This window comes from Rhinolophus ferrumequinum, chromosome X, assembly GCF_004115265.2.
Source record: "Rhinolophus ferrumequinum isolate MPI-CBG mRhiFer1 chromosome X, mRhiFer1_v1.p, whole genome shotgun sequence".
NCBI classification, from domain to species: domain Eukaryota; kingdom Metazoa; phylum Chordata; class Mammalia; order Chiroptera; family Rhinolophidae; genus Rhinolophus; species Rhinolophus ferrumequinum.
The window spans coordinates 72,119,686-72,263,864 of NC_046284.1; positions in this window are offsets into that span (position 1 = coordinate 72,119,686).

A 144,179-nucleotide genomic window follows, 5' to 3' on the forward strand; every position below is an offset into this window, starting at 1 on the left:
AACTACCGCAGCTGCAGGAGAGGGAAGAACTCCGACTGCTAGAGTTCCGTTTATGGCGCACAGGGCTGAGGGGACAGCATATAACACGGCTGAACCCAACGCTCATGGCAAAGACCACGGAGCAAGGACTGAGGGAAGAAGGTTGAAAACAGTGGTATAAGCTCTTACTGCCACAGACAGCGGAAGCCTTAGGCACTGAGACTAGCCGCCCCCTCCCTAGCCTCCCAGAGTTCACCCCGCCTCCACCTGCCCAGTGCTAGAAGTGGAACACTAGCAATGTCAGATCAAAAGAACAGAATATTTGCAGTTCTGAGAACTGTGGTCTGCAGACACAGATTCGCAGCCCAACTATTTCCGGCAAAGGGGAGGGAGCTGTGGAAGCAGGACCGTATGTGGTGGTGGTTGCCACAATTGTTCTGGGCCAATTCTCACAAATCACACAGCCCCTGTCCACAACTATCTGGGTGGATCCCTGCAGGAGTAATAGAACTGTTGAAACACACAGGCTCTGAATCTGGTGCAGGAAGAGCTTTGGACCTTCAAAGTGCCCTATGACCCAGGCAAACTGCTAACAGAGGAGAAGCCCACCTTCCAGGGAATCCCCCCATTGTGTGAGAAGCTGGAATAGTTCAGAGAAAACATAACATTACAGTGTGAGAGAGAAAAAAAGACTGCAGTTGGAGAGAAAATAAAACATTCTACCAACACGTACTGGAAAACAAAAGAAAGACCTCTTCCTATCAACCTGTTGCAGAACTCATGCCTGTAGATGTTTAGGAAGAGAAATAATAAGTCATTAATTGCCATGAATAACCAAGACAACAACGTAGCTCAGAAAGAAAGTGAAAAGTATACAGAAAATGAACTTAAACATATGGAAATATGTGACTTAAATGACAGAGAATTCAAGATTGCAGTTCTAAAAAACTCAACGAGATGTAAGAAAACACAGAAAGGCAGTTTAATGAACTCAGAAACAAACAAGTAACAACATGATCATTTTACGAAAGAGATTGAAATTTAAAAAAAACAACCAAATAGAATTTCTGGATATTAAGAACTCAATAGAAGAAATTAAGAATGAAATAGCCAGCTTATGTAGTACAGTTGAGCCTATGGAGGAAAGAATCAGTGACATCGAAGACAGAAACCTGGAAATGACATGGATGGAAGAAGAAGTCTCTTTCTTCTTCCATCCGTGTCATTTCCAGCTTTCTATCTTAAAAGAAATGGTTTCTAAACATTTCCAGGTTTCTATCTTAAAAGAAAAAGACTTAAAAGAAATGAAAGAACTCTACAAGAACTTTCTGACTCCATCAGAAAGAGCAATATAAGAATAATGGGCATTCCAGAAGGAGAAGAAAGAAAGAAGGGAACAGAGAGTATATTCAAACAAATAGTCGATGAGAAATTCCCAAACTTCTGGAAAGAAATGGATCCTAGAATCGAAGAAGCAAATGGAACACCTAATTACTTCAACCCCAACAGGCCTTCTCCAAGGCACGTTTAATTGAAGCTGTCAAAAACCAACAACAAAGAAAGAAGCCTGAAGGCAGCCAGGGAAAAGAAGACGGTAACCTACAAAGGAAAGCCCATTAGATTATCATCAGATTTCTCAGCAGAAACTCTACAATCCAGGAGAGAGTGGAACCAAATATTCAAACTACTGAAAGACAGAAATTATGAGCCAAGATTAATATACCCAGCAGGATATCCTTTAGATATGAAAGAGGAATAAAGACCTTTCCAGACATACAGAAGCTGAGGAAATTTTCTAATACACAACCTACACTACAAGAAATACTAAAGGAAGCTACTTGAACCCCATCAACAGGGACAATTTGTGGCACCCAAAACATAAAAAAGGGGGGGGAGTAAGGCCTGAATCGGAAAATGGGAATGGAGAAAGTAGGCATCCTGAAAAAAAGGAATATTCTAAATATCAAACTTTCTTTTACATAAATTTAAGGGTAACCACTCAAAAAAAAATCCAGAACTAATATATACTGTAATAAAAGAAGAAACAAAGGGAAACATCATAGAATACCACCACACAGAAATAATAGATAACAACAAAAAGGCAAAGAAACAATGGAGACACGGCCTTACCAGAAAACTAAAGATAGAATGACAGGAAACCTTCACATATCAATAATCACCCTAAATGTAAATGGACTGAACTCACCAATAAAAAGCCACAGAGTAGCAGATTGGATCAAAAAACTAAACCAAACCATATGCTGTCACCAAGAGACACATCTCAGCTACAAGGACAAGCAAAGACTCAAAGTGAAAGGGTGGAAATTGACACTCCAAGCAAATGGTATCCAGAGAAAGTCAGGTGTAGCTATACTGATATCCAATGAAACAGACTTCAGGGTGAAAAAGGTAATAAGAGACAAAGATGGACATTTCATAATGGTAAAGGGGACTATAGAACAAGAAGACATAACAGTCATCAATATTTATGCTCCCAATCAGAGAGCACCAAAATATACCAAGCAACTACTAACAGAACTAAAGGGAGAAATTGACCAAAACACAATTATACTAGGGGAACTAAATACATTATTGGCAGCTATGGATAGATCATCCAAATAGAAAATAAATAATGAAATAGCAGTTCTGAATGACACATTAGATGAAATGGACATAACTGACATTTATAGAGCACTTCATCCTAAAACATCAGACATTTTGTTTCTAGTGTACATGGAACATGCTCAAGAATAGACCATATATTAGGACCTAAAATCAGCCTCAGCAAATTTAAGAAGACTGAAATCACACCAAGCATGTTCTCTGATCACAAGGCTTTGAAATTGGATAGCAACTGCAAAAACAAAGCAGTAAAAACGACAAATACCTGGACATTAAACAACATACTTTTAAAGAACGACCGGGTCAAAGAAGAAATTAGAGGAGAGATCAAAATATACATAGAAGCAAATGACAGTGAAAATACATCCTACCAAAATTTTTGGGATACAGCGAAAGTAGTTTTAAGAGGGAAATTTATATCATCACAGACCTATCTCAAGAAACAAGAAAAATTCCAAATAAATAACCTCATATTACACCTTAAAGAACTAGAAAAAGAAGAACAAATGAAACCGAAGGTCAGCAGAAGAAAAGAAATACTAAAAATCAGAGCAGAACTAAATGAAATAGAGAACAAAAAGACAATAGAAAAAATTAATGTGAAAAGAGCTGGTTCTTTGAGAAGATTTACAAAATTGACAAACCCTTGGCTAGGCTCACTAAGATAAAAAGAGAGAAGACACTAGTAAACAAAATCAGAAATGAAAGAGGGGAAGTTATTACTGATGCCACAGAAATACAAAGGATCATCCAAGAATACTTTGAAGTACTATATGCCACCAAATTCAATAACCTAGAAGAAATGGACAAGTTCTTAGAAACATATAGCCTTCCTAGGCTGAACCATGAAGAACTGGAAAATCTAAACAGACTGATCACCAGTAACAAAATTGAATCAGTCATCCAAAACCTTCCCAAAAGCAAAAGTCCTGGACCAGATGGCTTCTCTAGTGAATTCTACCAAACCTTCAAAGAGGATCTAATACCAATCCTGCTCAAACTCTTCCAAAAAATTGAAGAGGCAGTACTCCCTAACTCATTTTATGAGGCCAATATTACTCTGATACCAAAACCTGGTAAGGACAACACAAAAAAAAGAAAACTACAGACCAATATCTCTGATGAATACAGATGCAAAAATCCTAAACAAAATTCTAGCAAATTGAATGCAACAATGCATCCAAAAGATTATTCATCATGACCAAGTGTGGTTCATCCCAGGGGCACAAGGATCGTTCAACATATGCAAATCCATCAATGTGATACATCATATAAACAAAATAAAGGACAAAAATAATATCATTATATCAATTGATGCAGAAAAAGCATTTGACAAGATACTACATCCATTTATGATTAAAACACTTAATAAAATAGGTATAGAAGGAAAATACCTTAACATAATAAACACCATATATGACAAACCCTCAGCTATTCTCATAATTAACGGGGAACAACTGAAGCCCTATGCTCTACGTTCAAGAACATGATAGAGCTGTCCCTTACCACCTCTGCTTTTCAACATAGTGTTGGAAGTTCTTGCCAGAGCAATAAAGCAAGACAAAGAAATAAAAGTCATCCAAATTGGCAATGAAAAGTTAAATTGGCACTGTTTTCAGATGACATGATGCTATATGTAGAAAACCCTAAACATTCCTCCAAAAAGCTATTAGAAACAATCGACGAATACAGTAAAGTTGTCGGCTGCAAAATCAACGTACAAAAGTCCATTGCATTCATATATACTAACAATGAAATCTCAGAAAAAGAAATTAAAAAAAAAAGAATTCCTTTTGCAATTGCAGCAAAAGGAATACAATAATTAGGAGTAAACTTAACCAAGGATATGAAAGACCTATATGCTGAAAACTACACGTCATTTTTAAAAGAAATTGAAGAAGTCACAAAGAAATGGAAAGACATTCCGTGCTCATGGATTGGAAGAATCAACATAGTTAAAATGGCCATATTACCCAAAGCAATATACAGATTTAATGCAATCACCATCAAAATCCCAAAGGCATTTTTTAAAGAAATAGAACAAAAGATCATCAGATTTGTTTGGAACCACAAAAGACCCCGAATAGCCAAAGCAGTCTTAAGAAAAAAGAACAGTGCTGGAGGTATCACACTCCCTGACTTTAGCTGTACTACAGGGCAACAATCATCAAAACAGCATGGTATTACCACCAACAGTGTATGAGGGTTCCATTTTCTCCACAGCCTCTCCAACACTTATTATTTGCCGTGCAGGTATCTGTATGATACCTGTTTGTTGTAATATCTTGTTTTGCCAGTTTGCCCATGAAAACATTTGGGCTTACAAGCATTCCTGGAGGTTATCTTACTGGAACTCCCATTTTCTTAAAACTGTCTGGATCTAGTAGGTGCCTATACTGCCTCATATAGCTATCAGTAGTTTGTTTGTTTGTTTGTTTGTTCCTGTTTTTTTAATTATTAGTTTCAGGTGTACAAAACAACATAAAGATTAGACATTTACACACCGCACAAAGGGATAAGCCCAAGTCTGCTTCCCATCTGACTTCATAGCTATCACAATACCATTGACTATATTCCCTATGCGGTACTTTACATCCTGTGACTATTTATGTATCCTAATTATAGTTGACATTCCATATTATATTTTGCTTTAGGTGTACAGCACAGTATTTTTATTGTGGTTAAAATGACTTCAATTTTATCATTTTAATCATTTAAAGTGTACAATTCAGCTTGTTTGTCTAGGAAAGTCTTCTGTCATCCATTTCTGAAGGACAGCTTTGTTGGGCGAAGTATTCATGTTTGAAAGGTATTTTTTTTTTCTTTAGTACTTCAAATATATTATCCCACTATCTGCTAGCCTATAAGATTTCTGATAAGAAATCTGCTGATAGTCACAGAAGGGTTCCTTTGTATGTGAGGAGGTTTTTGTTTTGTTTTGTTTTCTTGTTGCTTTTAAAACTTTTTTTTTAAATCTCTGATTTTAGATAGATGTATTATAATGTGTCTTGAAGAAAATATTTTTTTAGTTGAGTGTTTTCAGGGATCCATGTCCTTCAAAAACATGGATGTTCAAATCTGCAGATTTTGGAAGATCTCAGATATTATTTCTTTAAATATGCCTTCTATCATTTTTTCTCTCCTTTTGAAACTCCAATTATGCATAAATTATTTTGCTTTCTATCATTTTGTGTCTGAATCCTTTCACTTAGCATAATGTTTTTAGGGCTAACTTATATTGTAGCATATATCAGTATTTCTGCCTTATTATGGCTGAATAATATCCCATTGTATGGATATACCACATTTGTTTATCCATTTATTAGTTGAGGGGCATTTGTGTTGTTTCCACTTTTGGGTTATTGTAATTAGAGTTGCTATGAGCATTCACGTACATGTTTTCATTTGATGACTTCTTTTCAATTCTTTTGGGTATATACTTAAGAGTGGAATCTCTGGGTCATATGGAGGTTTTAGGTTTAACTTCTTCAGGGAATGCTAAACTGTTTCACAACAGCTGTCTCATTTTACATTCCCACAAGTGATGTATAAGGTATGAGCACATATTGAGCAACAAATATAATTAACACTTCTGTGCAAAATATAAGCATGATCAGTGTCTTCAAATAACTTATATATTACTTTGATGACTAATTAATTTATGAAAAATATGAAGTTAAGGAATCAAAGAAAATAATGTACATAGCCTTTAATTTTTTTCCAGTGCCTAGAAAAGGTCTTTCATACAGAAATTTCTTGATACCTATCTAGTAAATGAATGGCATGATATGACAGATTAAAAAGTAAATTATTGGATCAAAGATAACTTCGAAGTTTAGGGCCTTGATGACTGCTACAGAGTCCAAAGTATGAATGAGAAAAGAACATAATTAAAATTGAAATTTTATTATGAATTGTAAAAATCTCATGATTAGAATACATTTCAGAAATCATCATATCAAGCACAGCTGTCTTTTGACTTTTCCCTATAGACTTTGGGTATATAATATCTTTGACTAAAATAAAACAAAACTGTAAGGATCAATTAACAATAATCAAACTAAACAAGGGAATGACAAGTTGAAGAAATCAGTGTTTTAGGAAATTAAATAACAAGTGTGGAATGATACACAAGAGACATATACTTTTGAGCATTGACTTTGTGTACCATCAGTTGCAACTTACAGTAACATGGGATAATTTACATGTCCCAAGAGTTAAATTAACATTTGTAAAACTGATATGTGAATACTTCATTATGGTACTGTTAGATTGAGAAAATTGTATGGTAAGTGATATTTAAAAAATTAGCAAAGTTTATTAAATAAAGAGGCTAATTTCAGCTGAGAAAAAATTACTACATTTGCTATTGACAAAGTACTTTCAGATGAATTAGCTCATTAGCTGTAGTATGGTACTTAAATGCTAACTGAAAATATATATAATTATATGCTGACTCACCAGGATGACCATATTATCCCTTGTAACACTACTGACAAAAATTCCATACTGATTACAATTTCATATTTTATATATAAATTACATTTTTTGAATACATTATTTTAACTTCTGTTATGCCAGGCAGTACAGAAAAAAAAAAGGAATTTATTCCTTATTTGAGCAGTAAAGGATGGAGTTTGTAAAGGGCAAAGGCCACTCACACGGAATTTGTAAAGGTTATTCAGAAGCTTAGCTGATTAACCCAAATAGTACACAGCTTTTTTGACTATTTTTTTTATCTCTGAAACAACTTCATTTTAAAGATTATATATATATATATATATATATATATATATATATATATATACATATATGTGTGTGTATATATATATATATATACACATACACACACACACACACACACACACACACACACATATATATATCAAATTACACTTTGTTAAAATTATGTTGGAGAATGAGTCTGAAGATTTTAGCATTGTTTTATTTTGACATTTGAATGAAAAAAAACTCCCAAACGTATTTTTAATCATAGAATCAAAGAAAGAAATATTTCTTTTAAATCATCTAGCCTAAGAGACTCAAAAGTCAGTAGAGCACAGTGGTTAATGGTGTAATGGTTAAAAATGATTATGGAGCCTAATTGCCTGGTTTTAAATCTTCACTCTTCTACATACTAGCTGTGTAAACTTAGGTAAGTTACTTAATTTCTCTGTGACTTGATTATGTTACCTATAAAGTAGAGCTATTATAATAATAGCTGTCTCATGGGATTATTTTGTGGATTAAATGAGGCTTAGAATAGGGAGTTGTATAAGTGCTATAATTATTATATTGAATGCTCAGATTTTACAGAACTTATCATCCATATTCTTAAACAGTTGAACTCTTTGATCTATTAGCTAAAGTGAATAATGCAGAATCTTGTTTTTCTTTCTTCAAGGACATTCAAAGTATAAAAGTCCCTCCTCTTTTAAGACCTCAGAAGGGGTATGCTTGTACCCTATTGTCTCAGATGAAGAGAAATCTGTGGAATTTAGATATTTTGTAAAAAAGTAATTGATTCACTGAGTTTCTTTGTGAGAGAACAAATGTCATTCCCCATTTTCTAGCAAGTAAAGTGAGAAAAAGAAAAACAGTGAGACTCCTTTATAATAATTCTGGTGCTGGGACAAAAAGACCACCCACCTTACAAACTCACTCAAGCCTCTCAGGCTTTGACTGCTAAGAGTTGTTAGATTTAGGGATTGAGATCTGACTCACAGTATGTCTAAATTTCTAAAAACAACAACAACAACAAAAAAAACGTTGGGTTAAAACAGGGCTCTACTGTACTTCTGAATTTAAGGAAACATGAACACTACATAAACACTAACATTTTTCAAGGGTTATCATACCTTTTTTAAATTTCCCAAGCTTAATTCTTTCATTTCACAAAAATCACGTATTGAGCCAAGTTATTGGGCTTTTGGCTAAGAGCAGTCAAAAACTTTTCTGTCAAGCCAATATTAAACCAGGTATTGGGAGATAATCTAAGGAAAAAAAAAAAAAGGAAATCCTAACTGGAAATTTAAACCTCCGAAGAGAACACACGATTTTCCTCCTGAATGATTCAGATTATTTGTTGGGATGTTATAAATTTCACCACAAAATGATAAACAACATTCTGCTCTCTCCTAGATGAAGAGAAACAGCTGAAATATTGTTCTTTCCTTAATTCTTCTGGGATATATCTGACACAAGCAATACCATATATGTTCCTTTGCTTCTCTTATATCACTACCTGTTTCACCCTTAACATAGCATGAACGGTTATTTCATTACATTTGGGAGAATTATCTTATTGTTTAGTTTCCTCTGCATAGCAACTAATATTGAGAGTTTAATTTAAACATTAAATAAAACATAAAACTTATTTTGAGGGAAAAAGATGGATATGGGGAGAACGGTGTTCTGGAGCCTTTTGGGGGGAGGGGGAGATTAAAGGAACCAGTATTGCAAAGGAGTTTAAGTTAGTGAATACTTTATGATGTTTGGGAGGAATATGGCAGACCATGACCCCATCAATGTCCATTTTTAAATGATTATTTCATTTTACTAACTCAATTTAAAATGTGACCTGGATTTGCTTATGAGGCTAAACAAAAGGCAAAGATTTACCGTGCTCTACTTCAACTGCCAAGTGAAGCAAGACTGTGGCCCTCCAATGGAGACTGCTCAGTAAAAGAGAACTTAAGTCTGCTTTATTCTGAATTACACAGGAAAGTGTAGGTGGTGTTTTTTGTTATATTTTCTTGAGTAATCCTTATATTCAAACACTCCACTTTAGGGAGCTATTTGTTTTATTTGTTTAATTTTTTAAAGATATAGTAAACCAATCTTACAAGGTTTTAGAAGTTTCATTGAATTTAGAAAGTTTATTTTCCAGTACAAAAGATGAAAACTTTTAAAGTTCTATAATAGATTCAAAATGTTCCTATACATAATTAGAAAAAAAAAGTTTTATACTATAAATTCAGGTTCTAACTATAAACTCAGCCACATATAGTGATCAAAATATTAAAAAAACGAGAAACATTGTATTTCTTTTCACATATATTTAAGTGACATTATCTAAAATATGACAATTATTTGAAAATAATTTGGCAAGAGAGCTAGCTCCTTTTAGGAACAGGCTGGAAAGTAAAATAAATTGGGAAAAAAAACTGCTAAGTAGGGCAGTTAGCCCACCCTATCACAAAATTCAGTGAAAGACAGAACAATCAAAAAGTTAAAACTGGAAATTAGATGCAACCTGCAAAAAACATTAGGGGAAGTGCATCCCAGAATTTATTAAGACTAAGAAAAATATCGGGAAAGTTTGCTCATTAAGTGATAAGTGCAAGCTTATTTTTGATTCCCAAAAGTAAATGGTTTTTAATGCTTATTTTATAAATCTTTGTCTTTACTCAGAAGAAAGGAAAAGAAAAACAATGAATCATAAAAAGCAACTTAAAGTACAGGAAGAATGCAAGATATAGAATGGGAAGACATGGGACACAATTACTTTAGTAATATGAATATGAGGATATATAGCACATATTTATTTTTTTGGAAATAAAAATCAAGTATCTGTAGGCTTAATTTGCACATCTTGAAATATTAGGAAAGAAATCCACTAAATTAGTAGGCAAAAACCTAGAAAAAAATAGGAATATTATTTGTCAAGTAGGCAAAACTCAATTAAATCAAATTCATTAGGGACAAAGGCAAGGGGGTTATATTTAAGAATAAAAAATTCACTATTAATTTAAATTTTGGAATAAGAATGTCACATACTTTTTCAGACAGGAAAAATTATTAGGCCTTCTCTTCTACCTCTTCTTGCATCATTAATTTTGTAGACATTTGCAGTTTATCTATTTTTGGATTGCGTATCTCAGCAATGTAATTACAACCTACTGTATTTTGCCATGTATAATGCACACACATGTTTTGGGCCCAAACTTTCAGGGAAAAAAATCTTTTGTTTTAATTCAAAATTTTATTTGTTTACATTTAAGTACTTGTTTTTAATATTATAAAGGAATTTTAGGATTTATTTTTTAACATACTTTAGTACAAGAAATTTTATGTATAAAGTGCACATTATACATGGCAAAATGCAGTAAGTAAATCCTTTGATTATTATTAGTAGCTGCTGAACCAATGTTTTCACATGTGTTTTCTATATTCATTCATTCATTGAAAGCTTTTGGCTTCCTTATTATGTACAAGCTAACATGCTAGACCTGGGGTTGGGAAGGAAGCATCACAAACATTCTTGCCTTCAAATTTCTTAGAATATAGTTAATAAAAGAACATGTGGACAATCAAATAGAAATACCTAAATTAAAAAAGAATAAAATAAAACAAAGTGAAGACATAGAACACCATCTCTAAAACAATTTAGGATAATAACATCCTAAAATGTTTATATTTCATGGTGTTGTTCCACGAATGATTCATACTATTTAGTTTAAATATTCTATCTTTGGTTCCAGAATTTCCACATTCTGTCTGTGTGTGTATTTTATGTGTACTTATTAAGATTAGCTACTTATAAAATCTATCAGTTTTCCTAATATTTTATTGAGGCTTTTCATATAGAATTATTCCTGATAGACAATACTGTTGAGTTCCAAGTTGTGAATGGGATGCAGCTACTTAGATACAGATTTTAGAAAATGATATGAAATAAAATATTTGTGAATTTCTCTTTCTAATGATATTGAATTACAGCTTTTGAGTCAAATGAGAAAATAATCTAAAACTGTAACAACTGTGGAAAACAACACATCACATCATAAATATCCAAATGTCATTGTCTTTATAGGTCACAAGGGAGGAGGCTCCATGTGGACAGCAATAATGTAACCATTGTAACCATTGGGGGTTGTTGTCAGACTTTGTAGAACATTCTGAATAGGGAGGAGTTTTGGAAGACATTTTGGAAACAGACCAAATTCACTTTGAAACAAATTGGGTAATCAAATAAAGTAACACCATTTTCAAAAACAAAAGACCAAAAATTGTGAACATAATGCCATTTGTCTCATTTTCTAATGTGCCACATAAACTGGCTCTAAGGGAAAGTTTACAGAATCTCCCTTCAAAAAGGATTATATATATGACCAAGTGAGTGTCCTCCCAAAGCTTCTGTTCTGAAGGTGTCAATGGTCATTTGCATGTCAGAAGTCAGACATATCTCTTTATTGTCACATCTTTTATATGTGCCATTTACACACACATACCCATAAATACACACAGTCATGAACATTCATTTACATATTTAAGGCTAGTGTTATGGATTTGAATGTGCTCAGAAATATCCTGTCTTTTAGCTGTATTAAGCTTAGGCCTGTATATGAAGACACCACCATCCCAGTGCTGTGCTGTTGCATAAATATACTCTCTTACTTCTGAAATTTTCCTATTCTACAGGAGCAGTGCTAGGGGTCAAACTCACAAAGGTGCTGTTCCCCAATTGCAGCAAACACTGCCATGTGTTGTATGTTTGATGAATTAAAAGGATGCTGCCAACTTAATTACACTGTAACCCTTCAATAAAGGAAGGGCAGAGCTGATTAACTAGTGAATAATTGGAGGCTGATTGATGGCTCTCTCCCTTACTGCTGAAGGCTGTATATATAATTATTTTGCCTTTGGGCCTAATTTTGCCACTGTTAGATTCTACTTTTGTCATCAGTTGTAATTTATAGATGGAGCTTGAAGCCTTAAAAAGGAGGGATAGAAAATGGAATATCTTTGAATCCCTAGATATGTCACCTGCAAAAGACCAGCAGGCAGCCTTGAACATCAACATTTGGAGTCATTTAACAGCATTAACACTTCATGCTTTGCAATATAATAATATTATAATTTTGCAATTATCGTAATATCAGCTTTTATGAGCTTAAAATCATACTGCATCACCTAGTGGTTTTAAATTTATTTTTAGTACAAGATCGATTTGTTATAAATCAATATAATTTTCATGCACTCTTTCCCCAGCCAAAACATCCTCTTTTTTATATACTAACAAAGCTGTGAATATCTTATTTTCAAAGGAAGCAGGTTATAACTTCTTCAAAGGAAAAAGAAAAGACATCTTCAACCATCTTGAATATTAATGTAAAATCACCACCACCACTAAAAATCAAACCAGTATGATAGATATTTTAGCTTCTGAAATATACAACATTTATTATTTGCCATGTACAAGGTACCATGCACAATTTGAAAAATATAAGAGTATATAAGATATTAACAGTCACGTGCTAAAACCTCAGCATTTCAAACCCTAGACTTCAAATATATTCTACAAAACACTACACTCATAATGCTGTTATAAAATATGCCAATTCAAGGAAAATAAATCAATCATAACAGAGGGTCTGTTTTTGGATAATTCTTCAAGTTTTTGGATAATTCTTCAAGAAACTAGCTCTTTACAATAAAGGGGCGAGGGAAGACTAAAGAAACATTTTAAAAATTGTGGCTCTCCTAGCCACGCTAAAAGAATGCAGATGGCTTTATATTCCAGGCTTTTTTCCATCATGAAAATAACGTCCTAGAGATGTATTTTAGGTAACTCGTCCTTTAAAACACTGCAATCACAAAGCTTCTAATTTATAAGCCAAGAAAAACAAATTATCTCTCTCAGATTTCCTTTGTTGTTTTGTCCTCACTGAGAACTCCCTGGCCTATGAATCACAGGACAATTTGAAAAAACTTTCAGTCAAAGCTTAGTAGTGCACCAGTGGGCATGGGCCAGGAGAAAAAAAAAAAAAAAGATTGATATTTGCCCTCTCTTCTTATCTGCACTTGATTTATAAGTCAGTGTGAGCTAGCAAGAGAAATAAAGGCAAAGACCTTGATGCCTCCCTGTGGAGAATATGCACCATTTGGATTGAAGGCTTGAAAGAGTGGAAATTAATGGTAAGCTGTTCATCTGTCACTACTGCCAGCCTGATGGTTTTGCAGAGAAGGCGAGGACTATATGACATGCCCTCCAGTGAAGGGCAAGTCTCTCCGCTGTTTTCCTATTATAAACACAGTGCTCTGGGTTTCTGAGGGATTTAAATTTAAAATAAAACCGTATTATGGATAGATGAATATTTACACTAGTTAGTTTTATTCCTTTAAATTATTAACTTGTAGAATTCTGCTTGTTGTAGAAAGAAGGAATATTTTTATTTCCCTTTCTCTCTTTTTCTTTCTTCTTCCTTTCATTTTTTTTTTATTTTAATTTAGGCCAAACCTTCTGCTTGACAATGTGGCTTAGCCCTTTTACATCTGGCTGCATTTTTCCTGCTGTCACATTGCAATGAAATGTAAACAGGCCCTGAAAGTTAGGCACATGTAAAGAGGGAAGAATTAGTTGCATTTCACTGTTCAAAATGCAGAATGTGATTGCAAAGTTCAAACTATAAGGTGAGATGTTTCCACTTCCACTGAAATATAAGAATGATTATGAAAATATTATGAAGTACACACTCAACAGGGAAAAGCATCATAAATAAATGTTTTATCTTGTGCGGAAGATCAAGTGAGCCCCATTTCTTTATTACTGAAATGATTTATGATGGTAAAGACTTGATATATTAACATGACACTTGATACTATGAGTGAGAAAAGGAGTACTACATAAACTGATAGCTGAAATTAAAGTCTTATATTCTTCACTCACTTTCCTATGTAAGAAAAAAGCTCTATATTATTTTTCTAAGAAAAGGGAAAATTTGTATCTGGTATCATTTTTTTCTATTGAAATTATCTTCACTGTTGGACAAATGTTTCAGGGCAAATCAACCAAAAAACAGAAAACAAGAAAATATTGGCATTGCTTCATAGTAGGAGGAAAGCAAAATAAGAGACAGAGTAAGCAAGCATAATAATTTGGTGAGTGTCTGATCATCATCATGTTTCAATCAAAAAAATTATTTTTCAATAGACATCAATTAAATCTCAACACAGAAAGGCAGAAATATTTCAAATGCATTATAAATGCATTAAATAACATCAGTAATAGAAACCATTCAATAATTTCTTATTTCCTAGAAATTAAATATTATTTTATTAAATATAAAAAATTACTTAAGTTTCTGCTGTGAAACATACCCATAAATGTAAATTTAATGTTTCCTTCAAGTAGACTGCATTCTAATAGCAGCATAAAATAATTAAAGAAATAACTAACACAATGAAAAAAGTAATATATTCCACAAGACAGGTAAAAGGAAAAATACAAAAATATTCAGGGAATTCAGTGGCAAGATAAGTTACTCCAGGATATAAAAGAATAGCATGAAGAAAGTGGCATTTGATCTGAACTTTAAATAGTTGAGAGGATTTAGACAAAGGCAATGGGAAAGAGGGTGTTCAATTGGAAGAAGATAATACTGTCATGGAGGATGTTCAGAAAATAGCAAATAGTCCAATTTAGCTTGAGTAGAGGAAACCTGAAAAAGAATAGTGGAAGATGAAACTGGAAAAGCAGCATTGATTTATATTATACAGAGTTTTGAATGCTGTGGTAAGAATTAAGGTCCTTATTTGAAAATTCACAGAACAATTTTAGTTAAAAAGAGAGTAAACATGATTAAGGCAATTATTTAGTAGAATTGATATGGTAGCAGATTATAGCAGAGTTTGACGGATAAGAGCCTTGAGGCCAGAAGACCACTGAGAAAACAATTGTAATTATGCGTATGAAAGTTAGTAAGAGTCTGGATAAGGGGAGAAGCAGTGGGAATGGAAAGGAGGGGATGGATTTTAGCACTCATGTAGTGATGGAACCCATAATGTTTTTATAGCTGAGTAGTGGCTGATATTGTGCTTGTATGAAAGAAAAATGATAATGATCACAAAAAAAGAAGGAAAAATGAAGAAGGTGGAAATACCTTAGAAGTGAATTTAAAAAGCAGACTGGAACTCATAGGCGAATCAAGATTGGAGTTTGAGTTTTGTAAGGCATCAGCACCAAACCAAAGAAATAAAATAACTGCATCAAAGTGCATTTCAACAATGTCCCTTTTGATTTTTTAAATTAAACACCAGAAACATTAAATCACAAAGTACCCTGTGTTTAGAGACAACTGTGGCAATCAACTATATTGGAACCCTCTTTGGTCATCTCCTGTGTGGTGGATTTCAGTTTAGAAGAATCTATGCATTGTAGATTTATCCTAATTATCTGCTTGGGGTGAAACATATTCTTCTGGGGAAAAAATATTCCTCAAGGTAGAAAATCAGTTACTTGTTTGGTATTATTTATATTTTAAAAATCTTATCAGCATATGATGCTGTGTGTGTGTGTGTGTGTGTGTGTGTGTGTGTGTGTGTGTGTGTGATGGGGGAGACAGAGAGAAATATGCAGTAGCATGAAGGCAAAATATCTCTATTTGTCTATGCAAGATGAGAGGCAAATCTTTTTTATTTGAAGATCTATATCTTTCAACTACTGCTCTCTTCAGGTAGTTTTTCTTACGTATTTGAGGGGAAAGGTGTTTGTAAATATCACAAATAAACTGAAATTCCACAATTCCACAATTCTTCCTTTTGTAAAATCCGCAATACCTCATTTAGTATTATCTTGGAATAACTAGATAACTCACAATTCATCTTTTTACAAAACCCTGGAGTAAGGGATGTCAGTGACAAGAATGGTTGGTAGTTCTAGTACTAACAGTTCCTAAACTTTCAATAGCTACATCTGGACCTGAGTTGTTACAATGGGAAAAGACAAGGATTACTTTCACAAAGAGTATTATAACGCTTAGGGCTGCTAAATAATATGATTCTCCTTTTGGAATTACCCTTGAGATACAGAAAGATACCTAGTTCCTTTCAAATTAAGTAACATAGTCATTTGTCTGGGCCAATTATCTCAGTTTGTTATAGTGCTAATGAGGCCCAAGTCAAAAGTTTGAACCCAGATGCATTAATTAGCATCAAAGTCTTAAATTCTATTAATCACTACCTAATTCCAGATCTCAGCCACAATGAAAAAACAGCCATCACAGTTGCCACAAAAGAGGTGAGGTAGGTCAGAGAATATGACAGACAAAAAAGATCAATGTACAGGGTTGATTGTAAGTATGTTTCTTTTACATAAGGATGGATACACATGTGTTTCTTGGGAAGGAAAATACTTCAGGCTATTTATAAACAATAATTTAATGATTATGAATATTCAAGAAGTTCATAATATGGTATCTGTTCATGAAGGGTATTGGTGGTTAGCATCCAAAATACAAGCCATCTTGCAATTTCTCATTACATGTCATTTCCACATGTTTAAAAATTTGAGACATTTCAATCAATCATTTTGAAAACAATGCACTTGAGTAAAGGGCTAGTAGTATCATGTGTGCTCCTGAAAGACAAGGGCTACATTTTCTATATTATAAATCTTTATATTCTTATAAGCATAGTAAATTGTTAACTAATTGATTCTGTTCTAGTTTAAAAATATGGATGGGACAACCTGAAAATCATGGAGTCATTTGTAGTTAGTCACTCGGACTAACATTTTCACAAGATAGGATTTAGGTTGTTATCTATTTTGGACGCTTCAGAGTGGCAAGAATAGAATAAAATAAAGAGTGGATGGATGGATGGATAGAAAATGAAGCTTCTATTAGGAATTGGACTCTGGTTTTCTCTGCTTTATTAATGTTTTATTTATTTGTATTTTATTTTTATTTAAATATAGTTGGTATACAGTATTATATTTGTTTCAGGTGTACAATTACAATAGATTGAGTTGATGTATATACTTTACAATGGGATCACCTCACTTAGTCTAGATATCAACTGACACCACACAAAATTATCACAATATTATTGAGTATATTCACTTTCATGTTTTTGCCCATCTACCTCATCTTCCCACTAGCAACCATCAGCTTGATCTCTGCTTCTGAGTCTGTTTTTGTTTTGTTTTGTTTGTTGACTTTGTCTTGTTTTTTAGATTATACATACAAGTGTAACCATATGGTATTGGTCTTTCTCTGTCTGACTTATTTCACTTGGAATAATACTCTCCTGGTCATGTTGGCAATTTGGATGTAGATAACTCAATTTTAGAAAGCCCCTTAGAATCTGATCAAGATGGTGGAGTAGGTAAACAGTGTGCTTACTTCCTCTCATGACCATACCAAGATTACAACTAAACTACAGAACATGGATCATTCAGAATCACCCAAAATCTAGCTGAACTGAAGCCTTGCAACTAAGAACATACAGAAGGAGCCACCTCAAGACTGGAATGAGGGGTGGAGACGTGGAATGGGCTGGACTCACACCCACATATGACCATTAAATATTGGGAGAGATATCTTGGATGTAGAGGTCCCTGTTGGAGAAATGAGGTGTTCCACCACCACAACAGGCTCCCCAACCCAGGATTTCAATGCCAGAGTGAGAAGTCCCCACAACTTCTGGCTGTGAAAACCAGCAGAGATTGTGGCTGAGTGAGACAAAGTGAGTCCCAGGTACTCCTCGTAAAGGGCTTGTGCACAGACTTGCTTGTTGACGGACTCACTTGCTCTGAGCTCCAGCACTAAGGCATCAGCTCAAAAGGTACTAGGGACATACAGGGAGGAACTGAATTTTCTGGCCACAGAGCAAGGGCTGGAAGAGCAGCTTTCTCCCAGATGGAGGAGCTGGTGGAAGCCATTGTTTGTTTGTTGAGCTCTCCTCCCTCCTGATGTGCAGATGCAGGTGACTGCCACATCTGAGTCTCCATCAACTCATTTATTTGCCCTGATGTCCTGATATCCCCTCCACCCACCTTTGGGGTCCACCAAATCTGCTTCCAGTGGCTATTCTTTATAAACGGCTTGTCTTGGCTCATGCTATAGACTTTCTTACACTCTCTCAAGGTTCACAAAAATCAAACAAGCAGCATCTGGCTTTGGTGTGTCCCATACCTGTGGCTAAACAGCTCTAATCCTGTCACAAGTGACTGCCGGCCTTGGTTCTTGGCTTGGACTCTCAGGGCATCTGCAAGCCCAGTACAAGTGGTAGCCATCTGCAGATTGCTTTGTGGCTTATGCTAGGTAGCCCCAGACATGGCACAGGCTGTGGCTGAACTTGGCATGTTGTGGGGCCTTTCCCAGGAGGCCCCAGGGCTGGCTTCCCTGGTGGACCACTTTGGACTCAGCTGGAGCATCACCCAGTCATCTCCGTGGATGACACACCCAAAGGGCAGACTGGAGGCACCACAGCCCTGCTAAAATGAATCTTGTTCTGTAGGGTCAGCCTTTGCACAACACACCTCCACAATGGTCATGGCCAGTTCTCATAACTAATCAGCTTGAGAGTCATTTCCTCCCACTGACATGCAAAGAGCAACCAAGGCTCAACTACAACATAAGGGCATGCACAACCCACACAAAAGATACACCTGGAGTACCCAGCTCAGGTGACCAGTAAGGCAGTGCCACCAAGCCTCACAGCACACCTACTATATAAGGCCAATACACTACAACTGGAAGATATAGAAACCATGTTGAATACATAGTAACAAACACAGGGATGGAGGCAAAATGGGGAGACAAAGAAACATGCCCTCAAAAAAGAACAAAAGAATTATCCAGAAAAAGAATTAAACAAAATAGAGACAAGAAATCTACCAGAGAAATAACTCAAAAACTGGCTATAAGGATTTTCAATGATCTCAGAGAGAACTTTAAAGAAGAGATAGGAAATATAAAAATAGAGATAGAAAGCATAAAAAAGAATCAGTCGTAAGTAAAACATACAATAACTGAAATAAAGAATACATTAGTTGAATTCAACAGTATATTATATAAAGCACAGGATTGAATCAACAATTTAGAAGATAAATTAGTAGAAAACACCTAAACAGAAGAGCAAAAAGAAAAAAAAAGAATACCCTCCAAAATTGAGGATAGTTTAAGGGACCTCTGAGACAACATCAAATGTACCAACATTTGCATCATAGGAGTACCAGAAGGAGAAGAGAGAGAGCAAGGAATTGAAAACTTATTTAAAGAACTAATGACTGAAAAATTCCCTACCCTGACAAAGGAAATAGACATGGAAGCCCAGGAAGCATAGAGAGTCCCAAACAAGATGAACCCAAAGGGGCCGACACCAAGACAAGTCATAATTTAAATGCTAAAGGTTAAGGACAAAGAAAGAACCTTAAAATCAGTAAGAGAAATTTAGTTAGTTACATACAAAAGAGTACCCATAAGACCATAAGCTGATTTCTCAACAGAAATGTTGCAGGCCAGAAGGGACTGTCATGAAAAATTTGAAGTGATGATAATCAAAGACCTACAACCAAGATTTTTCTACCAAGCAAAGCTAGCATTTAGAATCAAAGGAACTATAAATACTTTCCCAGACAGGAAAAAGCTAAAGGAGTTCATCACCACCAACCAGGATTACAAGGAATCTTAGAGGGACTTCTTTAAGATGGAAAAAATATATATATATGAATAATAAAATGTCAATAACTACATATTTATCAACAATTACTTTCAGGCGTCATAGAAATGGTGGCATGAGTGAGCTTCTTGAAACCTCCACTGGAATTTACAACAAATTGAACAATTATAATTCCACAAAGGACTCCCTGTGCAGCAGACAGGCAAGACTAAGAGATTCACAATTGAAATCATCTAAAAGTGGGAAAATCAGGCGAACAGGGGAGGAGGGAAGGGGAAGTGCAAAGATGAGGGCAGTGTTGGCAAAGGACACAGACTAGAGCTAGGAGCTCCAAGTTCTCTGCATCCTAGATCTTCCACAGTCACAGGACAGGGAAGAATTCAGACTGCTAACACTCCCATTGTGGCCCACAGCCCCGCTTCAGGGATCAGCACATAACACGGCTGAACCCCACACTCACAGCAGAGACCATGGAGAAAAGACTGAGGGGAGAAGGGTGAAAACAGTGGTTTACATGCTCACTGTGAAGCAGAGGATGGAAGGCATAGGCATAGAGCCTAGCTGATGTATCCCCACCCTCCCTGAGCTAGCCCCACCACAACTTACCCAGTGCTAGAAGCATAACGGCAGCAGTGCCAGATCAAAAGAGCAGAATATTTGCAGCTCCAAGAACTGCAGCCCTCAGCTATAGACTCACAGCCCAACTAGTTCCAGTGAAGGGGATGGAGTCTTGGGTGCTGGACTGGTTGGGCTCGTGGTCATCGCCATTGTTTTGAGCCACCTCCCACTACTCACCCTGTTTCTGCCCACACCTACCTAGGGGATCTCTGCAGGGGTAAACAGCGCCACTGAAACACACAGGCCCTGAAACTGGTGAAGGAAGGGTTTTGGAACTACAGAAGCTCTCCAAATCCCCACACAGAAGTGGTGCATGAAACCAGAGGACCTGCTCACAGAGGAGAAACCCACCTTCCAGGTAACACCCCCACCCCATTGTGTGAGAATGTGGAACAGTGCAGAAAAAATATAACACTACAGCATGAGAGAAAATAAAAGGCTACAGTTGGAGAGAAAATAAAATATTCCACCAAAACCTACTGGAAAGCAAAAGAAAGACGTCTTTCTATCAGTTTGTTGCAGAACCAACTCCTGTAGATTCATAGGGACAAAAATAATAATTCATTAATTGACAGAGATAACCAAAGAAACAAGGCAGATAATAAAGAAAATGAAAAGACTGCAGAAAATAAACCTAAAGACGAAGAAATCTGTAATTTAAATGACGGAGAATTCAAAATTGCAGTACTGAAAAACCTCAACAAAATGCAAGAAAACACAGACAGGAGGTTTAAGAACTCAGAAACACAATCAGAGACAAAAATAAACATTTTACCAAAGAGATTGAAATTTTAAAAAAAGAATCAAATAGAATTTCCTGAGATAAAGAACTCAATAGAAGAAATCAAGAATATAAAAGCCAGTTTAGGTAGCAGAGTTGACCAGATGGAAGAAAGAATCAGTGACATTGAAGATAGAAACCTGGAAATGGCATGGATGAAAGAAGAAAGAGACATGAGACTTAAAAGAAATGAAAGAACAGTACAATAACTTTCTGACTCCAGCAGAAAGAGCAATATAAGAATAATGGGCATACCAGAAGAAGAAGAGAGAGAGAAGGGAACAGAGAGTATATTGAAACAAATAATTGATGAGAACTTCCCAAATTTGTGGAAAGAACTGGATCCTCAAATCCTAGAAGCAAAAAGAACACCTAATTACGTCAACCCCAAAAGGACTTCTCCAAGGCACGTTGTATTGAAGCTGTCAAAAATCAACCGCAAAGAAAGAATCCTCAAGGCGGCCAGGGAAAAGAAGACAGTAACCTACAAAGGAAAGCCAATTAGATTATCACCAGGTTTCTCAGTAGAAACTCTACAAGCCAGGAGAGAGTGGAAAAAAATATTCAAGCTATTGAAAGAGAGAAATTATGAGCCAAGAATAATATACACAGAAAGGTATCCTTTAGATATGAAGGAGGAATAAAGACCTTTCCAGACATACAGAAGCTGAGGGAATTTTGTGACACACAACCACCACTATAAAAAATACTAAAGGAGTCTATTCGACCACCATCAACAGAGACAATTTGTGGCAACCAAAACATAAAAAGGGGGAGAGTAAGGCCTGAAACGGAACATGGGAATGGAGAAAGTAGGCATGCAAAAAAAAAGAGAAATACTGTAAATATCAAACTTTCTTTTACATAAACTTTAGGGTAACCACTCAAAAAAAAAATCCAGAACTGAAATATATACTGTAATAAAAGAACAAACAGAGGGAAACATCATAGAATACCACCAAACAGAAATAATAGACAACAACAAAAAGGCAAAGAAACGATGGAGACACAGCCTTACCAGAAAACTAAAGATTGAATGATAGGAAATCCACACATATCAATAATCACCTAAATGTAAATGCACTGAACTCAGCAATAAAAAGGCACAGAGTAGCAGATTGGATCAAAAAACTAAACCAAACCATATGCTGTCACCAAGAGATGCATCTCAGCTACAAGGACAAGCATATATTCAAAGAGAAAGGGAAGAAATTGACACTCCAAGCAAATGTTATCCAGAGAAAGTCAGGTGTAGCCATATTCATATCAGATGAAACAGACTTCAGGGTGAAAAAGGTAAGAAGAGGCAAAGATGGACATTTCATAATGGTAAAGGGGGCTATATATACAACAAGAAGACATAACAGTCATCAATATTTATGCCCCCAATCAAGGAGCACCAAAATAAACCAAGCAACTACTAACAGAACTAAAGGGAGAAATTGACCAAAACACAATTATACTAGGGGACTTAAACACATCACTGACAGCTATGGATATATCATCCAAACAGAAAATAAATAATGAAATAGAAGCCCTAAAAGACACATTGGATGAAATGGACATAATTAATATATAAGGAGAACTTCACCCTAAAACATCAGACTATACATTTTTTCTAGTGTACATGGAACATTCTCAAAGATAGACCATATATTGGGACATAAAATCAGCCTCAGCAAATTAAAGAAGACTGAAAGCATACCACGTATATTCTCTGATCACAAAGCTTTGAAATTGGATATCAACTGCAAAAAGAAAGCAGGAAAAAACACAAATAAATGGAGATTAAACAACATACTTTTAAAGAACGACTGGGTCAAAGAAAAAATTAGAGGAGAGATCAAAAGATACATAGAAACAAATGAAAGTGAAAATACATCCTACCAAAATTTTGGGGATGCAGTGAAAGCAGTTTTAAGAGGGAAATTTATATCATTAGAAGACTATCTCAAGAAGTAAGAAAAATCCCATATAAATAACCTCACATTACAACTTAAAGAACTAGGAAAAGGAGAACAAATGAAACCCAAGGTCAAAAGAAGAAAGGAAATAATAAAAATCAGAGCAGAACTAAATGAAATAGAGAACAAAAAGGAAATAAAAAAAATTAATGTGACAAAGAGATTAACAAAATTGAAAAACCCTTGGCTGGGTTCACTAAGATAAAAAGAGAGAAGACACTAATAAACAAAATCAGAAATGAAAGAGGGGAAGCTATCACGGATGCCACAAAAATACAAAGGATCATCCAAGAATATTAGGACGGACTATGTGTCACTGAATTCAATAACCTGGAAGAAACAGACAAATTCTTAGAAACATATAGCCTTTCAAGGCTGAACCAAGAAGAACTGCAAAACCTAAACAGACCGATCACCAGTAACAAAATTGAATCAGTCATCCAAACCTTCCCAAAAGCAAAATTCTGGGACCAGATGGCTTCACTAGTGAATTCTACTAAACCTTCAAAGAGGATCTCATGTCAATCCTGCTGCAACTCTTCCAAAAAAATTGAAGAAGAGACAGTATTGCCTAACTCACTTTATGAGGCCAACATTACCCTGATGTGAAAACCTGGTAAGGACAACACAAAATAAGAGAACTACAGACCAATATCTCTGATGAATACCGATGCAAAAATCCAAAACAAAATTCTAGCAAATCGAATGCAACAATGCATCAGAAAGATTATTCATCACGACCAAGTGGGGTTCCTCCCAGAGGCACAAGGATGGTTCAACATTCACAAATCCATCAGTGTGATACATCACATAAACAAAATAAAGGACAAAAATCATATGATTATATCAATTGACACAGAAAAAGCATTTGACAAGATACTACATCCATTTATGATTAAAACACTTAATAAAATAGGTATAGAAGGAAAATACCTTTACATAATAAAGGCCATATAAGACAAACCCTCAGCTAATCTCATAATTAATGGTGAAAAACTGAAGCCCTTTGCTCTACGTTCAGAAACACGACAGGGCTGTCGCCTATCACCTCTGCTTTTCAATATAGTGTTGGAAGTCCTCGCCAGAGCAATCAAGCAAGACAAAGAAATAAAAGTCATCCAAATTGGCAACGAACAAGTTAAACTGTCACTATTTTTCAGATGATGTGATGCTATATGTAGAAAAACCTAAAGACTCCTCTGAAAAGCTGTTAGAAACAATCAACGAATACAGAGAGCTTCCGGCTATAAAATCAATGTACAAATGTGCATTGAATTCCTGTATACTAACAATGAAATCTCAGAAAAAGAAAAAAAATCCGTTTGCAATTTCAACAAAAAGAATAAAATACCTAGGAATAAACTTAACCAAGGATGTGAAAGACCTATTTGCTGAAAACTACAAGATATTTTTAAAAGAAATTGAAGAAGACACGTAGAAATGGAAAGACATTCTGTGCTCATGGATTGGAAAAATCAACATAGTTAAAATGGCTATATTACCCAAAGTAATACATAGATTTAATGCAATCACAATCAAAATCCCAATGGCATTTTTAAAAGAAATAGAACAAAAAATCATCAGATTTGTTTGGAAAAACAAACGGCCCCGAATAGCCAAACCAATCTTAAGGAAAAAGAATAATGCTGGAGGTATCACACTCCATGTTTTTACCTTATACTACAGGGCAACAATAATCAAAACAGCTTGGTATTGGCAGAAAAACAGACATGTAGGCCAATGGAATAGAACTGAGAACTCAGAAATAAAATCACATATATATATGGACAGATAATTTTTGACAAAGAAGCCAAAAACATACAATGGGGAAAAACAGCTTCTTCAATAAATGGTGCTGGCAGAATTGGATAGCCACGTGCAAAAGAATGAAATTGGACTGCTATCTGTCACCATGTACCAAAATTAATTCACAATGGATCAAAGACTTAAGCATAAGACCTGAGACAGTAAACTGCATAGAAGTAAACATAGGTACTAAACTTATGGACCTTGGGTTCAAAGAGCATTTTATGAATTTGACTCCAAAGGCAAGGGAAGCTATAGCTAAAAGAAATGAATGGGACTATATCAAACTTAAAATCTTCTGCACAGCAAAAGAAAACATTGACAAAATAAAGAGGCAAACAACTGAATGGGAGAAGTTTTTTGCAAATAGTGCTTCAGATAAAGGGCTAATATTCAAAATATACAAGGAACTCATGCAACTCAACTCCAAAAATCAAACAACCCAGTTGAAATATGGGGAGAGGACCTGAAGAGATATTTCTCAAAAGAGGACATACAAATGGCAAGTAGACATATGAAAAAAATGCTCAAAATCACTCATCATCAGAGAAATGCAAATAAAAACCACAATGAGATATCACCTCACCCCAGTTAGAATGGCTATCATCAACAAGACAAATACTAACAAGTGTTGGGGAGGCCGTGGAGAAAAAGGAACCCTCATACACTGTTGGTAAAAATGCAGTTTGGTGGAGCCACTATGGAAGGCAGTGTGAAGGTTCCTCAAAAAATTATGAATAGAATTACTGTATGACCCAGAAATCCCTCTCCTGCATATCTACCAAAAAAATCTGAAAACATTTATCCATAAAGAGACGTGTGCTCCAATGTTCATTTTAGCTTTATTTATGGTTGCCAAGACATGGATACAACAAAAATGTCCTTCGATAGATGAATGTATAAAGAAGTTGTGGTATATATACAAAAAGGAATACTATGCGGCAGTAAGAAAAGATGAAATAGGACCATTTGTGACATCATGGATGGATCTTGAGATTACAATGCTAAGCAAAATATGTCAGACAGAAAAAGCAGAGGACCATATGATTTCACTGATATGTGGTATATGGACCAAAAACAACAAAAGAACCAGAGAAGCAAATGAGAAACAAAAACTCATAGAGACAGACAATTGTTCAGTGGTTACCAGAGGGTAATGGGGGAGCGGCGGTAGATGAGGGTAAGGGGGATCAAATATATGGTGATGGAAGGAGAACTGACTCTGGGTGGTGAACACAGAATCGGATTTATAGATGATGTAATACAGAATTTTCTACCTGAAATCTATGTAACTTTACTAATAATTGTCACCCCAATAAACTTTAATTTAAAATTAATTAATTAACTGATTAATTAATTAATATATAAATCCAAAAGAATTTCTGGATATTAAGAACTCAAATAAAGAAATGAAGAATGACATAGCCAGCTTAGGTAGTAGAGTTGACCAGATGTAGGTAAGAATCAGTGAAATCAAAGATAGAAATCAGGAAAAGACACAGATGGAAGGAGAGAGAGACTGAAGACTTAAAAGAAACGAAAGAACTCTACAAGAACTTGCTGAATCCATCAGAAAGAGCAAAGTAAGAATAAATGTCATAGCAGAAAGAGAAGAAAGTGAGAAGGGAACAGAGAGCGTATTCAAACAACTACTAGATGAGAACTTCCCAAACTTGTGGAAAGAACTGGATCCTGGAATCCAAGAAGCAAATAGAACACCTAATTACCTCAATCCCAACAGGCCTTCTCCAAGGCACATTTTATTGAAGCTGTCAAAAATCAACGACAAACAAAGAATCTCCAAGGCAGCTAGGGAAAAGAAAATGGTAACCTATAAAAGAAAGCCCATTCAATTGTCATCGATTTTTCAGCAGAAATTCTACATGCCATGAGGGAATGGAATCAAACATTCAAACTATTGAAAGAGAGAAATTATGAGCCAAGAATAATGTATCTAGCAAAGATATGCTTTAAAAATGAAGGAGGAATATAGAACTTTCGAGATATACAGAAGGTGAGGGAATTCTCTAACACGCAACCTGCACTTCAAGAAATGCTGAAGGATGATATTTGACCTGAAACCAAAAAGCAAAGGAATACGAAACCACAAATAGTATTACAAACAGACAGACAGAAGCAGGAAATGGCAACTACTACACCAAATAAGACATTATACACTTAAACATAACACACAGGATAAAGAAGAAAAAAAGAAAAAACTTAAAAACAAAAGAGAGGATAAAGACATCTTGCCACAGCAGTACAGAAATGAACTCACAGCATAAATAGGGATAATTTGTGATAACATAAACATAAAAGGGGAGAGATAGTGAAGGTCTGAACCAGCACAAGGGAATGGAGAAAGGAAGCATGTTAAAGGGTATGGAATACTTTAAATATGAAACTTTCTTTTATATAAAGTTAATGGTAACCAAAAATCAAAACAAAACAAAAACAGAGCTGAAATATATAACACATAAAAGCAGAACCAGAGGGAAAAATCATGCAATACAACCACATTGAAATAAAAGACAGCATCAAAAAGGCAAAGAAACAATGGAGACACCGTCCTAACCGAAAACCAGAGATACAGTGATAGTAAATCCTCATATATTAATAATCTCCCTAAATGTAAATGGATTGAACTCACCAATAAACAGGCACAGAGTAGCAGATAGAATTTAAAAAGTAAAGCCAAACATATCCTGCTGCAAAGAGACACATCTCAGCTACAAGGACAAATATGGACTCAAAGTGAAAGGGTGGAAATGGACAGTGCAAGAAAATGGTATTCAGAAAAAGGTAGGTATAGCCATACAGAACCCAGATGAAACAGACTTCAGTATAAAAAAGACACAAAAGACAAAGATTGAAATTTCATAATGATAAAGGGGGCTATATATACATCAAGAAGACATAACATTCATCAATATTTATGCCCCCAATCAGGGAGCACCAAAATATACAAGCAACTACTAACAAAACTAAAGGGAGAAATTGACCAAAACACAATTATAATAGGAGGCCTAAACACATCATCGACAGCTATGAACCAAAGAAAAAATAAATAAAAATCAGCCCTGGAAGAATCAACATAGCTAAAATGGCCATATTACACAAATAAATATATAGATTTAATGGAATCGCCATCAAAATCCCAATGACACTTTTAAAGAAATAGAAAAAAAATAATCAGATTTGTATGGAACGACAAAAGACCCAGAAGAGCCAAACCAATCTTAACAAAAAAGAAGAATACTGGAGGTATCATACTCCCTGACTTTAGCTTGTACTACAGGGCTACAATAATCAAAACAGCATGGTATTGGCAGAAAAACAGATACATAGACCAATGCAATAGAATTGAGAACCCAGAAATAAAACCACATAAATATGTACAGATAATTTTTGACAAAAGCAAATAATATACAATGAAGAAAAGACAGCCTCTTCAGTAAATGATGCTGGCAGAATTGGATAGCCATGTGGAAAAGAATGAAACTGGACTGCTATCTGTCACCATGTACCAAAATTAATTCAAAATGGATCAAAGACTTAAGCATAAGACCAGAAACAATAAACTGCATAGAAGAAAACATAGGTACTAAACTTATGGACCTTGGGTTCAAAGAGCATTTTATGAATTTGACTCCAAAGCCAAGGGAAGTAAAAGCTGAAATAAATGAATGGGACTATATGAAACTTGAAAGCTTCTGCACAGTAAAAGAAACCATCGACAAAATAAAGAGGCAACCAACTGAATGGGAGAAGATTTTTGCAAACAGTGCCTCCGATAAAGGGCTGATATTCAAAGTATACAAGGAACACATGCAATTCAACAACGAATAAACAAACAACCCAAATGAAAAATGGGCACATGACCCGAAGAGACATTTCTCCAAAGAGGACATAGAAATGGCAAATAGACATATGAAAAAATGCTCAATATCACTAATCATGAGAGAAATGCAAATAAAAACCACAATGAGATATCACCTCACCACAGTCAGAATGGCTACCATCAACAAGTCAAATAGTAACAAGTGTTGGAGAGGCTGTGGAGATAAAGGAACCCTCATACACTGTTGGTGGGAATGCAGACTGGTGCAGCTGCTGTGGAAGGCAGTGTGGAGTTTCCTTAATTATGAATAGAATTACCATATGACCCAGCAATCCCTCTCCTGGGTATCTACCCAAATAATCTGAAAACACTTATACGTAAAGACACGTGTGCTCCAATGTTCATTTCAGCTTTATTTACAGTGGCCAAGACATGGAAACAACCAAAATGTCCTTCGATAGATGAATGGATAAAGAAGTTGTGGTATATATACACAATGGAATAGTATTCGGTGGTAAGAAATGATTAAATAGGACCATTTGTGACAACATGGATGGATCTTGAGAGTGTAATGCTAAGTGAAATAAGTCGGACAGAAAAAGCAGAGAACCGTATGATGTCACTGATATGTGGTATATAAACCAAAAACAACAAAAGAAGAAGACAAACAAATGAGAAACAAAAACTCATAGACACAGACAATAGTTTAGTGGTTACCAGAGGGTAAGTGGGGAGGTGGGTGGGAGATGAAGGTAAGGGGGACCAAATATATGGTGATGGAAGGAGAACTGACTCTGGGTGGTGAACACACAATGGGATTTATAGATGATGTAATACAGAATTGTACACCTGATATCTATGTAATTTTACTAACAATTGTCACTCCAATAAACTTTTAAAAAATTGGTATAGATAGAAAATACCTTAACATAATACAGGCCATATATGAAAAACCCACAGCTAATATCATAATTAACGGTGAAAAACTGAGGGTCTTTGCTCTATGTTCAGGAAAACTACAAGACTGTCCCCTATCATCTCTGCTTTTCAACATAGTATTGGAAGTTCTAACCAAATCAATCAGGCAGGAGAAAGAAATAAAAGGTATCCAGATTGGGAATGAAGAATTTAAATTGTCACTTTTTCACAGACGACATGATGCTATTCATAGAAAACCCTAAAGACTTCACCAAAAAGTTATTAGAAACAATAAACGAATACAGTAGGTTTGCCAGCTACAAAATCAATGTACAATATTCCACTACATTCCTGTATACTTACAATGAAATCTCAGAAAAAGAAGTTAAAATAATTCCTTTTGCAACTGCAACAAAAATAATAAAATATCTAGGAATAAACTTAACCAAATAAACTAGATGTGAATGACTTGTATACTGAAAAATATAAGACATTTTAAAAATAAATTGAAGAGGACACAAAGAAATGGAAAGACATTCCGTGTTCCCGGGTTGGACCAATAAACATGTTTAAAATGGCCATATTACCCAAAGCATTATAGAGATTTAATGCAAATCCCATGAAAATCTCAATGGCATTTCTTAAAGAAATAGAACAAAAAAATCATCTGACTTGTATGGAACCACAAAAGACTCCGAGTAGGCAAAGCAATCCTAAGAAAAAAGAACAATTCTGGAGGTATCACACTCCCTTATTTCAGCTTGTACTACAGGGCAACAATAATCAAAACAATATGATATTATGAGAAAAGAGACACACAGACCAATGTAATAGAACTGAGAACCCAGCAATAAACCTACATAAATATGGACAGATAATTTTGGACAAGAAAGCCAAAAAGATACAATGGAGAAAAGACAGCCTTTTCAATAAATGGTGCTAGGAGAATTGGAAAGCCATGTGCAAAAAAAATGAAACTATATTGCTATCTGTCACCATGTACCAAAATTCACTCAAAATGGATCAAAAACCTAAACATAACACCTGAATCAATAAACTCCATAGAAGAAAACATAGGTACTAAATTTATGGACCTTGGGTTCAAAGAGCATTTTATGAGTTTGACTTCAAAGGCAAGGGAAGTAAGAGTTAAAAAATGAATGGGACTATATCAAATTAAAATGCTTCTGCACAGAAAAATAAACCATCAAGAAAATAAAGAAGCAACCAACTGAATTGGAGAAGATTTTTCCAAAAATGCCTCCTATAAGGGGCTAATATCCAAAATATATAAGGAACGCATACAACTCAACAACAACAAAAAAACAACAACAAACAATTCAATTAAAAAAAGGGCAGAGGACCTGAATAGATATTTCTCTAAAGAGGACATACAAATGGCCAATAGATATATGAAAAGATGTTCAACATCACCAATCATCAGAGAAATGCAAGTAAAAACTGTAATGAGATATCTCCTCACAATAGTTAGACTGGCTATCATCAACAAGACAAATAATAGCAAGTGTTGGAGATGCTGTGGAGAAGAAGGAACCCTCATACACTGTTGTTGGAAATGCAAATTGGAGCAGCCACTGTGGCAGGAAGTGTGGAGGTTTTTCAAAAAATTAAGAACTGACTCTGGATGGTGAACACATAATGTAATTTATAGATGATGTGATACAGAATTGCACACCTGAAATCTATGTAATTTTACTAACAATTGTCACCCCAATAAATTTAATAAAATAAAAAAAATAAAATAAATAAATTAAGAATAAAATTACCATATGATCCAGCAATCCCTCTCTTGGGTATCGACCCAAAAAATCTGAAAATATTTATACATAAAGACACGTGTGCTCCAATGTTCATTGCAGCTTTATTTACAGTGGCCAAGACATGGAAACAACAGTGTCCGTCAGTGGGTGATTGGATAAAGAAGACGTGGAATATATACACAATGAACTACTGTTCTGCCACAAGAAAAGATGAAATAGTACCATTTGTGACAACATGGATGGATCTTGAGATTATTATGCTAAGCGAAATAAGTCAAACAGAAAAAGTTAAGAACCATGTAATTTCCCTGATGAGTGGTATATAAAACTGAATACAACAAAAGAACAAGACAAACAAATGAAGAAACAAAAACTCATAGACATAAACAATAATTTAGCGGTTACCAGGGGATAAAGGTGGAGAGGGGTGGTGGATGAGGATAAAGGGGATCCAATATGTGGCGAAAGAAAGAGAACTGACTCTGGATGGTGAACACACAATGTGATATATAGATGATGTATTACAGAATTGTACACCTGAAATCTGTGTAACTTTACTAACATTTGTCACCCAAATTAAAAAACAACAACAACAATTAATTTCAATGTACATTCATTAAATGTTCCAATCAAAAATGTATAAGAATGCAAGACAGTTACATATACTGCCTACAAGAGACTCACTTCAGGTCAAAAGACACATAGAGACTGAAAGCAAAAGGTCTGAAAATGATATTTCATGAAAATGGAGCAAACAAACAGAAAAGCTTGGTTATCAATAATTATACCCCACTAAATAGATTTTAAAACAGTGGCCATAACAAGATACACAGAAGGAAGCAGTAATCCCACTTCTGGGTATTTATCCATAGAAACCCAAAACATTACTTTGAGGGGATGTGTGCATCCATATGTTCATTGCAGTATTCTTTACAATGGTGAAGATGTGGAGGCAGTCTGCATGTCCGTGAATGGATGATTGGATAAAGATTAAGTGATACATACATACAATGAAATATATCTGGGCCAGTGGAAGGAGTGGGTACTTGGTGTTTATTGTGCTGAGTGAAGTATGTCAGGCAGAAAAAGACAGATGCAATATGATTTCACAAAACAACCAAACAAGGAAACAAACTCATAGATACAGAGAACATTTTGATGTTTGCCAAATAGGAGGGTGGTTGAGGAGTTTGGTTAAAAAGGGGAAGGGATTGAGAAGTACAAATTGGTTGTTACAAAGTAGCATGGAGATGTGTGGTTTAGCATATGGAATATAGCCAATAAAATGTGATAACAATGTATGGTGTCTGATGGGTACTAGATTTGTTTTTTGATAGATGGGAGGGAGTTGGGGGTAGGGTGGAAAATGTGAAGAGATTAAGAAATACAAATTGGTAGTTACAAAATAGTCACGGGGATGTAAATTAAAACAGGGAATATAGTCAATAACATGGTAACCACTAAAGTGTCGTCTGCTTTTTTGTGTTTTTGATTGTTTGTTTCCCTTGTTTGTTGCTTTTACTTTTATATCCCTCATATTAGTGAAATCATATGGTTCTCGACTTTTTATATTAGACTTATTTCAATGAGCATGATAATCTCAAGATCCACCCATGTTGTTGCAAATGGCTGTGTCTCATCTTTTCTTATGGTTGAGTAATATTCCATTGTATATATGTACCATATTTTCTTTATCCAATTGTCATTTGAAGGACACTTCAGTTGCTTTTGTGGCTTATTTCATTTAATAATATAGTTTCAAGATTAATCCTTGTTGCAACATGTAAAAGAACTTGATTCCTTTTTTTATGGCTGAATAATACTCCATGGCATGCATATACCACATTTTGTGTATCCATTTTTCTCTTGATGGACACTTGGGTGGTTTACACAATTTGGCTATTGTGAATAATGCTGCAATGAGCATTGGTACACAGGTATCTGTGTCAGTCACTCTTCAATATTTTTGTATATATAGCCAGGAGTTGAAGTGCTGAGTCACATGGTAATTTTATGTTTAATATTTTGAGGACCCATCAAACTATTTTCTACAGTGGCCATACCATTTTATATTTGCAAAAGCAATGTATGAAGTTCTCAATTTCTCTACACTCTACAATCAATACCTGTCTTTTTTTTTGAATTACTGCTTTCTGCTTTTTTATTAAATTTATTGTGTTGACAATGGTTAGTAAAATTATGTAGGTTTCAAGTGTACATTTCTATAGTACATCTGAAGACACTTATCTGTAAAGATTTATGTACCCTGATATTCACTTCAGCCTAATTTATGGTGGCCCAGACATTGAAACAACCAAAGATGATTGGATAAAGAAGATTGGTACATATACACAATGGAATACTATTCAGCCATAAGAAAAGATGAAATACTGTCATTTGTGACAACATGGATGGATCTTGAGATTATCATGCTAAGCAAAGTAAGTCAGACAGAAAAAGGCAAGAACCATATGACTTCACTCATATGTGGCTATGAAGTTGTATCTCATTGTGATTTTCATTTTTCTAATAATAAGTAATGTTCAGTATCTTCTCAAGTATGTACTGGTAATTTGTATATCTTTTTTATAGAAATATTTATTAAAGCAATTTTCCCATAATTTAAATGGGTTGTTTTTCATTTTAGTTCAGTTGTGTGAGTTCTTTATATATTCTGGATATTAAGCCATTATCAGGTATACAATGCAGAAATATTTGGACCCATTCTCTAAGTTGTCTTTTCATTTTCTTAGTAATGTCTTTGTATGCATATGAAGTTTTAGCTTTGATGAAGTCCAGTGTATTTATTTTATTTTTTGTTGCTTATGCTTTAAGACCATACATTAGAATCTATTTCTAATGCAAGATCATGAAGATTTATCTCTATATTTACTTCTAATAGTTTTATGGCTTAGTCTTTTAAATTTAGATCATTAATAAATCTTGAGTTAATTTTTGTATATAGTGCGAGGTAGATGTCCAATTTTATTCTTTTGCATGTTTATAACCAGTTGTTCTGTCACCAATTGTTGAAGGGGCTGTTCTTTCCCTTGTTGATTGGTCTTAGCATACTTGTGAAAAGTCAATTGGCCAAACAGTGAGGTCACAAAAACATCAGTCTAGGAATTTCTGAGCACTTGCTCACCCATGGGGGGGAAAAAGCAAAAAAAGAAAGAATATTTTAAAAATAACAACAATAATATGTGAATAAAATGAAAATATTAACAATGTTAAAAATTATTTAAAAATACAAATTTTGGAGCTGAAAAATACAAGTGAATTTAAAAATTGACTAGAGAGGTGAAACAATGTATTTGAGTGGACAAAAGAATCAGCAGATTTGAAGATAGATCAAATGAAATTGTCCAGTCTGAGAAGAAAGAAAGAAAGAAAGAAAGAAAGAAAGAAAGAAAGAAAGAAAGAAAGAAAGAAAGAAAGAAAGAAAGAAAGAAAGAAAGAAAGAATAAAAAGTCTGAAAAAAAAGTGATGAGATCCTAAGAGAATTCTGTGATACCATCAAATGAACCAATGTATCATGACAGTCACAGAAAGTGGAGAGAGAGAGAAAGGAGCAGAAAAATTATTTGAGGAAATAATAGCTAGAAGTTCCCAAACTTGATGAAACATATGAATCTACAAATTAAGAAGCTCAACAAACACCGAGCAAAATAAATCAAAAGAGACCCATGCCAAGATACATTATAATCAAACTATCAAAACCCAAAAGCAAGAGAATTTTCAAAGCAGTGAGAGAGAAACAATTCCTCACATACAATGGATCTCAATTAAGATTATCAACTCGTTTCCCAGCAGAAACCATGGAGGCAGAAGATTGTAGTATAATACATTTAAAGAGGTGAAAAAAGAAAACAAACTTTCAACTGAGAAATATGTATGACAATAATGCTGGGCAAAAATGAGGGATAAAACAAAATTCCCATTTAAAATAAATCTGAGGGTGTTCATTACCACTAGATCTTCCCTACGAGAAATGCCACTGGGATTCCAACAAGCTAAAATGCAAAAATAAATAAATAACTCAAAGCCATATGAAGATATAAGCCAGTATTATTGTAATTTTGATTAGCAAATCCTCTTTAAATTTTCTACAATATTTAAGTGGCAAACGAATACAATATAAATCTTTGTTATTATGTACATAATCTATAAAGATGCAATTTATGACAAATAACATAAAGCAGAGAAGAACAGCTGTATAGAAATAGAATTTTTGTACATGATTGAAGATAAGTTGGTATTGATTCAAGTTAGATCACTAAAATTTTAGGATGTTGCATGTAATCCTGTTGTAATCTCAAAAATATTTTTAGAATACACAGAAAAGAAAAACAAAACAAGAAATAAAAATGTGTCATTACAAAATTCATGTAAACACAAAAAGAAGTAATGGAGGAAAACAGGGACAAAAATCAGTAAGACAAATAGAAAAATAATAACAAAATGTCCAGTGTATTTCCTTAGTTTTCAGTAACTACTCTAAATATTAATAAACGAAGCTCTCAAATCAAATAGCATGAAATGGCTGAATAGAGAAAAACAAATGATCAAAATATGCGTAATCTACAAAAGTATAAGATTACTTCTAAGGACACAAATCAAAAGTGAAAACATGGAAAAGGTAATCCATGAAAAAAACTAATCCAAAGAGAGCTGGGGTGATTATGTTAATAGTAGACAAATTAAACTTTATGTAAAAAAGTAATACAAGAGACAAAAAGTACATTATACCTTGATAAAACACTAATTCATCCAAAATTGTAACAATTAGAAACTTACATTTAGCAACATCAGAGCTCCAAAATATAGGAAGCTAATATTGACAGTTTTGAAGGGAGAAATAGATCTACAATAGAGACTTTAATACCCCATTCTGAGTGATGAATAGAACAACCAGAGATAAGAGAGTGACATCAGAATCATGTCAGCATAAGAGGTTCCCCTTTTTGTTTCCCTTAAAAAAAACTAATTAGCTGCCAATAGACAAATAAACATGCCTATGTGGGGTGGAGCAGATATGCCAAAAAACTCAGGAAGAGTCTTGCCCATGTGTGCATTTGCTAATAGCAGACAGACTTCTGTATGGACTACAAAACAAGCAAGAGCTCACATAGCTGCTCTGAATTTTCTCAACTGCAGTCAGGGAAAACACGAAGAGTGATGAGTTGGGCAGAAATCCATGGACAAGAGAGACTTTGTAAAAGGCCAACATTTCTTAGGGAAGATCAAAGCTCATAGGCGGAGGTGAAAAAAGAGAGTGAATGCATGGGAGAAGGTAAGAGTAACTTTGTCAGCACTGCCCTCACTCAAAGCAACACAGCATGGGGCTGAAATAGCCAGCAGTGTTCTCTGCCACAGGGAATATGAAAGTAGCGAGTGAGTGTTCAAATTCCTCAACTGTGTGGGATGCTGTTGGAGAAACCCACTTGCCTCCAGAAGCACCCAGAGTACTGAGGCAAGACCTACATGACTATGAGGAGGGAGGAAGTCAGGAAAGAGGCATAAGAATATCAAACAGCATTAAAAAGATGCAGTTCTTTTGACTGTACCCAGGACTTTCGCAAGAAGTCGGCCTATAAGTCTCTGAGAGAACCTCACTTGAGGATCTTCCTAATGGGAATGCAGGCACCCCCAATACCCCAAGTGACAAACCCACACCTCCCCCAACTCTGTGGCTTACTTCCAAGTGCAACAACAAGAGACAAGCTCCTATAAATGTAATGTTACCAGAAAATCAGTTTCGGGTCTGTGGGCAAGGGACAAAACAATAAACTTGCACTATAGAACCGTTTTTGGAAAATTATATAGAATTTTCCAGCAGGTGGCCTGGTGAGTTCTAAGAACCAAAGAAGAAATAAATGCTTAAGAATTCTACCACAAGAGGATGCAAGGACTGTGAAGCAGTATATCAATAAAAGTTCCAAAATGAACATACAAACATATAACAGTACCAAAGGGCAGTATATACAACACAACTAATAAAGATTTAAGGAGGCATCTGCTATTTAAAATGTGAAAGCAGCAACACAAAACTCCAAGGAAAAGGAAAATAAAGAGAACAAATAATCACTAAAAGACAATAACAACCCCCCGATTACCAAGCTCAAAGATACTGAATTTTTCAATCCAGCTGATTCTCAAAAACACTTAAATATCCGTTTCAGGTAAACTCAAGAGCTACAACAAAAAAAGAGAAAGAGAATTCAATGAAATCAGAAAACCAATACCTGAACAAAATGAGAAAATTAACTAAACGATAAAATCCATAGTGTAATAACTATGTATGGTGTCAGATGGGTACTAGTTTTATTGAGGTGATCAACTCATAACTTATATAAACGTTTAATCACTATGTTGTACACCTGAAATTAATATATGTCAACTATAATTAAAAATAACAAAAAACATTTTTAAAAGAGATAGGATCCATAAAAAATGACTAAACAGAAATTTGGGAGCCGAAGAAGTCATTGTGAAGTCTGACAATTAAGTTCGTGAACTCATCCTACAACAAGTGCTACATACCTCATTGATGAATGTCATTATGATCGCCTTCGAAGTACGCTCCTTGGGAAGCTATGCACCAATGCAAGTGCCTAGTCCACCCTTCAAAGCAATTTTGGAACTCGATTTCTGGAATGGTCATCAGAGCTCTCGTTGTATTGTACTTGATGTCTTGAATGTCATCAAAATGTCTTCCTTTCAATATTTCCTTTATCTTCAGGTAAAGAAAGAAGTCATTCGGGGCCAGACCAGGTGAGTAGGGAGGGTGTTCCAATACAGTTATTTGTTTACTGGCAAAAAACTCCCTGATAGACAGTGCTATGCGAGCTGGTGCATTGTGGTGATGCAAGAGCCATGAATTGTTGATAAAAAGTTCAGGTCATTGTCTTCTATTTCATGCAGCCTTTCCAGCACTTCCAAATAGTAAACTTGGTTAACTGTTTGTCCAGTTCATACAAATTCACAGTGAATAATCCCCCTGGCATCAAAAAATGGTTAGCAACATTGTTTTCACTCTAGATTTGGACTGATAGAACATTTTTGGTCATGTAGAATTGGTTGATTTCCATTGTGCACTTTGATGCTTTGTTTCAGGGTCATATCAGTACACCCATGTTTCATCACTAGTGATAACATAGCCCAAAACATTGTCTTATCTCTCCAAAAGGTCTTGGCAAACTTCAACTCTCCTTTGACTTGTTCATTGGTGAGCTCCTTCAGGATCATTTTTGAACACAACTTTCTCATGCCAAAATTTTCAGTTAAGATTTTCCTGTTTCTCTATCAATGTTTATTTGGTTTGCTATGCTTCTCACAGTCAGCTGACAATTTTGATGCACAATTCGACAAATTTTTACAATATTTTCATCAGTTCTGCTTGTTACTGGCCACCCTGCCTTAGCTTCATCAGTGACATGTTCTCTCCCTTCAGAAAAACTTTGAATCCATTTATACACTGCCATTTTCTTCATGGCATTATCCCCTAAACTTGGACTAACATGTCCTTAGTTTCACTTCTGCTCTTGCCAAGTTTAACAAGAAATTTAATGTTTGTTCTTTGCTCTAATTCAAGCTCAGACATTTTCACGAGGGCACACAAAAACATGTAACACAAAAATGAATGCCACTGAGGAAGACACTGCCACACATAGACAGGAACACAGCTGTGAGACACTGATATACCAAGGTTATGAAACCTTACCAAGATATTTGTACAGTGCTACCAATGTAAGCACACGATGGCAAGTTCACAAACTTAATTGTCAGACCTCGTAAATTAAATTTAAAAATGCAACAGAAAGCATCTGCATCAAAGTAGACCAAAAGATAGAAAAAGTAAACTAGAGAATAAAATTTTTAAATAACTCAATCAGAGGAAAACAAAGAAAAAAATGAAAAAGAGTGAAGAAAGCATGAATGAAATGTGGTACCTCATCAAATATTCAAATACTAGTATAATTGGAATTCCAAAAGGAGACAACAGGGAAAAGGGGAAGAAAGTTAAATTTAAAAGAAAATAGCTCAGAACTTCCCAAATATTGGAGACATTTAGACATCCAAGTTTACAATGCTAATAGATGACCTTAATGTCTCAGTGAAAAGGGACCCTCTCCAAGAGATATATTATGACAAAACTGTAAAAAAATTACACATAAGGAGAGAATCCTGAAAAGAGGCAGAGAAAAAAAGATTGTAACCTATAAAGGAATTCATACTAAGCTATCAGCAGATTTCCTAACAGAGACTTTACTGTTCAGGAGAGAGTGGAATAATATATTCAAATTGATTTTAAAAAAAATGCCAGCCAAGAGTATGCTCTCTGGAGAAGTTACTTTTCACAGATGAAGGAGTAATAAAAAATTTCCCAGACAAGCAAGAGCCGAAGGTGAAAGGAGTTCTTGTATAAATGGTGAAAGGAGTTCTTCAATTTGAAATAAAAATGCATTACTTAGTGACATGAAAACATACAAAAGTATACAACACACTGGTAAAAGTAAATATGTAGTTAGATTTAGAAAACTGATTCTGTAATAGAGTGGTTTGTTAAACAATGAGATGTAGTAGAAAGTTTAAAGGAAAAAAAGAATATTAAAATAACTATAGCTACTACAGTTTTTTTAACAAACAACATAAAGAGATAAATTGTGACATCAAAATATACAGTGGGATGTAAAATAGTGCAGTTTCTGTATGTGATCAAAGTTAAGTTGTTCTCAGATCAAAATGGAGTATTTTATCGATAAGATGTTTTATGTAGTAAGCTCATGGTAAGCAAAAAGCAAAATCCTACAGAAGATTCTAAAAAATAACAAAAAAAGGAAACATAGCAGAGTATCATGAGAAATCATCATTGTCCAAAGGTAGGCAGAAACAGAAGAGAAAACAATAAAAAAAATCTAACCATAATGTAGTCAAAAAGTAAGTAATAAGATACCCTTAGTAAATCTTCCCATATCAACAATTACTATAAATGTAAATTAACTAAATTTATCAACCAAAGGCACAGAATCAGCTAGATGGATAAAGAAACAAGACCCAACTGTATGATGTCTACAATATAATCATCTCAGATTTAAAGACACATATAAGTTCAAAGTGAAGAGATAGAAAAAGGTATTTCATATAAGTGAAAACCAAAAGAAAGTGGGAGTAAATATATGAGAAGACATAAAAATTGTAAAAATATAAGCAACCAACATCTGAGCATCTAAATATATTAGGGAAACACTAACATATTTGAAGGAAGAAATAGATATTGATACAATATTAGTAGGTGACTTCTATATCCCAATGTCAATAGATAAATAATCCAAACAGAAAATCAACAAGGAAATATTGGACTTTAACAATAAATTAGACCAAATGGATTTTAATGATATTTATAGAATATGCCATCCAACAGCAGTAGAATATACATTCTTTTCAAGTACAGATGGAAAATTATCAAGGATAAATCATATAACAGGCAGAAAACAAATTTTAGGAAATTTAAGACTATTGAAGTCATACCAATTATCTTTTCCAACCAAAGTGGTATGAAACTAGAAATCAACACCTAGAGGAAAGTTTGAAAATTTACAAGCCTGTAGAAACTAAAAATAAGAAACATTAAAACAATATATTTTTTTAATCTTAAAATAAATTAAAATGAAAGCACAACATACCAAAACCAATGGGAAAGTACAAGATCAGTTCTGAGAAGGACATTTATAAAGACAAATGCACATATTTAAAAAAAGATTTAAAATAAGGAACCTAGGCTTTTGGGAGGAGCTAAGATGGTAGAATAGACAGGTGCTGTGCCAACTGCCTCCCAGGATCACACCAAAATTACTAATAATTTATACAACATTCAACCTCGGAATTCATCTGAACACTAGCCGAACAGAACTTCTAAACTAATGATGTAAAGAAGGGGCCACCACGAGATTGGTAGGAGGGGCGGAGACGTGAGGCAGGCTGACTCCAGGCCAATGGAGAGAGGGTGAACCCAAGGGCACCTCAATGGTGGAGGCTTCCTCTGTTAGGGAGGGGCCTTCTGGCTCCACGCCAGGTTCTCCAGCCCAGAGTCCCTTTGCTGGGAAGGAGAGTTCAATGATAGCTTGCAATAGAAATCGGTGAGGAGTCTCTTTGTTCAAGTCGGTGGGGCCCAGTGTGACTAGAGACTCAGTCTCCCTTCTGTGGAGCTGGCACAGGGACTCGTTGACTGACAAACACTCACCTGGTCCTTGGTGGAGAGAGTGACTCCATGGGTGGGGACCCAGGAGCCCATGGAGAAGAACTGTACTGAACGCTTGTGGCATGAGAGTTGGAGGTTTTGGGACCTTGCTCCCCCTGTGTGGAGCTTGCACATGAGTGGTGTAAGGAGAGCGCCATTTTTTCAGGGTTAAGCCCTCCCACAGAGAGTCAGGTTTGGGACTGCATTGGTCTGGTGGAATCAGCACAGGCGTGCACGTGTGCGTGTGCATGCTGCCTTGGGTCCTGGCTCTGCACAGAGCTTGTGCCACGGTGCTAAGGTGGTGACTGGCTGTCATGCTGCTCTGCCTGACCTGTGGGCTGCTGATTGGGACAGACAGAGATTGAGAATTTTCCTGAGAATATTGGGCAGGAAGCTGTGCAGCAGTGCAATCTGGCAGAGGCATGCATGGTGCATTTGTGCAGGCTGCTTGCCAGTGCAGGAGCGCACGCTGCTCGGACTTGATGGGAGCCACTGACCACAATGCCTGGTGCCCTGGGGGCCTACCCCACCCACATAGAGCTGCGATGCCAGGGGCACCTTGGGCCCTTGGTGCCTTGGCCCCCACCTCCACAGGCCATAGAGGGTTTTTGCAGCAGAGGACAGCCCGCAGCAACCTGGGGGACTTTTGGTGGTGAGTACACCCCCAGAGCTCACAGCAGCCAATTGTGGGCAGCTCACTGCAAGTCTGAGAGGGAATCCAGCACAAGAGGTGCTGGGCCCTTCCCCTCAACACAACTGATACAGAGTCACCTGGAGAGACTCCATTGCTGAGCAAGTAGCCTGCAGATTAAAGTGGGTGGAGAGCCTTTTCTTTTTCTTTTCTTTTCTTTTTCTGTTTTTTATTTTATTTATTTACTTATTTACTTATTTATTTATTTATTTATTTATTTACTTATTTATTTATGTTGTGTTGTGCTTTTTTCTTTTTTTCAGTCCTTTTTTTCTTCCCACCTTTTTTTAAGTTATTGTTACTGTTTTTCCCTTTTTCCTTTTACCCTTTCTTTCTCTTCTTTCTCTGTCATATTTTCTGTTCCTTTTTCTTCTTTTTCTTTCATCTGTTTTCTTTTTGTTGTTGTTTCCCAGGTTTGTTTGTCTTGTTATTGCTTTGGTTGCTTTGTTCTGCTGTTTTCGTCTTTTTCATATATTTTTGTTTCTCCTGTCTGATCGTTGTTTATCAAGTTTTTGTGGGAGTGTATTTGTTTTTTGGGGTTGTTGGTTTTCCCTGCTCTTTTTTTGTTTTGTGAAGTGGACGAGGGCCTAGCCCTCGTCCAGGAGCTGAGAGTACACTGGATTTGTAGAAACCACTGATCACAGTCTTTACCCACCTGTAACACTACCTCACCTATCTATAGCTGCATTGCCGGAGGCACTCTGCGTGACTGAACCCACTCCCCAAAACTGTGTTAAAAGTTTTTCACAACAGCAGATGATCTACAGAGCCCTGGCACCATTTTTGCAGTGTTCAGTGACCCCAAATATGCACCACAGCCACTCGGGAGCAGCTCTTGGGAATTTGTGAGATTGAGGTAGAGGCTGGCTGTAGTGTCCTTGGGACACTGTACAAAGGGTTCACAGACCAGATGTTGGTGTAAGATCTGGATCAGTGTTAACATTTTAAAAACCAGTACTCATGTCTTGTAATTCACGTGAACTCCATCCTGCCCGGCTAGTGCCACATCGCCAAGGGCACCCTCAACACCAGGTCAAATAGACAGACACATGCTCCTAAAGAGCCTCTTTCAATAGTCAGGCCTTACAGGCAACTGTAAAGTGGCAACAGTCTAGGGGGCTCTGCGCCTTTTGCTAAACTGCTTCAGGACCAGTATTGGTGGCAGCCAGCCTCAATTCACAGAGACCACCCCCACATGACTCAAGGTCCAGCACAGACAGCAGCCAATGGCATACAGCTTTGAGACACTTACCAGATAGCCACAGCCCAGTAACAGAGGGAGTGAAGTAGCCCTGAGTGGGAGCCCTGCCCAAGAGACACCAGAACCAATACACCCAGAGGCCAGTGACAGACCAAACCAGTGTACTACCTGCTTGAACCCACAAGCGACACTCTCAAAGGAAATTTTCCACAGGCACAAAAGCCCACAGGAGCCAAGCCTCCTCTGAGGTGGTCAACCTCCACACAGAAGCTCATACACTGTGAGCAGAGCTAATTCTCCCAGTTAATCAGCCTGAGGGTCAATCTCACCCTCAGAGAAGCCAAAAGCAATTAAAGATCAACTACAACAGTGATACCTCTGGAACACATGGGACAGGAAAATAGGGAGACTACACAATACAAATATAAAGGTCACATACTACATTAGACCACCCAGCAATGACTGAGAGACATAGGTGATCTACCTAATACATCAAAGCAATCACAGAGAGACAGCCAGAATGAGGAAACAGAGAAACATGTCCCAAATTAAAAATCAGAAAAAAACCTCTAGAAATGGAACTAAATGAAACAGAGGCATCCAACCTATGAGAAACAGAATTTAGAACACTGAGGATAAAAATTTTTAAGGAACTTAGTGAGGACATAAAGAAGGATAGAGAAGTAATTAGAAACAACCAGTTAGAACTAAGGAATACAACAACTGAAATGAAGAACACACTCGAAAGAATCACCAGTAGATTAGATGAAGCAGAGGACCGGAAAAGATAGCAGAAATCACCCAATCAGAATTACAAGAAGAAAAAAGGATAAAAAACAATGAGAATAGTTTAAGAGATCTGTGGGACAACATCAAGCGAAACAACAATAGCATCATAGGAATACCAGAAACAGAAGAGGAGGAACAAGGGATTGAGAACATATTTGAATAAATAATGACCAAAAGCTTTCCCACCCTGGTGAAGGACATCAACATATAAACCCAGGAAGTGCAGACAGTTCCAAACAAGATGAACCCAAACAGGCCCACACCAAGGCACATTATAGTTAAAATGGCAAAGGTTAAAGACAAAGAGAGAATCCTAAAAGCAGCAAGAGAAAGACAGCAGGTTACATACAAGGGAACTCATATCAGACTATCAGCTGATTTCTCAACAGAAACTTTGCAGGCCAGAAGGGAGTGGCAGGAAATATCCAAAGTGATGAAAAACAAAGGCCTACAACCAAGATTACTCTACCCAGCAAGGCTATTACTTAAAATTGATGGAGAGATAAAGAGCTTCTCAGCAAAGAATAAGATAAAGGAATTCATTACCGCCAAACCAGCTTTGCAGGAAATGCTAAAATGGCTTTTCTAAAAAGAAGGGGGAAAAAACTAACAAAGGAAGATCAGAAATACAAATAACAAAATGGCAATAAATATGTACCTATCAATAATCACTTTAAATGTGAATGGACTAAATACTCCAATCGAAAAACATAGAGTGGCTGAGTGGATAAGAAAACAGGACCCATGCATATGCAGTTTACAAGAGACTCATCTCAGATCAAAAGACACACACAGACTGAAAGTAAAGGGATTGAATAACATATTTCAAGGAAATGGGAATGAGAATAAAGCTGGGGTAGCAATAATTATTTCAGACAAAATAGACTTAAAAATGAAGACATAATAAAAGACAAAGAAGAGCACTACATAATTATAAAGGGATTCATCCAACAAGAAGACATAACCCTAGTAAATATCTACGCACTTAGGATAGCAGTTCGTAAATATATAAGACAGTTTATGACTGACATAAACTCAGAGATCAATAGTAGTAATATCTTAGCAGGGGACTTCAACACCGCATTGTCACCAATGGACAAATCCTCTAGACAGAAAATCAACACAGAAACAGTGGCTTTAATTGACACTTTAGACCAATCAGACTTATCCGACATTTTTAGAGCATTTCATCCCAAAGCAGCAGAATATACATTCTTCTCAAGTCCACATGGAACATTTTCCAAGATAGACCACATGCTAGGTCACAAAAGAAGTCTCAATAAATTTAAGAAGATTGAAATCATATCAAGCATCATCTCTGACCACAATGCTATGAAACTAGAAATCAATTATAAGAAATCCTGAAAACATATAAATACATGGAGGCTGAATAACATGTTACTAAATAGCGAGTGGGTCAATAATGAGATCAAAGAAGAAATCAAAAGATACTTCGAGACAAATGAAAATGAAAACACTACTCAAAAATCTATGGAATTCAGCAAAAGCAGTCCTAAGAAGGAAATTCATAGCAATGCAGGCCTAGCTCAAGAAAAATCTCAAATCAACAGGCTATCTTTACACCTAAGGGAACTGGGAAAACAACAGGAAACAAAGCCCAAAAGGAGCACAAGGAAGGAAATAATGAAGATCAGAGAAGAAATAAATGAAATAGACACGAAAAAAACATAAAAAATGTCAATGAAACGAAGAGCTGGTTTTTTGAAACGATAAACAAAATTGACAAACCTTTAGCCAGACTCATCAAGAAAGAGAGAGGACCCACATTAATAAAATCAGAAATGAAAGAGGAGAAGTGACAATAGATACCACAGACATACAGAAAATTTTAAGAAAATACTATGTGCAACTATATGTCAACAAATTAGACAATCTGGAAGAAATGGATAAATTTCTAGAAGCATACGAACTTCCAAGACTGAATCAAAAAGAAACAGAAACTCTGAACAAAGTAGTACCAAAGAAATTGAATCAATAATAAAAATCTCCCCACAAGTAGAAGTCCTGGACCAGATGGCTTCACAGGTAAATTTCATAAAACTTTCAAAAAATAATTAACACCTAGTCTCCTCAAACTATTCCAAAATTCCAGAAAGAGGGAAGGCTCCCAAGCACATTTTATGACGCCACTATTACTCTGATCCCAAAATCAGACAGATATTACAAAAAATGAAAACTAAAGGCCAATATCCCTAATAAACATAGATGCAAAAATCTTCAACAAAATATTAGCAAACAGAATTCAGCAATACATTAAAAAGATCATACACAACGATCAAGTGGGATTGATTCCTGGTATGAAAGTTTGGTTCAATATCCACAAATCAATTGACGTAATACACAACATCAACAAAATGAAAAAAATCATATGATTGTATCAATAGATGTAGAAAAAGCATTTGACAAAGTCCAGCAGCCATTTATGATTTAAAAAAAAGCTCTTATCAAAGTGGGAATAGAAGGATCATACCTCAACATAATAAAGGCCATATACGATAAAACCACAGCTAAAATCTTACTCAATGGGGAAAGGTTAAAATCTTTCCCCTTAAGATCAGGAATGAGACAATGCTGCCAACTTTCACCACTTTTATTCAACATAGTTCTGGAAATTCTAGCCAGAGCAATCAGACAAAAAAGAAATAAAAGACATCCAAATTGGAAAGGAGAAAGTAAAATTGTCATTATACGCAGGTGACATCATACTATACATACAGAACCCCAAAGACTCCACCAAAAACTATTAGAACTGATAAATGAACTTACTAAAGTAGCAGGATACAAAATTAATATTCAGAAATCAGTTGCATTTGTATACACCAATAATAAACTATCAGAAGGAGGAAAAAAGAAATCAATCCCATTTACAATTGCTTCAAAACCAATAAAATACCTAGGAATAAATTTAACCAAAAAAGTAAAAGACCTGTACTCAGAAAATTATAAGATACTGAAGTGAGAAATCAAAGAAGATACAAATAAATGGACACATATACCATGTTCATGGAGAGGAAGAATTAATATAGTTAAAATGTCCATACTATGTAAGGCAATATATAGATATATAGATTCAACGCAATTCCTATCAAACTACCAATGACATTTTTCTCAGAAATAGAACATATAATTCTAAAATTTATATGGAACCATAAAAGACCCCAAATAGTCATGGCAATCTTGAGAAATAAGAACAAAGTGGGAGGTATCACAATACCTGACGTCAAATCATACTACAAGCCTCTAGTAATCAAAACAGTATGGCACTGGCATAAAAACAGACACATAGAAAAATGGAACAGAATAGAAACCCCGGAAATAAATCCATTCACATATGGTCATTTAATCTATGACAATGGAAACAAGAATTTACATTGGGGTAAAGACAGTCTATTTAACAAATGGTGCTGAGAAAACTGGACTGACACACACCAAAGAATGAAACTGGACCACCTCCTTACTCCATATAGAAGAACAAATTCAAAATTGATTAAAGACTTAAATGTAAGAACCGAAATCATAAAACTCTTAGAAGAAAACATAGGGAGTAATTTTGCAGACATTACCCTGTGTAATATTTTTACTGACATATCCCCTTAAGCAAGGGAAGTAAAAGAAAAAATATACATATGGGATTACATCAAACTTAACATTTTTTTCACAGCAAAGGAAACCATCAGTAAAACAAAAAAAAGCAGCCTACTGAATGGTAAAAGATAATTGTCAATAATATATCTGATAAGGGGTTAATATTCAAAATTTATAAAACACTCATTCAGTTCAACACAAAAAAAACAAGCAACCCAATTCAAAAATGGGCACGGTATATGAAGAGACATTTTTCTAAAGAGGACATTAAGATGTCCAACAGACATACGAAAAAATGCTTAACCTCACTAATCATTAGAGAAATGCAAATAAAAACCACAGTGAGATATCACTTTACTCCAGTCAGAATGGCTATCATCAATAATTCAACAAACAGCAAGGGCTGGCGAGGTTGTGGAGAAAAGGGTACCCTGGTGCATTGTTGGTGGGATTACAGATTGGTGTAGCCAGTATGGAAATCAGCATGGAGGTATCCCAAAGAAGTATAAATGGAAATACCTTATGACTCAGCAATTCCACTCTTAGGTATCTATCCAGAGAAATCCAAGACGCTAATTCAAAAAAATATATATGCACCCCTATGTTGATTGCAGCTCTATTCACAATAGCCAAAACTTGGAAACAACTGAAATGACCATCGGTAGATGACTGGATTCAGAAACTGTGATACATTTATACAATGGAGTATTACTAGGCTATAAAGAAGAATGAAATCTTGCCATTTGTAATGATATGGACAGACCTAGAGAACATTATGCTAAGTGAAATAAGTCAGAGAAAGACAAATACCATATGATTTCACTTATATGTTGAATCTAAAGAACTGAACAAATGAACAAAGTAAACAGAAATAGTCTCAGAGATATAGAGGAAAAACTGTTGGTTGATAGAAGGGAAGGGGGTGGGGATGAGGAAGAAGGGGAAGGGAATAGACAGCATAAATTGGTAACTACAATATTGCCATGGGGATATGAAAGACAGCTTGGGGAATATAATCAATAATGTTGTAAAGATTTTGCAGGGTGTCAGATGGGCACATGTCTCATATTGGAGACCACTTCATGGACGGTGTAGATGCTTGACCACTGCACTGTACACCTGAAGCTGAAGTTAAATAATATTGTGTGTCAACTATAATTTAATACATATAATCACAAGATATGGAGTATAGCATAGGGAATAGAGTCAATGGAATTGTAATAGATATACATGATGTCAGAGGGACAATAGATTGGGAGAGTGGGGTTATCACTTTGTGAGGGGTAAAATGTCTAACTATTGCATTGTTTTGTACACCTGAAACTAATAAAAATAATAAAATAAAATAAAATAAGGAACCTAACTTAAACCTTAAGGAAATTAAAAAAGAAAAACAAACTGAATCCAAATCAGCATAAGGAAGGAAATACCAAAGATCAGAATGAAAATAAATGAAATAGAATCCAGAAAAACAACAGAAAAGATTAACAAAACTAATAACTGTTTTTTAAAGGATAAACAAAATTGACATTTAGATAGAATAAGAAAATAAAGAGAATACAAAAAATAGAATCAGAAATGACAGGAGTGATGCAATATGTATTATAGAAATGTATACTTGAAACTTACACAATTTTATTAACCAATGTCACCCTAATACATTTAATTAAAAAAAGAAATATAAGAGGAGACAATATTAACTGATATTACAGAAATACATAGAATCAAGAGACTACTATAAAAAATTATACGCCGACAAATTGGATAAACTATAAGAAATGGGTAAATTTCCTGGAAATAGATGACCTTGACCACTATAAACCATCTGAGATGAACAAACCTATAAAGAGTACTCCATCCAACAACAGCAGATATATATTATTCTCAAATTTATATCAAATATTCTCTAGAATAGTCCATATATTAGGCCACAAAACATGTCTTTATTTAATTTAAAGATTGAAAACATACAAAGAATATGCTTCTGATCACAATAATATGAAACTGGAATTAAATAACAGAAAGAAAACTGGAAAATGCATGAGTATGTGGAAATTAAACAGCATTCTGTTAACCAGCCAATAGGTTATGGAAGAAATCGTAAGGAAAACTTCAAAATACCTTGAGAAACGGAAAAATGAAAAACAGCATACCATGACTCTGGGTGGTGAACACACAATGTGATTTATGGATGATGTGGTACAGAATTGCACAACTGAAATCTATGTAATTTTACTAACAATTGTCACCCCAATAAATTAAAAATAAATTAAAAAACAAACAAACAAACAAAAAAACAGCATACCAGAAATGTGGGGGGTATGCCAAAGAAATACTAAAGGAAATATATAACTTTAGATTCTTACAGAAGAAAAATCTTAATTCAACAACCTAACTTTATTACTTACTATAGACTTTGTGTACCCCCCAAAATTCACATGTTGAAATTCTAACCCCCAATATAATGGTTTTAGAAAGTGTCATATTTGTAGGTGATTAGGTCATGAAAGTAGATGTCTCATGAATGGAAGGAATGCTATTACCGAAGAGACCCTGGAGAGTTTCTGCACCCCTTCCATCACGTGAGTACATAGAAGACAGCTGTGTATGAACTAGGAAACAGGTCTTTTTCAAACACAGGAATCTGCTTGCACTTTGATAGTAGAAATTATAGCTCCAGAACTGTGAAAAATAAATTTCTGTTGTTTATAAGCCACCCAGTCTATGATATTCTATTATAGCAGCCTATAATGGAATAAAACACAACTTAAAAAAACTAGAAGTAGTAGAGCAAAAGAAACTCTAGCAGAAGGAACTACAGCAGATCATCACTGTTATAATATTGATGAGATACTGTAGGAACTTTACCCTTATTTATATAAATTTGCCTATGGTAAAATTGTTTTTGTTATACATCATTTTGCTTGATGTCAGAACCTATGAAAAATGTTGAGTGAGGACTTACTATAACAAATAGTAACAGAAAAATAGTGAAAAAAAATCAACAGAACTAGACATTGGTTCTTTAAAAAAAATCAATGAAATTGATGAAAATTTTGTTACAATTTGACAATGATTAAATAATTAAAATGAGAAGTTGAAGTGGGGACATTACTACCAATTCGACAAAAGTAAACAAAGATTATGAGAGTTCTTTGGATAATTGTACCCCAACAATTTGGATAACCTAAATGACATAGACAAAATGACCAGAAACACAACATATCAAGACTGGGTCATGAATAGAAATCTGCATAGCTATATATATAAGAAAGAGATTAAGTAAGTAATAATTTTTTAAAAAGACAAGGACAAATAGCTTCACTGGTGAATGATGCCAAACATGTAAACAGAATTAATACTAGTAATTCTCAAACTCTTCAAAAAACTTGAACAGGCAATACTTTCTAATTTAATCTGTGAGTTCAGCATTACCATGATACTAAAGCAAGACAAAGGCACTACCTGATACTAAAACAAGAGAAAGAGACTACAAAAAAATAAATAAATAAATAAATAAATAAATAAATAAATAAAAATAAGGACCAATGTTCCCTTTCAATATTGATGAAATGATGTTAAAAAAAAAAAAAAAAACACTCAAGGGGTGAACAGGCGCAGTTGGTTAGAGTGAGAGCTCTGGGCAACAGGGCTGCCAGTTCAATTCCTAAATGGGCCAGCAAGCTGTGCCCTCCACAACTAGAATGAAGTCAATGAGCTGCCGCTCAGCTCCAGGGTGTCCAAATGGCTCAGTTGGTTAGAGTTCAGGCTCTCAACCACAAGGTTGCCAGTTTGACTCCCCCAAGGGATGGTGGGCTGCATCCCCTGTAACTAACAACTGCAACTGGACCTGGAGCTGAGTTGTGCACTCCACAACTAAGACTGAAAGGACAAAACAACTTGACTTGGAAAAGTCCCAGAAGTACACACTGCTCCCCAGTAAAGTCCTGTTCCCTTTCCCCAATAAAATAAAACAAAACAAAAACAAAACAAACCAAAAACAAAACAAAACAAAACAAAACACTCAATAAAATGAATCCAAAGCGTATTAAAAGAATACCCTACAGCCAAGTGGAATTAATTCCTGGAACAAAAGGGAAGGGTGAACATATGAAAATCAATTTATTAAATAAACCACATTAAACAAATGAAGAAAAAAAAGCACATGATCATTTCAACTTATGCAGAAAAGCATTTGACAAAATTCAAAATCCATTTGTGATCAAAAGGCTCAACAATATAAGAATAATAGGAAACCTCCTCAACATAACAATAGTCATGTAAGTAAAAAGCATACATAATACACTTAATGGTGGAAGACTGATGTTATTTTTTCCCTAAATCAGGAACAAAACCAGGATGTTTGCTTTTATTACTTCTATTTAACATCTTATTGGAAGTTCTAGTCAGAGCATTTAGGTAAGAAAAGGAAATAAAAGGCATACAATTTAGGAAGAAGTAAGTAAAATTATCTCTGCTCACAGAATACATGATCTTTTATGTAGAAAACTAATTTTTTTGAGAAAAAATGACCTAAGAAACAAATTTAGCAAAGATGAAGAACACAAATTTAACACTCAAAAATTAAAGTTCTAGTCAAGATCTCAGAGTAGTAAATATTGTGCTTGCCTCCTCCCATGACCACATTAAAATTACAACTAAATTATCAAACAATCAACGTGGAGAACCATTCAAAGACTAGCTGAAGTACTGTAATAAATGATGAAGCCATCTCAAGTCTGGTAAAAGAAGCAAAAGAATGAAATGGGTGTGGCAGTCAAGAATGGGAGGGATATCTTGGCTGCAGAGGTTCCCCACGAAGAGCATGCGGTCCCAGGCTTACACTGGGTTTCCCAACCTAGAGCACCACTGCTGGGAAGAGGGGATCCCACAATATCAGGCTCTGAAAATGAGCAAGGATTCTGGCTGTCCTGGTGAGACAGAATGCAGCTAGAAACCCAGGCACCTTCTTAAAGGGCCAGCACACAAACTCTCTCACTCTCAGGCACTCACCCTGGGCTCCAGCAAGGGACAAAGTCTCAGGAAATGCCAGAGACATCCAGGGAGAGACTGAGTTGTTTGTCTTCAGGGTGATGGCTGGAGGGACAGCTGCCATTGCCCCCCTGTATTGAGCTCTCCGCCCATATAGCTAGAGGGTGAATGCCATCTTACCTCTCTTGAACCCATTCCCCCCACATGGCCAAATATGAATTTTAATTGGCCGGGTGAGCTCCACTCGCTCCACCCTGGTTACTCCCTGAGACCCTGCCCCCAAAAATACTGTACTTCCCGAGACCCTTTTAGTAGCTGAGCCTTATGGACAGGCAGCAGCTGATCTTGGGGTGCCTTAGACATTTTGATGAGCTACTCCAAGCATGGTATTGTTGATGACTGCTCTTGGTACCAAGCATTACCTCTCCCACACACCTCCAGGTTCAGCAGATCAGCAACAAACCACAGATTGCTTTGTAGCACCTACCAGGTAGCCTGGGGCAGTCATAGGCAGTGGCTGATCTTGGCCTGCACAGAAGTCTCTCCCGAGAGGCCCCAGGACCAGCACACTCAGTGACAGGCTTTAAACCACAATAGAACACCACCTGATTAATCCCACAAGGGGCACAGGAAAAGGGTTGTCATGACAGACACCAGAGCTAACTACAACGAATCACAATCCATGAGGTCAGCCCTAGCACAGCAGCTCAAACACAGTGCTCATGGCCAATCCTCATAGCCAGTAACCTTAAGGGTCAATCCCACCTACTGATGGGCCAGGATCAATCAAAGTTCAACTACAACAGGAGGGCACACATAAAACTTATATGGGGCACTCCTGAAGCATCCGCCTCAGGTGTCCAGGGAGATTATGCTGCTGGGCTCCACAGAACACCTATAACATAAGGCCACATTCCAAAGACTGGAAAACATAACAGATCTACCTAATACATAGAAATGAACATGGACTAGCAACCAAAATGAGGAAACAAACAAACAAAAACATGTCCCAAATGAAAGAACAAGAGAAAACTCCAGAAAAAAAATTAAACAAAATTGAGGCAAGCAATCTATTAGATACAGAGTTCAAACCAATGGTTATAAGAATGCTTAAGGAATCTAGTGAGAACTTCAACAGAAAGATCATAAGCATAAAAATGGACACAGAAATAATAAAAATGAACCAGTCAGAAACAAAGTATACAATAACTAAAATGAAGAATACAATAGAAGGAATTGACAGCAAATTAGATGAAGCAGGTAACTGAAACAATGATTTAGAAGACAGGTAGGAGAAAACTCCCAATCAAAACAACAAAAAGAAAAACTAATTTTAAAGGGACTCCATAAAAATGGTGGCGTGAAGTGAGCCTCTTGAATTCTCCCATGGAACTTACAACAAATTGAACAACTATAACTCCACAAAGAACTCCCTGCACAGCAGACAGGTAAGACTAAGAGACACACTACTGAAATCACCTAAAGGTGGGCAAATTGTGCGAGCAGGGGAGGAGGGAAGGGAGAAGTGCTGTCACGGGTCCGCATGGGCTCAGGAAGAAGACCTAGCTCGGTGCTGAGAGCTCGTTGCATTCTGGAGCTACCACAGCTGCGGGAGAGGGAAGAACTCGGACTGCTAGGGCTCCACTTATGGCCCACAGGGCTGAGAAGGCAGCATATAAGATGGATAAACTGAATTCTTACAGCAGAGACCTCGGAGCAAAGACTCAGGGAAGAAGGCTGAAAACAGTGGTTTGAGCCTTCACTGCCAAGCAGAGAATGAAAGACTTAGGCACTGAGAATAGCCATCCCCTTCTTACCTTCCCAGAGTTCGCCCTGCCCCCACCTGCCCAGTGCTAGAAGTGAAAGAGTAGCAATGTCAGATCAAAAGAATAGAATATTTGCAGTTCTGAGAAATGTGGTCTGCAGACACGGACTCACAGGCCAACTAGTTCTGGAAAAGGGGAGAGAGCTGTGGAAGCAGGACTGGTGGTGGTGGGGGTCACTGCCATTGTTCTGGGCCAACTCTAACAACCCACCTCACCCCTATCTCCACCTATCTGAACAGATCCCTGCAGGAGTAAACAGAGTTGATGAAAACACACAAGTTATGAATCTAGTGCAGGAAAAGCTTTAGAACTTCAGAAGCTCTCCATCCCACCACGGAGGCAGTGCCATATGACCCAGATGAACTGCTCACAGAGGAGAAGCCCGCCTTCCATGGAATAACCCCACTGTGAGAAGCCGGAATAGTGCAGAGAAAACATAACACTACAGTGTGAAAGAATAAAAGGCTGCAGTTGGAGAGAATAAAACGTTCTACCAACACCTACTGGAAAACAAAAGAAAGACCTCTTACTATCAACCTGTTGCAGGACCCTCTCCTGTAGATGACTAGGAAGAGAAATAATAAATCACTAATTGCCATGAACAACCAAGGCAACAAGACAGCTCAGAAAAAAAAAAATGAAAAGACTCCAGAAAACGAATTTAAAGATATGGTAATATGTGACTTAAACGGCAGAGAATTCAAGATTGCTGTTCTTAAAAAACTCAACGAGATGCAAGAAAACATAGACACGCAGTTCAATGAACTCAGAAACACAATGAAAGAACAAAATGAACATTTTACCAAACAGATTGAATATTTAAAAAAAAAAAAGAACCAAATATAATTCTGGAGATTAAGAGCTCAATAGAAGAAATTAAGAATGAAATAGCCAGCTTAGGTAGCAGAGTTGACCAGATGGAGGAAACAATCAGTGACATCAAAGATAGAAACCTGGAAATGACATGGATGGAAGAAGAAAGAGACTTGAGACTTAAAAAAAAAAAATGAAACAACTCTACAAGAATTTTGTGACTCCATCAGAAAGAGAAATATAAGAATAATGGGCATACCAGAAGGAGAAGAAGAGAGAAGGGAACAGAGAGAATATTCAAACTAATAGTCAATGAGAACTTCCAAACTTGTGGAAAGAACTGGATCCTCGAATCCAAGAAGCAAATATAACACCTAATTATCTCCATCGCAACAGGCCTTATTGAAGGCACATTGTATTGAAGCTGTCAAAAATCAAAGACAAAGAAAGAATCCTCAAGGCAGCCAGGTAAAAGAGGACGGTAACCTACAAAGAAAAGCCCATGAGATTATCATCAGATTTCTCAGCAGAAACTCTACAAGCCAGGAGGGAGTGGAACCAAATATTCAAACTATTGAAAGACAAATTTTAGGCCAAGAATAACATACCCAGCAAAGATATCCTTTAGATATGAAGGAGGAATAAAGACCTTTCCAGACATACAGAAGCTGAGGGAATATTGTAATACATGACCTCCACTACAAGAAATACTGAAGGAGGCTATTTGACTACCATCAAGAGGGACAATTTGTGGCAACCAAAACATAAAAAGGGGGAGAGTAAGGCATGAACTGGAATATGGAATGGAGAAAGCAGACATGCTGAAGAAAATGGAATACTCTAAATATCAAACTTTCTTTTACATAAACTTAAGGATAACCACGCAAAAAAAAATCCAGAACTGAAATATGTAGTGTAATAAAAGAATAAACAAAGGGAAACATCATAGAATACCACCAAACAGAAATAATAGACAACAACAAAAAGGCAAAGAAACAATGGAGACACAGCCTTACCAGAAAACTAAAGATAGAATGATAGGAAATCCACACATATCAATAATCACTCTAAATGCAAATGGACTGAACTCACCAATTAAAAAGACATAGAGTAGGAGATTGGATCAAAACACTAAAACCAACCATATGCTGTCTTCAAGAGACGCATCTCAGCTACAAGGACAAGCATAGACTCAAAGTGAAAAGGTGGAAATTGACACTCCAAGCAAATGGTATCAAGAGAAAGTCAGGTATAGCTATACTGATATCAGATGAAACAGACTTCAGGGTGAAAAAGGTAATAAGAGACAAAGATGGACATTTCATAATGTTAAAGGGGACTGACTATACAACAAGAAGACATAACAGTCATCAATATTTATGCCCCCAATCAAGGAGCACTGAAATATACCAAGCAACTACTAACAGAACTAACTGGAGAAATTGACCAAAAAGCAATTATACTAGGGGACCTAAATACGTCATTGACAGCTATGTACATATCATCCAAACAGAAAATAAATAATGAAATAGCAGCCCTAAATGACACATTAGATGAAGTGGACATAATTGAAATTTATAGAGTACTTCATCCTAAAACATCAGACTATACATTTTGTTTCTAGTGTACATGGAACATTCTCAAGAACAGACCATATTTTAGGACATAAGAATAACCTCAACAAATTTAAGAAGATTGAAATCATACCAAGCATATTCTCTGATCACAAGGCTTTGAAATTGGAAAGCAACTACAAAAAGAAAGCAGGAAAAACCACAAATATTTGGAGATTAAAAACATACTCTTAAAGAACGACTGGGTCAAAGAACAAATTAGATAAGAGATCAAAGGATACCTAGAAACAAATGAGAATGAAAATATATCCTACCAAAATTTTTGGGATGCAGCAAAAGCAGTTTTAAGAGGGAAAATTATATCGTTACAGGCTTATCTCAAGAAACAAGAATATCCCAAATAAATAACTTCACCTTACAACTTAAAGAACTAGAAAAAGAAGAACAAATGAAACCCAAGGTCATCAGAAAAAAGGAAATAATAAAAATCAGAGCAGAACTAAATGAAATAAAGAACAAAAAGACAATAGAAAAAATTAATCGGACAAAGAGCTGGTTCTTTGAAAAGATTAACAAAATTGAGAAATCCCTGGTAGACTCACTAAGATAAAAAGAGAGAAGACACTAATTAAAAAAAAAAATCAGAAATGAAAGAGAGGAAGTTATCACGGATGCCACAGAAATACAAAGGATCATCCAAGAATACTATGAAGGACTATGTGCCACCAAATTCAATAACCTAGAAGAAATGCACAAGTTCTCAGAAACATATAGTCTTCCTAGGCTGAATCATGAAGAATTGGAAAATCTAAATAGACCGATCACCAGTAAGAAAATAGAATCAGTCATCTGAAACCTTCCCAAAAGAAAAAGTCCAGGACAGCTTCATTAGTGAATTCTTCAAAGCCTTCAAAGAGTATCTAATGCCTGTCCTACTCAAACTCTTCCCAGAAATTGAAGAAGAGACAATACTCCCTAACTCATTTTATGAGACCGAGATTACCCTGATACCAAAACCTGGTAAGATTAACACAAGAAAAGAAAACTACAGATCAATATCTCTGATGAATATAGATACAAAAATCCTAAACAAAATTCTAGCCAATTAACTTCAACAATACATAAAAAAGATTGTTCATCACAACCAAGTGGGGTTCATCCCCGGGGCACAAGTATGGTTCAACGTACACAAATCCATCAATGTGATACATCACATAAACAAAATAAAGGACAAAAATCATATGATTATATCAATTGATGCAGAAAAAGCGTTTGAGAAGATACAACATCCACTTACTATTAGAACGCTTAATAAAATAGGTATAGCAGGAAAATACTTAACATAACAAAGGCCGTATATGGCAAACCCTCAGCTGATATCATAATTAACGATTGAAAATCTGAAGCCCTTTGCTCTACGTTCAGGAACACAGCAGGACTGTCCACTGTCACCTCTGCTTTTCAACATAGTATTGGAAGTCCTCTCCAGAGCAATCACGGAAGACAAAGAAATAAAAGACATCCGAATTTGGAATGAAGAAATTAAATTGTCACTCGTTGCAGATGCCATGATGCTATATGTAGAAAACCCTAAAGACTCCACCAAAAAGCTATTGAAACAATCAACAAATACAGTAAAGTTTCTAGCTATAAAATCAATGTAGAAAAGTCCATTGCATTCCTATATACTAACAATGAAATCTCAGAAAAATAAAGTAAAATAAACAATTCCTTTCACAATTGCAAGGAAAAGAATAAAATACCTAGGAATAAACTTAACCAAGCATGTGAAAGACCTGTATGTTGAAAACTATCAGACATTTTAAAAAGAAATGGAAGAAGGAAATGGACAGACATTCCATGTCCATGGTTTGCAAGAATCAACATAGTTAAAATGGCTGTACTATCTAAAGCAATATACAGATTTAATGCAGTCTCTATCAAAATCCCATAGCATTTTTTAAAGAAACAGAACAAAAAAATCATCAGATTTGTATGGAACCACAAAAGACCCCGAATAGCCAAAGCAATCTTAAGGAAAAACAACAATGCTGGAGATATCACACTCCCTGACTTTAGCTTGTATTACAGAGCAACAATAATCAAAACAGCATGGCATTGGCAGAAAATCAGACACACAGACCAATGGAACAGAATTGAGAATCCAGAAGTAAAACCACATAAATATGGACAGATTATTTTTGACAAAGAAGCAAAAAACATACAATGGAGGAAAGACAGCCTCTTCAATAAATGGTGCTGGCAGAATTGGAAAGCCACGTGCAAAAGAATGAAACTGGACTGCTATCTGTCACCATGTACCAAAATTAATTCAGAATGGATCAATGACTTAAGCATAAGACCTGAAACAGTAAATTGCATTGAAGAAAACATGGGTATTAAACTTTTGGACCTTGAGTTCAAAGTTCACTTTATGATTTAGACACCAAAGGCAAGGGAAGTAAAAGCTAAAATAAATGAATGGGAGTATATCAAACTTCAAAGCTACTGCACAGCAAAAGAAACCATTGACAAAATAAAGAGGCAACCAACTGAATGGGAGAAGATTTTTGCAAACAGTGCCTCTGATAAGGGGCTAATATCCAAAATATACAAGAACTCATACATCTCAACAACAACAAAAACCAAGCAACCCAGTTGAAAAATGGGCAGAGGACCTAATGAGACATTTCTCCAAATAGGACACACAAATGGCCAATAGACATATGGAAAAATGCTCAACATCACTAATCATCAGAGAAATGCAAATAAAAACCACAATGAGATATCACCTCATCCCAGTCAGAATGGCTATCATCAACAAGACAAATAGTAACAAGTGTTGGAGAGTCTGTGGATAAAAGCGACCCTCATACACTGTTGGTGGGAATGTAGATTGCTGTAGTTGCTATGGAAGGCAGTGTGGAGGTTCCTCAAAAAATTACAAATAGAATACAACATGACCCAGCAATCCCTCTCCTGGGTGTCTACCCGAAAATTCTGAAAACAATTATCCATAAAGACAAGTGTGGTCCAATGTTCATTGCAGCTTTATTTATGGTGGCCAAGACATGGAAACAACCAAAATGTTCTTCAGTAGATGAATGGATAAAGAAGTTGTGGTATATGTACACAATGGAATACTATTTGGTGGTAAGAAAAGATGAAATAGGACCATTTGTGGCAACATTGATGGATCTTGACATTATAATATTAAGCGAAATAAGTCAGACAAAAATCATAGTGAACTGTATGATTTCACTGATATGTGGTATATAAGTGGAAAACAACAAAAGAATGGACAATCAACTGATAGAACAACAACTCATAAACATAGACTTTAATTTAGGGGTACCAGAGGGGAAGGGTGGCGGGGAGAACAGGGCTCTAGAAGAGGGTAAATGGAGTGTAATATATGTTGATGGAAAGAACTGACTCTGGGTGGTGAACACACAAGGTGAGATATAGATAATGTAATACAGAATTGTACACCTGAAACCTATGTAACTTTACTAACAATTGCCACCCCAATAAACTTTAATTTAAGGAGAAAACATTTTGAAAATGAGGATAATTTAAGGGACTTCTGTGATAACATCAAGCATAATAACACTGATGTCATAGGTGTACAAGAAGGGGAAAGGAGAACAAGGAGTTCAGAACTTATTTGAAGAAATGATGACTGAAAACTTTCCTAACCTGGTGAAGAACACACAAGTTGAAAAAGCAGAGTCCCAAACAAGATGAATGCAAAGAGACCCACACCAAAACATAATTATTAAAATGCCAAAGGTTAAAGACAAAGAAATAAACTTAAATGAAGCAAGCCAAAGACAGTTAATTACCTACAACCAAGCTCCTATAAAACTGGCAGTTGACTTCTTAACAGTACCTTTGCAGACCTGAAGGGATTGGCATGAAATATTCAAAGTGAGGAAAAGCAAGGACCTAAAACCAACACTCCTCTACCCAGCAAGACTATCATTTAAAAGTGAAGGAGAGTTAAAGAGCTTTCCAGACAAGAAAAAGCTGAAGGAATTTATCACCACCAAACCAGTATTACAAGAAATGTTAAAGGGACTTTTATAAAAAGAAAAAAATGTAAATATTATAAATAAGACGATAGTTTAGTGGCTACGAGAGGGTAGTGGGGAGAAGGGATGGTAGAAGAGGGTAAAGGGGGTCAAATATATGGTGATAAAAGGAGAACTTACTCTGGGTGATGAGCACGCAATATGATATATAGATGATGTATTATAGAAATGCACACTTGAAAGTTATGTAATTTTATTAACTATTGTCACTCTGATACATTTGACTAAGAAATAAAAAATATAAATGGCTTGAATGCTCCAATCAAAAGACATAGGGAAGCAGAGTAGATAAGAAAACAAGACCCATACATATACTGTCTACAAAAGACCCACTTCAGATCGAAAGACACATACAGACTGAAAGTAATGGGATAGAAAACAACATTTCACGCAAATGGAAAGAAAAAAAAGCTGGCATAGTAATACTTATATTAGATAACATAAACATTAAAAAAAAGGCTACAAGATACAAAAAAAAAAAAAAAAAAAAGGACATTTCCTAATGATAAAGAAATCAATCCAACAACTCTAGGAAATATTTATGCACCCAACATAGGAGCACCTAATTGTATAAAGCAAATATTGACCAACATTAAGAAGGAGACTGACAGTAATACAATCATAGTAGAGGATTTTAACACCCCATTGACATCCATGGAAAGATCTTCCAGACAGAAAATCAATAAGGAAAGAGCAGCCTTAAATGACACATTAAATCAACTGGATTTAATTGATATTTTCAGAGCATATAATCCCATAGCAGCACAATATACATTCCTTTCATGTACACAGGGAACACTTTCCAAGTTAGACCACAGGTTATGTCACAAAACAAGTCTGAATAAATTTAAGAAGACTGAAATCATATGAAGCATATTCTCTAACCACAATAGTATGAAAGTAGAAATCCACTTCAAGAAAAAAACCCAAAAAACAGAAACACATGGAAGCTAAATAATATGCTACTAAATAATGAATATGTCAACAATGAGATCAAGAAAGATGTCAAAAGATACTTTGAGACAAATGAAAATGAAAACACAATACAAAGTCTATGGGACACAGCGAAATCAGTCCTAAGAGGGAAATTCATAGCAATACAGGTCTACCTCAAAAACAAAAACAAAAATTCAAATAAACTAACTCTACACATAAGGGAACTAGGGTAACACAAAACAAAACAGCAAACAAAATCTAAAGTGAGTAGAAGAAAATAAATAATAAAGTACAGAGTGGAAATAAATGAAATAGAGTCTAAAAAAATAATGAAAAAGATCAATAAAACCAAGAGTTGGTTGTATGAAAGATAAATAAAATTGATAAACATTTAACCACACTCATCAGGAAAAACAGAGAGAGGACCCAAATAAATGAAATCATAAATGAAAGAGGAGAAATGACAACTGACACCACAGAAATACAAAAGATTATAAGAAAATACTACAAAAATTATATGCCAAAAGAAATCTGGACAATCTGGAAGAAATGGATAAATTCCTAGAAAAATACCGTCTTCCAAGACTGAATCAAAAGGAAACAGAAAGTCTCAACAGACAGATTACTACTAATGAAATCAAATTAGTAATCAAAAAAGTCCCGATAAACAGAAGTCCTGGAATGGATGCCTTCACAGGTGAATTTCGCCAAACAATCAAATAAGAATTAACACCTATCCTTCTTGAACTATTCCAAAAAATGCCAAGAAAATTGAAAGCACCAAACCTCATTTTACGAGGCCACCATTACCCTGACTCCAAATGTAGACAAAGACATTACAAAAAAAGAAAAGTATAGGCCAGTATCTCTGATAAAAACATTGATGTAAAAATCGTAAACAAAATATTAGCAAACCAAGTTCAGCATTACCTTAAAAAATCATACACCACAATCAAGTGGGATTTTTTCCTGGGATGCAAGATTGATTCAATACCTGAAAATCAATTAACGTGATACACCACATACACAAAATGAAGGATAAAAATTACATGATCCTATAAATAGTTGTAGAAAAGGCATTTCACAAAAATAAACATCCATTTATGATAAAAACTCTCAGCAAAGTGAAAATAGAGGGAACGTATTTGAACATAACCAAGGCCATATATGACAAGCCCACAAATAACATCATACTCAATGGGGGAAGCTAAAAACATTCTCCTCAAGATCAGGATCAAGACAAAGATGTTCACTTTCATCACTTTTATTCAACATAGTACTGGAAATCCTAGCCACAACAATCAAACAAGAAAAATAAATAAAAAACATTCAATTGGAAAGAAAGAAGTAAAACTGTTAGTATTTTCAGAAGACAAGATAGAACCCTAAAGATTCCACTAAGAAACTATTAGAATTGAGACATAAATTCAGTAAAGTAGCAGGATACAAATTTAATATTTAGAAATCAGTTGCATTTCTATACATTGATAACAAATTATCAGAAAGAAAAATTAAAAAAAACAATCCCATTTACAATTGCATCAAAAAATACCTAAGAATGAAATTAGCAAAAGAGGTTAAAAAATAAAACAAACACTTGTTCTTGGAAAATTGTAAGACAATGAAGAGAGACATTGAAGATACAGATAAATGGAGTCATATATTGTGCTCATGGATAGGAAGAAGTAACACTGTCAAAGTGTCCATACTATTCAAAGTAGTCTATAGATAGAATGCATTCCCTATCAAAATACCAATGCCATTTTTCATAGAACTATATAAATCATATAGTTCCACATAAATCATAAAATTTATATGGAAATATAAAAGGCCCAAAGATCCACAACAGTCTTGAGAAAGAAGAACAAAGTTGGATGTATCACAATACCTGATATCAAATGATACTACAATAGACACATAGATCAATGGAACAGAATAGAGAGCTCAGAAATAAACCGAAACCTATATAATCAATTAATCTATGACAAAGGAGGCAAGAAGATACAAAAGGGTAATGAGTGTCTATTCAATAAATGGTGCTGGGAAAACTTGAGAGATACATGCAAAAAAAAAAATAGAAACTGGACCACTTTCTTAATAAGTATACAAGAATAAACTCAAAATGGATTAAAGACTTAAAGACTTAAATGTAAGACCCAAAACAATAAAATCCTAGAAGAAAACATAGCCAGTAAATGCTCTGACATTGCTCTTAGTGAGATATGTCACCTCAGGCAAGGGACACAAAAGAAAAAGTAACAAATGGGACTACATCAATCTGAAATGTTTTTGCACAGCAAAGGAAACCATCACCAAAATGGAAAGACAACTTACTGAAGGGGAGAAGATATTTGCTAAAGACATTTCCAATAAAAGGTTAATATACAAAATTTATGAAGAACTCATACAACTAAACACACACACACACAAAAAAAACCCAAACTATCCAATTGAAAAATTGACAGAACTATGGAAAATAACAAAAGTGTCCTTCAATAAATGACTGGATAAAGAAGATGTGAATCTATGTCACAAAATGGCAGCATAACGACTGCTTCTTGAACCCTCCCTTGGAACTTACAACAAAATGAACAGCTATAATTCAACAAAGGATAACCTAACCAACACACAGGCACATCTGAGAGATCTATGCATTGAATCATCTGAATGTGGGAAAATAGGACAAGCAGGGGAAGAGTAAAGTGGGAAGTGAAGAGACAGGCCACAGGATGCAGTCCAGTGCTCACTGCAGTCTTAGGAAAGAGAAGAATTCAGACTGCAGGCAAACTCCGTGTGGCCCATACTCCTGCCTAGGGCATCAGCATATAAAACGCCTGAACCAAATATTTGGGGCAGAGACCTTGGAGCAAAGACTGAATACAGAAAGGTGAGGGCTATGGTTTAAGCCTTTACTGCCAGGCAGAAAACAGAAAACAGAGACACAAAGCATGGCCGACACCCCCCCCACACACTCACATAATTCACCCCCATGATCCCGTTGTTAGAAGTGGGCTCTAGAAGAAACAGTAGCTGTGTCAGGTTAAAGAACAAAAATCTACAGCTCCAAAAATGGGAAAGACAGTCTCGCAAAAGCAGAGTGACTAACACCAGCAATAAGAAAGAAAGTGTAAGGGTGAGGCCACTGTGGGATGGAAGTCACCATTGCTCAGAACCACACACATAAACCACCTCTCAAAGACAACCTTGCCCCCACCTTTTTGGGACGATCACTGCAGGGGCAACCAGAGCTGCTGAGACACACAGGCTCTGCATCAGGCTACCAGGGCAGCATTGAGGATTCAGAAGCTCAGAACTCTATCACTCCTCCCCCCCATATCTTCCTACAGGGGAGAAGCATGAGATCCAGCCAACCTGCTCACAAAGGAGAAGCCCACTTTGCAGGAAACACACATTACATGAGAAGCTGGAACAGTGCAAGAACCAATAAAATGCTATAGCATGAGAGAAAATGAAAGGCTTCAGCATGAAAGAAAATAAAACATTCCAGCAACACCTACTGGAAAGCAAAAGAAAGACCTCTTCATATCAACCTGTTGAAAAACCCATCCTGTAGATGCCCAGGAAGAGAAATAATAATTTATTAATTGCCATGAAAAACCAAGGTAAAAAGTCAGCCCAAAAGAAAATGAAAAGTCTCCAGAAAATGAACTAAAAGAGATGGAAATACGTGACTTAAATGAGAGAGAATTTAAGATTACAGTTCTGAAAAAACTCAATGAGTTGCAAGAAAACAAAGATAGGCAGATTGATTAACTCAGAAACAAAATCAATGAACAAAATGAATATTTTACTAAAGAGATTGAAATTTTGAAAAGAATCGAATAGAAATTCTGGAGATGAAGAACTCAAAAATAGAAATAAAGAAATAGCCAGCTTAGGGAATAGATCTGACCAAATGGAGGAAAGAATCAGTGACATTGAAGATAGAAATCTGCAGATGACATAGATGGAAGATAAGAGAGTCTGCAGAGTTAAAAGAAGTGAAAGAACTCTGCAAGAACTTTGGGACTCCATCACAAAAAGCAACATAAGAATAATGAATATACTAGATGGAGAAGAGACGGAGAAGGGAATGGAGAGTATATTCAAACAAATAATCAATGAGAACTTCTCAAACCTGTGAAAGCACTGGATCCTTTAATCCAAGAGAAACAAACAGAATATCTAATTACCTCAATCCCAAAAGGCCTTCTCCAAGGCACATTGCATTGAAGCTGTCAAAAATTAATGAAAAAAAGAATTCTCAAGACAGCCAGGGCAGGGGAGGGTAAAAAGTGGTAACCTAAAGGGAAAGCTCATTAGATTATCATCGGACTTTTCAGTAGAAACTCTACAAGGCAGGAAAGATTGGAGTCGAATTTTCAAACTATTGAAAGAGAGAAATTATCAGCCAGAAATAATTGATCCATCAAAGATATCCTTTAGATATGAAGGAGGAATAAAGACATTTCCAGACATAAAGAAGCTGTGGAAATTTTCTAACCAGCATAACAGGAAATAATGAAGGAGGCTATTCAATGTGAAACATAAAAGCAAAAGAATACAACTCCATGAACAAGATAGACAGAAGCAGACAGATAGAACAGACAGACAGAAGCAGGAAATGGCAACCCCTACACCAAAAAGGGCACTATACACTTAAACATATAATAATGGGTAAAAAAGATCAAAATAAATTTTAAAAAGGAAAAAGAGAAGAACAATACAACTTGCTACTGCAACTCAGAAATAAACTCACAGCATAAGTAGGGATAAATTGTGATAACAAAAACATCAAAAGGGAGAGAGTAAAGGTCTGAATCTGAAAGGGCAATAGAGACAAGAAGCATGCTGAAGAAAAAGGACTACTTGTACATATGAAATATTTTTACATAAAATTAATGGTAACCACTCCAAAAAATCCAGAACTGAGATATATATATATATATATATATATATATATATATATATATATATATATATATATAACATAAATAAGCATTTATATAAACATTTATATAACATAAATAAAAGAAGAAAGGGGGGGAATCTTAGAATACCACCACCGACAGCAACAAAAAGGAAAAGAAACAATGGGGACACCAAGACACCAGAAAACAAAAGACAAATGGCTATAGGAAATCCTCATATATTGAAATCATCTTAAATGTAAATGGGCTGAACTCACCAATAAAAAAGTTCAGAGTACCAGACTGGAACAAAAAACAGAAACCAACCGTATGCTGCCTCCAAGAGACACATCTCAGCTACAAGGACAAATACAGACTCACAGGGTGGAAATTGATACTCCAAGCAAATGGTATCCAGAGAAAAGTGGATGTAGCCATACTTATATCAGACAAAACAGACTTTAGGGAAAAAAAGCAACAAGAGACAAAGATGGGCATTTCATAATGATAAAGGGGACAATACATGAAGACATAACACTTATCAACATATATACCCCAATGACAGAGCACAAAAATATACAAAGTGACTACTAACAGAACTAAAAGGAGAAACTGACCAAAACAAAATTATAGTAGGGAACATAAATACGTCATTGACAGCTATGGATATATCATCAAAACAGAAAATCAGTAAGGAAATAACAGCCTTAAAAGACACATTAGATCAAATGGATACAACTGACATTCATAGAGCACTTCATCCTAGAACACCAGACTATACATTTTTTTCTAGTTTACATCAAACATTCTCAAGGATAGACCATATGTTGGAACATGAAACTAGCCTTAGCACTTTTAAGAACACTGAAATCATACTAAGCATATTCTGTGATTACAAGGCTTTGAAATTGGATACGAACTGTGAACAGAAAACAGGAAAAAATACAAACATGTGGAGATTATACAACATGCTATTAAAGAACGACTGGGTCAAAGAAAAAAATAAAATGAGACATCAAAACATACATAGAAACAAATGAGAATGAAAACACATCCTATCAAAATTATTGGGATGCAGCAAAAGCAGTAATAAGAGAGAAATTTACATCATTACAGACCTATCACAAGAAACAAGAAAAATCCCAAATAAAAAACCTAAAACTGTACCATAAAGAACTAGAAAAAGAAGAACAAATTAAACCCAAAGTCAGAAGAAGGAAGGGATAATAAAAATCAGAGCAGAACTAAATGAAATAGAGACCAAAAAGTCAATAGAAAAAAATTAATGCAACAAAGAGCTGTTTCTTTAAAAAGATTAATACAATTGACAAATCCTAGGCTACACTCACTAAGATAAAAAGAGAAAAGACAAAAATAAACAAAATCAGAAATGAAAGAGAGAAAGTTACCACAGTTACCACAGAAATACAAAGGATCATACAAGAATACTATGAAGAACTATATGCTACCAAATTCAAAACGCTAGAAACATATAGCCTTCCTAGACTGAATCACAAAGAAATGGAAAATCTAAACAGTAATCAACAGTAAGCAATCAACAGTAATCAACAATAAGTAATCAACAGATCAACAGTAAGGAAATTGAATCAGTCATCCCAAACCTTCCCAAAAGCAAAAGTCCAGGACCAGATGGCTTCATTAGTGAATTTTACCAAACATTGAAAGAGGATCTAATACCTGTCCTCCTCAAACTCTTCCCAAAAATTTAAAAAAACAATACTTCCTAATTGATTTTATGAGGCCAAAATTACCCTGATACCAAAACCTGGATAAGTTTCACATAACAAAAGAAAATTACAGACCAGTGTCTCTGATGAATACAGATGCAAACACCATAAACAAAATTCTAGCATCATTATATACCACAATGCATTAAAAATGTTATACATCACAATCAAGTGGGGTTCATCTCAGGATCACAAGGATGGTTCCACATATGCAAATCAATCAATGTGATAAACAATATAAATAACGTAAAATATAAAAATCATATGATTGTATCAATAGATGCAGAAAAAGCATTTGACAAAATACAACATGCATTTATGATGAAACCACTTAATAAAATGGGTATAGAAGAAAAATACCTTAACATAATAAAGGCCGTATATGATAAATCCTCAACTAATATAATACTTATTGGTGCAAAACTGATACCTTTTGATTTACATTTAGGAACAAGACAGCATTGCCCCTATCACCACTGTTATTCAATATAATATTGCAAGTCCTACCAAAACAAGTAGGCAAGACATAGAAACAAAAGGCCTCAAATTGGGAATGAAGAAGTTAAATTGTCACTTTTTGCAGATGATATGATTCTTTATATGGAAAACGCTAAAGACTCCACCAAAAAGCTTTTACGATCAATACAGAAATAGCGTATTTCCCTGAAAATAAGACTGGGTCTTATATTAATTTTTGCTCCAAAAGACGCATTAAGACTTATTTTCAGGGGATGTCTTATTTTTTTCATGTACAATAATCTACATTTATTCATTTATTTATGTACAAAAATCTACATTTATTCAAATACAGTCATGTCATCTTCTTCTGGAACATCGTCATAACTCTCCAAACCCCGAATTCTGGCTTGAATTTCTTGCGACTCCATTTCCTGTAGAACCGTTGGTCTCAATCTCTCATGTCCAGCAATAGAGCTCTCCTTAAATGAGTACTTCTTGTACATGTAGCCTGCTCGTAGTGCATCGATAACACATCTGTTAGTGATTTTATCCCATGAATTCTTCACCCAAGTTACGACCTCTTGCAGGCTAGGCTTCACAAAGTTTCCATGCTGATTTCTCTCCATTCTATTTTCAATGTAGTCATTGATTTCTATGTGCAAATGGTCCTTGAATGGCTTATTTATTACAATATCAAGAGTCCAAAGATAGGTAGTCATTCCTGTGGGAATCATTATTTGATCTATTCTCTCTGCAAAGAAGTTCTTCATGTCTTTAGTGCAGAGAATGCTGACTGAATCCCAGACTAGGAGACCTCTTTGGCCACCTTGCAAAACAAGTGGCAGAATTAAATCAACTCAATTCCTTTTAACTGCTTTTGTGAACCAGGTTTTTTCGGTTTCAAGAACATAAATGCCTGAAACATGTTAAACCTTATCGTTCTTGCCCTTAGTGATGATTAAAGGCGGGGCTTTTTTTTTTTTTCCATGCAGTCGAATTGCCAAAATACAGGTAACATGTGCACTTTTGTAACCAGCAGAGGGAATGTAGATTGATGAGGCAACCCTCTGATAAATTGTCCTTTGAGATCCTTGGACCATAAACACTGCAATTTCATCCATAGCAATCATGTTGGAAAGTTGGTATTTAGAAAAGTTGATGCCATCAACAAAGGACTTGAATGCAAGTGCACATTTAAAAACTTCAGTATCTTCCAGCTTGAACAGTGTTGTCAGTCTTAGAGATAGTTCACATCGCTGAAGGAAGCCATCCAGCCAGTGTTTTGATGCTTCGAATTCTTTTGGGGATATTTTTAACTGTGGTGCTATTGCAAGGGCAAATGCTTGAACATCAGCCCTGCACACAACCAAAACCTTTGCTCTCCTGTCAGCAATCCATTCACAGATGATGTCTTCCAGCTCAGGAAATAATATTTGCCAACCTGATCCACACTTGCACTTCTTAGCATTTCCCTCATCCACCTGTTGATGGAGGGTTATCATACTCTGCTCACCATTTTTGAACCATCCGGAGATCCAACTTCTTCTCTTTGCAGAAAGCCATAAAATTCTTGCCTTGGGAGTCTTCCACAATTCTTTTCTTGTACTCAATGGAATAGCTCCTTCTTTTTGCACTCATCTTGTTTGGGGGTCAAAATATCATTCTTTTTAAATCTACCATTAAATCAAATGTTAATTGAAGACTTACAAGACAGGAGTGGCAACAAAAATGATGACCGTTAAGAATGACGGTCCACAGAAAAGCCACAAAAAATTACAGGCACCAAAATTCAGAAAACGTTACTTTATTTCAACACGAGTGCATTAAGTACGTCTATTACAACACATGATGTATTGAATTATGAAGATTCATACTAGACACAACGACGTCTGTTCGTTATCAAGTGGGCACGTTATTCATGCATTGTGTCTATACTCCGATTGGTTATTTGGCAATAAGTCTCAAGCTCATCTGTTTACATAGATGTTTACCTCTCGTCCAAGGTACCAGCTTGGGTATTTACAAATACTTAATTATAATTTATATTATCATTTATTTTAAGTATTAATGTTAATAATATTATTTATTTATATTTAATTATATATTAATATTATTATTTTATAATTCAATACATCCATCGTATGTTGTAACGAATGTACGAAATGTGTCTGTCTGGCTGAGATCTTAACTGGTGCTTATTTTTGGAGTCGGGCTCTTATTACGAGCATCCTAAAAAATTATGCTAGGGCTTATTTTCTGGTTAGGTCTTATTTTGGGGGAAATACAGTACAGTAAAGTAGCTAGCTACAAAATCAATGTACAAAAATCCATTGCATTCCTATATACTAACAATGAAATTGCATAAAATGAAATAAAACAAAACAAAACAATTATTTTTGCAATTGTAACAAAAAGAATAAAATAACTGAGAATAAACTTAAGGAAGGATGTGAAGGACCAATACACTGAAAACTACATGAAATTTTTTAAAAAAATTTAAGAATACACAAAGAAATGGAAAGACATTATGTGTTCATGCATTAGAAGAATAAACACAGTTAAAATGGCCGTATTATCCAAAGCAATATACAGACTTAATGCAATCCCCATCAAAATCTCAATGACATATTTTAAAGATATAGAACTTAAAAAACCATCAGATGTGTATGGAATCAGAAAAGATCCCAAATAGCCAAAGTAATCTTAAGAAAAAAGAACAATGCTGGGGGTATCAAACTCCCTGACTTCAGCTTATACTACAAAGTGACAATCATGAAAACAGCATGGTATTGGCAGAAAAACAGACACCTAGACCAACGGAATAGAATTGAACCCCAGAAATAAACCCTCATATATATGGACAGATAATTTTCAACAAAGGAGTCAAAAACATACAATGGGAAAATAAAAGCATCTTCAATAAATGGTACTGGGAAAATTGGAACACCGCATGCAAAAAAATGAAGCTACATTGCTATATTTCACCATACACCAAAATTAACTAAAAATGGATCAAAAACTTAAACATAAGACTTGAAAAAATAAATTGCATTGAAGAAAGCATAGGTACTAAACATATAGACCTTGAGAAAGTATTTTATGAATTTGACCTCAAAAGCAAGGGAAGTAAATGCAAAAATAATTGAATGGGAATATGTCAAACTAAAAAGCTTCTGCACAGGAAAAAAAAAAAAAAAAGAACAAGACAATGAAGCAACCTACCAAATAGAGAAAGATACTTGCAAACAACACCTCCAATACTTGGCTAATATCCAAAATATATGAAGAATTCATACAACTCAATAAGAAAAAACAACCAATCTAGTTAAAAAATGGGCAGAGGACCTGAAAAGACACTTCTCCCATGAAGATGTATACATGAGCATCTGATATATAAAAAAAATGCTCAACTTCACTAGGTATTTGGGAAATGCAAATAAAAACCATAATGAGATATCACCTCACACCTGTTAGAATGGGCATTGCTAACAAGAAAAATAATAACAAGTATTGGAGAAAAAGTGTGGAGGAAAAGGAACTCTCATACACTGCTAGTGGGAATGTAAATTAGTGCAGCCACTTTGGAAAAGAGCATGGAGGCTCCTCAGAAATTAAAGAACAGAATTAACCCATATACCAGCCACCCATTTTCTGGGTATCTACCCAAAATATCTCAAAACATTTATCTATAAAGATATATGTATCCCTATGTTCATTGCAGCATTATTCATGGTGGCCAAGACAAGGAAGAAACTGAAGTGTACTTTGATAGATGATTGGATAAAGAAGAAGCGGTATATATACACAGTGGAATACTACTCTGCCATAAGAAAAGATGAAATAGTGCCATTTGTGATAACATGGATGGGTCTTGATATTATTCTGCTAAGCAAAATAAGTCAGACAGCAAAAGTCAAAAACCATATGACTTCACTCATATGTGGTATATAAAATTGAAATCAACAAAGGGACAAAGAAACAAAAACTCATGGGCACATACAACAGCTTAGTGGTTACCAGAGGGTAAGAGGGAAGGGGTGTGGTAGGAGAGGGAAAAGAGGATCAAATACATGGTGATGAAAAGAGAACTGACTTTGGGTGATTATATATATATATATATATATATATATATATATATATATATATAATAGAAATGTACATTTGAAACCTATATAATTTTACTAACTGTAGTAAATTTTAAATAAATTAAAAAAAATGTAGCACAGGAATAAAGATGGACAAAGTCCAGTAGATTAGAATAGAGAGTACAGATAAATCCCTGACAAATAGGGTAAAATGATTTTTCCCAAGAGTGCTTAGACCATTTCATAGGAAAAGGACCGATCATGTTTTACACGAATGATGCTTTGAAAACTAGATGTCCACATTCAAAACACCAAGTTGAACCCCTATCTTAGACAAAATGTACTCAATAGGGATGAAAGATCAAAACATAAATCCTAAAACTGTGACACTCTTAGAAGACTAATTGGAGGAAAAACTTCATAACCTTGGATTTGGCAACGATTTTTTGGATATAACAACAAAAGCACATGGAACAGCAATAACAAAACAAAGTTCATCAAAAGTAAAAAAAAAAAAGATACAATAAGTGACACTATCGATACAATAAAAAGACAACACATAGAAGAGGAGAAACTATTTGTTATGAGAAAAAAATATATCCCCCTAAAATTCATATGTTGAAGTTCTAGCCCCCAATAGCTCAGAATGTATTTGTAAATAGGGTCTTTAAAGAAGTATTTAAGGGACCGAAGATCCAAGATGGCAGAGTAGATAAATGCCATGCTTGCCTCATCCTGTGAACACATCAAAATTACAAGTAAATTATAGAACAATCAACTTGGAGAACCATCTAAAGTCTAGCTGAACATAAGTTTTATAACTAAGCATATAAACAGGAAGCCAAGTCGAGACTGGTAGGAGGAGTGGAGATAGAGAATGGGCCTGCCTCAAACATTCATATAGCAGATGAAAATTGGGACGGATATCTCTGCCACAGAGGTTCCCCATGGGGAAGCAATTGACCCCGCCCCACACCAGCCTCCACAGACCAGAGTACTGGTGCCAGGAAGAGGAGAACACACAAAATCTGCCTTTGAAAAACAATGGGGATTCTGATAGTCCTGGTGGGACAGAAAGCTGCTGGAAACCCAGACATCATCTTAAAGGGGCCAAACAGGCACTCACCGTGGGCTCTGGCAGAGGAATGGTGACTCTGGGGTCATTGGAGACATATGGGAGAGACTGAGTTATGTAACTTCGGGTTGCAGGCTGGAGAGACAGTCTGCCTTTTCAATGAATGAAGTTTTTCTCCAGTGCAGCCAGCAGGCCGCTGCCATATTTCCTGTGTTGATCCCACCCCCACAGGCCAAATCTGAATCTGATTGGCCTTGTGAGCTCTGCTGCTCCACCCTGTTGACTCACTGAGACCTTGCCTCACCCAACTTACTACCTGAGGAGGCTTTATCAGCACCGGAACCTTATGAGACCAGGCAGATGGCAGCAGGCCTTGGAGTGTCCTGGCTTTTTGAGGAGCTAACACCCAGTACCAGTGGCAGCCATTCTTGATTCACAGTGTGGCCTCTCCCACATTCAAAGTTTAGCACGGGCAGCAACCACTCATGGATCACTTTGTAGCTCCTACCAAGTACTCCCCAGCTAGTCACAGGCAGTAGCTGATCTGGGCCTGCACCAGAACCCTTCTGAAGAGGCCCCAGAAGCAACATACTTAGAGGTTGACTTCAGACAACACCAGAGAACCACCCAATTGACCCCACATGAGGCACACACAAAGTGCAGCCTTAATAGTGACCAGAGCTTGCTGGGGCAAATCCTGCTCCAAGGGGTCAGCCCCCCTCACAGAAGCCCATGAGGCACACAGCCCTCAGCCTGAGGGTCAATACCACTCACTGATATGCCAACAGCAATAAACGCTCAAATATAATAGGAGGGCACACACAACCCAAATAAGGGAGACTCCTGGAGCACCTGGCTCAGGTGACCGGGCAGACTGTGCCACTGGTTCTGCAGCAGTGGATAATGAAATATATACAAATGAAAATAAATATAGTAATATTAACCAAAAATAACACATTGACTACTTACTATGAGTCAGTCATTGCACATTCTAGATACTATTTTATTTAATCCTCACAACAATCTTCACATATTTTTTAAACTTCTTATTTTTACTCTTCCTCTTTTTTTTAATTCAAGTTTATTGCGGTGATAATTTTTAGTAAAGTTATATAGATTTAGAAATGTACAATTCTGTATTACATCATCTATAAATCCTATTGTGTGTTCACCACACAGAGTCAGTTCTCCTTCCATCACCATATATTTGATCCCCTTTACCCTTATCTACTACTCCCCTGCCCCCTTAATCTCTGGTAACCACTAAACTATGGTCTGTGTCTATGAGTTTTTGTTTCTCATTTGTTTATCTGTTCTTTTGTTGTTTTTGGTTTATATACCACATATCAGTGAAATCATATGGTTCTCTGCTTTTTCTGTCTGACTTATTTTGCTTATCTTTATAATCTCAAGATCCATCCATGTTGTCACAAATGGTCCTATTTCATCTTCTCTTACTGCCGAATAGTATCCCATTGTGTATGTATACCACCACTTCTTTATCCATTCATCTATTGAAGCAAATTATGGTTGTTTCCATGTCTTGGCCACTGTAAATAAAGCTGCAATAAACATTGGAGCACAAGTGTCTTATATATAAATGTTTTCTGATTTTTTGATTGGTACCCAGGAGAGGGATTGCTGGGTCATAGCATAATTCTATTTGTAATTTTTTAAGGAACCTCCACAATGCTTTCCATAGCGGCTGCACCAATCTGCATTCCCACCAACAGTGTATAAGGGTTCCTTTTTCTCCACAGCCTCTCCAACACTTGTTACTATTTGTCTTGTTGATGATAGCCATTCTAACTGTGGTGAGGTGATAGCTCATTGTGGTTTTCATTTGCATTTCTCTGATGATTAGTGCTGTTGAGCATTTTTTCGTATGTCTATTTGCCATTTGTATGTCCTCTTTAGAGAAATGTCTCTTCAGGTCATCTGCCCACTTTTCAATTGGGTTGTTTGTTTTTTTGTTGTTGAGTTGCATGAGTTCCTTGTATATTTTTGATATTAGCCTCTTATCGGAGGCAATGTTTGCAAAAATCTCCCATTCAGTTGGTTGCCTCTTTATTTTGTCGATTGTTTCTTTTACTGGGCAGAAGCTTTTAAGTTTGATATAGTCCCATTTATTTATTTTAGCTTTTACTTCCCTTGCCTTTGGAGTCAAATTCATAAAATGCTCTTTGAACCCAAGGTCCATAAGTTTAGTACTTATGTTTACTTCTATGCAGTTTACTGTTTCAGGTCTTATGCTTAAGTCTTTGATCCACTTTGAATTAATTTTAGTACATGGTGATAGATAGCAGTCTAGTTTCATTCTTTTCCACATGGCTTTCCAATTCTCCCAGCACCATTTATTGAAGAAGCTGTCTTTATTGCATATTTTTTGCTTCTTTGTCAAAAATTATCTGTCCATATTTATGTGGTTTTATTTCTGAGTTCTCAATTCTATTCCATTGGTCTATGTGTCTGTTTTTCTGCCAATACCATGCTCTTTTGATTATTGTTGCCCTGTAGTACAAGCTACAGTCAGGGACTGTGATACCTCCAGTACTGTTCTTCCTTCTTAAGATTGCTTTGGCTATTCGGGGAATTTTGTGGTTCCAAACAAATCTGATGATTTTCTGTTCCACCTCTCCAAAAAATGCCACTGGGACTTTGATGGGGATCACATTAAATCTGTATATTGCTTTGAGTAGTATGGCCATTTTAACTATGTTGATTCTTCCAATTCATAAGAACGGAATGTCTTTCCATTTCTTGTGTGTCTTCTTCAATTTCTTTTAAAAATGTCTTGTAGTTTTCAGTATGTAGGTCTTTCACATCCTTGGTTATGTTTATTCCTAGGTACTTTATTCTTTTTGCTGCAGTTGCAAAAGGAATTGTTTTCTGTATTTCTTTTTCTGAGATTTCATTGTTAGCATATAGGAATATGATGGACCTTTGTACGGTGATTTTGTAACCAGCAACTTTACTGTAGTCATTGATTGATTCTAATAGCTTTTTGGTGGAGTCTTTAGGGTTATCTATATATAGCATCATGTCATCTGCAAAGAGTGACAATTTAACTTCTTCATTCCCAATTTGGATGTCTTTTATTTCTTTCTCTTGCCTGATTACTCTGGCAAGGACTTCCAACACTATGTTGAAAAGCAGAGGTGATAGGGGACAGCCCTGTCGTGTTCCTGAACATAGAGCAAAGGGCTTCAGTTTTTCACTATTAATTATGAGATTACCTGAGGGCTTGTCATAGATGGCCTTTATTATGTTAAGGTATTTTCTTTCTATACCTGTTTTATTAAGTGTTTTAATCATAAATGGATGTTGTATCTTGTCAAATGCTTTTTCTGCATCAATTGATATAATCATATGATTTTTGTCCTTTATTTTGTTTAAGTGATGTATCACATTGATGGATTTGTGGATGTTAAACCATCCTTGTACTCCGTGGATGAACCCCACTTGGTCGTGATGAATAATCTTTTTAATGCTTTGCTGTGTTCGATTTGCTAGAATTTTGTTTAGGATTTTTGCATCTGTATTCATCAGAGATATTGGTCTGTAGCTTTCTGTTTTTTGTGTTGTTCTTACCAGGTTTTGATTTCAGGGTAAGGTTGGCCTCATAAAATGAGTTGGGGAGTACTGTCTCTTCTTCAATTGTTTGGAAGAGTTTGAGCAGGATTGGTATTAGATCCTCTTTGAAGGTTTGGTAGAATTCACTAGTGAAGCCATCTGGACCCGGACTTTTGCTTTTGGGAAGGTTTTGGATGACTGATTTGATTTCGTTACTGGTGATCGGACTGTTTAGATTTTCCAGTTCTTCATGGTTCAGCCTTTGGAAGGCTATATGTTTCTAAGAACTTGTCCATTTCTTCTAGGTTATTGAATTTGGTGGCATATAGTCTTTCATAGTATTTTTGGATGATCCTTTGTATTTCTGTGGCCTCCGTGATAACTTCCCCTTTTTCATTTCTGATTTTCTTAATTAGTGTCTTCTCTCTTTTTATCTTTGTGAGTCTAGCCAAGGGTTTGTCAATTTTGTTAGTCTTTTCAGAGAACCAGCTCTTTGTCAAATTTCTGTATTGTCATTTTGTTCTCCATGTCATTTAGTTCTGCTCTGATTTTGTTATTTTCTTTCATCTGCTGAACTTGGGTTTCATTTGTTCTTCTTTTTCTAGTTTTTTAAGGTGTAACGTGAAGTTATTTATTTGAGATTTTTCTTGTTTCTTGAGATAGGCCTGTAATGATATAAATCTCCCTCTTAAAACTGCTTTCGCTGCATCCCCAAAATTTTGTAACATGTATTTTTATTCTCAGTTGTTTCTATGTATCTTATGATCTCTCTGCTAATTTCTTCTTTGACTTGGTCATTCTTTAAAAGTATGTTGTTTAATTTCCATGTATTTGTGTTTTTCCTGCTTTCTTTTTGCAGTTGATATCCCATTTCAAAGCCCTGTGATCAGAGAATATGCTTGGTATGATTTCAGTCTTCTTAAATTTGCTGAGTCTGATTTTAGGTCCTAATATATGGTTTATTCTTGAGAATGTCCCATGTACACTAGAAAAAAATGTTTAGTCTGATGTTTTAGGATGAAGTGCTCTATATATGTCAATTATGTCCATTTCATCTAATGTGTCATTTAGGGCTGCTGGTTCGTTATTTATTTTCTGTTTGAATGATCTATCCATAACTGTCAATGATGTATTTAAGGCCCCTAGTATAATTGTGTTTTGGTCAATTTCTCCCTTTAGTTCTGTTAGTGGTTGCTTAGTATATTTTGGTGCTACCTGATTGGGGACATAAATATTGATGACTGTTGTGTCTTCTTGTTGTATAGTTCCCTTTACCATTATGAAATGTCCATCTTTGTCTCTCATTACCTTTTTCACCCTGAAGTCTGTTTCATCTGATATCAGTATGGCTATACCTGATTTTCTCTGGGTACCATTTGCTTGCAGTGTCCATTTCCACCCTTTCACTTTGAGTCTATGCTTGTCCTTGTAGCTGAGATGTGTCTCTTGGAGAAAGCATATGGTTGGGTTTAGTTTTTTGATCCAATCTGCTACTCTGTGCCTTTTTATTGGTGAGTTCAGTCCATGTACATTTAGGGTGATTATTGATATGTGAGGATTTCCTGTCATCTACCTTTAATTTTCTGGTAAGGCTGTTTCTCCATTGTTTCTCTGCCTTTTTGTTGGTGTCTACTATTTCTGTGTGGTGGTATTCTATGATATTTCCCTCTGTTTCTTCTTTTATTACAACATATATTTCAGTCTTGGATTTTTTTTTTGAGTGTATACCCTTAAGGTTATGTAAAAGAAATTTTGATATTTAGAGTATTCCATTTTCTTCAGCACAGTTACTCTCTCCATTCCATATTCCGGTTCAGGCTTTTACTCTCCCCCTTTATATGTTTTGGTTGCCACAAATGGTCCCTGTGGATGGTGGTTGAATAGCCTCCTTTAGTATTTCTTGTAGTGGAGGTCGTCTATTAGAAAATTCCCTCAGCTTCTGTATGTCTGGAAAGGTCTTTTTCTTCCTCATGTCTAAAGGATATCTTTGCTGGATATATTATTCTTGGCTCATAATTTCTCTCTTTCAATAGTTTGAATATTTGGTTCCACTCCCTCCTGGCTTGTAGAGTCTCTGCTGAAAAATCTGATGATAATCTAATGGGCTTTCCTTTGTAGGTTACCGTCTTCCTTTCCCTGGCTGCCTTGAGGATTCTTTCTTTGTCGTTGATTTTAGACAGCTTCAATACAATGTGCCTTGGAGAAGGCCTGTTGGGATTGAGGTAATTAGGTGTTCTATTTGCTTCTTGGATTCGAGGATCCACGTTTGTCCACAAGTTTGGGAAGTCCTCATCGACAATTTGTTTGAATATATTCTCTGTTCCCTTCTGTCTTTCTTCTCCTTCTGGTATGCCCATTATTCTTATATTGCTCTTTCTGATGTAGTCATAAAGTTCTTGTAGAGTTCTTTCATTTCTTTTAAGTCTCAAGTCTCGTTCTTCTTCCATCCGTGTCATTTCCAGGTTTCTATCTTCGATGTCACTGATTCTTTCCTCCATCTGGTCAACTTTACTACCTAAGCTGGCTATTTCATTCTTCATTTCTTCTATTGAATTTTTAATCTCCAGAAATTCTATGTGGTTCTTTTTCAAAATTTACCGTCTCTTTGGTAAAATGCTCATGTTGTTCTTTGATTGTGTTTCTGAGTTTATTAAACTGCCCTCTGTGTTTTCTTGCATCTCGTTGAGTTTTTTCAGAACTGCAATCTTGCATTCTCTGTCGTTTAAGTCACATAGTTCCATATCTTTAAGTTCCTTTCCTGGAGACTTTTCACTTTCTTTCTGAGCTGTCTTGTTGCCTTGGTTATTCATGGCAATTACTGATTTATTATTTCTCTTCCTAGACATCTACAGGACTGGCTTCTTCAACAGGTTGATAGGAATAGGTCTTTCTTTTGTTTTCCAGTACTTCTTGGTAGAATGTTTTATTTTGTCTCCGACTGCAGCCTTTTTTTCCCTCTCACACTGTAGTGCTATGTTTTGTCCACACTATTCCAGCTTCTCACACAATGGCGGGATTTCCTGGGAGATAGGCTTTTCCTCTGTTAATAGTTCACCTGCATCACAGGGTGCAGTGTCCGTGTGGGTATGCAGAGAGCTTTCGAAGTTCCAAAGCTCTTCCTGCACCACATTCAGAGCCCGTGTGTTTCAGCAGTTCTGTTTACTCCTGCAGCGATCCGCCCAGATATTTGGGGCCAGGGGCGGGGTGAGTTGTGAGAGGTGACCCAGAGCAATGGCGGGGACCATCACCATAGCTCCCTCACCTTTGCCGGAACCAGTTGGGCTGTGAATCTGTGTCTGCAGTCCACAGTTCTCAGAATAGGAAATATTCTGTTCTTTTGATCTGACACTGCTACTGTTCCGCTTCTAGCACCAGGCAGGTGGGGGTGGGCGAGTTTTCGGATGGTAGAGAGGGGACGGCTAGTCTCAGTGCCTAAGGCTTCCGTTCTTTGCTCAGCAGTGAGGGCTTAAACCACCATTTTCAGCCTTCTTCCCTCAGTCTTTTCTCCAAGGCCTCTGACGTGAGCGTTGGGTTCAGCCATGGTATATGATGTCCCGTCAGCCCTGTGGGCCATAAACGGAGCCCTAGCAGTCTGAGTTCTTACCTCTCCCACAGCTGCAACAGTTGTGGGATGCAGCAAGCTTGGAGCACTGAGCTAGGTCTGCGTCTTTCACCCATGCGGCTCTGTCTCCGCACTTCTCCCGTTCATCCTCCCCCACTCGCGCGATTCACCCTCCTTTAGGTGAATTCGGTAGTGAGACTCTTTTTCTGCCTGTCTGCTGTGCAGGGAATAATTTGTGGAGTTGTAGCTGTTTAATTTGTTGTAAATTCCAGGGAAGATTTCCAGAGGCTCACCTCATGCCGCCATTTTTATGACCTCATTCTTCCTGTTTATTTGATCCTAAGTATCACTTTTTCACCAAATGTATGAGGGTGACATTGGTTAATAACATTATATAAGTTTCAGGTGTACAATTCTGTAGTACATCATCTGTGTATTGCATTATTTGTTCATCACCCAAGGTCTAGTCTCCCTCCGTCACCATATAGTTTACTACTCTTACCTTCTTCATCTTTCTCCTACACCCCATCCCCTATGATAACCCCTATTCTTTTGTGTGTGTCTATGAGCTTGTTTCTGTGTTGCTTTAATATCCCACCTATGAGTGAATTCAAATGAGTCTTCTCCTTTTCCATCTTACTTATTTCACTTAGCATGGTACTCTTAAGATCCATCCATGTTGTTGCAAAAAGCAATGTCTCAATTTTTTCTTATGACTAAGTAGTATTCCATTGTATATAAGTCCCACATCTTCTTTAGCCAATCATCTATCAAAGGATACTTTGGTTGTTTCCATGTCTTGGCTACCATAATGTAGCAAGGTACATAGGGCAACATATATATGAGTAAACATTTTAAGAATTTTTAGTTAGATACCCAGAAGAGGGATTGCTAGGTGATACAGTTGCTCCATTCTTAACTTTATAAGGAACCTCCATGGTGTTTTTCATAGTGGCTGTACAAATTTACATTCCCACCAGCAGTGTATGAGGGTTCTTTTTTCAGCAAACCTCTCCAACAACTTGTTATTTTTTGTCTTTTTGATAATAGCCATTCTAACATGTGTGAGGTGATATCTCATTGTGGTTTTTATTTGCATTTCCTTTTTCTTTTTAAATTTAAAGTTTATTAGGGTGACAATTATTAGTAAAGTTACATAAATTTCACATGTAGAATTCTGTAATACATTATCTATATATCTGCATTTACATTGTGTGTTCACCAACCAGAATCAGTTCTCTTTCAATCACTATATATTGGTCCCCTTTACCCTCATCTACCACTCCCCCCCCTTTCCCTCTGTGATTTGCATTTTCATTATAGCTAATGAAATTGAGCATCTTTTCATATATCTGTTGGCCATTTGTATGTTTTCTTGGGAAGCTTCTCTGTTTATGTCCTCTGCCCATTTCTAATAGGACTACTTGTTTTATTGTTGTTGTTGAGTTATAAGAATTTTTTTTATAAGTATTTTGGATATTAGCCTATTATGAGAGTTATTGTTAGAAAATACATTCTCCCATTAACTCGGTAGACTTTGCATTTTATTGACGATTTCCTTTGCTGTGCAGAAGCTTTTTAATTTGATGTAGTCTCATATATTTCTTTTTGCATTTATTTCTCCTGCCTTTGGGGTCAAGTTCATAAAAGCCTCTCTGAGACAAAGGTCCATAAGTTGAGTACCTATGTCTTCTACATATTTCGTTTCAGGTCTTATATTTCAGTCTTTAATTTGTTTTGAATTAGTTTTTGTGTATGGTATCTAACAGCAGTCTAGTTTCATTAGTTTTCTTGTGGCTTCCCGTTTTCCCAACACTATTTATTGAAGAGGTTTTCCATTCTCCATTGTATATTTTGGGCTCCTATGTTGAAAATTAGTTGCATATATCAGGTCCAGCATGGCGGATTGGGTAAATGTTATGCCTACTGCTTCCAGGATCACACCAAAATTACAAATAAATTATATATCAACCTCAAGAATTATCTGAAGACTACCTGAATGCAAATGCTATAACTAAATATATAAAGAAGAGACCACATTGAGACTGGTAGGAGGGGCACAGATGTGAAACAAGCTGACCCCAAACCCACAGATAGTGGTTGAACACTGGGAGGGACACCTCAATGGTGTAGATTGCCCCTGAGGAGAAGGAGTCTCAGCCCCACACCGGGTTCCCAGCCCAGGGGTCCTGTACCAATAAGAGGAGTTCAGTTCCTACAGCACCTGGAAGTGAAAATCAGTGAGAATCTGTCTGCTCTTAGTAATATTTTTACTGACATATCTACTTGGGCAAGGGAAACAAAAGGAAAAGTAAACAAATGGGACTACATCAAAATAAAAAGCTTTTTCACAACAAAGGAAGCCATCAACAAAACAAAAAGACATCCGAATGAATGGTGAAAGTATTTGCCAATTATACATCTGATAAGGGGTTAATATTTAAAGTTTATTTAAAAATGCATATAAATCAACACACACACACACATACAAACAAGCAATCTAATTTAAAAAATGAGCAGAGGACCTGAATTGATCTTTCTCCCAAGAAGACATACAGAAGGCCAACAGACATATGAAAAGATGCTCAATGTCACTAATCACCAGAGAAATGTAAATAAAATGCACAATGAGATACCAGCTCACTCCTGTCAGAATGGCTATTATCAACAAATCAAGAAAAGAGTGTTGTCAAGGATGTGGAGGAAAGGACAAAATATCATCAAATTTGAACTACTTTATGACCCAGCAATTCCACTCTTGGTTATTTATCCAAAGAAATCCAAAACACTAATTCAAAAAAAAAAAAAAAATATATGCACCCCTTTGTTTACTGGAATGCTACTCAATAATATTCTATTGTACACCTGAAGCTATTTTTTTTTCAGGAATGTGAGTAAATGAACATGATATAGTGTTAATTGAAAAAAAAAGCAGGATGAAAGACTATATATATAGCAAGATATCCATTTTTACATAATTGTTTATCATTATAAATTAATAAACAGAAGAAAGGGTCTGGAAGGAAATATGATATCAAAATAAATTAACTCTGTGGTGAGTCTACAGGTGATATCTATTTTTGTCTACGTTATTTAATATTCTTTAGAGAACACAAACTAATTTTATATTAAGAAAATGAGACCACACATTAATTTAATTGCTTGTGATTAGAAAATGAAGTTGAAGAAAATACAGAATTGCACACCTTAAATCTATGTAATTTTGCTAACAATTGTCACCCCAATAAATTTAAAAAATAAAAATAAATAAATAAATAAATAAAAAATGGAAGTTAAAAAAAACATCTATAATTCTGTAAAAAATTATAAAACTTACATAATTATTTCTAAGAAGTATTAATAGGCTGACCATTTAACTGATGAGATTTCTAACATCTTGTTGTAGAAATCAAAGTTTCGTTAATGGGTTATATCACATTGATTGATTTGCATATGTTGAACCATCTTTACACCTCTGTAATGAACCTCACTTGATTGTGATATATTATGTTTTTGATGTATTGTTGCATTTAATTTACTAGTATGTTGTTTAGGATTTTTGTATGTATATTCATCAGAGATATTGTTCCATAATTTTCTTTATTTGTGTTTTCCTTGCTAGGTTTTGGTATCAGTAATGTTGGTTTCATAAAATGAGTTAGGAAGCATTGCCTCTTTCAAATTTTTTTGGAAGAGTTTGAGGAGAATGTGTTAAATCATGTTTGAATGTGGGGTAGAATTCATTAGTGAAGTCATCTGGTCCTGGACTTTTACTTTTTGGGAGATTTTGGATGACTGTTTCAATTTCCTTACTGTTGGTCAGTCTATTTTGATTTATCAATTCTTCATGATTCAGTTATATATTTATAAGGACTTGCCCATGTATTCTAAGTTATCAAATTTGGTGGTGTATAGCCTTTCATAGTATTCTTATAGAGTCCTATGTATGTCTGTGGTGTCCATTATAACTTCTCTTTCATTTCTGATTTTGTTTATTTGGGTTATTCTATTTTTTCTTTAGTGAGTCTAGCCAGAGGTTTGTCAAATTAATTAATTTTTTCAAAGCACCAGCTCTTTATTGCATTATTTTTTCTATTGTTTTTCTGTTCTCTATTTCATTTAATTCTGCTCTAATTTTATTATTTCCTTTCTCCCACTGACTCTGGCCTTCATTTTTTTGTTTTGTTTTTTGTAGTTCTTTAGGTGAAACGTTAAATTGTTTATTTCAGGTTTCTCTTGTTTATTGATGTGGGTCTGTAATGCTAGAAAACTTCCCTTTCACTACCAGTTTTGCTGGATCCCTAAACTTTTGATATGATGTATTGTCATTCTCATTTCTCTGTGTGTATCTTTTGATCTCTCCTTTTATTTTTTCTTTGACCCAGTCATTGTTCAGTAGCATGTGGTTTAATCTCCATGTATTTGCATTTTTTTCAGCTTTCATTTTGCAGTTAATTTCAAGTTTCAAAGCCAGAGAATAAGTTTGGTATGATTTCAATCTTCTCAAATTTGCTGAGACTAGTTTTGTGCCCTAATATATGGTCTATCCTTGAGAATGTTGTATGTGTACTTAAAAAAGAATATATATTCTGGTGTTCTGGGTTGAAAAGCTCTGTAAATATCTATTATATCCATTTGGACTAATATGTCATTTAAGGCTGATATTTACTAATTGATTTTCTGTTTGAATGATCTTTCCATTGCTGTCAATGGGGTCTTTAAGACCACCACTATAATTGTATTTTTGTCAGTTTCTCCCTTTATTTCTGTTAGTAATAGCTTTATATATTTTGGCACTCTGAGGTTGAGTGCATATATGTTACTAAATGCTACGTCTTCTTGGGGCATTCTCCCCTTTATCATTATAAAGTGTTCATCTTTCTCTCTTGTTACCTCTTTATATTGAAATCTATTTTTCCTGATATAAGTATGAGTGCACCCACTTTTCTCAGGATTTCATTTCCTTGGAGTATAATCTTCCACCCCTTCACTTTGACTCTATGTTTGTCTTTGCAGTCTTTGAAATGGGTTTCCTGATAGCAGCAAATAGATATTTTGTTTTTGTTTGTTTTTGTTTTCCATCCTGCTATGCTGTGTCTTTTAATTTGTGAGTTCAGTCCATTTACATTTAGGGTGATTACTGATCTATGAGGACTTCCTATAGCCATTTTATCATTTGTTTTCTGGTAGCTCTGTGTCTCTGTTGTTCCTTTTCCTTTGTGTTTATGTTTGTTATTTTCTTTGGTGGTATTCTATGATTTTTCCTCCATTTCCTCTTTTTTTATGTTACGAGTCTCAATTCTAGACTTTTGTTTTGGGCTTATCATTGGATTTATAAGGCACCACTTTTAGATAGGATTTTTATTTTATTTTATTTTTTCAATTAAAGTTTATTGGGGTAGCAATTATTAGTAAAATTACATAGATTTCAGGTGTACAATTCTGTAATACATCATATATATAATATATGTTGTATTGTAGAACTGTAATTGATATATATATATCACATTGTGTGTTCACCACCTAGATTCAGTTCTCTTTCCATCACCATATATTTGATCCCCTTTACTATCATCTACCAGCTCCCTCCCCACTTACTATCTGGTAACCACTCAACTGTTGTCTGTGTCTATGAGACAGAAAAAGTCAAAATCTGTATGATTTAACTTATATGTGATATATAAAACTGAAAACAACAAAAGAACAAGACAAACAAATGAAGAAGCAGCACTTTTATTAAAGGAAGGTTTTCATTTAGATCAATTTCTTATATGCACCACATATGTGAGTTCTTGGTACTTATCATAATTTTAATTGTACATTTATTTTTGTTATCTCTGTATATCATCAGTTCCTACTATAGTACCTGTCAAATACTGGTGTTTAATGTATGGTTTTTTTAACAATTAAAAAAAAATCTCAGAATGTTTAAATAATTTTCCCAAGCTCATAAAGTGAGTTGGGACTTGAGCTTAAAATATCTTATTCTGTAATCCAAGATTTTAAACACCGCAGTATTTTCCCATGAAGTAAAATGCTGGTAGAACTAATCCACAACAATAGACAACAATAAAAATAATGTGTATTGGACATTATTTTTATATGATACCATTGCAGCTTATTTAGGTTTTTATTCATACTTTTTTAGGAAATATCAAAGTAAATTTCTATTTCATGACATTGTTCTGAAGAGTATATAACACATCATTTAGGAATCAAATATGCACATACAGACTTGATGGCATATGTGATGACACAGAGACTCATAGTGATTGGTAAATGACATCAAAATATATATTTGTTTGCCCAAAACATAAGTTACTCCCATTGACAAATATAAAGGAGTTAAGAAGCTGTGTAACCAGTATACTAATATAATTTCCAAAATTGCCCAAGACATATTTTAAAACAGTAACTACATTATCTCACATTACATCCCCCCACAAAAAATAAGACAAGCAAGTAATTGAATAGAACTTCCCCATTAAAAAGCCAACCTCTTCTTTTTTTTAGTTAAATTTATTGGGGTAACTTCTTTTTTAAGTCTATCATTTGTTCAGTATTTGTTTAACTGCTAAATATTTATTTAACTATCAAACTAACATGAATAAGAAAATGCTCAGTGTCTGCTGCATAACTAACTTAAGTATATAGATGAGGAGGTATGAATATGGGCTCTCCTGTCAGACATACCTGAGTACAAATCCTACAATTTATTAGCTGTGTGGCTTAGGCCATTCGACTAACCATTATAAGTCTCATCTGTTTCCTCATCTGTAAAGTGAGGAAAGTAACAGTATATCACTCACTGGGGTGTTCTAAGTACTAAAAAATAGTTTATGTAAATCTCTTGACACATAATTAATCATTCAATAAATGTTAGGTGTAGTAATAAGGATGGAAATGATGATCAAGATAACCTGAACGTAATTAAGTGTCCTAGAAGGACAGAAACCCCTCTGGGGCTATATTTCTTATAGACAGATAATACAAGACACTTAGGATTTTGGAATGGACAGAATATAACTGTCTCTGCTTCTATTGCCTTTCCACAAAACCCCTCCACACACATACACACACACATACACACACAGAGACACACACACACACACACACACATTTTCACATACACACATACAAGGTAAAGGTGTAAGATTCTCCAGAAAGTTTAACACCTCTCTAAACACAAGGTAAATGGGCTAGAAGTTGTCTCAGTAGGCCTAAAGTATTTTAAAGAGGCAGGACTCACGTTCTACAGTAAGCAGGTTGCAGACTAAATCAAAGCCATATGGGTAATGCATTGGTAAAAGGACAACCTGTCTACAAAACCATTCTGAGAAAGCAAATGAAATGCAGATGCAGAAATAAATGCTCAGCTTTCATTTCCAGCTATTTTTTTAAAAAAAATATTGAACTGTCATAAATATCAGAAAACCAAACACTAAACTCCAGGTGTTTGACCTCCTTCTGTATGCCTAAATGTGTGTATACACACACATACACCATCACCACCACCGCCATCACCACCACCATCACCACCACTTAGGGTTTGATCCCTATAGGTAAACTAGCAGTAGCAAAATTAGTTCTATAAACAAGTATAAAAGTTGCTATGCTTTTTTGGCCCCTTTCCCTTTTATAAATAGGAACGAGGATGTACATAAATACCTGCAAGTTACCTTGTGCAGGATGGAAACCTATTAAATCAATGACTATATAGTGTTTTGGTCTTTGAGTAGTATAACTAATTTTTTAACTCGTACAAGAAGGGATCAAAAGATATGATGAATATTGCTGCCCTGTGCCACCCAATGGAAAGGCAGGAATCTTCAATATGGGAAGCAGTGTGTCGAATCTAGTAACTGTGTGACAAGTTTCAACTTGTTTGGTGCAGTCAGTCAGGTGTGAGCTATGGTTGAGAGAAGGTGTATTTTAAAGTGTACCATAAATAATGGATCACGAACAATGCATTAACAAGAAATGGGCAAACAGTTTCATCCTCCATCATGACAATTCTCCATGTCACACATCACTTCTGGTATGGCAATTTCTGTCAAATGAAAACATCACAGTATAATTTTACTAACAATTGTAACCTCAATAAACTTTAATTTTAAATAAATTACAGTGTGTTCTCATCCACCTTATTCACTAGATCTGGCACCATGCAACTTCTGGCTCTTCCCCAAAGTTAAAATGACCATGAATTGTAAATGTTTTGAATCGATTCAGGGCATTGAAGAATCCATGGCAGCAAAACTAAAGACACTCACAAAAGAGGACTTCCAGAACTGCTTCAGAAAGTGGCAATAATGATGGGATAAGTGTGTTTGAAGTGAGGGGGGAGTCTTTTGAGGGGGATTAATAGCAATGTGTCTTTTACTGTAATAATTATTTTATTAGTTAAACATTCACTATATATATATATATATATATATATATATATATATGGATATAGATATATATATATTTATCACACCTATATCTTGCTTCAGGATTTAGGAACATTGACTCTAAACTTGCTCATACCTATTGTCCTAACATCCTTACTTCCTTTTTAAACCTTAGCTCAAATGTGCAAATTTCCACAAACTTTCTCAAAATTCACTTTCCTGCAACTGATCTCTCCCTCTTTTGAAATGCATAACATATTCTTTGTGCATTTTGCATGACATGATGTCTACATGTAGCTATCTGTGTCCTCATCCTATTTAAAATAATAGATAGCATTGATGAGGGCAGAAACCTCATTTAACTCATCTTTCTATCCTACCTACAGAATCTGCTCTGGATCTAGCCTAGCTCAGATTATTTAATGAACAAGAATTGCCATTTCAGATTTGATTAAACATAATACTATCTAACACACCCTGTGTGTTGTTATTTGTCAGCTATTGTCACACACACATACACACACCCAAAAAAAAAAAACAACCTTTAAAAAGCCACCTTAAATAACAGTTATTAAATTTTCTTGCTCACAGGTCTTTAGGTTAGCTGCCAGAGCTCTACGTTAGGCTGTAGGTCAATTGGGTTGTTTCCAGATTTCCAGTCAGTTTCAGTTCTGCTCCATTATAAAGCCCAGGCAAAGGTAGCAACAGCTACCTTGGGAATGTTCCTCGCATAGAGTTCACAGCATTATGCAAGAAGGCCAGCAATATCATGCACTACTTCTGAAGGCCTTGCTTAGGACCTAAGATTATGACTTTCATCTTTACCTGATTGGCCAAAAATAAGTCACATGGTAAAGCCCAACTTTATACCAGTCATTGTATACAGTTAATTCTTATAACCACCATATGAAGTGGGTAGTACTGTGCCCCTTTTATAGGTAAAGAAATGAAGCTCATAGCGGAATTAATTTATGTAAGATCATGAAGCTCATAAATAATAGAGTCAGGATTCCAACTCAGAAAGTAAAAGTTCAGAGCCTCTAATATTTATCAAGCCATATGGTCTATCAGTTATTCACTGAGAAACAAGCCTAAGTAGAAATATACTGTCCTCATAACTATTAATTTTCATGAGTTCGAAAACACACATACACACATTCATTTAATCACTTATTTAGCAAGTATTTATTGAACATCAGCATTGTGTCAAACATTAGATTAGTCCCTGAGGATATAGCAGTGAATGAAACAAACAAAGCCCTCATGAAGCTTACATTATTATAATGGCATGGGGGAGTCTGTCTATAAGCAATTAGATAGATATAAAGAAAAAAAAATCTCCTGAAGAAAAATAAAACACAGTTAAGGAAATACAGTATAACATGGTGAGGAGGCAGGGCTTAGCATTCTATAAGGGGTTACTGAGTAAGACCTCTCTGATTTTGAGCAGAGACTTGAACAAAGTGAGGCATGTAAATATTTTGAGAAGGGTTTACATGAATAGAGCATTTTGAAAGCAATTTCAGGTGATTCACAGAGATTTCTGAAGCCCAACTATAAATCTCAGTTCAAAATCCATTTCATACGAAAGATGAAAATTTGGGATTCCATATGAAAAAATATATTTGGCTATAAATGGCCTACAGTGTGATTCCACAAAGTCCTATATAGATGGGAGATTTTCAAAATAAGAGTTACATTGCATGTTTCTCATTAAAATCTCTACAAAACAGTCATTTTGCCTTCACTGTTCTCTTTTTCTTCTTTCTACTCTAACTTATTTAAAATGTATGCCTTGATTGTCGCGTCCAGCGCAACACGGGCAGTGAGGGTGCAAGAAGGGGCGGCTTTGGGTTAAATTTTTTTTTTTTTAAAGTTTTTAAGAAAGAAACAAACAGAGACTTAATGCAGTTAAATCTCAGAAGGCCAGGGGTCTCGCAGTTCTGAAAGACTGGAGCCCAGAATAAAGCATACTGGAGGTTTTTATTGATAAGTATACAAATACAAGAAAGTAACATTGTTTCTTATACGGTCTGTGAGACTCATACATCATAGCAGAATAATGTTTATTCCAATCATCCTTTGTCTGTCAACAGCCGAAGCACAAAGTCCCATGATGTCTTAATTACGGTATGTACCCTCTCAGGGTCAAGTCTTTCATATTGTAACAGTTCCGTTGAGACAAGTGGAGAGAACTGATCTTTATTGTCCTCATGACTTCTCTCACAATCAAGTGAGAGAGGAAAGCCAGAGTCAGCAATGGCTTTTCCGAGGCAGGGGGAAAGGGGAGGTAAGGCTCCTTTTTGGATCTTCTAAGGCAGCTCATTGGGGGTCCCCACTCAGTTCTGCCTGACTTGAGTTGTTCCCCCCATGGGGAATCTTACTCGTCATTGGCTGCAGACCATCTTTTGGGGACCAGACAGAGAGACATAAGGTGTAAAACATAGAGATAAGCAAAGTCCTAAAAAGGCACAGTCTCACAGACTTTTTTTTCCTCAAGGAAAGACACGGGGGACGGTCGGCTAGGTTGCTGTGTGACTACACTTGATCACTTCCAAATAGTATCTGGACAATCAAATGTCCACATAACCATTCTCAGCATTTCCAATCTTGTGCCTAATACATCTTTCACAGAGCTTACCAGGGCTATATTTTCAAAATTCAGTTTAAATCATGACCCACGTCTCCTCTAAAACCTTCAATGGTTCTCCATTGACTCAAAAATACATTCTCAATCCTCAAGTAAGAATCTAAGACTTCCCACATTCTAGACTCAAGCTACGTGCCCAAATTTATTTTTTAGTAAATACCATTGTATCTACTAAATTGGATTCATTTCACGTTCTCTGAATATGCCATGCATTTCAAACTAATTGAATTGTGTCATGGACACTTTCTTACCCATGTTCTCACTTCCATGTGCCCCATACTTAGACTTTCAGATATTCTTTAAATTTAATCGAGAACTGATTATCTTTTAAAAGTATCATAAGTATAGTAGATTACCAAATAAGTAGAAAAGCCTATTAGATTTAAAAAGGATCTCATGTTACTGTAGATACAAATGTCTTTTTCTAATTATTAAAACCAGTGGTATAAACCCATCTGTGTTTTTATCTCCTAAATATGATTACCAATGAATTCTTTTATGTTTTACTTTTTTAATTAAAGTTTATTGGGGTGATAATTGTTAGTAAAGTTAAATATGTTTTAAGTGTACAATTCTGTAATACATCATCTATATACCATATTGTGTGTTCACCACCCAGAGTCAGTTCTACTTCCATCACCATATACCAGGTGTGACAATTAAGTTCGCAAACTCATCCTAGAAAAAGTGCTGCCATGTTTCCCCGAAAATAAGACCTAGCCAGACAGCCAGCTCTAATGCATCTTTTGGAGCAAAAATTAATATAAGACATGGTCTTATTTTACTATAACATAAGACCTAGTCTTTATAATATAATATAGTATAACATAATATAATATAATATAATATAATATAATATAATATAATATAATATAATATAATATAATACAGGGTCTTACATAAATTTCCACTCCAAAAGACGCATTAGAGATGATTGTCGATTAGGTCTTATTTTCGGGGAAACATGGTACATACCTCATTGCTGAATATCATTATGGTCACCTGCGAAGTACTCCCCTTGGAAAGATATGCGCCGATGCCAGTGCCTAGTCCACACTTCAAAGCAATATTGGAACTCGTTTTCTGGAATGGCCATCAAAGCTGTGATTGTATTACCCTTGATGTTCTGAATGTTATCCAAATGTCTTCCTTTCAATATTTCCTTTATCTTTGGGAAAAGAAAGAAGTCACTGGGGGCCAGATCAGGTGAGTAGGGAGGGTGTTCCAATACAGTTATTTGTTGACTGGCTAAAAACGCCCTCACAGATAGGGCCGTGTGAGCTGGTGCATTATTGTGATGCAAAGACCCATGAATTGTTGGCAAAATTTCAGGTCATCTAACTTTTTCATGCAGCCTTTTCAGCACTTTCAAATAGTAAATTTGGTTAACTGTTTGTCCAGTTGGTACAAATTCATAATGAATAATCTCTCAGATATAAAAAGAGGTTAGCAACATTGTTTCAACAAGTTCGAAAACTTAATTGTCAGACCTCAAGTTTGATCCCGTTTACACTCATTTACCACCCCATCCCCCCTTACCCTCTGGTAACCACTAAACCATTGTCTATGTCTATGACTTTTTGTTTCTTTATTTGAAAGTAACTAAGGAACTGTGGTCACACAACAGCCTAGCCGTTTGTCCCCCCTCACCTTTCCTTAAGGAAAGAAGAGTCTGTGGGACTGTACTTCTCTGGGACTGAGTTTGTTACACCTTGTGTCTCTTTGTTTGGTCTCCAAAAGAAGGGTTTGCAGTCAAAGACAAGTAAGATTTCCTATGGGGTGGGGGAAACAACTCGAGCCAGATGGAACCCCATTGAGAACCCCGATGAGCTGCTTGGAACATTGGGAAGGAGCATTGCCTGCACTTTCCCCATGCTTGAGAAAAGCTGCTGCTGACTCTTGCTGCTCCCTCTCACCTAATTGTGAGAGAGGTCTTTAGAGCGATAAGATCAAGCTCTTTCTGCTCAGCTCATACAATTGTTTCACCACGAGAGATTTTGCCCCCCAGCGAGGTGCATACCGCACCATAGGGACTATATGCTTCAGCTGTTTTGGGACAAATAATTTTGGTTTGAAGTCATTTTCTGACGTAGTGGTTGAGTTTCACAGACCGTGTCTTAAACAATGTAACTTCCTTGTGTGTAATCAATAAATACCGTCAGTCGTCTGATTCAGGGCTCCAGTCTTATAAGGCTGTGAGACCTTTGGCCCTCTAACATTTAACTGCATTGAGTCTCTGCTTCTTTCTTATAGCTTAACCCAAAGCCGCCTCTTCTCGCCTCCTGAGAGCCTGTGTTGCACAGGATGCGACAAGGAAGAATACCAATGACTTTTGATAAAGATTTAACAGAGAATATGTCAAGACACATCTTAGAAAAACTAGGTGAAAAGCAAATATTTCCAAGATGTGTTAAACTTCAGTTCTCTTTGTGGCATATGAAATTGGGGATTTAAAAGTCATCCTGCCATATTTAGTTTCATTAGTTAAACACCTTTGTTTTCTTCTGCAACCTAATTACTTTGATGACAATAAGCACGCATTTTTCCAGGGATTAATTTTCATTTTCATGTTCTTATCAGTCTTTTAGTTTTTGTCATATATCCATTTGCATTTTTTTCTGCAGATCCTCATATCAGAGAGCAAGGATCAAGTCCCTATAAAGGTAGGTAGACTTGCACAAAAATTGAGTGACATTTTTCATTTTGTCTGCTCTTTTAAAATTACTGTAGGTGTGTATCTGAGTAAAAGTTTTCCAAGACATAAAGATTTAAAAAAAAATTTCAGCACTATTAAACTGTAGGCCATTAAACAATAATGTTACATATATAAAAAGGATGATACAAGATTATTTTCTTCTGAGCTAAACAGAAATAAATAACTTCTTTTAAAATATGATTTATTTTTATATGCTCACAAATATATTTACAGAAATGTCAGGGCTATTTTAATTGGAGATGTTTGCTAGTTGCAAGCTTGTATGTATCCACTTTCCAATTTTACTATACATAATGGTTTATAAAATGTAGGGTCAGTCCACTCAGCTGCTATATTGAGGAACTTTGGACCTTGGGGTTGCCTGGCCAATTCAGCAACCAGATCCTCAATATTATTTGGGCAAGTAGCGCTCACGATGTCAGTTCAAAGAATTTCTTGCTTGATGCCATTTGTGGCTGGTGTAAGTAGGAAAGAATGTAATAGTTCATACAAAAATTCCACTACTTTCACTTTTCTATGCAAATACCTGACTGTGCGTTTAATGACTGATCACAATGTTTTCAGTTCAGGGAATTTTTTCCATATTTTAATGAAGGTACTTATATATTCACCTTGAATTCTACAGTTATATTAAGAAAGATAAATGGCTCTATATTTTTGTGGCAAATCAAAAATTTGTCATGTTTCAGGTCTTGATAAATGCAATCAAAGTTAATATAAGATCAAGGAGAGATACACTAAAGAAACACAATAATTAGAAAAATAGCCAAATCCAGAAATTACTTTAAATAGAAGGCAGTTTTAGTAATCTCACTGTATAAAAGAGCTTCATTTTTTAAAAAAGTGCATGATCTTCAAATCAATCAGTTATAATACTTTATTGAAACTACTTTATTCACGGAACGTTGGAAATTCTGATTTATCCTGCATCTATGAATGCAAAGTGTGTTCAAATTTTTAAACAAAAAGCTGTTTGAGAATAGAGAACTTTATGTTTTTAAGAAAGACAGTTTTAGTACAATTTAATTGTATTTTTTAAACTTTTTTTCTAAAGTAAATATTAACCTCTTTCCCTTCTACTTTCTTGCTATATGCCTTTTTGATTTTTTTATTATATTAGTTTCAGTTGTACAAAACAACATAGTTATTAGACACTTACACCTCTCACGTGTTGATAAACCCCCAAAGTCTACTACCCCTCTGACATCATATATAGCTGTTGCAATACCATTGACTATATTCCCTATGCTGTATTTTACATCCTGTGAATATATAAATATGTGTGTGTGTGTGTGTGTGTGTGTGTGTAGTTGACATTCAATATTATTCCACTTGAGCTTCAGGGGTACAGCGCAATGGTCAGTCATTTACACAATCTATGAAGTGGTCCCCCTAATAAGTCCAGTACCCATCTGGCACCCTACATAATCTTTACAACATTATTGATTATATTACCCATACTGTATTTTACATCCTTGTGACTATTTTGTGACTACCAATTTGTGCTTTCTAATCCCTCCATCTTCTCCTCATCCCCAACCTCCCCTCCCATCTAGCAACTGTCAGTTTTTTCTCTGTATCTCTGAGTCTATTTCTGTTTTGTTTGCTCGTTTATTCTGTTCTTTAGATTCCACATATAAGTGAGATCATATGGTATTAGTGTTTCTCAGTCTGACTTATTCTGCTTAGCGTAATATATTTTTAATTGAGGTATATTTGACATACAATATTGTGCAAGTTTACTGTGTACAACACAATGATTTGATAGATTTATATTGCAGCATGACTGCTATTGTAGTGTTTGTTAACACCTTTATCATGTCAGGAAGTTATCAGTTCTTTTAGTGTTGAGAAAAATTAAGATCTAATCTCCAAGCAAGTTGAATGTTTATAATACAGTTTTGCTGTCTATAATCACTGTACTGTGTATTAGCTCTTCAAAACTTCTTTATTTACTAGTTGTGAGTATGAACACTTAAACACATCTCTCCTATTTCCCCACACCCCCAGCCACCAGTTTACTCTCTGCTTTTACAATTTGCTTTTTTTTAGATTCCACATATAAGAAATATACAATATTTGTCTTTTACTGTCAGGCTTATCTCATTTAGCATAATGTCCTCAAAATCTATACATATTGTTGCAAATGGCAAAATTTTCTTTTTCCTTATGACAGAATAGTTTTCATTGTATGTATATGCGGTCTGACAATTAACTTCACAAACTTGCCACTGTATACTTACATTGGAAGCACTATACAGACAGCTCGGTAAGGTTTTATAACCTAGGCATATATATCAGTGTCTCACAGCTGTGTTCCTGTCGACATGTGGTGGTGTCTTGCTGAGTGGTGTTCATAATTCTTGTTGCTTGTTTTTGTGTGCCATTACAAGAATATCTGAGCTTGAATTAGAGCAATGAACAGACATTAAATTTATTTAAAAAAATAAAAATAAAAAAAAATCTTGTTAAATTCAGCAAGAGTGGAAGTGAAATCAGGGACATGCTACTCCAAGTTTATGGGGATAATTTCATGGAGAAAAAAGAATGTACAAATGGATTCAACGTTTTTCTGAGGGGAGAGAATGCGTCACTGATGAAGAGAGGGCAGGATGGCCAGTAATGAGCAGAACTGACGAAAACATTGCAAGAATTTGTCAAATTGTGCATCAAAATCATTGCACAATTCATTGCACAATCATGACTGTGAGAAGCATACTAGACCAAGTAAACATTTATAGAGAAACAGTTAGGAAAATCTTAACTGAAAATCTTGACATGAGAAAGGTGTGTGCAAAAATGGTCCTGAAGAGCTCACCAATGAACAAAAGCAAAGGACAGTGGAAGTTGGCCAAAACCTTTAGAGAGCCAAGATGATGTTTTGGGTTGTGTTATCACTGGTGATGAAACATGGGTGTATCAATATGACCCTGAAACAAAGCGTCAAATTGCACAGTGGAATTCAGCCAGTTCTCCACGACCAAAAAGTTCTGTCATTTCAAATCAAGAATCAATACGATGTTGCTAAACTTTTTTGATATCAGAGGGATTATTCATTATGAATTTATACCAACTGGACAAACAGTTAACCAAGTTTGCTATATGAAAGTGCTGAAAAGGCTGCATGAAAATGTTAGACAACTTCAACTTTTTGCCAACAATTCATGGTTCTTGCATCACAACAATGCACGAGCTCACACGGCACTGTCTATGAGGGAGTTTTTAGTCAGTAAACAAATAGCTATATTGGAACACCCTCTCTACTCACCTGATCTGGGCCCCCGTGACTTCTTTCTTTTCCCAAAGATAAAGGAAATATTGAAAGGAAGACATTTGGATGACATTCAGAACATCAAGGGTAATACGGTGACAGCTGTGATGGCTATTCCAGAAAACAAGTTCCAAAATTGCTTTGAAGAGTGGACTAGGTGCTGGCATCAGCGCATAGCTTCCCAAGGGGAGTACATTGAAGGTGACCATAGTGATATTCAGCAATGAGGTATGTAGCACTTTTTCTAGAATGGGTTCACGAACTTAATGTCAGTCCTCATATACCACATCTTCTTTATCCATTCATTCATTTATAGACATTTAGGTCATTTCCATATTATGGCTACTGTGAATAATATTGCAATAAACATGGAAATGCATGTCTCTTTGTTAATATGTTTTCTTTACCTTGGGTATATACCCAGAAGTGGGATTGCTAGATCATATGGTAGATCTATTTTTAATTTTTGGAGAAACCTCAAAATTGTTGTCCATAGTGTCTAAACCAGTTACAATCACACAACACTGCAGAAAAGTTTGCTTTTTGCCACATCCTTGCCAACATTTGTTATCTCTTGTCTTCTTGAATATCACCATTCTTACAAGTGGGGAGTAATATCTCATTCTAGTTTTGATTTCCAGTTCCCTAATGATTATTGATGTTGAGCATATTATCATGTTGACAACTTGGATATCTTTTTTTTTTTTTTTTTACCAAAATAAAAAGTCTATATAGTTCCTCTGCCCTTTTTTTTTTTTTAAATTGGATTGCTTAGTTTTTTTTGTTATTGAGTTGCATGAAGTTTTATATATTTTGGACATACATTTTTTTCAAAAATTGTCTTCCAGGATGTAGGTGGTTTGTTTTATTTTGTTAATGAAACTTTTCCTGTGCACAAACTTTCCTTTTAATTTCTATTTAATTTATTGGGGTGACATTGGTTAGTAAAATTATACAGGATTCAAGTGTACAATTCTATAGTATATTATCTATATAATGCATTCTGTATTAACCACCTAAAGTCAATTCTTCTTCCATTAACAAATATTTGACCCCCTTTACCCTGTTCTAGTTCCCCTTACCCTCTGGTGAACACTAAACTGTTGTCTGTGGCTATGAGTTTTTGTTTGTTTGTTTGTTGATTTTAGTTTAATATGCCACATATGAGTGAAATCAAATAGTTCTTGACTTTTTTTGCCTGACTTATTTCGCTTAGCATGATAATCTCAAGATCCATCCATGTTGTCTCAAATGGTAGTATTTGATCTTTTCTTATGGCTGAGTGATAATATTCCACTGTATATGTACCACATCTTCTTTATTCAATCATCTATTGAAGAACACTTTGGTTGTTTCCATGTCTTAGCCACTATGAACAATTGTACTATGAACATAGGAGTACATATATCTTTACAAATAAATGTTTTCAGATTTTTAGAGTAATACCCAGAAGAAAGATTGCTGGGTCTTATGGTAATTCTATTCTTAATTTTTTGAGAAACCTCCATACTGTTTTACAGAGTACCTGTACCAATTGACATACCCTCAGTTTATGAGGTTTCCTTTTTCTCCACAGCCTCTCAAAAGCTTGTTATTACTTATCTTGTTGTTAAGGTGTGTGGTGGTTGTGGTGCGGTGGTGTCTTGTGGTTTTGATTTGTGTTTCCTAATAGCTAGTGAAGTTGAGCATTTATTCATATATCTGATGGCCTTGGTCTTCTTGTGACAAGTTTCTGTTCATGTCTTCTGCCCATTTTTTAATTAGATTTTTTGTTTGTTTGTTTGCTTTTTTGTGTGGTTTTTGTGTGTGTGTGTGGGTTTTTTTTTGTTTTTTTTTTTTTTTTTGGTTTTGTGTTGCATCAGTGCTTTATATATTTTGGATGTTAGCCCATTATAAGAGGTATTGTTTGCAAATATCTTCGTTCATTCGACTGGTTGCCTATTTGTTTTGTTGATGATTTCTTCTGCTCTGCAGAAGTTTTGTTTTGTTTTGTTTTGTTTTGTTGTTTTTAGTTTGATATAGTTCCATTTGTTTATTTTTGCTTTTACTTTGCTTGCCTTGAGATGAAATTCATAACATCCTCTCTAAATACAGGGTCTAAAGTTTAGTGTGTATGTCTTCTTCACTGCAATGTATTGCTTCAAATCTTATTTTTATATCTTTGACCCATTTTGAGTTAATTTTGGTGTATTGTGACAGATAGCAGTCTATTTTTTTTTTCACGCGGCTTTTCAATTTTTCAAGCACCATTTATTGAAGAGGTTTTCTTTTCTTCATTGTATGGTTTTGGCTCCTTTGACGAAAATTATCTGCCCATATATATGTGGGTTTGTTTCTAGATTCCCAGTTCTGTTCCATTGTTCTTTGTGTCAGGTTATCAGCCAATACCATGCTGCTTTATTATCACTGTTGTATAAGATGAAGTCAAGGAGTGTGATAGCTCCAGCCTTTGTCTTTTTTCTCAGGATTGCTTGGCTATTCAGGGTCATTTCAGAGTCCATACCACTACAAGGTGTGATCAAGAAATAAAGTGAATGTTTAAATAAATAAAAAAAAACAGAATAGAGTAAAATACACATTGCCTTTAATCTCCCTCAAACTATTTCTCCTTGCTTTGAACACACTAGGCCCATCATTCTTACCACCATCTGAAGCAGTTCTGGAAGTCCTCTTTTGTGTCTTTAGTTATGCTGTCGTGGCTGCCTTGATGTCCTGAATCCATTCAAAATGTTTACATTTCATGATCATTTTGACTTTGAGGGAGAGCCAGAAGTCACACGGTGCCAGATCTGGTGAATAAGATGGATGAGGACACACTGTAATATTTTTATTTGACAGAAATTGCCGTACCAGAAGCAATGTGTGGCATGGAGCCTTTCCCTTTGTGATCAACAAATATGGTGAATGCTTCTGCTGAGTGCCATTCAATAGAAAGGCAGGGATCCTCAAAATGGGAAGCAGACTGTTGAACCTTAGCAACAGTGTGCTACAAGTTTCAACTTGTTTGGTGAAGTCAGTAAGGTGTGAGCTACTGTTGATAGAAAGTGTGCTTTAAAGTGTGCCATAATTCATCCGCCATCACGACAACACGCCGTGTCACTCATCACTTCTGGTTTATGACAATCTTTGCCAAATTAAAACATTATGGTGTGTCCTCATCCACCTTATTCACTGGATCTGGCACTGTGCGACTTCTGGCTCTTCCCCACAGTCAAAATGATTCAGGACATTGGGGCAGCCATAAGAGCACAACTAAAGATACTCATGAAAGAAGACTTCCAGAACTGCTTCAGAAAATGGCAAGAATGATGGGATAATTGTTTTGGAAGTGAAGGGGGTATTTTGAGGGGGTTAATGGCAATGTGTCTTTTTCTGTAATATTTTTTTAATTTAAACACTCACCCTATTATTTGATCACACCCTATATGATTTTTTGTTGTTGTTGCTGTTCTATATCTTTAAAGAAATGTCATCAGGATTTTTGATGGGGATTGCATTAAATCTGTATACTGCTTTGGGTAATATGGCCATTTTAACTATGTTGACTCTTCCAATCCATGGACATGGAATATCTTTCCATTTCTTTGTGTCTTCTTCAATTTTAAAAAAAATAATGTCTTGTATCTTTCAGTGTATCAGTCTTTCATATCCTTTGTTAAGTTTATTCTTAAGTATTTTATTCCTTTTGTTGCAATTGGAAAAATGTTTTTTTTTATTTCCTTTTCTCAAATTTCATTGTTAGTATACAGAAATGCAATGGATTTTTGTACATTGATATTGTGCTGTTCAATTTATTGCATTTGTTTATTATTTCTAATAGTGTTTTGGGTCTTCTATATAAAAAAAAAATGTCATCTGCAAAAAGTGAAAATTCGACTTCTTCATTCCCAGTTTTGATGCTTTTTATTTCTTTATCTTGCCTGATCGCCTTTGCTAGAACTTCCAATAGTATGCTGAATAACAGTGGTGAAAGGGGGCACCCCTATATTTTTCCAGATCATAGAGGAAAAGCTTTCATTTTTCACAATTAAGTATGATGTTAGCTGAGGTTTTGTCATTGATGGCCTTTATTATGTTGAGGTGTTTTTCTTCTAGACCCATTTTATTATGTGTTTTAATGATAAATGGATGTTGTATCTTGTCAAATGCTTTTTCTGCATCTATTGATATAATCATGTGATTTTTATCCTTTATTTTATGTGATGTATCACATTGATATATTTATATATTTTGAACCATCCTTGCACCCCTGGAATGAACCCCACCTTATCATGATGTATAATCTTTTTGATGTACTGTTGTTTCCAATTTGATAGTATTTTGTTTAGGATTTTTGCGTCTGTATTAATCAGCAACATTGGTCTGTAGCTTATTGATTGATTGAGTCAGTGAGTGAGTGAGTGAGTGTGTGTGTGTGTGTGTGTGCGTGTGTGTGTGTGCGTGTGTGTTATCCTTACCAGGTTTTGGTGTCACGGTAATTTTGGCCTCATAAAATGAGTTAGGAATTACTGCCTCTTCAATTTTTTGGAAGAATTTTGAGGATGACAGGTATTAAATCATCATTGAATGTTTGGTACAATTCACTAGTGAAGCCATCTGTTCCTGCACTTTTGCTTTTGGGGATGTTTTGGGTGATTGTTTCAATTTTCTTACTGTAGATCCATCTATTTAGCCTTTTCCAGTTCTTCATGCTTCAACCTAGAAAGGTTATATATTGCTAAGAACTTGTCCATTTCTTCTAGGTTATTTAATTTAGTGGCATATGGTCCTTCATAGTATTCTTCTATGATCATTTGTATTTCTGTGGTACCTGTCACCACTTATCCTCTTTCATTTCTGATTTTGTTTGTCTTTTCTCTTTGTTCTTTAGTGAGTCCAGCCATTGGTTTGTCAATTTTATTACTTTTCATAGAACCAGCTTTTTGTTGCATCAAGTTTTTTTCTATTGTTTTTTTGTTTTCTGTTTCATTTAATTCTGCTCTAATTTTTATTATTTTCTTCCTTCTGTTGACATTGGGTTCTATTTGTTCTTCTTTTTTCTAGTTCTTTATGATATAATGTTAGGGTATTTATTTGGGGTTTTTCTTGTTTCTTGAGATAGGCCGGTAATGATATAAATTTCCCTTCTCTCACTGCTTTCACAGCATCCCAATAATTTTGATAAGTTGTATTTTCATTCTCATTTGTTTATATGTATCTTTTGTTCTCTCCTTTTATTTCTTTTTTGACCCAGTCATTCTTTAATAGCATGTTGTTTAATCTCTGCCTGATTGTGCTTTACCACACTTACTTCTTGCAGTTGATCTCCAATTGCAAAGCATTGGGTTGGAGAATATGCTTGGTATGATTTTAACCTTCTTAAATTTGTTGAGGCTAGTTCTGTGTCCCAACATGGTCTAAGCTTGAGAATGTTCCAGGTGCACTAGAAAATAATATATAGTCCGGTATTCTGAGATGAAATATTCTGTGAATGTCTATTATGTCTATTTGGTGTAATATGCCATTTAAGGTGCATATTTCCTTTTTGGTTATCTGTTTGGGTGATCTATCCATAGCTATCAATTGCATATTTAGGTCTGTTGCTTTAATTATGTTTTTGTCAGTTTCTCCCTTTCATTCTGTTAGTAGTTGCTTTATGTATTTTGCTGCTCTCTTATTGGGAGTATGTATATTAAGTGTTATGTCTTCTTGTTGTATTGTCCCCTTTATCATTATGAAATGCCCATATTTAGCTCTTGTTACAATTTTTATCCTGAAATCTGTTTTGTCAGGTATAATTGTGGCTACACCTGCTTTTCTCTGGATGCCATTTGTTTGGAGTATCATTTTTCACCCTTTAATTTTCAGTCTATATTTTCCCTGCAGCTGATATATGTCTTTTGAAGGCAGCTTATGGTTGGGTTTTGTTTTTCGATTCAGTCTGCTGCTCTGTGCTTTTTTATTGGGGAGTTCAGTCCATTTACATTTGAGATGAGTATTGATATATGAGGATTGCCTATGGCCATTTTATCTTTTGTTTTCTGGTAGCGTGGTGTTTCCATTGTTTTTTGCCTTTTATTTCTGTTTATTATTTTGGTATGATGGTATTTTATGGTTTCTTCCTGTTTACTCTTTTGTGTTATGTGTCTCAGTTCTGGATTTTTTTTTTAATGGTTACTATTAAGTATATGGCAAAGAAAGATTTCATATATATTATACATTAGTCCTTTTCTTCAAGATGCATCTTACTTCCATTTTTCTTTGCAATGCAGACATTTATCCTTTCCCTTTTTGTGTTTTTGTTGCTACAAATTATCCCTATTGAAGTGATGAGTTCCTTTCTGAGTTGCATTAGCAAATTGTTTTCTTCTCATTTTCTTTTTTACGTTTTTATCTCTTTTAACCTTTATGTTATTTTTTTTAAGTGTATAGTACCCTATTCTGAGTAGGGGTTGGCATGCTTTTATCTGCTAGATTTCCTACTTTTGTCTTTCTGTTTTTTGTCTTACTTATAGTTTTTTTGTTTGTTTGTTTGTTTGTTTCGTCTTTTTGTTTCTCTTACCTTGCTGTATTTCGTGTAATTCAGCCCTTGTGGTGGAAACTTTCTTTAGCTTGTGTATATTTGGAAAGGTCTTTATTACTCCTCCATATCTAAAGGATAACTTTGTTGGATATATTTTTTTGACTGGTAATTTCTCTCTTTCAATAGCTTGGATATTTGATTCCACTTCCTCCTAGCTTGTAGAGTTTCTGCTGAAAAGTCTGATGATCTGATGATTATCTAATAGGCTTTTCTTTGTAGATTACAGACTTCTTTTTCCTGGCTGCCTTGAGAATTGTTTCTTTGTAATTAATTTTTGACAATTTCAGTATAATGTACCTTGGAGAAGCCCTTTTTGGATGGAGATACTTAGGTGTTCTGTTTGCTTCTTGGATCGAGTTCTGAGGATCGAGTTCTTTCTGTAGATTTGGGAAGTTCTCTTTGACTATTTGATTGAATAGGATATCTGTGCTCTTCTCCCTCTCTTTTCCTTCTGGTATACCCATTATTTTTATATTGCTCTTTCTGTTGGAGTCAGATAATTCTTGTACAGTTCTTTCATTTTTTTGAACTCTCAAGTCTCTTTTATTTCATCTTATGATTTCCAGATTTCTACATTTAATATCATTAATGCTTTCTTCCATCTGGTCTGCTTTATTTCCTAAGCTGGCTATTTCATTCTTCAACTCTTTTATTGAGTTCCTCAGCTCCAGAATTTTATTTGGTTCATTCTAAAAATTTCAATCTGCTTGGTAAAGGATTCACTTTGTTTGTTGATTTTATTTGAGTTAATTAAACTGCCTATCTGTGTTTTCTTGCAACTCGTTGAGTTTTTTCAGAACTTCAATCTAGAATTCTCTTTTATTGAAGTAACATATTTTCATGTCTTACAGTTTATTTTCTAAATTTTTTTCATTTTCTTTCTTAGCTGCCTTTTTACCTTGGTTGTTCATTGCAATTGATTAGTTATTTTTCTTCCATCTACAGGAATGAATTCTGCAGAAAGTTGTTATGAAATAGTCTTTCTTTTGTCTTCCAGTAGGTCACATTGGGTTGTTTTATTTTCTCTTGTACTGTTTTTGCTTCTTGAGTTGGAAGCTTTCCTGAGGAGCTGGGCGTCTCCTCCGTGACCAGGTTTCCTGGGTCTCAGTGCACCTAGCCTATTGGAGAATGTGGTGGGTGATGGGGTCTGAGCCTCTGAAATCCCAGTGATGCCCCTGCAGTTAGATGCAGAGCTTCCTGAGCAGTCATGGGCATCCCTGCTGTGATCAGCTGACAAAGGTAGGGGCATGGTGGTCTGCGAGGGGCCACGGGTTTGTTTGTGGCTTTGTTCTCCTCTGAGTAAATGTGATTGTCAGATAACAGCTGCCTCACCTCTATATCTGCACCATTGTCACTGGTATTAGCTGAAATGTGCATCTACCACTGAGGAACTGTCTCTCCAGTTCTCAAGTCTACAGATTTCTGGTCTTTAACCCAACACTCACTGCTACAGTATCTTCTGGGACATGCTGCTAGCTCTGGAAGGGTGCAGGGAGATGAGCACTGGGATGATGTGGGGAGGTATCCAGGCTCTATGGCTTTGTTTTCTGCCTGGCAGTATGAGGGCTGCTAGATCACAGCTGTTGCACTTGTTTTTGGTCTTTGCCCTAAGATTTCTGCCCCAATCGCTGGGTTCAGGCATATTATATAGAGATCACTCAGGTAGGCATGCTTAGGGCCACAAAGAGTGCACCTGCAGCCTGAATCCTCCCCTCACCCAGGGTCGCAGTGAGCTGTGAGCTGTGTCTATGCCAACAAGCTCCAGGCTGCATCTGTGCGGCCATCTTTGTTCTTCTCCCTTACCTTCTCCCCTGTTCACCCCAATTCTCTTACCTGCAGATGTTTCGGTTTGCAGATCTCTCAGATATCTTTGTGTGATGTGCAGGGAATCATTTTTTGAATAATAGCTATTCAACTTGTATGTTCAAGCAGAGAGATCAAGGTGAACTCCTCTCACCACCATGTTTCTAATGTCAGTCACATAAACTTTTAAGTTTGCCATAGTGCCACTTAATTTTTTTCGCTTGATTTTTGTGCTTTTCACATCCTATCCAAAAAAATCATTGCCAATACCAATGCCATGAGGCTTCTTCTCTATTTTTTTTAGGAGTTTTATGGCTTCCTGTTTTATGTTTAAGTCTTTGATCCATTTTAAGTTAATATTGGTGGTTGGTGTAAGATAGAGGTCCAATTTTATATTTTTGCATGTGGTTATCCATTTTTTTCATTATCATTTGGTAGAGACTATACACTCCCCACTGGAAGAGCCTCGTTCCCTTATCAAATATTAGTTGACCATATACGTGGAGGTTAATTCTGGGTTCTCTATTGTCTTTCACTCTTCCATATGTCTATTTTTATGCCAGTAGCATACTGTTTTAATTATTATAGCCTTATAGTACTGCTTGAAATCAGGATAGGTGATGCCTCCCACGTTGTTCTTCTTTCTCAGGATTACTTTAGTTATCCAGCATCTTTTTTGGTTCCATAGAAATTTTAAGATTTGTTTTTCGATTTCTATGAAGAATACCATTGGAATTTTGTTAGAGATTTGTTGGATCTATAGATAGCTTTGCGTAGTATTGACCTTTTAATAATAGTAATTCTTCTGATCTATAAATGTGAGATGTCTTTCTATTTGTGTCTCCTTCAATTTCTTTCAGCAAAGTCTTGTAGTTTGCATTGTACATATCTTTCACTGTTTTGGTTAAATTTATTTTCAGGTATTTTATTATTTTTGATGCTACTGTGAATGGGATAGTTTTCTATTATTTCTTGTCAAGATGTTTCATTGTTAGTGTATAGAAATATAACTGATTTCTGTATGTTGATTTTATATCCTGCAATTTTACTAAATTTGTTGATTGTTTCCAACAGGTTTTTTGTTTGTTTGTTTGTTTGTGTTAGCCTTTGTAATTTTCTGTATACAAAGTTATATCTTCTGCAAATAATGACAATTTAACTTTTTTCTGTCTGATTTGTATTATGTTTATTTATTTGTTTGCTTCACAGGTGTAGCTAGGACTTCCAGTTCTATATCAAACAAGAGTGGAGAGAGTAAGCACATTTGTCTTCTTCCCGACCTTAGAGAAACAGCTTTCAGTTTTTCTCCATTGATTATACAGGTTACCTCCATATAACACAGCACTTCTATAATACAGTTTCACTCTAACACTGTTTGGGAATTGGGGAAACCCCTCGTACAACATGGCATCCTAGAACACGGTTTCTCTCTAACACGATTTGAGAATTAGAGAAATCCCCAAACAACATGGAGCATTATAAGAGCCTTTAAGAGCAGAAAATATCTCATTCGAAATTAGGGAAATACCCAAATAACACGGAACATGATAAAAATTTTTAAGAGCAAGATATCTCATTTGAAATTTTTCATTCAAGCATGGATGTCGTATCAGATTTTACTGCAGAATTTTAAAATGTATTAGAATTTTAAATCCATTTTGTTCATGGAGTATTAATTTCAGAGGATAAAGATATCTTGTCAAAAAGAAAATGCCCTTGGTTAATGGTGCTTAGTAGTAGTGGTGAAGAAAACATTATTTAATACATATTAATGTTGTTACACTTTTGGTAAAAATTGCTTTAATAAAGATATTTCTCTTAATCATAAAAGTATAATAGTATGTGTGTTTTTTTTAATTTTTGGAAACTAACCCCAATTTTTGTACTAGTTCTTTGTTTTGTATAACATGAATTCGCATAACATGGCAGTTTTAGGAACCTAACAATCATGTTATACGGGGGTTGCCTGTAATGTTATCTGTGGGTTTGACATGTATGGTCTTTACAATGTTGAGGTACATTCCTTTTATACCCAATCTGCTGAGGGTTATTATCATTAAGGGATGCTTTTTATGTATTTACTGAGATAATCATATGATTCTTATTTTTGATTCTATTAATGTAATATGTCGTATTTATTGATTTGCACATGAGGTATAAAAACTAATTTCATGAACTCATCCTAGAAAAAAGTGCTACATTATTCATTGCTGAATATCACTACAGTCACCTTCAAAGTACTCCTGTTGGGAAGCTATGGCCTGATGCAAGCATCTAGTCCACCCTTCAAAGCAATTTTGGAACGCTTTCTGGAATAGCCTTCAGAGCTGTCATCGTATTACCCTTGATATCCTGAATGTCATCCAAATGTCTTCCTTTCAATATTTCCTTTATCTTTGGGTGAAGAAAGAAGTCACGGGGGCCCAGATCAGGTAAGTAGAGAGGGTGTTCCAATATAGCTATTTGTTTACTGACTAAAAACTCCCTCACAGACAGTGCCGTGTGAGCTGGTGCATTGTTGTGATGCAAGAGCCATGAATTGTTGGCAAAAAGTTCAGGTCATCTAACTATTTCACACAGCCTTTTCAACACTTCCAAATAGTAAACTTGGTTAATTAATCATCCAGTTGGTATAAATTCATAATGAATAATCCCTCTAATATCAAAAAAGTTAGCAACATCGTTGCAACAAGTTCACCAACTTAATTGTCCCACCTCACATGTTGCACCATACTCGCATTCCAGAGAGTAATCTCACTGAGCCACAATGCATAATAATTTTAATGAATTTAATGTGGTTTGTTAATATTTTGTTAAGAATTTTAGCAATCTGTATTCGTCATGGATATTATTCTACAGTTTTCTGTCATTGTATTCTCTTTACCTGACTTTCACTTAAGGATAGTGCTGGCCTTGTAGAATGAGTTTGGAAATGTCTCCTCTTCTTCGATATTTTGGAAGAGTTTTAGAAGCATTGGCATTAATTCTTTAAATGTTTGGTAGAATTTCCACATGAAGCCATCTGGTCCTGGGGTTTTCTATGTTGGGAGGTTTTTGATTAAGGACTTCATCTCCTTATTTGCTCAGACTTACTATTTCTTCCTGATTCAGTCATGGTAGGTTTTATGATTGTAGAAAATTATCCATTTCTTCTAGGTTACCTTTTGTTGGTATATAATTGTTCATAGTAGTTTATATAATCCTATATATCTCTGTAGTGTTTGTTTATTTTTCATTTTTAATTGTATGTATTTGAGTCTTTTGTCTTTTTACTTAGTTATGTCCTACTAATGGTTTGTCAATTTCCTTTATCTTTTTGTAAAACAAACTCTTAGTTTTATCTCATCTGTATTTTAGTTGGTCTCTATTTCATTTATTTCCTTTTTTAACATTTTTTATTAGTTTCAGGTGCACAAAACAATGTAATAGTTAGACATTTATCGTTTATATCCCACACACAGTGACAATCCCTCTCCCCCCATCCACTACCCCTCTGACGTTGCACACAGCCATTACATTTCCACTGTCCCTATTCCTAATGCTGTGTTCTGCTTCTTGTAAATATTAATAGATATATTTATATATATAATTGTAGTTGACATTCATTATTGTTCAGCTTCATCTTCAGGTGTACAGTGCAGTGATCAGGCATCTACATCATCTCCCTGAGGTGGTCTCCCTAACGAGACAAGTGTCCATCGGATAGCCTACAAAATCTTTATGACATTATTGATTACATTCCTCAAATTAACTTTCATATCCCCGTGGCAATCTTGTGGTTACTGACTGTGCTTTCTAATCCCCTCATCTTCTCCCTTTTCCCCACCCCCTCCCATCTAGCAACACTCAGTTTATCTTGTGTGTCTCCAAAACTGTTTCTGATTAGTTCATTCACTTATTCTTTTCTTTAGATTCCACATATAAGTGAGATCACATGGTATTTGTCTTTCTCTTTCTGACTTATTTCACTTAACATAATGTTCTCTAGGACCATCCACGTTGTTGCAAATGGTAAGATTTCATTCTTCTTTATGGCTGCGTAATACTCCATTGTATAAATGTACCACAGTTTTTTAATCCAGTCATCTACCTATGGGCATTTTGGTTGTTTCCATATCTTGGCTATTGTGTATAGTGCTGCAATAAACATAGGGGTGCATAAATTTTTTTGAATTAGAGTTTTGGATTTCTCCAGATAGATACCTAGGAGTGGAATTGCTGGATCATAAGATAGTTCCATTTTCAGATTTTTGAGATACTTCCATACAGTTTTCCATAGTGACTGCACCAATCTGCAATCCCACCAACAGTGCACAAGTGTTCCCTTTTCTCCACATCCTCGCCAGCACTTGTTGTTTGTTGTTTGTTGATTTATTGATGATGTGCTTATGCAAAGCTAAAACAATGTTATTTCTCTGCTAAAATAATTATTTTTTCTTGTACTGTTAGTATGCATTTAATAAGAGATTAGAAAGGGAAAACAAAGATATAATGTTTTATTAAAATTATTTTCTATACTCTTTATCATCAGGTCTTTAATTACTTAAGTAAACTGAATCTTCTTAATATTAAAATAACAAAATTTTCCTTATAACTATTTAACTTTCTGTATTTGACTACAAATTCTTTAATTTATTGTCACCATGGATGTGAATAACTTAAATATCGTTCCACAATGAGCTATGATTTTATTTGACCAAATGTTTTAGAAGTTTTGATATTTGACAAGCTCCCAAGATTCAAAAAATAGAATATTTTTCTTGACCTTTCCAATTTTTAAGAACTTTGGAGTTTTTCAGAAGGATCCCTGAAACACCTCAAAGATTTGTTTCCTGTCTTTATAAAAGGGGGAAATTAAATTAATTAAGATTATTTGGTATGTTAAAGTTACGTGGGAAACATCAGATAAATAATAATGAACCTTTGATTATATTTATGTTGATATATTGTTAATATAAATGTTAAATTACTTATAGTTTTTCTCCATCTCTGAAAGTTGTGACTCTTATGGTGTCTTTGAAATGTAAACACCAAGAAATTAACTAAAACACTGCTCACAGAGAATGAAAGAAAATAAAGGTGGCCTTTTTAAAAATACAAACTGCTATATAATTTTGCTTGCCATCAGGCTACAACCATGGCCACAGCTAAAGTCTTGCTAGAAAAGATTATACCAACTTGAAGAGTCCCTCCAGAACTACACAGTGATTGAGGAACTCATTTCATGTGACAGGTTATCCAAGCCATTTACAAAATCTGGCCTATTTACCAACACTTCCATTGTGCATATCATCCCCAATCTCCTGGCTTGGTGGTTGCACAAACATCTTAATTAAATCTTAACTGGCCAAGATTTGCATGGCATTTGGACTGTTATGGCCCAAAGGTCTCCCTTTGGTTCTTCTTAATCTTCAATCCACTCCACATGGTAAACATGAATTTTCTCATTTTGGAATAATAACATGAAATAATAACAGGAAGACCTATGCATGTAACTGAAGGACGTTGTCCACAAACTATTATAAAAGGAGATCTTTTATAATATCGTCAAGAATTAATTAATACTGATAAAGATGAACTGGGACTTTCAGGAAACTAATTGGGCTGGGAGGCCTGTGGGTGGAGCTGGGCTCCTTGAACACTATGGTCCTAACTTCCTTTTCATAAAACTCTATGGTTCTAACTTTCTTGTCTCCTTGCTTATATATGTGTGTGTATATATATATATATATATATATATATATATATATATATCTCCTCCCTCTTGGCATACAGCCAGAATGTGCATGTGGCTCATGGCGTCCGCACATTCTCATGCTGCTACAGTACTTTTTCCTTTTCCTGGATATATCCTTTTGGTGACAACTACCTAGTCAGTGTTCCATCAACAATACCTTTCAAAATAACTAACATCATTAAAGATTGCTCTCAGGGTGCCCTCCTGAGAGACAAAGATCAGCTTCCCCATTTATTACCAGGAGATTTTGTCTATTGGAAAAGGCATCAACTCAAAAACTCCCTCCAACTTTGTTGAAAGGACCTTATCAGATACTTTTAACCAATCTTTGTGCTGCCAAATTACAAGGTATTGACACCTGGATTTATCTTTATCATTAAAGAAGTATCAGACGCCAGATGAATATTGGACCTCAGAACCCATCTTTGAAACTAGACTACACGTGACAATGTCGTATCCAGGATGAGAAGCAGAGATTCTGAAAGTAAAGAAACTGACCCCATGCCTAATCTTTTATGAGAAATGCCCAACTTTAATCATTCTTCTTTTACCCTACTCCTTACTATTTTTAACCTCTTATGTCTACCTGACAGCCTAGACCTTCATTCAAGATCCTCTAGAAGCAGCCTGGGATCTCTGGTTTTCTCCCTGGTACAAACTCCTAAAGTCTTAATATTCCCTATTAACTATACCTCCTGATCTCACCTTCATCCCTTACATTAATTATTAAAGTTGACTCTGCCTTTTCCACTTTATTTTATTTTCCCTTTTTATTTTTTTATTTTTGAAATATTTTTGTCAATTACAGTTGACATACAATATTATATTAGTTTCAGGTGTACAACATAGTAATTAAACATTTATATGGCTTAAGAAATGATCACCCTGATAAATCTAGTACCTATCTGACACCATACATAGTTATTACAATTTTATTGACTATATTTCTATGCTATACTTTACATCCTCATGACTGTTTTGCAATTAGCAATTTGTATTTCTTAATCCCTTCTTCCTTCACCTATTCCCCCTCCTCCCATCTGGCAATCATCAAAATGTTTTTGGTATCTGTTTGTTTCTGTTGTTTGTTTACTTTATTTTTTAGAATCTACTACACAATTGACCAGTACTTCTTAAAACTTTTAAGGTCATCAAAAACAAAGAAAGAATGTCTGAGAAACTGTCAGACCAGAGGAGCCTAAGGAGAACCGAAGACTAAATGTAATGTGTACTGGATGGGATCCCAGGACAGTGAAGAGCAGCAGAGTTGGCCACCCCAAATTATGACTCTTTGGGATATTATTTTATGCTGGTTAATTTTTAGAAATAACAGATTTGGGAGAAGCTCTGAAAAACAAACAAAAGTTACTTTGCTAAGAGGACATTTACATTGTAAGGAAAATCTGCATTTGTAAGAGTGTTTTCCTAACTATACCAGACCTGCTTTCACTATCAATGGAGAATGACAAATCTGCATAACAATTTATTGTGCTTTTTCTGGTAAACTCCCTTCTCTCTATCCCTCTCTAACTGACTCGCTATCCCCAACATCTTTTTGTTTTTTTTCCTTTGGCTGAAGGTGGTATTTAAGTGGTGATGTCTTCTAACATTTTGGTAACGTACTCAGTTTTACTGGGTCTCTCCTATGTATATAGGATATATATATATATATATATATATATATATATGTTATTAAACTTTGTTTTTCTCCTGTTAATCTGTCTTATGATAATTTGATTATTAGTCTAGCCAGAAGAACTTCGAAAAGTGAGAGGAAAATTATTTTCCACCCTGACAACAGAAAAAAACAGGTAAAAACTAAGGAAATTTAAGTGTGGTCTCTAGATAATAATAATGTATCAATATTAATACGTCAGTTGTACCAAATGTACCATATTTATGCAAGGTATTAATAATAGGGGAAAATAGGTGCAAGGTATGCAGGAATCCTCTATACAATTGAAGAAGGGCCCAGCTGTTCCCCTTGTATTCTGAATGCCTCTGGGATGCCCTGCCCCATCCTAGCTGGCTTCACACCCCTGTGGCTGAGCTCAGAATGCCTCCGGGATGCCCTGTCCAGGTGCCAGCTCCTTATCTTAGAAAATCATCTTGTAGATGCTTGCTAATCACAAACTCTATCTCTTAGCATTTTCCCAAGTTATTCCCCCACCATTCCAGGACCGCTGACACCACAAGAGATATGATGACAGAGGGGGGCATCATGAAGAGAGAACAGACTTCTGGGACATCATGCAGCCTCTGGAAGAGTGCCCTGATTTTCCCTTAAATAGCCCCAGCTGGTCTGAGAATGTAAGGAAGTTTTGGAGGTGTTAACTCGCTACCTTCCCAGACCACTGGTGCTCTGATAATAAACACTTATTCTGTGACCCAACTCCTGTGTTGGTCTATTGGCTGAGCAGTGCAGGCAGCATGAACCCAGGACTCATTCTGGTTACAGTGTAACCCAGGTTACACTATCTTTGCAAATTTTCTGTAAATCAAAAACAATCCTAAAATTTTATTAAAAATAATAGAGAACATTGCCCAGGCTCTTTTCCACCTAGAATTCTGAGTGAAAACTCATTTCTGCCAATTACACAATCTCATGTGAGATTTGGAAAGCTAAAGGTAGAAGGCATTTTCCAGTTTTGCTGGTAAGCAATTGTGGGGGTATTAGGTTTTCTGAAGAAGTAGCATTCCACTGTCAGGTCATTAATTTCATGGCTGTCAGGAAGTACTCATGATGGTAATGCTGCTGGTGGTGGTGACCTAATCCTAGTTCCCTGTTCCCTGCATTATAGCACTAGCAATGTGTCTATAAAGTCAACAAATTCATTGGAGGCTAGCTGGATCCCCAGCATTCTGATTATGACAGAAGTAGTAGTTCCTCTGGTATTTCAGCTTTTTTGCATAGTTCTGAGTCCTGGAGTTCTAGTAAAAGCCCAAGTATCAACATTTTCAAAAATATATATTCAGATTACATCATCAAATGGTGACGTGAGGTGAGCATCTTGAAATCTCCCCTGGAACTTACAGCAAATTCAATAGCTATAATTCCACAAAGGACTCGCTGCACAGCACACAGGCAAGGCTAAGAGATACACTATTGAAATCATCTAAAGGTGGGCAAATTGGGTGAGTTGATGAGGAGGAGAGGGGGAAGTGTGGTGACACAGGCCATGGTGTAGGCCGCAGAGCACAGACGGAGCTCGGAGATCCAAACTCCCTGCATTCCTGAGCTATCACAATCATGGCAGAGGGAAAAATTCAGACTGCTAGTATGCTGCTTATGGCCCACAGTCCCTCCTGAGGGATCAGCATATAACGGCTGAATCCAACACTCACAGCAGAGACCTCGGAACAAAGACTGAGGGAAAAGGGCAAAAATGGTGGTTTAAGCCCTCACTGCTCAGGAGAGAAAGGAAGGCTTAGGCATGGAATCTAGCTCCCTCTCCGCACCCTCCCAGAGGTTGCTCCACCACCACCATCCCAGTGCTAGAAGTAAAATTGTAGCTGTATCAGATCAAAAGAATAATATTTGTAGTTCTGAGAACTGCGAGCCACAGCCACAAACTAACAGCCCAACTAATTCCGGCAGAGGGGAGGAAGCCTTAGGTGCAGGATTGGCTGTGCTGGTGTCGGCACTATTGCTGTGGACCACCTCCCACAACCAACCCCACCTCTGTGTCCACTTATCTGGGCGGAACACTACAGGAATAAACGGAGCTGCTGAAACACAGGCTCTGAATCTGGTGCAGCAATAGTTTTGGAACTTCAGAAACTCTCCACATGCCACCATAGAGGTAATGCCCTGTGACCCCGACAACCTGTTCAAGGAGAAGCCCACCCTCTGAGGAAATCCCCCCATTGTGTGAGAAGCCAGCACAGTGCAGAGAAAATATAACACTACAGCATGAGAGAAAATAAAAGGCTGAAGTAGGAGAGAAAAGAAAACATTGTACCAACACCCACTGGAAAACAAAAGAAAGACCTCTTCCTATCAACCTGTTGCAGAACCCACTCCTGCAAATGCCTAAGAAGATAAATAATAATTCATTAATTGCCATGAACAACCAAGATAACAAGGCAGTTCACAAAGAGAATGAAAAATCTCCAGAAAATTAACTTAAAAACATGGAAATATGTGACGTAAAAGACAGAGAATTCAAGATTGCAGTTCTGAAAAAAACTCAACGAGATGCAAGAAAATACAGACAGGCAGTTTAATGAACTCAGATACACAATCAAGGGCAAAATGAACATTTTGCCAAAGAGATTGAAATTTTAGAAAAGAACCAAATAGAATTTCTAAAGATTAAGAACTCAATAAAGAAATGAAGAATGAAATAGCCGGCTTACGTAATAGAGTTTACCAGATGGAGGAAAGAATAAGTGATATCAAAGATAGAAATCTGGAAAAGACACAAATGGAAGAAGAGGGAGACTTGAGAGTTAAAAGAAATGAAAGCAGTCTATAAGAAATTTCTGACTCCATCAGAAAGAGCAATATAAGAATAATGGGCATACCAAAAGGAGAAGAAAGGGAGAAGGGAACAGAAAATATATTCAAACAAATAGTCAACGAGAACTTCCCAAACTTGTGGACAGAACTGGATCTTCAGATTCAAGAAGCAAATAGAAGACCTAATTACCTCAATACCAATGGGCCTTCTCCAAGGCACATTGTATTCAAGTTGTCAAAAATTAACAACAAAGAAAGAATCGGCAAGGCAGCCAGGAAAAAGAAGATGGTAACCTACAATGGAAATCCCATTAGGTTATCATCAGATTTTTTAGCAGAAATTCTATAAGCTGGGAGCGAGTGGAATCAAATATTCAAACGATTGAAATAGAGAAATTATGAGCCAAGAATAATATATCCAGCAAAAATATCCTTTAGATATGAAGGAGGAATAAAGACCTTTCCAGACATATGGAAGCTGAGGGAATTTTCTAACACACGACCTGCACAACAAGTAATATTGCAGGAGCTTGTTAACCTAAAACAAAAAAGCAAAAGAATACAAAACCATGAGTACTATTACCAACAGACAGAAGCAGGAAATGGCAACCCCTACAGAAAATAGTACACTATACACTTAAACATAACATGCAGGGTAAAAGAGAAAAAACAAAAAAACAAAAACAAAAACTTTAAGGAAAAAAACAAGAGAGGTGAAAAACAACTTAATGCTGCAGTGCAGAAATCAACTCACAGCATAAATAGGAATAATTTGTGACAACAAAAAGCATAAAAGGGAAGAGAGTAAATGCCTGAACCTGCACAAGTGAATGGAAAAAGGAAGATTACCGGAAAAAATGGAATACTCTAAATATCAAACTTTATTTTATATAAACTTAATGATAATCACTCAAAAACAAAACAAAACAAAACAAAGCAAAACAGAACTGAAACATAACACATAAAAAAAGAAGAAGTAGAGGGGAAAGCCATTGAACACCACCACATTGAAATAACAGAGAGCAACAAAAAGGCAAAGATGCAATGGAGACACCATCCTAACAGAAAACCAGAGGTAGAATGATAGGAAATTCTCATATATCAATAATCATCATAATGCAAATGAGCTGAAATCACCAATAAAAAAGCACAGACTAGCAGATTGGATCAAAAAAGTAAACCCAACCATATGCTGCCTCCAAAAGTCACATCTGAGCTACAAGGACAAATAACAGACTCAAAGTGAAAGGGTGGAAACTGATATTCCAAGTAAATGGTATTCAGAGAATGGCAGGTGTATCCATATGGATATCAGATGAAACAGACATCAGGATAAAAAAGGTAAGAAGAGACAAAGATGGACATTTCATAATGATAAAGGGGATTATCCATCAAGAAGACAGAACAGTCATCAATATTTATGACCCCAATCAGGAAGCATCAAAATATACCAAGCAACTACTAAGAGAACGAAAGGGAGAAACTGACCAAAACACAATTATATTAGGGGACCTAAATACATCATTGAAAGCCATGGATAGATCATCCAAACAATAAATAAATAAATAAATAAATAAATAAATAAATAAATAAATAAATAAATATCAGCCCTAAATGACACATTAGATGAAATGGACATAATTGACATATATAGAGCACTTCATCCTAAAACATCAGACTACACATTTTTTCTAGTGTACCTGGATAGTCCATATATTGGGACATAAAACTAGCCTCAGCAAATTTAAAAAGATTGAAATCATACCAAGCATATTCTCTGACACAAGTCTTTGGAATTGGATATAAACTGCAAAAAGAAAGCAGGAAAACCACAAATATGTGGAGATTAAACAACACTCTTTAGAGAATGACTGGGTCAAAGAAGAAATAAGAGGAAAGGTCAAAATATACATAGAAACAAATGAGAATGAAAATACATTCTACCAATTTTTGGGGTATGCAGTGAAAGCGGTTTTAAGAAGGTAATTTATATGATTACTGGCCTATCTCAAGAAATAAGAATAACCCAGGTAAACAAATTCACGTTACACCTTACAGAACTAGAAAAAGAAAAACAAATGAAACTCAAAGTCAGCAGAAGGAAGGAAACAATAAAAATCAGAGCACATTTAAATTAAATAGAGAACAGAAAGACACTAGAAAAAATCAATGGAACAAAGAGTTGGCTCTTTGAAAAGATTAATAAATTGACCAACCCTTGACTAATCTCATTAAGGAAAAAAGAGAAAAGACACAAATAAAATCAGAAATGAAAGAGGGGAGTTCCAACAGATGGCACAGAAATACAAAGGATCATCCAAGAATACTATGAAGGATAATATGCCACCAAATTCAGTAACCTAGAAGAAATGAACAAGTTCTTAGAAACATATAGCCTTCCTAGGCTGAATCACGAAAAATTGGAAAATCTAAATAGACCGATCACCAGTAAGGAAATTGAATCAGTCATCCAAAATCATCCCAAAAGCAAAAGTCCAGGACCACATGGCTTCACTAGTGAATTCTACCAAACATTCAAAGAGTATCTAATACCTGCCCTACTCAAACACTCCAAAAAAAATTGAAGAACAAACAATATGCCCTAACTCATATAATGAGGTCAAAATTACTCTGATACCAAAACCTGGTATGAATAACACAAAAAAGAAAATTACTCACCAATATCTCTGATGAATACAGATGCAAAAATACTAAACAAAATTATACCAAATCGAACGCAAAAACCCATTAAAAAGATTATATATCATGACCAAAGTGATTCATCCTAAGGGCACAAGGATGGTTCAACATATGCAAATCGATTAATGTGTTAAACCACAATAACAAAATAAAGAACCAATTCATATGATTATATCAATGGATACAGAAAAGCATTTGACAAGATACAACATCCATTTGTGATTAAAACACTTAATAAAAAGTGTATAGAAGGCAAACACCTTAACATAATGAAGGCCATATATGACAAATACTCAGCTAATATCATAATTAATGGTGAAAAACTTAAGCCCTTTGCTCTACATTCAGGAACGTGACAGGACTGTCCTTTATCTCATCTGCTTTTTAGCATAGTATTGGAAGTCCTAGCCAGAGCAATCAGGCAAGAGAAAGAAATAAAAGGCCTTTAAATTGGGAATGAAGAAGTTAAATTGACTTTTTTTTTGCAGATGACACGATGCTATATATAGAAAAGGCTAAAGAATCCACCAAAAAGCTATTAGAACCAATCAACGAATAGAGCAATTTTGCCGGTTACAAAATCAATGTACAAAAGTTCATTGTATTCCTACATACTAACAATGAAATCTCAGGAAAAGAAGTTAAAAAGAAATCCTTTTGCAATTGCAACAAAAAGAATAAAATATCTAGGAATGAACTTAACCAAAGATGTGAAAGACTTATATATTGAAAACTATAAGTCATTTTTATAAGAAATTGAAGACACAAAGAAATGGAAAGACATTCCACGTTTATGGATTGGAAGAATCAACATAGTTAAAATGGTCATTCTACCCAAAGGCATATACAGATTTAATGCAATCCCCATCAAAATGCCAATGGCATTTTTTAAAGAAATAGAACAAAAAATCATCAGATTTGTTTGGAACCACAAAAGACCCCGAATAGCCAAAGCAATCTTAAGAAAAAAGAACAATGCTGGAGTTATCACACTCCCTGACTTCAGCTTATACTACAGGGCAACAATAACCAAAACAGTATGGTATTGGTAGAAAAACAGACACACAACCAATGGAATAGAATTGAGACCCAGAAATAAACCCACATAAATATGGAAAGATAATTTTTGACAAAGAAGTCAAAAACATACAATGGAGAAAAGACAGCCTCTTCAATAAATGGTGCCGGGAGAATTGGAAAGCCACATGCAAAAGAATGAAACTAGACTGCTATCTGTCTCTGTGACCAAACTTAACTCAAAATGGATCAAAGACCTAAACATAATACCTGAAACAATAAACTGCATAGAAGAAAACATAGGTACCAAACTTACGGAACTTGTATTCAAAGAGCATTTTATGAATTTGACCTCAAAGGCAGGGGAAGTAAAAGCTAAAATAAATGAATGGGACTATATCTAACTGAAAAGTTTCTGCAGAGCAAAAGAAACCATCAACAAAATAAAGAGGTAACCAACTGAATGCGGGAAGACTTTTGCAAACAACGTCTCTGATAAGGGGCTAATATGAAAAAATATATAAGGAACGTATACAACTCAACAACGAGAAAAAAATAATCCAATTAAAAAATGGGCAGAAGACCTGAATAGACATTTCTCCAAAGAGGACATATAAATGGCCAATACACATATGAAAAAATGTTCAACATCATTAATCATTAGAGAAATGCAAATAAAAACCACAATGAGATATCAACTCACACCAGTTAAAATGGCTATCATCAAGACAAATAACAAGTGTTGGAGAGGCTGTGGAGAAAAAAGAATCTTCATACACTCTTGGTGGGAATGCAGATCAGTGCAGCTGCTATGGAAGGCAGTGTGGAAGTTCCTTAAAAAATTAAGAATATAATTACCGTTTGACCCAGCAATCTCTCTCCTGGCTATCTATACAAAGTTTCTGAAAACTTTCATCCCTAAAGACATATGTGCTCCAATGTTCATTGCAGCATTATTTATAGAGGTCAGGACATGAAAACAACAAAAGTGCCCTTTGATAGCTGAATGGATAAAGAATTTGTGGTACATATACACAATGGAATACTATTCTGCCTTAAAAAAGATGAAATAGTACTATTTGTGACAACATGGATGGATCTTGAGATTATAATGCTAAGTGTAATACGTCAGACAGAAAAAGGCAAGAACCGTATGATTTCACTGAAATGTGGTATATAAAACTAAAAACAACAAAAGAACAAGACGAACAATGAAGAAACAAAAGCTCATAGGCACAAACAATAGTTTAGGGTTACCAGAGGGTAATGGGGGAGGGGGTTGGTAGATGAGGGTAAAGGGGATCAAATATGTGGTGATGGAATGAGAACTGACTCTGGGTGGTGAACACACAATGTGATATATAGATGATGTATTACAGAATTGTACACCTGAAATCTATGTAACTTTACTATTGTCACCCCAATAAACTGTAATTAAAAAGTTAGTTGCATTTTTATACTCTAATAGCAAAATATCTGAAAAAGAACTAAAGAAAACAATCCACTTCAGAAGGTCCATTTGAAGATGACATCACAAGAAAGTCCTGAACTCACTTTCTCCCATAGACACACCAAACCTATAGCTACTTATGGAACAAATTCCTCTGAAATAACCTAACAAGTAGCTGTGCAACTCCTTCACATCAAGCAAAAGAGGAAAAAAAGAAAACAAAAAACTTGAAGCAGGTTGGAGAGGATGAGAAACAATCTCTTCATAAACCCCACCTACAATTCAGTGACCCACAAGTGGAAGGAAACTGAAAACCCACATCACCCTGAGGAGCAAAGTGTTCAAACCTCACATCAGGCATCCCAACTTTTAAAACCCACAATTTAGAGGTAAGCCCTTAAAACATATGGCTTTGAAAAACAATGGGGCTCACATCCAGGAGACCCTCAAGGCTACAGAAAAATGGAATATAGCTCCTAAAAACTAAAAGGCTCAGTCAGACTTACCCCAAATTCCAGTGCAGAGGCAGCCAATTGTGTGGCTCCCAGGCTTTATGTGAAAGAGATTTGTTTGCTTATCTTAAAGCATTGACCTAAAAGGCAGATATTTATTTTAATATATATCTTAGGGCCTGCTGGGGTTCTATCCAGAAATGGAGGCTGGCAGATGCCATCCTTGTGTTCTCCCTCTCCCTTGCTCCTGGAAAGGAGCTTATACCCTCCTCTGGTACCCAGACTTTTGTATCTGCCACCCAGCGGACACCCCTAGATTACCTGGCTCTGGAGGGTAATGGGGCTTATGCTTGAGGAGATCCCACAGGGATGTAAACAATAGAGAATATCTCTTAAACAGATATCATCCCCAGGTCACGGCAAGAGGCCACAGTCTGAGGAGCTCAGTCTTTTTTGAAACAGACCTACTTGGCTGTCCAGGAGACTTATACTGAGGGGCAAATTTTTTGTTTGGCACACATCAAAGGGCTTGTGAAAGTGCTATTAGGAAACAGAAATTGGTACACATCAATTTTGCACTCTCCCTCTGCTTCAAATCAGCTCACAGGTATCTCCCAGTAAGCAGTTTGTGCCCTGATTCTTACAGCTGCTACCCAGGGAAATGTCTAAGCCAACTGGCTCTGGTGGCCACTGGGGTTTATGGTCACAGGATTCACAGGACTATAACCAAAGGAGAAAGGGTTCTTAACCAGCTACCACTTCTAGGGCACAAAAATAGTACCAGAATAAGGTGCCCAGTCATTTGGTAAAAGAGGCCTATTAGCTTGTCTTCATAGCTGGAGCCTGAGGGGAAGGAAAGCTTCTAATTCAGTCCATGACAATTATGCTCATAAACTTACCGCTGTGTGCTTACATTGGCAGCACTGCACAAACAGCTCAGTAAGGTTTCACAACCTTGGTATATCAGTGTCTCACAGCTGTGTTCATGTTGACAAGTGGCGGTGTCTTGCTGAGTAGAATTCATTATTGTTGTTGCGTGTTTTTGTGTGAGCCATCATGAGAATGTCTGAATTTGTATTGGAGCAATGAAGAAACGTTAAATTTCTTGTTAAACTTGGCAAAAGTGGAAGTGAAATCAGAGACATGTTAGTCCAAGTTTATGGGGATAATGCCATGAAGAAAATGACAGTGTACAAGCGGATTAAATGTTTTTCTGAGGGGAGAGAACATGTCACTGATGAAGACAGGTCAGGGCGGCCAGTAACGAGTAGAACTGATTAAAACATTGCAAAAATTCATCGAATTGTGCTTCCAAATTATTGGCTGGCTGTGAGAAGCATAGCAGAACAAGTAAACATTGATAGAGAAACAGTTAGGAAAATCTTAACTGAAAATCTTAGCATGAGAACGGCGTATGCAAAAAATGGTCCTGGAGGAGCTCACCAATGAATCAAAACAAAGGAGAGTCAAAGTTTGCCAAGACCTTTTGGAGAGGCAAGATGATGTTTTGCGCTGTGTTATCACTGGTGATGAAACATGGGTATACCAATACAACCCTGAAACAAAGTGTGAAAGTGAACAATTGAAGTCAGCCAACTCTCCACAACCAAAACAGTTCCGTCAGTCCAAATCAAGAATCAAAATGATGTTGCTAACCATTTTTGATATCAGAGGGATTATTCATTATGAATTTGTACAAATTGGACAGTTAACCAAGTTTACTATTTGGAAATGCTGACAAGTCTCCATGCGAAAGTTAGACAAAAATGACTGAACTTTTTACCAATCTATGGCACTTGCATCATGACAATGCACCAGCACACACGGCACTGTCTGTGAGGGAGTTTTCAGCCAGTAGACAAGTAACTGTATTGGAACACCCTCCCTACTCACCTAATCTGGCCCCCAATGACTTCTTTTTTTTACATGAAGATAAAGGAAATATTGAAAGGAAGATATTTTGATGACATTCAGGACATCAAGGGTAATACGATGGCAGTGCTGATGGCCATTCCAGAAAAAGAGTTTTAAAATTGTTTCGACGGGTGAACTAAGCATTGGTGTCAGTGCATACCTTCCCAAGGGGAGTACTTTGAAGGTGACTGTAGTGATATTCAGCAATGAAGTATGTAACACTTTTTCTAGGATGAGTTCACGAATGTAATTCTCAGACCTCATAAACAAACATGTAAGGACTGACTATAATCCTTTCTAGAGACCTCGTAGTGGGGGTACTACCTTTTTGCACCCCCTCTGACATGCTCCAGAATGCCAGTTACTCCTGGAGAGAAGTTTATACAAATGTCTAATTCTCTAATTTTTGTGGCAGTTGCACAGAGTATATCACTTGGTCACCTAGCTCTGGGGGCCATCAACACTTGTGTTAGTGGGTGCATCAGACTGTAACAAATGGAGAAAGTTCTTGGCTGGCTGCCAACCTAGGGCACTTTGCAGAAAGTAGACTTAAACACACAAGCCTTACTGTGAAAGAGATCTATTTGCTTGTCCTGGAGCTTTGTCCTGAAGGACAGGCTTCTGTTTGGTACACATCTAGAAGCCTACCAAGGTACACCCTGGGACAGAGGTCAGTGGATGCCCTCTTTGTGCTCTCATTCTGTTTTGTGCCATGTCACTTGTATCTCCTGTAAAAGAATTTGTGCATTCACTTGGAGCCTTCATTTTTGTGACTAGTGCCCAATGGACATTTTTTTTTTAAATTACCTAGCTCTGGTGGCATATGGAACTTTCACTCATTGTCCCACAGGACTGTATATATTTGCATACTATAAAAAGCGACATTTGAGTGTCTGGTTTCCAATCAGATTGAATCTAGGTACTAACTAAGATTTTACCCTTTGGGAAGCTTGACAGGTCTTGACACACCCAAAGCTCCTGAGATCCATTAAATATAAAATAGGCTGCTTGAAGTATCAAAAAGTTTTGAGAGACAACCAAGAACAAGGATAGGGTGTGCATCTCTTGCATGAGATTAGTCCTTCAACTCTAAGAGTGGTGGTTGTTTATCTTATGCATAGAAACCAACACAGAAAGTAAAGAGAAATGAAGAAATAAAGGAATATGTTCCAAATGAAAGAATAAAATAAAACTTCAAAAAAGGTCCTTAATTAAATGAATATAAGTAATTTACCTGACAAAGAATTCAAAATTAATGTCCTTAAGATGTTTTCCAAACATGGGAGTAGAATAGCTGAATAGAGTTACAACTTCAAAAAAGATAGAAAATATAAGAAAGTATAAATAGAAGTCATAGCACTAAACTTTACAATAACTGAACTGAAAAATACACTAAAGGGTTTCAACAGCAGACTAATGAAGCATGAGAAAGTATCAGCAACCTGAAAGGGCAGTGGAACTCACCCAACCAGAGAAGCATAAAGAAATGAGATAAAAAATGGAAGGTAACTTAAGGAAGTTATGGGACAACATTAAGAGGGCCAACATTTGCTTCATTGGGATCCCAAGAGGAGAAGGCAGAGAGAATGTAAAAGAAAACTTATTTGAAGAATAATGGATGAATCTTCCCTTTGGAAAGATACATGCAGATCCAGTAAGTCTAAACAGTTCTAAAAAGGATGATCCCAAAGAGACCCACACCAACAGACATTATAATTAAAATGCCAAATGTTAAAGACAAGGAGAAAATCTTAAATCAACAGGAGAGAAAAAAAACAAAAATAAAAACAAAACATGACATACAAGGGAAACCCCATGAGACTATCAGCAGATGTTTCAACAGAAACTTTGCAGGCCAGAAAGCAGTGGTATTCAAAGTACTAAAAGAAAAAAACAAAAAGTCTAACTATGAACACTGCCATGGAAAGTTGTCATTCAGAATTGAGGGAGAGATTGTTTATCAGACAAGCAAAAGTTAAAACAGTGCATCATCACTAAACCAGTCTTACATATAATGTTAAAGGGACTTATTTTAAGTTGAAATTAAAGGGCACTAATTAGTAATAGGAAAACATATGAAAGTATACATCTCATTGGTAATTGTAAATATACAGTAAAATTTAGAATAATCTAATGTAAAAATGGTGACTATATCACTTATATAGCTAGTATGAAGGCTAAAAAACAAAAGTAGTAGAAATAACTATTCCTATAATAATTTGTTAAGGAATACACAAGATAAAACAATGCAAATTGTGATATAAAAAAGAAAATATGGGGAAGAGATGAATAAACATGTAGAACTTTAGGACATGCTCAAAGTTAAGTTTTTATAAATTTAAATTGAGTACTATAAATATAAGTTGTTAAGTGTAATCCTCATGGTGACCAGAAAGCAAGAAACTATATAAATACATAAATACATAAAAGGTAAAAGAATCTAAGCAAATCACTACAAAAAAAGTTATCAAATCGCCAAAGGAAGAGAACAAGAAAAAAACGAAATATAGGAACTATTAAACATCCATTAAACAATTAACAAAATGGCAATAAATACATATCTATCAATAACTACTTTAAATATAAACAGAATAAATTCTCCAATCATGACATAAAGTAACTTAATGGATACAAAAACAAGATCCATCTATATGCTACCTACAAGAGACTCACTTTAGATATAAGGACACATACATACTGAAAGTAAAAGGATGGAAAGAACATATTCTGTGCAAATAGAAAGCAAGAGAAAGGTTGGCTAGCTATGTTTACATCAGGCAAAATAGACTTTAAAACAAAGACTGTAAAAAGAGGCAAAAAGAGCATTACATAATGGTAAAGAGGGCCAATCCAGCAAGTGTATATAATATTCGTAAATATTTATTCACCCAACATTGAAACACTTAAATATATAAAGAAAATTATAATAGATCTCAAGAGAGAATTAGATAACAATGCAATAATACTCAGTAGGGGCACACGATACTCCCCTTTCATTAATGTATAGAATATCCATACAGAAAATAAATTTCAAAACAATAGCCTTTAATAATACATTAGACAAAATGAAGATAACAGATAAATACAGAACATTCCATCCCAAAGAAACAGAATGCACATTGTTCTCAAGGGCACAATGAACATTCCCAAAGACAGATTTTATGCTACACCACTAAAAAAGTTTTTTTTTTTTTTAATTTAAGAAAATTGAAATCCTATCAATCATCTTTTCCAATAACAATAATATAAAACTAGAAATAAATTACAATAACAAAAATGGAAAATTTACAAATCTTTCGAGGTCCAACAACAAGCTACTGAACAACAAATGGGTAAATGAAGAGATCAAAAAAGAAATCAAAAAACATCTTGAGACAAATGAAAATGGAAATACAGCATACCAATACTTATGGGATGCAGAAAAAGCAGTTCTAAGAGGGGTGTTCATAGTGCAAATGCCTACATCAAGACACAATAAAAATCTCAAATAAAAAACCTAAATGTAAACATCAAGGAACTAGGGGGAAAAAGAAAAAAAAAAAAAAAACTGAAACCCAAAATTAGCAGAAGAAAGAAAATAACAAAGATCAGGCAGAAATTAATGATATAGAGACAAAAGATGATAGAAAAAATGAATTAAACTGAGAGCCAGTTCTTTGAAAGTTTGACAATCAGATTTAAAAATATGACAAAACTTAACTATACTTACCAAAAAAATAAAATAAAATAAATAAAATTAGGAATGAAAGAGGAGAGGTAAAAACTTGTACCAAAGAAATACAAATGATCAGAAGAGACTACTATGAAAAAGTTTGCAAACAAATTGGACAACCTAGAAAAATAGATAAATCCCTAGAATACAACATCTACCAAGACTGAATCATGAAGAAATAGAAAATCTGAACAGATAAATTATTGGTAAAGAGATCAAATCAACAACAAAAATCTTCCCAACAAATACATATGACTTCACTGTTTAAATATACAAAACATTTAAAAAAGAAGTAATACCAGTCTTTTCAAACTCTTTCAAAAACTAGAAGAAAACACACCTCCAAAGACATTATACAAGGGCAGCAATAGCCTGATATTAAAACGAGACAAGGATGTCATACAAAAATAGAATCAAAGACCAATACTCTTGATAAACAAAGTTGGAAATGTGCTCAACAAAATTTTAGCAATGAAATTCAACAGTCATCGAAAGGGTCATACACCATGATCAAGTGGGATTTACATCAGGGATGTAAGGATGGTTCAACATCTGCAGATCAATCAATATGATAAACCACATTAATAAATGAGGGACAAAAATGATATGATCATCTCAATAGATGAAGAAAAAGCATTTGACAAAATTCAACATTTATCTATGTCAGAAAAGAATAACTCAAAAAATTGGGTGTAAAAGGCATGTACCTCACCATAATAAAGGCTACATATAAGAATCCCATAGCTAGCATAAAACTCATTGGTAAAAAGCAGAAAGCATTTTCTATAATATTGGAAACAAGATAAGGAAGTCCACTCTCCCCACTTTTATTTAATGTAGTATTGGAAGTCCTAGCCATAGCAACTACACAAGAAAAATAAATAAAACACTTCCAAATTGCAAGGGAAGAATTAAAACAGTCACTATTTGCAGATAGTATACTATTATGCATAGAAAACCCTAAAGAATCCTCCAAAAAAAAAAAAACTATTAGAACTAATAAACAAATTAGTAAATTTGCAGGATACAAACAATATACAAAAATCTATTTACTGCACTTCTATATACTAATAACAAACTATCAGAAAGACAAAATTTAAAAAAAAATCATTTACAATTTCATGAAAGAGAATAAAATACCTAGGAATAATTTATCCAATGAGGTCAAAGACGTAATCACTGAAAACTATAGGAATTGGCAAAAGAAACTGAAAAGGATACAGTTTAAGTGGAAAGACATTTTGTTTTCATGGATTGGAAAAATTAATATTGTTAAAATGTCCATATTACCCAAAGCAATGTACAGATTCAATGAATCACTATCAAAATTCCAATGACATTTTTTCACAGAAGTATAATAAACAATTTTAAAATTTGTATGCTACCACAAAAGACCCTGAATAGACAAAAAAAATATTGAGAAATAAAAATAAAGTTGGAAGCATTATGCTCCCTCATTTTAAACTGTATTATATAACTAAAGTAGTGAAATCAGCATGATTGGTATAAAAACAGACACGTAGATGAATGGAAGAAAACAGCGAGCCCAATAATAAATCCACTTATAAATGGTCAATTAATTTACAACAAAAAGCTAAGAATATACAGTAGTGAGAGGGTGGTCTTTTCAATGAATGATGTTAGGAAAGCTGGACAGCCATATGCAGAATGAAACTGGACTGCTATCTTATTCCATACACAAAACTTAACTCAAAATGGATTAAAGATTTGAAACTAATAACTGAAACCATAAGACTCCTACAAGAAAATGTAAGTGGTACCGTATTTCCCTGAAAAGAACACCTACACCGAAAATAAGCCCCAGTTAACATTGTCAGCCAGAAAGACGCATTTAGTATGTTATGACAATGTTCCAGAAGAAGATGACATGACTGTATTTGAATAAATGTAGATTGTTGTACAGTAAAAAAATAAGACATCCCCTGAAAATACACGCAAATGTGTATTTTGGAGCAAAAATTAACGTAAGACCTGGTCTTACTTTCAGGGAAATACAATATAAGACCAGGTCTTATTTTGGGGGAAACACGGTAAGCTCCTTAACATTGGTCTTGGTGATGATTTTTGGATTTGAAATCAAATGCAGAAGCAACAAAAGCCAAATGAACAAACAGTATTATATCAACCTTAAAAGATTGAAGAAACTATCAACAACATGAACAAGCAATCTACTCAATGTCACAAAATATTTGCAATTCGTATTTGATAAGGGGCTAATATCTCTAAAGAACTCATACAATGCAATGGGGGGAGGAACAGCAAACCAATTTAAAATTGAGCAGATAATTTGAATAGTTATTTTTCCAAAGAAGACATACAGATGACCAACAAGTACATGAGAACACGCACAACATCACTAATTATCAGACAAATGCAACTCAAACCATAATGTGATAACACCTCACACCTGTTGGAATGGCTATTCTCAGAAAGACAAGTAATAACAAGTATTAGCAGAATGTGGAGAAAAACAAACTCTTGTTCACTATTGTTGGGAATCTAAATTTGTACAACCACTATGTAAAACAATATGGTTGTTCTTCAAATACTAAAAATTTAAACTATGCTCCAGCAATTCCACTTGAAGGTATTTTTGAGAAAAAAAAACCTCACTAACTCAAAAAGACATATACACATCCATATTTATTATAGCATCATTTATAATAGCAAAGTTACAGAAATAATCTAAGGGTCCAGTGATGGATGAACGGATATAGAAAATGTGGAACATATACAATGGAATATAATTCAGCCAAGAAAAAGAATGAACTTTCGCCATTTGCAACAATGTATATAAACCTTGAAGGTATTATGCTGAGAAAAATAACTCACACAAAGACAAATAAAGCATAATCTCACTTTTATGTGAAAACTAAAAAGAAAAAATGGAGCATGTACATACAGAGAAAATTTTGGTGATTGCCAGAGGCAGCAGTGAGGGTTGGGTTAAATGACTAATGGGGGACAAAACGTACAAACTTCCAGTTTAAAGTAAATGAGTCAGGAGGATGTAATGTATAGCATGGGGACTATAGTGAATACTGTGTTTTTATTTGAAAGTTGCTAAGAGAGTAGCTCTTAAAGTTCTCATCACACATGAAAACACTTTTTTAAATTTATTTATTGGGGTGACAATTGTTAGTAAAATTACATAGATTTCAGGTGTACAATTCTGTATTACATCATCTATAAATCCCATTGTGTGTTCACCACCCAGAGTCAGTTCTCTTTCCATCACCATATATATGATCCCACTTATCCTCATCTCCCACCTCCCACCCCCCTTACTGTCTGGTAACCACTAAAATATTGTCTGTGTCTATGAGTTTTTGGTTTTCATTTGTTTGTCTGTTCTGTTGTTGTTTTTGGTTTATATACCACATATCAGTGAAATCATATAGTTCTCTGCTTTTTCTATCTGATTTATTTTGCTTAGCATTATACTCTCAAGATCCATCCATGTTGTCACAAATGGTCCTATTTCATCTTTTCTTACTGCCGAATAGTATTCCATTGTGTATACATACCACAATTTCTTTATCCATTCATCTATTGAAGAACATTTTGGTTGTTTCCATGTCTTGGCCACCGTAAACAAAGCTGCAATGAACATTGGAGCACACGTGTCGTTATGTATAAATGTTTTCAGATTTCTTGGGTAGATACCCAGCAGAGGGATTGCTGGGTCACATAATAATTCTATTTGTAATTTTTTCACGAACCTCCACACTGCCTTCCATAGATGCTGCACCAGTCTGCATTCCCACCAACAGTGTATGAGGGTCCCTTTTTCTCCACAGCCTCTCCAACACTTCTTACTATTTGTCTTGTTGATGATAGCCATTCTCACTGGAGTGAGTTGATATCTCATTGTGGTTTTTATTTGCATTTCTCTGATGATTAGTGATGTTGAGCATTTTTTCATATGTCTATTTGCCATTTGTATGTCCTCTTTGGAGAAATGTCTCTTCAGGTCCTCTGCCCATATTTCAATTGAGTTGTTTGTTTTTTTGTTGTTGAGTTGCATGAGTTCCTTGTATATTTTAGATATTAGCCTCTTATTGGAGGCACTGTTTGCAAAAATCTTCTCCCATTCAGTTGGTTGCCTCTTTATTTTGTCGATGGTTTCTTTTGCTGTGCAGAAGCTTTTAAGTTTCATATAGTCCCATTCATTTATTTTAGCTTTTACTTCCCTTGCCTTTGGAGTCAAATTCATAAAATTTTCTTTGAACCCAAGGTTTATAAGTTTAGTTTGATGTAATCCCACATGTTTATTTTTTCTCTTACTTCCCTTGCCCGAGGGGATATATAAGTAAAAATCTTACTCTGGTAATGTCTGTAAAGTTTCTTCCTATATTTTATTCTAGGAATTTTATGGTTTCAGATCTTACATTTAAGATTCCGATCCATTTTGAATTTATTCTTGTACATGGTGTAAGGAGGTGGTCCAGCTTCATTTTTTTGCATGTGTCTGTCCAGGTTTCCCAGCACCATTTATTGAATAGACTGTCTTTACCCCACCATAAATTCTTGCTTCCATTGTTGTAGATTAAATGACCATATAGGCATGGATTTATTTCTGGGCTCTCTATTCTGTTCCATTGATCTATGTGTCTGTTTTTATGTCAGTACCATGCTGTTTTGATTAGTGAAGCTTTGTAGTATAATTTGATGTCAGGTATCATTATACCTCCCACTTTGTTCTTATTTCTCAGATTGCTGCGGCTATCCGGGGTCTTTTATGTTTCCATATAAATTTATTATTATTATTATTCCAGAAGGCGGTGTTATAGATCAAGTCTATGGTTTCTCTCTAGCTCAAAGCTGTTACCTAAATTTCTGAGCATGTTCCCTGTCTACCGGACCTAGTTCTCATGGACACTCTGGATCATACACAAAGAATCAGCAGCAGAGTGTGGGAAGGTATGGGTCTAGTAATCAATATGCTAGGGATGCCCGCAAACATACCAAGAAAATTCCCAATGTTGGCACTCCCAGAGGCATGTGGTTGGACTTTCTGCTGAGAACAATCCTTTCAAGGCCATTTGAAATTTTTATTTGCCTCTTTCTTAATATCTTCCCTCATTGCAGTGGGAGAGATTCAAGATTTGTACTCAGTGTGCTGGTGGAGGAAAATGTTATTTTTCCAGCCACCTTTCATCCTGCTGGGGTAGCCAGGCTCTCTCTCACTGTCCTCCTTTCTGCATGAATAAGAGGTGACTCTACTAGATAAATCAGTCTCAATCAGCACCTCCTGAAGGGTGGGATGGCACAAAGAAGTTTCCCTTACCATCTCTACTGCAAGCAAATTTGCCTCTGATATGAAAAAACTCATAGTTTTCTTTTTTTTTTTTTTTTTGCAGTGGTGTGGGAGATTCTCCCTTCCTGAGGGATGGACTTCTGCAACTTCTTTTTTTGTAGTAAGAGGTGATACAGGTAAAGTGAAACTGTTCCTCTTAGTCTCTTCAATGCATCAAATTTCAGATTTTTTTTTCTTTTTGTTCCAATGGTGTGCTTCTCCGCTTGAATCCTAGAGTTCCACAAAGGCTCTCTCATTCATGAATTATTATCAAAATAATTGCTATTTGGAGGAAGATGATAAGATGATAGAAAACTTTAATTTTTGCAATTTGAATATGTTACTCCATTCAAATTCTTCTTTAAACGTTTGCTAGCATGCACCAGTGACATTAACTGATCCTATACTTTTCTTTATGAGAAATTTTTGATTACTAGTTCAACCTCTTTACTTCTTATAGGTTTATTTATATCCTCTCTCTCTTCTTGATCCACTTTGAGTAGTTTGCATTTCTCTATGAATTTGTTCATTTTATGTAGGTTACCAAATTTGTTGGCATATGTCCATAGTATTCATTTATAATCTTTTGTATTTCATTTTTCTTCTAATGCAATTAGTTGTTTAATTGAGATATAATTAACCTATAACATTATTTTAGATTGAGGTACAAAATATGATTCAATATTTGTATATGTTTTGGAATAATCACCGCATACCAAAATGACTGGTTAGCATCCATAACTACACATATTTACACAAACTTTTTCTTCTTTGTGATGAGAACTTTTAAGATTTCCTCCCTTAGCAACTCTCAAATATACAGTACATTCACTGATATGTGGTATATAAAACTGAAACCATTGCCACCCCAATAAACTTTAATTAAAAAAGAAAGAAAGAAAGAATGGTTTAGTGATTAGAGTATAGGAGTACTCAGGATTAGAGTACAGGAACACTACAGTATGTTCAAAAGATTAACTTGATTCTTGCCACTGACATGACAAAGCTCATTGTTTGAGATTTATATAGTTTAAGAAGTGGTCCCCCGATAATTGAGGTACCCCCTTGGCACCACATATAGTCATTACAATATTATTGACTATATGCCTTATGCTATAATTTACATTCTCATGACTATTTTGTAACTGCCAATTTGTGCTTCTGAGTCCCTTAAGGTCACCCTGCCAAGACTGGGAGATGTAGCATATGTACCTAATACATAGAAACAAACACAAAGAGACAGACAAAATGAGGAGACAAAGGAATATGTCCCAAATGAAAGAACAGGAGAAAACTCCAGAAAAGAACTAAAGAAAATGGGGGCAAGAAATCTGCCAGTTACAGAGTTCAAAACATTGGTTATAAGGCTCTCCCTTTATTTTGGGTTTACAAAATGTGTAGCAACAAGAAAAACAAGAAATCTATTTGCTTATTATTCAATTCGGTGGTGTAAACTTCTCTGTTGTTTTACTCTTTTAACAATTTGATCTTGAACTATAGTTCTCAATTCAGGAGTATTCAGTCATATATGTTTCCCCAAGCTAAAAGACACCTGAGGCCTAGGAATGAGAAATTACTTGCACAAGGTCACACTAGATAATTTTTTCTTCATCACATCATTAACTATTATCTTAAAATATTGTCAATATATTAATCACCATGCTTAAATTCCTTTTAAGAATTCTTATAAATAATCCAACATCTATAACACTTCAATTTTATTTTAATACCAAGCATTTTTATTCTGCACTCACATCAATTAAAGGGGAATGTATTCTCATTTTCATGGTTCTTTTTTAATTAAAAGTAAGAAATCCTTACAGAATTGTCTAAGTTCTTATTTAGTAAGATTTTAATCTGGAATCACATGATATTTGCTACATTGATTAGAATCTGTTGGAATTAGCTCTCTCACAAATTCCCAATTTAAGGACTCTGGTATCCTTTACCTTAAAGATCAGTGGCAGAAGTCGGGCAAGACAGCAGTGAATGAAACCACTAAATATAAATATATATATATATATATATATATATATATATATATATATATATATATATATATATATATATTTAATTAAAGTTTATTGGGGTGATAATGGTTAGTAAAGATACATAGATTTCAGGTATATAATTCTGTAATACATCATCTATATCTCACATTATGTGTTCACCACCCAGAATCAGTTCTCCTTCCATCACCATATATGTGACCCCTCTGCTGGAACCCCCCTCCCTCCTTACCCTCTGGTGACCACTAACCTATTGTCTATGTTTTTGAGTTTTTATTTCTTCATTTGTTCGTCTTGTTCTTTTGTTATTTTCAGTATTATGTACCACATATCAGTGAAATCATACGGTTCTCTACATTTTCTGTCTGACTTATTTCACTTAGCATTATAATCTCAAGATCCTTCCATATTGTCGCAAATGGTACTATTTCATCTTTTCTTATGGCCAAATAGTATTCCATTGTGTATATATACCAAACTTCTTTACCCATTCACTTTTATTCTTTCCATGTGTTTGTCACAATAAATAAAGCTGCAATGAACATTGGAGCATATATGTCTTTATGGATAAATGTTTTCAGATTTTCTGGGTAGATACCCAGGAAAGGGATCGCAGGGTCATATGGTAATTCTATTCTTAATTTTTTGAGGAACCTCCTCACTACCTTCCATAGTGGCTGCGCCAATCTGCATTCCCACCAACAGTGTATAAGGGTTCCTTTTTCTCCACAGCCTCTCCAACACTTGTTACTATTTGTCTTGTTGATGGTAGCCATTCTGACTGCGCTGAGGTGATATCTCATTGTGGTTTTTATTTGCATTTCTCTGATGATTAGTGATGATGAACATTTTTTTATATGCCTATTGGACATCTGTGTGTCCTCGTTGGAGAAATGTCTATTCAGATCTTATGACCATTTTTTAATTGGGATTTTTGTTTTTTTGTTGTTTAGTTGTATGAGTTCCTTATATAATTTGGATATTAGCCCCTTATCAGAGGCGTTGTTTGCGAAAAACTTCTCACATTCAGTTGGTTGCCTCTTTATTTTGTCAATGGTTTATTTTGCTGTGCAGAAGCTTTTTAGCTTGATATAATCCCATTCATTTATTTTAGCTTTTACTTACATTGCCTGTGGAGTCAAATTCATAAAATGCTCTTTTAACCCAAGGTCCATAAATTTATTACCTATGTCTTCTTCTATGCAGTTTATTGTTTCTAATCTTAGGTTTAGGTCTTTGATCCATTTTGAATTAATTTTAATACACAGTGACAGATAGCAGTCTCGTTTCATTCTTTTGCACGTGGCTTTCCAATTCTCCCAGCACCACTTATTTAAGAGGCTGTCTTTTCTCCATTGTATGTTTTGGGCATCTTTGTCAAAAATCTTCTGACCATATTTATGTGGGTTTATTTCTGGGAACTCAATTCTATTCCATTCGTCTATGTGTCTGTTTCTCTGCCAATACTGTACTGTTTTGATTATTGTTGCCCTGTAGTACAAGCTGAAGTCAGGGAGTGTGATACCTCCAGCATTGTTGTTTTTTCTCAGGATTGCTTTGGCTATTCAGGGTATTTTGTGATTCTAATGATTTTTTGTTCTATTTATTTAAAAATGCCATTGGGGTTTCGATGGGGATTGCATTAAATCTGTGTATTTTTGGGGTGATACGGCCATTTTAACTATGTGGATTCTTCAAATCCATGAACATGGAATATGTTTCAATTTCTTTGTGTCTTCTTCAATTTCTTTTAAAAGTGTCTTATAGTTTTCAGCATATAGGTCTTTCACATCCTTGGCTAAGTTTATTCCTAGGTATTTTATTCTTTTTGTTACAATTGCAAAAGGAATTGTGCTTTTTTTAAAATTTCTTTTAAATTTTAAAAGACGTCATTGTTAGTATATAGGAATGCAATTGACTTTTGTACATTGTTTTTGTAACGGGCAACTTGACTGTATTCGTTTATTTCTTCTAACAGCTTTTTAGTGGATTCTTTAGGGTTTTCTATAGATAGCATCATGTCACCTGCAAAGAGGGATAATTTAAATTCTTCATTCCCAATTTGGATGTCTTTTATTTCTTTCTTTTGCCTGATTGCTCTGGCGAGGACTTCCAACACTATGTTGAAAAGCAGAGGTGATAGGGGACAGCCCTGTCGTGTTCCTGAACGTAGAGCAAAGGGCTTCAGTTTTTCACCATTAATTATGGGATTAGCTGAGGGTTTGTCATATGTGGCCTTTATTACATTAAGGTATTTTCCTTCTACACCTATTTTATTAAGTGTTTAAATCATAAATGGATGTTATATATGTCAAATGCTTTTTCTGCAAGCATTAATATACTCATATGATTTTGTCCTTTATTTTGTTTATATGGTTTATAATATTGATGGATTTGAGTTTGTTGAACGATCCTTATTCCCCTGGGATGACCCCACTTGGTCGTGATGTACAATTTTTTTAATGCAGTGTTGCTTGATTTGCTAGAATTTTATTCAGAATTATTGTATTTAGATTCACCAGAGATATTGGTCTGTAATTTTCGTTTTCTGTGTTATCCTTACCGGGTTTTGGTATCAGGGCAATGCTGGCCTCATAAAATGAGTTATGTAGTATTGTCTCTTCAAAGTTTTGGAAGAGGTTGAGTAGGTCAGGTATTAGATCCTCTTTGAATGTTTGGTAGAATTCACTAGTGAAGCCATTTGGTCCCGGACTTTTGCTTTTGGGAAGCTTTGGGATGACAGATTCAAATTCCTTACTGTTTATCAGTCTTTTCAGATTTTCCAGTTCTTCGTGATTCATCCTAAGAAGGGTATATGTTTCTGAGAACACGTCGATTTCTTCTAGGCTATTGAATTTGGTGGCATATAGTCCTTCTTAGTATTCTTGGATGATCCTTTGTATTTCTGTGGCATCCATGGTAACTTCCCCTCTTTCATTTCTGATTTTGTTTATTTGAGTCATTTCTCTTTTTATCTTACTGAGTCTAGCAAAGGGTTTGTCAATTTTATTCATCTTTTCAAAGAACCAGGTCTTTATTGTATTAATTTTTTCTGTTGTCTTTTTGTTCTCTATTTCATTTAGTTCTGCTGTGAGTTTTATTGTTTCCCTCCTTCTGCTGACTTTGGGTTTCATTTGTTCTTATTTTTCTAGTTCTTTAAGGTGTAACATAAGGTTATTTATCAGGGACTTTTGTTCTTTCATGAGACAGGCCTGTAATGATATAAATTTCCCTTTTAGAACTACTTTCACTGCATCTGCAAAATTTTGGTAGGATGCATTTTCATTGTAATTTTTTTCTATGTATCTTTTGATCTCTCCTCTAATTTCTTCTTTGATCCAGTCGTTCTATAAAGTACGTTGTTTAATCTCCACATATTTGTGGTTTTTCCCGCTTTCTTTTTCCTGTTGATATACAGTTTCTAAGCCTTGTGATCAGATAATGTGCTTGGGATGATTTCAATATTCTTAAATTTACTGAAGCTAGTTTTATGTCCCAATATATGGTGTATCTCTGAAAATATTCCATGTACACTAGAAAAGAATGTATAGTCTGATGTTCAAGGATGAAATGCTTTATAAATGTTAATTGTGTCCATTTGCTCTAATGTGTCATTTAGGGTTGATGTTTTTTTTTATTTATTTTCTGTTTGGATGACATATCCATAGCTGTCAGTGATGTATTTAGGTACCTACTATAATTGTATTTTGGTCAGTTTCTCCCTTTTTTTCTGTTAGTAGTTGCTTGGTATATTTCAGTGCTCCCTGATTAGGGTCATAAATCTTGATGACTGTTATGTCTTCTTGTTGTATAGTCCCCTTTATTGTTACAAAATGTCCATCTTTGTCTACTGTTACCTTTTTTATCTTGAAGTCTGTTTCATCTGATATCAGTATGGATACACCTGATTTTCTCTGAATACCATTCACTTGGAGTGTCAATTTCCACCCTTTCACTTTAAGTCCATATTTGTCCTTATCACTGAGATGTGTCTCTTGGAGGCAGCATGTGGTTTGGGTTAGTTTTTTTATTCAATCTTCTACTCGGTTTTTTTTATCCAATCTTCTACTTCTTTTCTTTATCCAATCTTCTAATCAGTAAGTTCAGTCCATTTACATTTAGGGTCATTATTGATATATGAGGATTTCCTATCATTTTATCTTTGGTTTTCTGGTAAGATTGTGTCTCCAGTGTTTCTTTGCTTTTTTGTTGTTGTCTATTATTTATTTGTGGTGGTATTCTGTGATTTTCCCTTCTGTTTATTCTTTTATTATGTTACATATTTCAGTTCTGGATTTTTTTTGAGTGATTACCATTAATTTTATGTAAAAGAATGTTTGATATTTAGAGTATTTCATTTTCTTCAGCATGCTTACATTCTCCATTCCCATATTCTGATTCAGGCCCTTACTCTCTCCCATTTTATGTTTTTGTTGTCTCAAATTATCCCTATTTATGCTGGTCAAATAGCCTCTTTCAATATTTCTGGTAGTGCAGGATGCATGTGAGAATATTCCCTCAGCTTCTGTACGTCTGGAAAGGTCTTTATTATTCCTTCATATCTAAAGGATGTCTTTGCTGCATATATTATTCTTGGCTCATAATTTCTCTCTTTCAATAGTTTGAATATGTGAGTCCACTCCCTCCTGGCTTGTAGAGTTTCTGATGAAAAATCTCAAGATAATCTAATGGGCTTTCCATTGTAGATTACTGTCTTCTTTTTCCTGGCTGCCTTGAGGATTCTTTCTTTGTCGTTAATTTTCGACAGCTTCAATACAATGTGCCTTGGAGAAGGCCTGTTGGCATTGAGGTAATTAGCTGTTCTACTTGCTTCTGGGAGTTGAGGATCCAGTTCTTTCCACAATTTTGGGAAGTTCTCATCGACTATTTGTTTGAATATACTCTCTGTTCCCTTGTCCCTTTCTTCTCCTTCTGGTATGCCCATTATTCTTATATTGCTCTTTGTGATAGAGTCAGAAAGTTCTTGTAGAGTTGTTTCATTCCTTTTAACTCTCTCAAGCCTCTCTCTTCCATCTATGTCATTTCCAGATTTCTATCTTTGATGGCACTGCTTCTTTTCTCCATCTGGTCAACTCTACTACCTAAGCTGGCTATTTCATTCTTCATTTCTTTTATTGAGTTCTTAATCTCCATAAATTCTATTTGTTTGTTTTTTAAAATTTCAATCTCTTTTGTAATGTGTTTATTTTGTTCCTTGATTGTATTTCTCAGTTTATTAAACTGACTGCCTGTGTTCTCTTGCATCTTGTTGAGTTTCTTATGAACTGCATTCTTGAATTTTCTGTCATTTAAGTCACATATTTCTATATCTTTAAGTTCATTTTCTGGAGACATTTCATTTTCTTTCTGAGCTGCCTTGTTACCTTGGTTATTCATGGCAATTAATGAATTATCATTTCTCTCCCTAGGCATCTAAAGGAATGAGTTCTGCAACAGGTTGATAGAAAGAGATCTTTCTTTTGTTTTCCAATAGGTGTTGGTAGAAAGTTTTATTTTCTTTCCAATTGCAGCCTTTTTGTCTCTCACACTGTAGTGTTATATTTTCTCCACTCTTCCGGCTTCTCACACAATGGGTTGATTCCCTGGAAGGCAGGCATCTCCTCTGTGAACTGTTCACCTGGATCACAGGACTCTGCCTCAAAGAGGGGATGTTGAGAGTTTCTGAAGTTCCAAAGCTCTTCCTGCACCAGAGTCAGAACCTCTGTTTTTCAGCAGCTTTGTTTATTCCTATAGATATCCACCGAGATTGGTCGGGATAGGGGCAGGGTGGTTTGTGAGAGGTGGCCCAGAGTAATGGCGGTGACTACCACTACAGCCAGTCCTGCACTCAAGCCTCCTCCCCCACCCTTCTCCGGAACTAGTTGGGCTGCAAGTCCATGGCTGTGGGCCACAGTTCACAGAACTGCAAATATTCTGTTCTTTTGATCTGACACTGCTATCCTCTTTTAGCACTGGGAGGGTGGGGGTGGTGTGAGCTCTGGGAGGGGAGAGAGGGGGCGGCTAGGCTCAGTGCCTAAGCCTTCCAGTCTCTGCTTCGCAGTGAGGGCTTAAATTTCCATTTTCACCCTTCTTCTCTCAGTCTTTACTTTGAAGTCTATGCCATGAGCATTGGGTTCAGCTGTTTTATATGCTCATCCCTCAGGTGGCACTGTGAGTCATAAGCAGAGCACTAGCAGTGTGAGTTCTTCCCTCTCCCATGGCTGCAGTGGTTCTGGAATGCAGCAAGCTAAGAGCTGTGAGTTCCAGTTTGTGTCCTGTACCCATGAATCCTGGCGACTCTGCATTTTCCCTTTCCCTCCTTCCCTGATCACTCACTTTGCCCACCTTTAGGTGATTTCAGTTGCATACCTCTTAATCTTGCCTGTCTGCTGCTGTGCTGGGAGTCCTTTGTGGAATTATAGTTATTCCATTTGTTGTAACTTCCAGGGGAGATTTCAAGAGGCTTACTTCATGCCGCCATTTTTATGATGTAATCTCGACTAAGTATATTTTAGGAAGATGAATATACTTAGATTTATTTCCTTAAATGTCTTGGTATTGGTATTCTCACATGTCAAATCTCATTACAGTTAATTATAAAATAACAGTTCATATAATTTGATTTTCTATTCCCATTATATGAACCAATCACAGCTCTTTAAGTTCAAAAAAAGTCTTCAAAATCAGGCTGCAAATGCCAGTTTTTATGCTCTTAAAATACTTAGGTTTAATAATATCTATTAAAAAGAGCGTTTTGCTGACTCCAGGCAAGGATACCTTAATACAAGATAACTTGAAGATTTCCATACACTTCAGAAACAAAGAAACAAAATAAAAAGATGCATAATTTCCATATTAGTATTCTGGACCAAAAGAGAATTATATTGAATATAACTATAAATTAGAGTGAAAAGTATTTTTATCAATTATATTACCATTAACTCTCAATGGATTCTGTTTAGGTCTTTTTTCTGTGTCTAAGCAATCCTCTGCCACTATGACCCAGACAGCATCATATATGTCCTCTAAAAGTATAATACTAAGAGGAATAGTTTAAGATGACTCTTGGAGTTTCCTGCATACAGCATTATAGGTTTTCCTTTCTGCACATTTTGTGGAGCTTCTCCACACATTCCTTTATTGGTACATTGACTATGAGTATGTTTCACCTTAGTCCCAACCTTCTCCAGAGGGTAATATGGGACTGGGACAAGAAAAGAGGGTGATTTGCCTACATGTTCTCTTCTCCTATGCAAAGAATAAATATTTTCAGATCTAGAATCACTCTATAGAAAATGTTCAGAAGGCGTTATGCTTCCATCATCACATATTTGACCCTTTTTACCCTCTTCTACTACACCGCTCCGTGGTGAACACACAATGTGATGTATAGTTGATGTATTGCAGAATTGTACACTTGAAACCTATGTAATTTTACTAACCATTGTTACCCCAATAAATTTTAACTAAAAAAATGAAGGCATTCTTGATGGCAACTATAGACAGAGAAGTATCTATGTAAAACCAGGGAATCAACTAGTTGGTTTTCTGCCTCCTCACAGCTCCATTTTTATCAACTCTTACCCCTCTCCCCATCATTCAAGAGTTTTTTCTGTGTTCTCCACTTTCCCCTGGACACTTTACATCTTGGATTAAACTTCCTGGTCCAGACCTCTTAGTCTTATCTTCAGTTTCAAATTGAAGTTACAAAAGTTACCTTACCACACTCCCTGTATTCTATTTTGTTTCAAGATGTTGAAATAAAATCATAATGTGCTGAAAAGTTAGTCCACAAATACCCATATATTTTATTTCATGGACACCAGTAAAACAAAATAACAGCAAAAAAGTGAAGGAGATCAACAAATGTTTGAAAACAGTTAATTTTAATAGGCAAAGATATAAAAACACATGTGCATTCTCTCTCTCTCTCTCTCTCTCTCTCTCTCTCTCTCTCTCTCTCTCTCTCTCTCTCTCTCTCTCTCTCATATAAGTAACAGCTAATATTTGTCATGTCATTGACCTGTGCAAATCACTTCACATGCATTGATTCAGGTTATAACAACAATAATCTTTTGAAAATGGTATCATTATTAACTACACTGTAGAGTTGAAAAAAGT